The following is a 144,179-nucleotide window of genomic DNA, read 5'->3' as shown; positions in this document are numbered from 1 at the left end:
TTCACATCACAAGAGCATGCTATATCAGGTGCGCTAATGAGCAAGTTTACTAGAAAACCTTAACATGTGGACCTGCTTGTGATACAAACATCAAAATGTATTAGTTTATAAATCATGCACTATGATAAAAATGGTTTTGAGCTCATAACACAACATTGTGCAAGGACACGTGAAAATACATCTTTATAATCTATAATCTTTCCAGTAATCATAATTATGGTAAAGAGTAATAAAGCTTTTTGTTGTTTACTGACATTATAATGTTCATTTCAGCTGGAAATGGAGTGTGTTTTTGAAGCATAAATGTAGGTAAAGCACATTTTTCCAATGATCTGTAATGATCATAATGAGAGAAAATGCATGTGTGAGTGACGTGAGTTGTTCATTTGTGTTTGTCAGTGAGGAAGTCTAGCAGTGAATGTGAACAGGAACCGGACGGGCTGAGAGAGAGTTTCCGAAGGTTCCCAGCGTGTGACTCAGTGGTGATGCCGTGAGGTGTGTGTGTGGGAGTTTGGATCATAGTATGCTGTAGGTGTTGATATGTATGTGTGAGACTCAGTGGGCGTGTGAATTCTTTCTTGTAGGAGCCTAAGTTTGTCCGTCTTCACACAGCGTCCATTTCCGAATGTGAATCTTCTGTCACACAGTGATCATTTGGTTGGATTTGTGTTTGCAAATACTACCGCTTATCATGACTTATTCCTGTTATGAGAGTTTGTTTAGGAATCTGTCTCTGACTGTTGTGACATTACACACGTGTGTTGCTACTGTCAAATTATTGCTTATCCCCTTTTGATCATGTGTAAAGCTGTGTGTATGTGACTGATTTTCAATGGCTGGAAGTGTTTTGTAGCCCAAGATGATTTAAGTTGTAAGTAATCATTTTTAAAGGATAGCTTGTATTTGCTTTTCCTAATTAGAAAATCTAATGACTTCATCCACACTTCCTCCACCCTCTCAGTTTTCAGCACTGGACACAAACACTGCTATCGACACTCTTTGCTCCACACTAACATCTTGCTTAGACAACTTTTGCTCCCTTTCTACCAGACCAGCACACACAAACCCCTCTGCCCCCTGGTTGTCTGATGTTCTCTGTGAACATCACTCTAGGCTCAGGGTTACAGAGAGAAAGTGGCGCAAATCAAACAACTCTACTGGCCTTAATTTTAAAGCACAGCCATGACAAAAACAGACTTTAGCACATCTTTTAACTTTAAGATCATTCTGAAGTTAAAAACAGATTTAAATCATAACAAGACAAACTTGACCCTTGGCAGTTTGCCTATAAGAAACAGTACTCTAGATGCAGTTGCTACCTTAGTACATATTATTTCTAAACATCTAGATAAACCTACTATTGCCATAAGAACTTTGTTTCTAGGTTTTTCCTCAGCGTTTAACACAATACAGGTTGATATCTTGGTGTCAGAACTTGTACAGTTGGGCGTAAATTCCCATTTGATTTGCTGGTAAATTTAATTTTTCACAAATAGAGTTCAGAGAGCTGCAGACAGTCCTGTGATACATCAACAGGGTGTGACAAAATTGGTAGAATGGTGTGAGAATAATTATCTTGTTGTTAATACGAGAAAAAACTGAAGAAATAATATTTGGGTCCAGACTTGATAGTTGTACATCACCTGTTGTTACTCATGATGGAAAAATAAGACAGGTTAAAATAAACAAGTATTTAGGAGTGATGGTGGACAATATGCTTTCTTGGAAGGATCATATTGATACTCTCTGTTAAAAAAGTAAAGCACAGAATTTACTTTCTTGGTCGACTTAGGTCTTTCGGTGTGAGAAGGGAGATACTTTTGCTATTCTTCATTTCTGTGATTATGAGTATACTGCAGTATTGTAACTCTGTATGGTACAAGAGTCTATCGGTTAAGTTAAAAACAAAATTGTTTAATTATATAAAAATCTGTTCAAGGATTGTTGGTCAGCCTCTTGAGAAGCTATATGATTTAGCCTATCATAACAACTTGTTAAGGCTAGCTAATAATATACTAGCTGATACCAATCACGTCTTGCATAATGAGTTTGTCCTATTACCATCAAATCAGAGGTACAGGGTCCAAAGTTTCAACAGAGTGAGGCTAAAGCATTCATTTGTGCATCAGGCTATTCTTGAGTTGAACAAGACACTTAATCAAAAATCAAGAGTATAAGAGGTGAAGGTGCTGTAAAGTGCAGGGTTGTAGTATATATAATGTAGAATGTGTGATATAATGTGGGATGTTTTTGTACTGTGTAGATTAAATCTCCACTCCCCCTTGGACTTATTGTTTGGACTTTGTTTTTGGACTTTTTTGCCTCTCTCCTGCTCCTCCCCCACCTACAGAGCTCCCACCCACCTCCTCAGTTGGACTTTCCTTTTGAGGCGCAAGGACACGCCTTCCCGGGAGAGGGCGAACTGTAGCATGTCAGTCTGTTTGGTGTCTCCATTGGGTTTTGCTTTCTTTCCTGTCACCTAGTTTTGTCTGTGTTTTGATTAGTTCATTCATCGCACCTGTTGTCTCAATTATCCTCATTTGTGTCTGTTGCTTAAGTCCTCAGTTCTCCCTCTGTGTTTGTCAGTTCTCATCTTAGCTAATGTGTGTTTTTGCCTGTTTCCATGTTCCAGTGAGTTTATTATTAAAGTTTCTTTGTTTGAATCACTACTCTGATTCTGCTGCAATCATATATACGCTCCCAGATATTTATTTATTTAGATATTTAAATAAATTTCAATCATTTAGTTTTGTGCTTGACTTTTTTTTTCCAGTTTAGTTTTACAAAGTTAATTATTTTACAGTTATCATTAATTAATAATTGTTTTAATAATTGAAACTAATAAGAAATGTTACTGTAATATAAATGTAAGTATATATGAAGAGTTCAGATGCAAAACCAGCTAAAAGTCATCTCGGTCAAAAATGAGATAATGATACTGAGTAAATGCTCCTGACGCATATTATGCATCCATCAAATACTTTTACTTCAAACTCGCAAAATTTCAGCCTCAGCCCAATCAGAAGTACCAGTACTTACATAGAAACCTATACAAAGTAGCCAGAAAGAAATGCTCATTTTAAAGAAAAACATCAGATGGATTTAGCTGGTTTTGCATCTGAACTCTTCATATGTGTGTGTATATATATATATTCTAAAATCATTTATCTAAATATTTTATTCCATCATTTTTAAAGTACAGAAGAACTGTCATTTGAAGTGGTTTCATTTTGAGTATTCCATAGTTCCTCTAACTGAAAAAAACATGACTAGGTTTTGACCCAGAATAATCCGGTTTTGACACACACTTGCCCGTATGTCAACCCCATACCCGTATGAACAACAAGTCGACTTGTGTGAATCACACAAACGCCCCCGCTGATTCACTGTACAGTTACCGTGACAACACCAGCCCCTGCACGTCATTCACAATCACTGTCAGGTTAACACTTGTTTTCACGGCTGACCTTTTGTGCACGAGGATTTGCTTTTCTTTAGAGCAGCTCATCTGAGGCTCACACGTATGTGTGCTTGTTCAGTCATAAAGAGAACATTCTGGACTGATCTGATCCCACTCAGTGCTGTGATGATCGTGACTGTTTGTGTGAAATGAGTCTTAAAATATATTCACTGTACGAATGTGTGCTGCATCTTATGCTGCCTCAGTTATAGAAACCAAATGCTATGGAAATAGTGCCATTCCAAACGTAACATGTGGAGGTCAGATGCACTTATGGCACGCTGACAGCGCTCACACACGTGTGCTCATGCTTCTGCCTCATCTTCAAATGAGCAGTGTTGGAAGGTTACTTTGGAAATAATAGGTTACAGATTACACCCTATTTAAAATGTAATAAGTAATGTAACTATTTCAGTTACCAATTTATTTTTGGTTATTTTTTTAAATCTCTCATGAAAGTTTTCAACTGTTTTTTTTTTTTTTTAACATTTAAAGCAGGCAGGGTTAACCTTACAGTAGTACTCAAATCCTTCATCATTTGAATTAAAATTATAATAATTTAGTTTTAAAGCACAGCCACCATAAAACAGCACATATTTTTACTTTGAGATCATTCTAATGTTAAAAACATTTTTAAAGCATAAAAAAGATATAATACAATTTTGAAAATAAATTAAGTGTGTGTGCGTGTCTGTGTGTGTGTGAGAGAGAGAGAGAGAGAGAGAGAATATTCAGATGTAACCCACTTTTTTTAACATTTTTATAAGTAACTGTAATTTAATTACACATTTTCTTCTCAGTAACTATAACAGATTACAGTTAGATTTATTTTGTAATTAAATTACTTAATTCCATTACATGTAACTAGTTACTCCCCAATACTGCAAATGAGTTATAGTCCTGAACATGTTTATGTATTTCAGAAATCACAGTTATGCGTTACATTTTTGATAGGTTTATTCTGCTTGTGAAAAAGAAGTGTGCATAATTGTATTTAATGTGCGCTTGCAGTGTATTTACAAATACTGTAAGTATATTTTTATAAAACTACTCACAGATAATATAATATTCATAAAATAAAAGGCCACTTAAGTGACTTTCATCATATTTCCTAAAACACTTGAGCAGACTTCTAAAAAAGTGTTCTTTGTAAAGGCCTAATGTCAGTTGTATTTTAAAATTTATATTTTTAATATATTTTAAATGAACTGAACTGCAGCTTCATCTGTACTGTACTGTACTTTGAAATCCCAAAAGTGTAACTGCAGATATTTTTAAATATGAATTTCAACAAAATTACATTAAAGTATATTTTAATTCATCATAACTACTTGTCAGTACATTCAGCAGTAACTTTAACTATATTTCAAAGAGAACAGAAGTAATTATAAAACTACATATAAAGACGTACTGAAGTACATTGTGTTTTCACACATTTATTTAAACTAATTGCATTTAATATAAATTTAAACTATAAAGCATTTTAACTGCATTACAGTTTTTCTCAATCGATTTTAAACATTTCTCTAAACTCAGGTCACTGTTCTCAAAATAGTTAACACAGTGAGCTAAACACTTTGTAATTGTCCTAAACAGATTGTACTTTTTAATTATTATTAATTTCATTCAAATTACAAATCATCCAAATAATTTCCTCAAAACAATGTGCACAAAACTCTAAAATGTTTTCAAAATAGTTAACGCAACCAACCAATACTTTAAAATATATGAAAAAAGGTTTAAATGGCCCTATACTGATTACTAGTCGGTTAATCAGACACTCACAGGAAATGCAGTTTTCCTAATCATTTGCACATTTATCAAAATTGCTTTAGAGTTATAATAAAAGGAAAAGTATACAAAGAGCAAGACTGAATATATATATATATATATATATATATATATATATGAAGAGTTCAGATGCAAAACCAGCTAAAAGCCTTAGAAAGTGTTGTACTAATTGCTTTTGATAGTACTGATTTTTTGTCTGCCTGGGACGGCTTCTGTCATTTACTGTAAATGTCCATTCACAGCGATGCCATAGAAGAACCATTTTTGGTTCCACAAAGAACCATGTAGTCAAAGGTTCTTTTAAGAACTATCTCTTTCTTACCTTTTTATAATCTGAAGAACCTTTCACCACAAAGAACCTTTCGTGAAACAGAAAGGTTCTTCAGATGTTAAAGGTTATTTATGAAACCATTTAGACAAAAAATGTTGTTCTATGGCATCACAAAACACCTTTATTTTGTGTTCTTACATTTTTTCTCCTCTGATGCAAGCACAGCAAATATGTAGTGTAGATCAAATGCAATGTAATTCTCTTTCAGATGTAAATGAAAGGCAAGATCAATAATTCAGAATAATTCATGTATACAGCAACACATGTGGTGTAGGCTATTAGAACATTAGTATATATATATATATATATATATGTATATATATGAAGAGTTCAGATACAAAACCAGCTAAAAGCCATCTCGGTCAAAAATGAGATAATGATACTGAGTGAATGCTCTTGACACATATTATACGTCCATCAAATACTTTTTCTTTAAACTCGCTAAAATTCCAGCCTCAGCCCAATCAGAAGTACCGGTACTTACATAGAAACCTATACATTTGAGCCTGATAAAAATGTGTTTTTTAAAGAAAGACGTCAGATGGATTTTGCTGGTTTTGCATCTGAACTCTTCATATATATATATATATATATATATATATACACACACACACCACTGTGCTGTAAAAGACTGATCTGTAGTTATCAGAAAAGTTTAAAGGGGCAATTTGTTTTTTGTTTTTTTTCCCACATGGGTGATAGCAGTTGTTGGGTTTTTATTTTTATTTCATTTAGATTTTTATATATATAAAACAAAACTCCCTGTTGAAGAATTTCAATAAACATGTATTTCCATTAGCATATTGTTCATCTACAGCTAAAAGTGTTTTATAATCAATAGAGAACACACCTATAGATTTGATGTTAAAATTTACTTTTAATAAATGCATTACTAGAAAAAAATTCAGTGCTTCATTTTACAGTAAAATTGAACTGTTTAGTTAATAGAATTTTGATGGCTGTGCTAACTGTTTTGAGAACAAGCACTTTTCATTGGCGAAAAGTGTCAAATCAATTGAGAAAAACTGTAAATGCATTTAATTGTGAATAACATGCAGTAAAGTGTTAATGTTATTGAAAGCATTACATTCAATTCACACTTCAGCATATTCTTTTAAAGTATGTTATTTCTTTAACAAGTACTCTTTTTAAAAGTATGCTGAAGTATACTTATTTTTCACAAAGGTGTATTTGGTTGCTAAAAATGAGTTAGTAAACTGATGAACGGTGTAGTGTCAGTGAATCAACGCAGTCACCAGCCACAGTGCACCTGCTGTCTCCGATCAAGCATCCTTGATAAGCACGTTCCTCTCAGTCCCACGCTGTCTGGTCTACCGTTCACATCCCTGAACTGTTCCAGTCTCCTTACCTGCTACCTGTCGAAGTACCTCTGTCCATTGTGTTTGATACTCACCTGCCATTTGCTCCTTATAATCTGCTCCAGCAAACCTGTCATAAACCTGCCTGTTTATTTGCTTACCTGTTGTCTCTGGCTCGATCTGTGACATGTAGTTGGTAAATGGTAATCCGAAATGTAATATTCCTAACCCAAGGTTTCCATGGAATAAACACCTTTTACCACTCTCATCATCAGTTCATCACATCCGGTGTAAGGAAATGCTTCACTGAACTCATGACTTTTACAATGAGATCATAATACAGGAAAAGAAAGTAGATGTGAAATTATAATATTGTGAAAAGGTTGACTTAAAGTAGCCATTAGGATGAAGGACATCAGGTGAGAGAAATGGATGTGGCGAAGAAGAGAGAACGGAGGACAGAGACAGAAATAGACTGTCGCAGTGTGACTAAGATGCTAATTGCAGTGGAACAGCATTCGAACATGCAGTAATAAAGCGAGAGAGAACAGCACAACTGCACAATATCCAGAAAAACACAGTGTGTTCCACAGTCCAACACCCGCCCTGAGCCCATTCACAACCTTAAGACACTCAATATCTTACTGTAGTCTTTCCATACCATCATTCCTCCCATTACAATCCAATATCAGAGATGCTTTTATAATGTGAAAGTGTTCTGGTGTTTTATGTGAAGGTGATTGTGTAAAGGTATTTGTGAGTGTATGCTTTTTTTTTTTTTTTTTTTGAAAATGTAAAAATGCATGTAGTTTTGTATGAGGGGTAAGGGTAGGGGTACAATGTAAAAGTAAAAAAAAAAAAATAATAATAAAAAAATTTAAAAAACGGCAGCTGTGGTTGCCAGAACTTTACCATAATTAATATGGTAGCAACATTTTAGGTTTTACAGATTTACAGTAAACGATCACAGTTTTTTTTTCAACTGCTTACACACAAAATCTTTACTTGTCACACAGTTTCTGAAACGTGACACTCAAATACCAGAACCACACACCAAATCTGCAAAACCATACGCTAATTCTCAGCCTTTGACTCAGTTTTCAATTTCATAAAACACTTTTTGCAAAACTCAACACACATTTTTCTATGTAACACACACAAATCTATCAGGAAGTATCTTGATTTCCTTTTTCAAACACAACCATTTAAAATTCCACACTTATTCACCAGTGCCTCAGATTACAGTTTTTTTTTCAACTGCTTACACACATTTTCAAAACTTTGCCTCTGTTTTTCAAAACTTTACACACAAATCCAAGAATTGCACACACAAAATGCAAAATGCCTTACATCTCTTGCAAAATGAAGCACTGCATTCAAAATATCACAAACACATCTCAAAAGCAAACATTTGTCTTAGGTTGCTAACACCTTTGCCTTAATATTATATTTTTGGATATATCATATACGCACAGTTATTCAAAACCTAAACCTATTCTTTCATGAGCTCCTATGTACATTTCTGTACAAGATTGAAAGTAATTGGCAGTAAACAAGACTGCAAGATTGAAACCAAGATTTTTACTGTAAGCATTTGTGGTTGTGAATAAAGTGTTACACAATACGAAAGAAAAGAAAAAAACACCCCCAGTCAAAAGTTTTTGAACAGTAAGATAATGTTTTTTAAAGAAGTCTCTTCTGCTCACCAAGCCTGCATTTATTTGATCCAACGTAGAGCAAATACAGTATTTTTTTTAAATTATTATATTATTTTTACTATTTAAAATAATTGTTTTATATTTTAATATATTTTAAAATGTAATTTATTCCTCTGATTTCAAAGCTGATTTTAAGCATCATTACTCCAGTCACATGATTCTTCAGAAATCATTTAAATATTTTGATTTGCTGCTCAAAAAACATTTATTATTATTATTATTATTATTATTATTATTATTAAGTTGAAAACAGCTCAGTAGAATTTTTTTCAGGTTTCTTTGATCAATAGGAAGTTCAGAAGAACAGCATTTATCTGAAATAGAAATATTTTGTAACATTATAAATGTCTTTATCCTTACTTTTGATCAATTTAAAGCATCTTTAAATAAAATTATTTTCTATAATTTCTTTGCCCAGAAAAAAAAAAAAATAAAATAAAAAATACTGACTCCAAGCTTTTGAATGGCATAGTGAATAATGTTACAAAAGCTTTTTATTTCAGACCAGTGCAATATTTTGATTCATCAAGGAATCCTGAAAAAAATGTACTGAACTGTTTTAATAAATGTTTCTTGAACAGCATACTAGAATGATTTCTGAAGCATCATGTGACACTAAAGACTGGAGTAATGATGCTGTAAATTTAGCTTTTTGTATATATTACAATATATTACTTTTAAAATATATTCAACTATAAAGCAGTTATTTTAAATAGTAAAAATATTTTCAAATATTACTGCTTTTTCTATATTTTGGATCACATAAATGCAGGCTTGGTGAGCAGAAAAGAATTACAAAAAAAAAAAAAAAAAAATTAAAAAATCCTACTGTTCAAAACTATTGACTGGTAGTGTATATCAACCATGTGTAGTTGGACAGAAACCGAACATAATTTTGAAAAGGGTGATTATTCCAAAGCATATTCCAAGGTCTATTCTAAAGCCATGATTGTTTGGTGTTAAGTAAAGCAATGAGTGTTTGCACAAGTGAGGTGAGAGTGTGAGGCACTGATGAATTAGTGTGGCATTTTGACTGGTTGTGTTTCAAAAAATGGAAATCAAGATAATTCCTTTTAGATTTTACTGTGTTACATAGAGAATGGTTTGTTGTATTTTGCAAAAAGAGTTTTATGACATTGAAAACTGAGTCAAAGGCAGAGAATTAGCATGTGGTTTTGTAGATTTGGTGTGTGGTTCTGGTGTTTGAGTGTCAGGTTTCAGAAACTGTGTGACAAGAAAAGATTTTGTGTGTAAGCAGTTGAAAAAAACTGTAACACCAACCTACCATGGCTTTAGAATATGCCTATAAATAGGCCAAAGGTCAAGTTATACAGTTTATCTCAGTCGCTTTGGTGCATTTCTCAGATCAGAAAAGAAATTCTCAAAACTACTGTACTTGTTCAACCTCCACATCATCACTTGTGCACTTGTGCACTCATTCTTTTGAACAAGTTCATTTCTACACATTTCAATGTTGTACCATTGTAATACACTGACAACCACCAAAAACAGATGGTGATAAGAAAGAATCAAAGCTCATCACAAGCTGAGGAGGGAAATACTTACATAGAAGGTGCACAGTGTCATTCACACAAATACTAAACACCATCATGGTAACACACAGTATTTGTGTGAAATTAATGTTTATTGCATCTAAAATAATGCAACACACATTAATTTAACAACATTATATGTAAGATAAAACCCTAATGTACACAACTGGTTAGAAAAAAATAAATAAGAAAAAACAGAGAGAAAAAAAAACCATCAAATGTGAAGTGTCATGCAGGGTATTTTGGGAATGTCAATTTACAGTTTTTCACTGTAAACTATACAATAACTTTTTTACTTCCAAAAACATTAATTTTAGGAATATTTTACTGTAAAATAGCATTGAATGTAAGGTTAGATCTATTACAGTTATTCACCGTATATACAGAAAATAACCGTTATCTAATTAACAGGTTTTTACTGTAGCATTTTTACAGTTTTTTACTCTTAAAACCACGATCATTTAGGATTAGGGTAAGGGAACAGAAAATTCAGTTTGTACAGAAAAACCATTACGCCTATAGAATGAACCAATAAAACATGGATACTAGTGTGTGTGTGTGTGTGTACTAGTGTACTAATACTAATGTGTTTACTGCTGAAATGCAGTGTCTGGCAGTGTTTGCTTGCGTTTGCGCAGAAGTTAATAACCGGAGTTGAAAAAACTGAATGTGATTTATTAAATAGAATTCTTGCAATATAATGTTGAGAAGCACTAGAGAAAAATGTGAGGGCATGAAAACACAAAGACTAAAAAGAAAACAAGACTAAAGACCTAATTAAATAAAAGCAAGACTAATTTACAAGCATTTAAAACCTGGAAACTATTAACTACAGGAAACCGGGGAAACAATAAAAGACATGATCACAGGACTGAAAATCTTAATAGTCTCTTAATACATGGCTACTTACCAAATATTTAATAGACAAAAAAATGTTGATTTGAGGTTTATGTGAAAAGTCAATGCTATAGTCACTGTTATCTTTGCACAATGAACAATTAGACATGTCTGAATGGGAGTCAAAGGAAAACATAAACAGTTTCCACTCCAAAGCAGTTAAAACAGTCATTACTCCAGTCGTCAGTGTCACATAATCTTTCAGAAATCATTCTAATATGCTTATTTGCTGCTTAAGAAACATTTATCAATGTTGAAAACAGTGCTGCTGAATATTTTTGTGGAAACCGTGATCCATTCTGATCGTGATTCTTTACTGAACAGAAAGCTCAGTGTTTGTTAAGAATATAAATGCGCATGTGCGTATGCAATGTTACTTCGATTTCCAAGTTAATTAATTATTTTAGTTAAAGCTAAGCTTATGTTATGGTTTACATTATATATTTCTAAATGCAGATGGCTGTAGCCTAATGCTGCGACTGACCAATCAGAATCAAAAAATTAAATAAACAGTGGAATGTGCTTTTAGGTCGTCATATATCTGAGTACAAAGGTGAGAGACTGAAATGTGACTGTTTAAAACATCTCTGTCCTCAGACTTTGTGTTGATTTAATTCAGTCCAGTCAGAGAGTTTCAGCTGAAAGTCCTCTAACAGCAGCCATGTGTATCTATGATACTGTGAAGAATTAAGATGACAAAACAGGTTCTTCAGGAATGAATCTCATGATGATTCCTGTCTAATTTACCTTTGAGCTTTTAAAAAAATAGCCTCTGGCCTACAGGGAGAGACCAGCCTCTATGTGTTTAACTGAATGAGTGTTTCTGCTCTGAATATACATTAGAGGAATTCCCAAGAGCCTTGGCTTCTGTAAAAGAGACACCTTAACCTGAGACTCTTACCTGCTCTGTGTGCTTTATGTGTGCTTCATTTTGCTATTTATCTCAATGTCAGCTGCTCGAATAAACCGCCTAAGGGAGTGTGTGTGTATCTGTGTGTGTGCGAGTGTTGGATCAGGCCTGAGGTCTCATTGTGGATAGTCTGCCTCTGATATAGTTTTTCTCAATTGCTAAAACACTATAACCAGTCTTTTGAACTAAAATTTCAAAACCATAATGCCATTTTTCAAAAAACACACCATTTCCCTAAACTATAAGCACTATTTCCCTGCTTTAACACATGAGTCAGATTTGGTGAACTGTTACTGCAAACCTCTACACACAAATCCCTACATTTCTCAGTGCTTATACCATGTGGTAATTTAGAAAGCACTAGCATTCAATATTGTTCACTCAAGTCTGCAAAATTTGAGCTCAATTAGCACACAATTACCCAAGTAGAAACACTAGGAGTCAACATTTATCACACACCAATCAGAACTTTCGATTTAGATAAAAGGGCCAAAGTCAGCTTCCAGTTTGGTGCAATTCTCAGATCACAAATGAAATTCTCAAAACTACTTGTTCAACCTCCACATCATCTAGTCACATCTGCACATCATAATTTTTTTCTAATTTTTTTTTTTTTTTTAACAAGTTGCGTTTACTTTGGTACGTTCATGCAGCTGATTATGCAACTGATTTGTCTGCAGTTTCCTACATTATCAGTTCCTATTGTCATGTTGCTCAAAATGTATTACATGTATATAGTTCTCTGTGCTATAGTCTTACCTCTCAAAACATTAAGACTTTAGCTCATCGTATATGTCTTTACAGTAAATGCAAAATTTTTGATGTAGTTGTCATAAACTGTCAAGCATATTCTACACATTTCTATTAGACTTTTTGTAAATTTGCTATGAATTGTTCAAGTGAATATTGACTTTCACTAATGTAGAGACTACAGATCAACCAATAATAAAGCAGTTCTCTGAAATAGCTCAAAGGTACATCTTAACATCTCATGAACCTTTAATTGGAAAGCATATAGACAGAGGACAACACAAGAGTTACAAATTCTGACAGTAGACTTTCTAATTTATATTTCCACCTGTGCCCATATTTCTTTTTACTTTTCTATTTCACAATTACTTTGTGATGTATTTTCATTTTATTTTGATTTTTTTTTTTTGTCAGACCTCTAGTAAAAGTGTAACTGTGAATCCTATCCGGTCTTTTTCAATCAATATCTCGCATACAATAATGTGTAATTTCGAAGAGGAAGAGTAGGAGGTGAAAGAGGAAGAGGAGGAGAAGAAGGATGAGGACGACAACAATAACATGTAAGAGAAGTAGGAAGGGCAAGGGCTAGGGTTGGATCAGGCATGCAAGAGGATTTTACCCCCGCTGCCTGTCCAAGGCCAATTTAGCCTGTTATGTTGAGGAGGTTCTTTGGCCTGTTCCAGACCAAAGACAGGATGCTGGGGCAGAATAATTATTTTGCTGTTTTGTGCTATACTCATTTGTTGTGTTGTTTTTTTCCAAGCAACTCTTATTACCAGTTTTCGTAGTATTGTTTTGAATTGATCTCATCAGTGTGTAAAACTGTGTCATAGTGTGTGTGTTTTTGAGGGTTTATGTCTGAGAGCAAATTTTGACCAGAATATAGTAAGTTCGGGGAATTGAGTTAGAAGTTACGGATTTGTGTTTAGAGTTTAGCAAAAAAGAGACATAATTTCAAGAAATGTGTTTAAGCTATTGAGAAAAACTGTAATAGAGGTTCTCCTCTGATAAGTCAGTCGACTCACTTACGGTCACTTTCTGTCACTGATAAAGGAACAAACTAAAAACACTCTCTACTGTTTTCCATTTAAAGGTCATTTAATAAAGGTACAGAGTAAAAGGGAAACGGTCTTAGTTTTAAAACAATAACTGTAATGTTACTATGAAACTAGTGATGTGATTGGATGATCTGATATATGACACACTACTGACTGATCATACCATACTGATCAGTATATCATGGTATTTATATGTATCTTAAAGAATTGTGTGGTATTTCCATGGTACCATGTCCACAATAGATTTTTATTTTCTTTTTTATGTTATGAATAATATAGACTTTCTGCGAATGTAACTTGTGACTTGTATAACTTGTTTCCATCATTGTAAATGGCTCAAATTGTGTTGTATGTTATTGTGTGAGAGGCACATCACACTGCTCACTGCCTCACATGCACTGACACACACTTCATCAGCTGCGGAGATGAGTGTTTGTTTGTTTTTTTGTTTTTGTTTTTTAATTGCTAAAATACACTACCATCACTCATTTTCTCAAAACTTTAAACAAATCTAAATGTTCAAACAAAATCACAGAACCCCTGACTCTTTTGGCAAAATCAAACAATTGCTTCAAAACCATTTCACCTGTTGCTATATATATATGTATATATATATGTATGTATATATATATATATATATAGAGAGAGAGAGAGAGAGAGAGAGAGAGATGGATGGATAGATAGATGACAGATGCACCTGTGCCTTTTGTGCACTTTGAGCTGGCTTATATTTTGTATATTTAAATATTTTAAAACAAGTGTGAAACATTTTGAATTATTGTGTGTAAACGATGACAGCCGTGTTGCAGTTGTGCTTAACTTTTGCTTTCTTGTGTTTAGGGTTTTGCATCACAAGTTCATCACAGAGCAAACTGTGTCTTAGTGAGTAAGAATGTGTTTAGAGTTTTGCAAAAACACTGCATGAGATCTGCAAACAGTGTCTAAACTGCCTAAACTTGTTTAAGGTTTTGCACAAAGAGTGATTTATTTGACAGATTGGTTTAGGCTATTAGAGAATTTGTTTTAGAGAATGGGGTTTAGTGTTTTAGCAAATGTGAAAAACTATAATATCAGGCTCTTTGTGCTGCCTCTGTCATTCCATGCACAAGAACACAGTCTATCACAACAGCTCTAATTTCATCTGAAAAGACAGTTCTTGGTTTTGGTCTTCCTCGTCCTCCTTTTTCACCACCTTGTATTTGCACTCTTCTGTACCTCTCAGATTGACAGATGCACCCATGCAATCTGTGCACTTTGAACTGGCTTATATTTTGTATATTTAAATATTTAGAAACAAGTGTGAAGAATTTTGAATTATTGTGTGTAAACGATGACAGCTGTATCGCAGTTGTGTTTAACTTTTGCTTTCTTGTGTTTGGTTCTGCATCACAAAGCAAATTGTTTAAAAAAAAGTAATTTATTTGACAAATTGGTTAAGGCTATTGGGAATTTTGTTCATAGAATGGGGTTTAGTGTTTTAGCAAATGTGAAAAACGATAATAATATTTCTCTATATTACTGTACTTTTGGTCAAATAAATGCAACATATATGTGACCCTGGACCACAAATATTGTCTCCTTCTTCTTCTTTATCTCAGGCTGTTCTGAACCACATGTCAGAGTTCTGCCTCAGGTATGATAAATATGTTCCAGAAGTTTACAGTATCATCTAAATACAGTTTCACTAGGTGCATTGCTAAAGTGTTTGAACTGCGTGTGAAATATAATGTGTTTATTTGTAGATGTGTGTGAGAGAGCTCTGTCTGTGTGTGATCTGTGCAAGTTTGTGTTCATGCATGTATGCTGATTGAGCTAATGAGAGTCATTTCTGCTGTAATGACAGAAAAGAGTCCCTGGTGTGTGTTGAGTCCGGTTACAGCAAAATTAGACATTTTCATCACAGATACGCAACTAAAATAACACGGCTTATCTGCAGATTTGAAGGTCGTCAAGAGTTTGAGAAGGAGAACAGGAATGTAAAGCTGCAATTAAGAGAAGCGGAAGAAATGCAGGGAAATCCTGAGAATGCGAAAGTCCTGCCATAAACTTTACAGCTCAGTGTTTGTAAGCAAACACACGCTGATATAAACCACATCAGTCTCTCTCTGATCATCGTTCTGGACTGATTTCCAACAGTCTCGCTCCACTGATGCCCATCAGGGAGGAAGTGATGTTATCATGACTTCCTGTTTTACTTAATGTCCTTTTTTTTAAAACGGGCATTGTTTATACACTATGTGTCACTACAGAAAACACTTTAACTTGTCTGGGTATATAGGCTTTTTTTCTTTCTTTCTTTCTTTCTTTCTTTCTTTCTTTCTGTCTTTGTTCAAATCATATGCTTTATAGAAAAGGCATTATATTATATTATATTATATTATATAACAGTAATAAACGTGGTGTTTTAAAGAGAACAAGGAAGAAGATAAGCATAGTCAGTCTTTATTAGCAGAAAAAACATATCACCAAACCCAACATAGGCATTAATGAGAACTGACAATGAACTGAAAACCGAGAGGACTTTAGTGATGATGAACTTAAAGGCAAACAGATTTGTTAATCAAATGATGATTAACCATGGAAACTAACCACAAATATGAACAAAGGAAACAGGAAACACAGGAAACAATGATGAGCAAACTAAAAGTCCCTGAAAATGAAACCAGAGCATAAATGTGCCAATTATATTATATTATATTATATTATATTATATTAAATTATATTATATATTATATTATATTATATTATATTATATTATAAGCATTTTAATTAATCTTAAATTACATTAGGTTTTATTATTAGGCAGTTGTGCATATTGTATTATTTATGATTTATATGATTTTAAAGGTATGTTTCATGAGTCATGTTTCATGTTTCATTTTTTTTTATGAAATTATTACTTTTACTCATCAGTGATGTAAACACCTCTAGAATTCACCAAAGGATCCCAAAAAATACAATTCTGAAAATTCAGCTTTGATCACAACAATAAATTACTTTTTAACATATGTGCATAGAAAACAGTTTAATTTAAACTTCTAATAATATTTCACAGTTTTTGCTGTATTTTTGGTTAATAAATGTGCCTCGGTGAGCAGTTAAAAAAAAAAAAAAAAAACTTTTGAACAGTCATGAATGCTTATTTAATATATTTATAGATGCATCAGGTGTGTGTTTCTATGACGGGTGGCTCTGTATGTCTTACAGACTAATAAAGCAAAAGCATCTGTCCTGTCATATTGCACTCATTCTTCTTCAGCCCTTCCCAATTTTTCACCCATGAGATATTCCCTCATGTTGCTTCTGGATTCCTCTGCTCTGTAATGCTCATGTAATGATGTGTTGATCCAGATCTCACACTCATCAGAGGCTGTTCCTCTCCAGCGTCTGATCAAACACTCCCACACATTCGCTTTAACAATGAGCCTCTATAAATAAAATAGTGAAGCGGGCCGGCAGGATCGCAGGAGCTGTGATAATACTGAGCTTTACAGCAGAACCCCTGGCATGAAGCTCAGATGAGAGTGTATCAATCTGTGTGTCTAATACAGCGCTGCAGATTTCTGTGCCTTTACTGTTAATGAAACCTGATGAACTCTGTAATGTTTCTGCAGCTCCTTCCGAGCCACAGCAGACTGAACTGAGAAGTCACAAATTTACTTCATGTATTTTTAATGATGTCTTCACAGAATCAACCCAGAAGTTTCTAATATTGCTAGAAAAAGACATCACAAATGAGACAATTATTGAAAGTTGAAAATAGTATAATTTGATAATAATTCTTTATTGTAGATCTTATTTTTTTTATCTTTTTATATATTACATACATTATTGCACATATACTATACATAGCATTTCTATCATTTTCAGTTATATTTACACATATGTATGTATGTATACCACAATTGAAACAATTATTATTACAATTATTACTCAATTTATTTGTGATTTTTCATTTCTGTCTTGCAGGCACTCTGATCTTTGGTCAAAAATTGACTGATTATTCTGCTTCAGAGCAGCGATTTGACCTTCGTGACCCCCAACTGAGTCTCAGGTTAAGCGTTGGATGGCTGTCTGAGCATTTTAGATGTGTTACTGTGCTCCTGCTGTATCTGTAATGCTACCGATAGCTTTTGTGTTAATTCCTGTTCTGTAACAACGGCTTTCATCTGTTCTTGGCTGTTAAACTTGTGACATCTTTATTACTGAGAACTTTGACCTGCATGTTGAGGTTATTCAGTTAACAGACAGACGTCTCAGAAACGTCTTGCTTGTTGTTATTGAAAACAGTGTGTGTGTGTTTGTGTGTGGGTGGGTGTGTGTGTTGTGTTTGGGTGCAGCTCAGTCCTTCATCAACTGTAAATACTCCCTCTATATTCACAACCAGCATGTTTTTGTCACAAGAGTTACATTAGCACCACTAATGACTTCCTTCCACTCAGTAAAACATGGTTTTATGCTGAACACTGCTCATCCAAAGGGTTAAACATATCTCATGACTGTCAGTAATAAGAAGAGCTTTGTTGTCATGTTTCCTCTTTTATTTTATTTTTTATTTTTTCACCAGTAGACACAAGCAGAGAGTTGCATGCATCTGCCAAGCATTCACGGCTCTATCATCAAACAGAAACATAAGTGATAATTCTGCAGTTTATCTGGCTCAGACGCTGTTGTTTGTGAGGTTCAGGGATGAATGGGGGAGGTCAAGAGTGAGTGGCAGCCGGCAGGTTTTTGGGGGGTAATTAAGAGTGTGTTTAAGAGGATTGAAGAACAGTAATTATTGTGCCTGATGGGGAGCAGGAGGAGAGGGAGGCTGTTCTATCACATGTGACCAAACGATCACCAGACCCTCTGTTTTCATGCATTTTCATTGCAAATGTCTGAAATCAGGAACGTGAACAGAACAAAGCAACCACCGACTGCAGTGAATGAGCACTGAGACATGTTCGGGTTGGGATTGGGCTCATGAGCAAAAAAACTTGACTAATACTAATACTTACGGTACAAATCTATGAACTCTCTCGCCCAAAACTCTTTAGCTCAAACCAAAGTGCTCAATAAGATGTTTAATGGTTTTAAAAATGATTTAAAATGCAACATATTTATCTTACAAAACTTTGATACTTGATTATTTTTATAGATATTTATCAACTTTGTTGTGTACCAGATATATAAACTGTAAATACAGTATTGTGTACATTTTACGTTTACGTCTTTTTTTTTTCTCGCCATTTGAAGGTTTGTGAATTTAAACTAAAATAATATTTGTACCTTAAAAATGAAGTCGAATGATTATTGTAAGTAAAAGTTGTCTGTTTATATCGATGTATAACAGAAATCGCTCATCTTTGTCTAATAAAATAACACCTAATCACATCTAACAAAACCACTTAGAACACCCTAGCAATTGTTGACTGACTTATCACGTATCATACTTATCAATACTGTCCCAAATCATACTATCATTAACTGTGACGTGAAAAAAAGGAGAAGAAAGTCAGTCCATTTTACTCTGTTAAGTGCCCTTCAAAACTAATGTGACATTAGTGCAACATTTACTGTACCATAATGAAATATAGGTGTAAAATGTTGCTTCTGAAATCTTTGATTGAATTCATTGATAGGTTTGAGTGTTTGTGAATGTACAATGTTGTTTTTGTGTTCAGATGGTGTAGTTATGGCCTGTGGGCTGATTGGACTGTCCTGACTATCAAATCCTGAGGCCATGTGCGGTCATGCTCACACTCATGTCCGGTCAGGATGTGATCTCGCCCCCTGCTGCTCGCTTAGCTCCACTGCAGCACCATTTAACATCATTACTGTAATCTTTACATACAGTCATTTTAATTAGAGCTTTAGCTAATTTTTTTTTTACATAAACACCATATAATAAGCTGCAAATAAAGCTGGATCTTCAGAACATCATGCATGCATCATACATGATAATGTGAGTTGCAGTCACATTCAAAACAGTATTATCCCCGGTTTTACCCGCAAGGCTTAAAGGAGAACTCCACTTCCAGAACAACAATTTACAGATAATTCACTCACCACCTTGTCATCCAAGATGTTCATGTCTTTCTGTCTTTCTGTCTTCAGTCGTAAAGAAATTATGGTTTTTGAGGAAAACATTTCAGGATTTTTCTTCATATAATGGACTTCAATTGTGCCCCCGATTTTGAACTTCCAAAATGTAGCTTCAAAAAGCTCTAAACAATCCCAGCTGAGGAAGAAGGGTCTTATCTAGCGAAACGATCTGTCATTTTTTTTTTTTGGAAAAAATTAAAATTTGTATACTTTTTAAGCACAAAAGCTCGTGTAGCACAGGCTCTGAGATGCACGTTCACGACACTACGAACTATTGAATCACGTTGAAAGGTAACGCGGAACTACAGACCCAGTGTTTACAAAGCGAACGCACAAAGACTAAGGAAGTGCAAGTAAGTCAAACGCTGTTTACAAACAAAACAAGCTACAACGATGTCGGATGATTCTGAAGTTGTAGGAGAAAATAGCATGGAGTTTTTCGCCATTCTCTACCTTTTTGAGCCGTAGTACACAGACGATGAACTTAGACATGATTCGTAGTAGTGATGGGAAGTTCGGATCATTTTACCGACTCGGACCTTTGGGTCTCATTCAGCAAAATGAACGAATCTTTTTTCGAGTCATTTAGTTCATTTTAGCAAAATATAATTAAAATGTTACGTGTTACTTTCCTAACACATCTACTGCTTACACAAACGTTGATCACACTACAAACAAGACAAAACTGTAATGCTACAAGAAACAGAAAAGATTAATTCATTGTTTACCTGGGTCTTTAGTCTATGATTAGCTCACCTCACCTCTTATCTGACAAGTTTTCGGGTTTGAGTCGTTCGTTCATCACGTGACAGCGTTTAGCGAAAAACCCGAAGACTTGAAACAGGAGAACTAATTCCAGTACAGAACCTAATAGGATGTTGCGCATGCGCGACTGAACGAAACAGTAAATTAATTATTCGTATTTTATTTGTAAATTTGTAAAATTTTATTTTAAATTATTTTATTTTAAATTATTTCATTTTATTTCATTTTATTTAATTTTATTTATATTTATTTATTTCTAAGGCACGTTTATAAAAGCTACTTAAATGTCCTCATTGAACTATGGCATAAGCCTGGCTTAATCTAAGCTCTGTCTGTGAAACCAGGCCATGAGTTTTACCTAACAGTGTCAGGTTTGAGTGTGAGAAAAGTGACAGCAACATGCTAGTGAATGGGTGCCAGACATCACTCACAGGTCAGTGGACCTGAATGTTAGCTGTTAGCATTGTTTCTGAGGATCTGCTGGAACGTTGTGCTATGTGGTGTTAATGTGCATGTACAAGCTTACTACAACTGCATAGCAACACATAGCACACTTTTTTTTTTTTTTTTTTTTTTTTTTTTTTTTTATTATCTTTTGTAAGATGTTGACATAATTTTACACACAGAACTAAACTCTTCCGCTTTGTCAGGCAAATCTAGTCACTGTAGATTCATAGTTGCATTACAAACTCAGAGCTGGCGGCTGCACTTTATTCCCTAAACATACCACATAACAAACTCTCTGCAAACAGGTGAGGTGAGAATGAGTGATGCGTGGAGGCATGGGCTAAAAAACATCATGTAAGCATGCAGAAGAGAGAGAGAGAGAGAGAGAGAGAGAGAGAGAGAGAGATGGCTCCGTGCTTTATAATGGTCCTTAATGACTGAATCACAGACAGGTAACTCACTAGAGAGAGAAAATGACTCACTCAGCATAACTGCAGAATGATAGAGAACTCACTCTTTACTCTTGTTTTCCGGTAATCAACACAGAGAGATGTGACTAGGAAACTGTAATTTAGACCAGCAAACAAACAGAAAAAGAAATGTTCTAATCTGGAATCAGAAATATTTTAAACGTGTTACAGAATATATATTAATTTATTTCCAGTATATTGCCAATATAGCCAATTAAGATTTAATATATATAATAAAGGCAAGGCAAGCCAAGACAAGTTTATTTATATAGCACATTTCATACACTATGGTAATTCAAAATTCTGTACATAAAATAAATTAAAATAATCACAACAATAAAAACAAGGAATTTAAAGTGCCCCTATTATGCCTTTTCAAATATGATCTTTCATGTAGTGTTTCATGTAGCTGTACGTGAACATAAACTATCTGCAAAGTTGTTAAGTGCACGACAGATAAAGTTATTGTCTATCAAAAAAAAGAGTCGGCTCACATTTGCCTGAACGAGTCGTCAGGAATTCAAATCTTTTTCTGTTAAGGCCACACGTCACGAAGTAACACATTTGCATAATGTCCGCCCACGTTCTACGTCGTGAACAACTTGCCCGCCCACAAACAGTAAAATTTCCATGTGGTTTACGTCACATGGAAATTTACATGTACAGTTTACAGAAGACGCTGTATCCTACGCTGTGAGTAAAACTGTTTTATATTTACTTCAAAAAGATGAATCTACAACGATTGTATTTTCTAGCGATTGTTCAAAATACATAGTTGTGTATGTTATGTTGTGTAATAACCCTGCACATGTCATGCTAACCGGCTAACTCATGCTTCTGTAGTTCAGTTGTTCAGCTGTGGACCCACTGTAGTCTGACAATTTGTGATTGATGCAGCTTGACTGTCTGTCTGTCTCATTAGTTGGAGTAATGATAAAGGATGGCGCACGAAGCAGCTTTCACACCGAATGCGGAAAGCGCTGTGCTATGAAACCCATTCCTTTCAATTTCTTCCGCCCTGCGTGGACGGCTTGTTTCTGCATCGACCAAAGTGCACGCACAGCGGAGCGCGAAAGATGCGCACGCTGCAGACAAAGTTCAAATGAGTTGTTCAAATGAACTTTTGCCGCTGCACTCTGAAGGGCTGCACTGAACCCAGTGGCCAGCGCAGCGCTTTCCGCATTCGGTGTGAAAGCCGCCTTAATGCATCATACAATGTTGAAGTTTACAACATAGAGGTGTGCCCGGTTCGCTTACATAAGCAAATTGCGAGCACTTTCCACGGTAGTCCGTGCTAACTTGTGGATCAGCCACTTCAGCCATTTCATCATCAGACTCTGGCTTGAATTGGTATGGTAAAATTGATGCCATCTTTTCTATGTAATGGCAAGTCTCCAGGGCTGTCAATCAGTTATGGGAATGGGTGGTTCCTTCTCCGACATGCTGTACGCGGTAGACCAATCATAAAGGACTGGGCCATCTGACCAATCACAGCAGTGAGGGCTCACGGAAAGGAGGGGTTTAGAGAGACTGATTCTTCGAACTGCTTCGCACGAGTCCTTTATGAATCATTTAGAAATGGGGAAAAAATAAATCTATTTTTGGAGAAAACTGAAGTGTTTTTTGACCTTGCATACATGTAAACCTGTTTTGGGAGTCTATTAAAACAATATTAGCAACCTTTAAAATGGCATAATAGGGGCACTTTAAAGCAACATTTACAGTTATTTAAAAAAATATATAAAAATAATTAAAACTGTTAAGAATAAAAAAATAAGTGATAAACTAATAAATAGAATGATATATATATATATATATATATACATATATTCTTCAAAACAATTTATACAAACATATCTATTATATTTAACATATTTTGTATTTACCTAAAATGTATTTGAAGACTGTAAATATGCAGTAATCTGTAAATCTGTAGAACAGATTTTTGCACTTTTTACATTTTGTAATATACTAGTATATTACAAAATGTAAATAGCCATTAAATGTATAAATGTAATAGCCATTTGAAAGTTAAATATGAACTAACTAACTAATTATTTGAAGAATATATTTTCTTTAGCAGTACTTTTAAAAACATTTAGTTTGCATACTGTATATTCAAAATATATTTTGCTGTGTAATTTAATAATTTAAATTTTAATACTTTGAGCTCATGTCTGTTAGATCTAATATATGTAAGAACCGTTCTAAATTACCCTATTCCTCATTATGCTTTGGGCATGTAGTTGTTGTTTGATGAGCTGTTGATTTGACCTCTCAGGATTTGGCCTCTGACCTTTGACCTTTTTGAGAAAGCTGAATTTACATGAAATGCCCACTGCATGATGTCTTCTGCATTTTCCTACTACCCCAGATTTGTTACTTCCTGTTTCTGGCCACCAGCTTTCTGCAGTTCATATACTTCCTTGTTGTATTCTGATAAGCAGACGTCAACTTTCAGTGTAAAATAACATCCCTTATGAAAAAGACGTTTATTCAAGTGTGCTATTAGTATACTTCTTTTAAACTAAAACAGGAAAGTATACTTTTAGTCTATTTTTATGTACTTCTCAGAAATGTGCTTTATGTACTTCTCAGAAATACACTTAAAATGACATTTAAGTATACTTGACTTATACTTAGAAAAAGTCTAAATATATTTGAGCAATATTGTTCTCAGAGAATCCATGTTTTCATTGTTATACGGTAGGGGGCGCTATTACACATCTTCTGTACAGAATTTCCGAAACACAAGTCAAGAAGAAACCGAACCAACAGATGCTTCCACACGTTTTTAACACGATCATCAGCCATAAAACAGCATCAAAACTGTAATGTTACAGAATAAAACATGACCTACAAAGAGGTAAGAATGACTTTCAAGCTTTGGGGTGTTGATCGACTCCATCTACATTTTGATTATCACTCTAAATCCTTTTTTCATATTTTTCTTTAAAATGTTGTTTATTTATTTATTTTTATTTTTATTCATTTATTTATTTACATGAAACTTACCCACATTCAAGTGTTTATAAAAAAGAATGCATGAAGCTAGAATAAAATGTGTTTGTTTACAAGCAGATACCCTGGTCTTTCTTTTGATATTTTATATGTTCAGATATTCATCTAACAAAATATATACAAATTAATACCCAATAGGGACATAGTATTATACTTAAAGTATGATGTAAAGTTCACTTAAAGAATACTTACTTGCAGTATAAAACTACTAAACTACTAGCTAAACTAGTACTGAGATTATACTTCAGAGTGTACTAAAAATACATTCAATTAGTAGACAGTATACCTATAAGTTCCCTTTTAGTGTAGTTGCAGTACAAACTAAAACATAGATACAAGCTAGTTGTGTACTCAAAGTTTACTACTGTTATACTTAAAGTATACCTAAAAATATACTTTTATATACTAGAAAGTGGGCCAATTTAGTCCCAAGAAGTATTGAAATAGTACACTTAAAAGTATACTGCTAGTACACTGATATTTGTATACTTACTACTTACTAGGCTGTATTAAATTCACACAAGCATTTAGTGAGCTATTAAAGCATCATTAACCTCCACATAACAAGAGACACGCAAATGTTATGAATGTCTGCTGACCCAAACGTCTCATGAGAAATGAAGTTCCTGCCTTTCTTGCAGCTCATATCCGTGTTTTACAGTGGAAGTGGGTCACACTGCTGTCGAACGCAGGCGCATGTTGGTCACTGTTCGCACCATAAGGTCAATCTATAAAGCTGAAAGACGCTTCCTGGCTGTTCTGAGTACAGTGCATCCTGGGAAAAAGAGAAGAGGACATAGAGTCTGAGGAACTTCCAGTTCCATTCCTTCATAAGGTTTCCTCTGCTTCCTGTTTCCTCTAATGGTAAGGATGCATCACAATTGTGCTTCCTTATTCTCAGAGACACGTTATCTATAAGTATATGCACTAAAAATAGAAAGAATGTTGTGTATAGGTGTACATGTGATTGTGGAAAAAGAATAGAAAATGTCAGATACTCTGCTGAAAAGACCAGCATATGATGTGATTTGGATGCTGGTGCTATGTTTCTGAGATGGTCCTGCACAAGGAGATCATTTAAAGGAACAGTTCACCCAGAAATTAACGTTTGCTAATTAGCTCACCAGCCAGCCATCCATGTTGTAGATGAGTTTGGCATTTTTGACAAAATTGTGCTAAAATCTGTAGTCTATAATTCGTAATAACACTTCCTCTAAGTGAAAAAGTCTATCTCCTGTTGTCATCTCACATCAAAATCCACCAACATATTTGTTTAGGGTTGTTGTGGATTGTTCTGGCTTTTGAATGTTGCTTGATATGTGCATATTTCTCCCCTCATTCAGACCAGACCACTTTTTTCACTGAAGTTAAAATCGAAGATAAAAACATCTTTATGATAGTTTGTTTGTTTGTTTTTCTTCTTACAAACACACAGCTTTTAGCTTTACAAGACATTATATGATGGCTGGAGTCATGTGGATTACTTGTGGGTAACTGATGATTTTATCAGCTGTTTAGACTCTAATTCTGATGGTGCTCATTCAGTACATATTTCCAGATCTCTTTAAACCAGCAATAATTTTTTGTACATTTGACATAATTGACTAGTGTAAAACCTGTCTGAGCCACCATCCTCCCCCAGTGCAGCAGCTCATGATGAATTTGCTGTAGTCATGGGGTTCAGCGGGAGAGGAATGTGGGGGTTGTTGACCTCACGTCTTCTCACTCACTGTGCTGTGGCTGCAGTGTGTTCTGGTATATATAAATGAGGACACACATGTTTAATGGCATTGGCACTACAATGTGAATATAGTTTATAAGGACAGAAAAAAAAAAAAAATGACCAGTTGTTTCCTGTGAGGGGTAGGTTTAGGTATAGGGTTGGGGTAGGGCGGTAGAAAGTACACTTTGTACAGTATAAAAACCATTAAGATTCCTTGTAAACCAAATATGCAAGAATGTGTGTGTGTGCGTGATTTTGTGACATATCAGGACACAAATTTGTATAATGACATGGGTATGACATAGGTATTACAACGAGATGGTGACTCATGAGGAGATTGCCCCATGTCCTCATTATTCAAAAGGCTTATAAATCATACAGAATGAGTTTTATTTATTTTTTTTTTGAGAAGGTAAAAATGTGATGGCTAGGTTTAGGTGTAGAGTTGGTGTAGGGCGATAGAAAATATGGTTTGTACAGTATAAAAACTATTACGTATATGGAATGTCCCCACAATTCACAAAAACAAACCTGTGTGTGTGTGTATGTGTGTAAGACAGAGAGAGAAAGAGAGAGTGTGGGAGTGTGTGTGTGTGTGTGTGTGTGTGTGTGTGTGCGTGTGCGTGTGTGTGTGTGTGTGTGTGTGGATTTTGGGAGTCAATGTATTTGAGGTGCCGCTGTGGTTGCCAAGCAACCAGATTTGTCTCTGTGTGTCTGAATGGGTGAAGGATGGATGCTGTAGTTGTCTGACTTTGTGGCATTAATGCACACTCCAAAAGAAAAAAAAATCCTGTCGACTGATTTTAACTTATACTGAACCTGCAGCATTCCTGTACTTGAATCAGTGCTGAGTTCTTCACTTAGATCCCCGCGGTATGTTTTCCCATTGCTATTTAGCACACGTCCCACAACTAAACCCCTCATTCCCGCTGTCACTCCACAATGGCAGCCATCAGCAGATGTCAGAGGTGAAAGCACAGGGTTCACCAGCAGAGCAGCTTCGGGATGCTTTACTTTCACACAAACTCATGCATCCTACAGTGGTCGCCATAGAAACTGCTTCTGCTTCCAGCAGTTCTTGTGAGCAGAGGTGAAAAGGTCACGATCCTGATGAAGTCGTCTGTGTAAGCGGATCCGTCTGTGAAAACAGCACCAAGGGGAGTGTGAACTTTGCTACCTGGACACACCTGTGTAAAGAGGCATTTGATGTGGTCAGTGTGTGATAATGGACTGTGTGCTTTCATCTTTCAGAACACCTGCTCCATTGCAAAAGACAGTGTTTCTTACAGGGTGTTATGGGAAAGGCCGGCAAATTGTGCTCCGGGGTTGTTTCATCTAAGTGCTGTTTGCCAATTAACAACGATAATTATTCTTGAGGAGGAAGGTGGATAGACTAATTGCAATATGGATGTCAGACAGGAGCTCCCACAGGACGGAGCGATGCATCTCACAGACAGACAAACGTCTTCACATCACTGCCACTTCCTGTCGCTGAATCTCATCTGTCTTTCTGTTGACTGCTATTCTTCATCCTTCTGTTTTATCTTTATATTCTCTGCTGTTGTGTGTCTGATTCCTCTCCATCACAGTAAAGGAGTGACCCCAAAATATACCAATCTCCTTGCTAAAATAAAAAAGAGCTGTACATTTTCAAGTATGACCCATTTACAGGAAAAAGCAAAAATACAGTTTAAAAAAAGACTGATTATTAACTCTTTCCTCTCCAGCGTTGTTGTTGTTGTCGTTCGCCAGCCACCACCAGAATTTTTTATAATTTTCATAAAATTTTTATGGCCTCCAGAATATTTTGTTGAATATCTGAACATGCAATATGTGAAAAGAATGAACAACACCTTTTAACAAACTTTTAAACATTTAAAACTTTAAATTTTGAACAAACAAACCAAAAATAAACATTTTATTCTAGCTTCATGCATTCTTTTTTATTTTGTTATTATCAACACCTGAATGTGGGCAAGTTTCATTAAAAAAGCAACATAATGAACAGAAAGCTAAGAAAGCAGAGATTTTGTCAAGGATTACATCTGGATCGGTTTCAGATCGATGATCAAACATGGAAGGAGTAGATTGCTTCCATCTAAACCACTTCCTGGGTCGACATTTCATATAGTACCGTTTCATTCAGTGTTGGACATTTTGATTTATATGGTGTTTAATGTTTGATGATCAAGTTATGGTTACATATGCATCTGCTTACATACATGATTACTTGTTTCTCTTTCTTCTTCAACATGTTTTGATCCAGGGATTTATTACTCTTTTTGAAGTTGAAAATAGCTCCTTGTACTGTATAACAGTGAAAACACAGAAGGCCAGAAAATTCTATTAAAATTATTTTCTGAAAAATAAATAGTGTGCCTGTTTTATCAGATGTTGATTGGGTGTTGAGATGTGGGAGTGACTTTTAAAAGTGTATGCAGATGAGCATAATCTTGCAGGGGCAAAGCTTAAGGGCATAAATGATTGGAGAAGACCAGCATACAACACAATAGAGAAGATCCTGTTGTGTTAAAAAAAAATTAAAAATGAAACATATACATGGATTAAGCATTCACAATCAGATATATTATTTGATATGCTAACATTCATTTAGAAAACAGAATGGGTTAATCTACATTTTTGCTATCTTCAAATGTATAAATCAAAAATAAAACATTTGTAAAGTTCTTTTAACAAGAAATATGATTTTTAGGCAGTGTTTTAGAAAATGTGTTAAATTTGTTGAATAAATATTTGATGTTAATAACATAAATTTTGGTAACCCTAAAAAAATTTTTTTTTCTTCATATCTTCCCTAGATCCATGTTTGAAAACCCCTGGGTTTCATAAACCTCACATAAGATTATGCTGTCAAATTTCTACAACAGGACTGATGGAGCCGTTGAGGAAAAAATGAGAACAGTACAGAACCTGTGCATACCTTTGATGGGATTGTAAAGATGAGAGTCAGAGAGACACAGATGATGGTGAGGACAGCTAGGTTAGATTCCTCTCTGGAGGGGTACGGAACAGAATTGCAGTGTTTCATGCCTTTGTTTATGACAGCTTTGCATAAATTTGTGTGAGTCACACTGCTGAAGAGACTCTCTCCTGCTCTCTCTCTCTCCTTCTCTCTCTCTCTCTCGCAGATGTTTAGTCAGGCTGTGAATATATGAAAAAGTGAGGTCCAAAAGTCAAGAAATACACCTGAAATACCCAGAAAGTTGAGGATTCAAAGAAAAACAAATTATTCATTTCATAAAAGTGTTCTTTTCTTTCAGATTCTGCTGTATTTAGTTCACTACTCAAAAAAGTAAATGTGTGACTCTTTGTAAAGATGGTGAGATGTGAAACACAAGATGCTGAAATCATCCTGAAGAAACATCATGATCTGCACTAAATCCACCGTCTCCACTGGAAAATGGCATTTGTTTTGTTTTCTCTGCAAGGAAACACAGCATTCATTTCCATTTCATTAAAAAGTCATATCACATTGACTTCATTAATTAACCGATAATAGAAGACTGTGACTGTGTTTGTGAGAATATGAGTGTTGGTTTTTATTATTTTAAATGTGCAAATGACTCATTTTCCAATAGCTTCAGCTTGCAATTGACTTGTATGTCTAATATGTTTTAACTCACGTTGACTCTAAAATCTTTTGCTCTGGGCTCCTGTCTGTATCACAGTTTAGATGATTTCTGCCTCACTGAAGACCTTCTGATTGCTCCTTCCCTTTTTAGTCAGTCATGTTCAATGTTACGTTGACTAACGTTGTGGGGTCTCACTTGGGAGCCCCAATCACCTCTGACCTTTAGAAGAAAAGGCCAATGAGAATTGGCGAGTAGAATTTGCATGACAAGCCACTCCCCGTACATATGGGTGTCAGGGTTCTGCCCTGACACTCAGTTTGTCTTGTGGTTGTTTTCTGTGTCTATGTTGTCTGGTGTCAGCACATGGCCTTGTTGTCAAGCCCCTCCTCCTTGTTTCCTCTACCACACCCTCTTGTTAGCCCTTGTTGAGTCCCTGTTAGTGTAATTGCTCTCACCTGTTCTTGTGTGTCTTCCTGCCTATTTATAGTTCCTCTTGTTTTCGCTGCTTCGTAGTCATTCTCACCCTCACTATCACTGTCTTTGTTTCTGTCTCTGTCTCTGTCTCTGTGGATGTGGCTGAGTATGTCTCTTGTCTGGTTGATTTTGTGCCCTAGTCTTGTCTAGTCCCTGTCAAGTGCTGTGTATTCTGTGTTCTTGTCTTGCTCCCAGTTTTTGGATTTTGTCCTTTTGTCTTTTGTTTTAATTTTAGTATTCTTCTAATCCTGGTCTTGTTTACATTTTTGGTTATTTATGATGTTAATTTAGTAACCATTTCTTACTTGTTTTGTTACCTTTATTTTTTTTTTTTTTTTTGTTTTGTTTTGTTTGTTTGTTCCTCTGCCTGCCTTGGAGTAACTTGTGTTTCTGTGGAGCCTTGTTTTGTCTTGTCTTTTGCTAGAGTTCCTGTCCTGACCTGTTCTTGCCCACTGGTTCCCCTTGCCTTGCACCTTGTCTGCTCCAGAGTCCACGGCTAACAAGTATGTGAGCTTAGCTTGCTCAGCCCTCTCTATCTGCCTCGTCTTGCCATTCCCTCTGTTGCCAGTGTATTCTGCCAGTTGATGCCTGAGGCTGTTCCAGTGGTCTCCCCTAGCTGTCACGTTGTCTACTATGTTCCTGCTGTTATATCACCTGTGCACCTAACTACCCTCTTGCATCAGTCTGTTTTGTCAATAAACCCTTGTAACTCACTCTGCATTTGGGTCCTCCTTCCAGATCCCTGACAATGGGTATATAACAGGGGTCACCAAACTTGTTCCTGGAGGGCCGGTGTCCTGCAGAGTTTACCTCCAACTTTCCTCAACACACCTGCCTGGAAGTTTCAAGTATACCTAGTAAGACCTTAATTAGCTGGTTCAGGTGTGTTTGATTAGGGTTGGAGCTAAACTCTGTAGGGACACCGGCCCTCCAGGACCGGATCTGGTGACCCCCGGTATATAAGATGGCGGCGTGCATCCACTCATTCAGATTTTAGCTTTGGAGGCGATCCCTTCGTGAGCTGCACTTTCAAGAAAGAAGACTTTTGACTCATTGGTTAGGGCAGTGGTTTCCAAACTTTTTCTGCTGAGCCCCCCCTCGTGACCATCGTGTACCCCTGCCCAACCTTCAGGACTTATACATCTCCAGAGTGAAGAAACGGGCAGGAAACATCATCCAAGACCCTTCTGACCCCGGACACAACCTGTTTGCACTTCTCCCCTCAGGCAGACGCTACAGATCCCTGAGCACTAAAACATCTAGACATAAAAACAGCTTTTTCCCAAATGCCATCTCCAGTTTAAACAGATAAACATGAACATTACCTGGGTTCTACAATTCATTTCTGTATTTCTTTCTCCATTTCTAATTATTGTCTCTTTCTGTAGTATTATTATGTAAATACTCATGCACATCTCTTATTTATATTGCTGTATATAGAGAAAATAATGCACAAATCTGTACATAAATCATCTGTTCCAGATTCATACATTATTTATTTTTAAGTTTTTTTTTATTATTATTTAAATTATGTATGTATGTATGTATGTACCAGGAGCACCTTAAAAAAACACAACAAATTCCTTGTGTGTTTGCGCACACTTGGCGAATAAAGCTAATTCTGATTCTGATTCTGATTTTGCAGATTAGAAAAAATCCATGCCCCCCCATTTACACAAACACAATTTCAGAAGGATTTATTTGAAACGTAATAATTAAAATTCAGTGTGACAACTTACTGAAGAGAAAAAAAAAAAAAACTAAACAAGGAACTAGTCACTTTTGGAGCAGAAACATTAAAAGTAAAGCATGCTGCTTTACTATGTACTATTGTCACGCTTTCACAAAACAAACGAACAACGACGAAGTAAAACGTGAAAGTCTTTAATAATCCAAGGAAGCAGGGTAAACACAGGAACACGGGGTAGCAACATTAAGGTTCGACAAGACATCACGGTGAACACACACAATAAATAGACATGGTGATTACAAGCTCAGGTGCAGGCAATTAGGGATAAACCATAGAACACAGAACAACGGGGGGGGGAAATGGATGGGAGAAACCAACTCAAAGTCCAGGGGTGTGACATTACCTCCCCCTCCCGGAAAGGCGCGTCCTCGCGCCGACAAACAAGAGAACAGAAAATACCAAGTTTTAGGGGTTTTGGAGGAGGACGGACTCCCGGGAGGAGGACAAAGGATGAATTCCAGAGATGTGACGGAGTAGTCCATGGGGGTGATGACGGAGGGAGGAGCCAAAGAGGAGATAGGAGGGATCCGAAGGAGGAGGAGCCAGGAGAGACCCAGACCGCAGCCAAGATGGAAACCCACGGTGGAGCCGATGGAGAGAGGAGCCATGGTGGAGAACAGGCTGACGACTCCAGGGGACCGACCGACGGAGGTGGAGCAGGTGGTGGTAGAGCCCGAGGCGGAGACGGAGAGCCGATGATCCAGGGCGACACCAAGGATCCGGAGGGCCAAGGCGGAGCCCAAGGCTCTGGCGACCGAGGCGGAGGCGGAGTTCCGGAGGGCCGCAGCGGAGCCGGAGCGACAGAGGACCGAGGCTGTGCCCGCGGGAGGGAGGAGGTCCACAAAGCCGGAGTGACGGAGCAACGAGGCGCAGCCAGAGGAGTAGAGTCCAGAGGCGAAGGTGAAGAATGGCATTTCTCCTCCTTGGGGGAACGTTGATGGAAGCGAGTTTCATGATGGAGTGAACTGGTGTAAACACGACAGAAACAAAAGACTGAAAAAACACGACAAACAAAACGGGGAACGCACGCAAAAAAAAACTGTATTGGTCGAACCTTCTGTCACGCTTTCACAAAACAAACGAACAACGACGAAGTAAAACGTGAAAGTCTTTAATAATCCAAGGAAGCAGGGTAAACACAGGAACACGGGGTAGCAACATTAAGGTTCGACAAGACATCACGGTGAACACACACAATAAATAGACATGGTGATTACAAGCTCAGGTGCAGGCAATTAGGGATAAACCATAGAACACAGAACAGCGGGGGGGGGAAATGGATGGGAGAAACCAACTCAAAGTCCAGGGGTGTGACAACTATTTTGTTTTTTACTATGTAACAGCATTCATTGTTTTTTTTTAAACAGATTTTCTCAGTTTTCTCATATTTTCTTCACTTTGTTGTAATTGCGATCTTTGAAGTAGATTCATCATCTACTTTACGTTCACCTGGCACTTGTTGTCTTTTCAAAAACTTGTCCATGTTTAGAGCAGAACTACTATGCGTCATTCATTCATAATTTTACTCGGCTAATGGCAGTTCTCATTTCTGATATCTATTGCACCATCTAGTGGTCTGTTATTTTACGACAAAAACCGCCACAACTGATAACAGACAGCTTGCAGCGGGTACTGCGAGTCATCTTGAGGTAATAAAATATGATGAAATTCATATTTTGTGTTAAATTATTTACATATGTGGCAAGTAGCCGTATAATAAGCAAGATAATTTCACAGTGGGGTCTTGTATCACCCTGAAAACGTTTCTTTTTACACAAATATCTAGGCATATACCGAAATGAAAATTCTTGGCTGAAACTGAAACTGCTTTGTAATATTTATTTATTATTTTATTAAATAATATAGTCATTTTGTAAGACTTTTTAATTTAACTCAAAAACGCTGATTACTGCCGGGCGGCGTGGCAGATATTTTCGGCCGTTTATCTCTTTCGAATCTCTATAAAAATCTGCTGACTACACACTAGCCTTGCCGTGCCCCCCTTATCATAACTCCGCGCGCCCCCCAATTTGGGAACCACTGGGTTAGGGACAAGGGAGATCTGAGGATCATGGTCAAAAATGCTCCATCGGGCCAGCCCCCATGGAAGTCCGACCCCTCGCAATGTAGTCCCTTCATACTTCAAATAGATGGCACCCAATGTCTCTTTTGGGGCTCCGGAAGAGTATAAGATGTCTATTGCTGCATTAGAGAAGGGGCAATCATCTTCAGAAGCCGAAGATTCTGCTGCTCAGTCAGAGTCTGAGGCTGAGTTAAGGGCCATGCTCCTCCGGGTGGCCGAGAGCTCCTTCCAGCAGCTTGTCTCTTCTTCGAGGTGCTATGCTTTCCGGGTTGAGCCACCTATCTTTCCACAGCTGCCACACTGTGGGTACATCGGTAACCGCTTTGTTGATTCTGCTTGTACAGAGGCTGTGGGCCTGGTTAGTGCTACCTAGCCCATCTCGCTGGCTTATCCAGATGGTCCGACTCGCCTATGTGATTCAATTTGCCAGGCACCCTCGCAGGTTCAGGGGTGTGCTTTTCACATCTGTCTCCTCAGACAAGGGTTCCTCTATTCTGCTTGCAGAGATTGAGGTCCTCTTGGCGAAGGACGCAATAGAGCCTGTCCATCCAGTCGAAATGAATTTGGGTTTCTACAGTCTCTATTTCATTATATCCAAGAAGAGCGGTGGGTTATGGCCAATCCTGGATCTTCAAGTCTTGAATCGGTCCCTACACAGGCTTCCATTCAACATGCTGATGATCTTAAGTATGCATACTTTCATGTCTCGATTCTACCTCGACACAGACCGTTTCTTCGGTTTGCCTTCGAGGGTAGGGCATATCAGTATAAAGTCCTCCCCTTCGGGCTATCCCTGTATCCCTGCATCTGTACCAAACTAGTGGAGAGTGCCCTGTCTCCACTTTGGAAGAGGGGCATCCGGATCCTCGACTATCTCAATGACTGGCTTATATTAGCTCACTCGCGAGATCTGTTGTGCGAGCACAGGGATCTGGTGCTTCAGCACCTCAGCCATCTGGGGCTTCGGGTCAACTGGGAAAAGAGCTAGCTCTCCCCTGTGCAGAGCATCTAATTTCTTGCCATGGAGTTGGATTCGGTCAACATGACAACATGTCTCACGAACGAGCGTGCACAGTCAGTGCTGAACTGCCTCGATTCATTCAGGGGCAAGACAGCGGTCCCTCCAAAAATGTTTCAGAGACTCCTGGGGCATATATCAGCCATTTGTCATGGCCTCTTCCATCCTTGGTCAGACCCTACATTTCTACAGGCAGAAGTGCCTTTAGAACAGGTGTCGAGGCATGTTGTTGTTAACACAGATGCCTCCAATATGGGCTGGGGTGTCGTATGCAACCTCCACCTCAGGCTCCTGGACAGGATCTCAACTGCAGTGGCACATCAATTGCCTCGAGTTGCTAGCAGTGCTGCTCACTCTTTGCCGGTATCAGCCATTGCTAAAGGGCAAGCATGTACTTGTCCACACGGACAACATAGTGACGGTGGCTTACATCAACCACCAGGGCGGTGTATGCTCCCATCGCATGTTGCATCTCCACCTTTGGAGTCAGATGTGCTCAAATCACTGCATGCCATTCACATCCCGGGAGAGCTCAATCGTGCAGTTGAAGCACTCTCATGACAGCTTACCCTCCCTGGAGAATGGAGACTCCATCCTCAGGCAGTCCAGCTCATTTAAAGTTGATTCGGGGAAGCCCAGGTAGACCTGTTTGCTTCCCAAGAGTCCTTCCACTGCCGGCTGTTCTATTCCCTGACCAAAGCTCCTCTCGGCACGAACACACTGGCACACAGCTGGCCCCGGGGTTTATGCAAGTATGCCTTTCCTCCAGTAAACCTCCTTGCACAGACCCTGTACAAGATCAGGGAGGACGAGGAGCAGGTTCTGTTGGTTGCGCCATTTTGGCCCACCTGAACCTGGTTTGCCAACTTCATGCTTCTCGCGACAGCCCCTCCCTGGAGGATTCCCGTGAGGAAGGACCTTCTTTCTCAGGGCATGGGCACGATTTTTCACCCGGGACCCGATCTATGGAAACTGTACGTCTGCTGTCCTCCTCCATTTTGAAGGCATATGTCGCTGCCATTGCGGCTCACCGTGACGCAGTGGTGGTTCATCCCTGAGAGGTGCGAGGAGACTAAATCCTAGGTCACACCTCATCCCCTCTTGAGATCTCTCCATGGTCCTCCTGGGATTACTGAGGGATCCCTTTGAGCCACTTGATTCAGCCGGGGTGAAATATCTGTCCCTCAAGAGTTTGCTCCAGATCGTGCTCACTTTCAACAAAACAGTTCGGCACCATTGTGGCATTTTCCATAGGGACCCCATGACGTCAGTCGACATAACGTTGAACGTGACTGACTGAAAAGGAATGTCTCAGTTACGTATGTAAACCTCTTTCCCTGAAGGAGGGAATGGAGACGTTACATCCCTCATGCCACAACCTTGAACTGTGCTGATATGCTGGGATGCATCTCAGCTCCTCAACACAAACCTGAATGAGTGGATGCACGCCGCCATCTTATGTATGTACACCGTAAGTATGGGGAGTGGTTTGGCATGCAAATTCCACTCGACAGTTCTCATTGGCCTTTTCTTCTAAAGCTTCTAAAGAGGTGACTGGGGCTCCCAAGTGAGACCCCATGACGTCAGTCAACGTAACATCTCCGTTCGCTCCTTCGGGGAATGAGGGTTACATATGTAACCAAGATGTTCTTTCACTTTCTCCTTCAACTGCTGGACAACTTCACATTATCTTCTCAATGTGACACAGTAGATAGACCTTAACAACAGGTCTTAGTGAATTTACTGTCAGCAGCCTGTTTCAAAATGTCTGAAAGCTTTCAACTTCTGTTTACTTTGCATGCTTTAAATTTAAGAAAAAAACAAACAATAACAGTAGAAGAGACCAATCTTAAGCAAAAGCAAAAATGTCTTTAAAGATGAAGACAGGAGAATGTTTCTTTATTACATTTCCCTGCTTTAGTAAAAGTCCAGCATCCATACACACACACACACACACCTCTTCTGCATTTCGCTGTCCTTCTTCATTTTGACAGTGTTCAGACATTCCCTGAGTCTTCCCTTTGAAATTACAAGAACAACTCCCCAGCAAGGTGCAATGAAATTAGAATAATACATCATATTACATAGAATAAGATTAGCAAAGCTGGCTGTTAATGAATGTCTTTATTTGGCTGTGTCCTCTGAGGGCTCGACTTTGCGAAGTGGAGTTAATACACATGTTTCTAGGCCCGGAGGGCCTTAAGATGATGAGGACGAGAGAGGGAGTCAAACAAGGATAAGAGCATTGAACAGCTCCTGTCCTCTGGGGAGTAAAGAGTTCACTGAGGAATGAAAATCACTATTATTCTTCTCTAGCCTTGACTCAGGTAATATTAATATAGGCCTAGGTATTGATATGCTCATTCAAGCAAAATTCTCTCTAAAAAAAACTCTGTAGTGATACAAATAAAAATTAGGAATATAACCCTATAGTAACAATATTTTTGTTAGTAGCAATGTGTGCTTAAACAAGCATTAAAAAGATGATCAATAATAATAATAATATCAGTGAGAGGTGACATCTAGACAATGGGTGGGAGACATAACTAAAGTCTTATTTTACATAATGAGAATTTTTATTTCACAATAACGATGTATCACAATATAGTTTTTTTTATCTTTGTTATTATAAGTATGCAAACACAAAGATGCAAAAGAACAAACAATATAACAAATGCAATATATAAAAAGATAAACTTCCATAAAACTTCAGTTTTTCAAGTACAGTCGGTATGTTATGTTGAACAGTAGCATTCAATTAACAACTAATTAAACAATTTACTGCAAAACATTTAGCCGTCACTGTATGAATTAAATATACATCAATTTCTATTAAGGGGGTCATCGGATGCCCATTTTCCACAAGTTGATTTGATTCTTTAGGGTCTTAATGAAAAGTCTATAATATACTTTGGTTAAAAATTCTCAATGGTTGTGTAAAACAACACCCTTTTTATCTTGACAAAATCAGCTCTGCAAAAATCATCTCATTCTGGTCGAGTCTGCTTTAAATGCAAATGAGCTCTGCTCGCCCCCCCCCCTTCTTCTCTCTGTGGAGAGACGAGCCTGTTTACTTCAGCCGCGTTTAGCCGCTAAACTTGCTAACTAGCACATTATTAGGAAAGGCGATCGCAAAGATTCATAAAAAACCTTTATACTCACTTCTGCTGTAAGTGAAGCCGGATCATGAATGATTTGCGCGAACATAGACGGATATATGTAGATCGGGAGGTGCTTTCCCTTCAGTGGCTCAGATGTCAAGAGTAAATGACGACCACTATGTTCATTATTACATCCAGCAACACAACACCTCAATTGCTCAATCGGAGATATTCTTGTCTAACTTACATCCCTGCACCGGCATCGAAACAAAGAGGATGCACTGTGACAGCTGATCTGAGGTAAAACGCTCATGTCAGTCAACTATCGTGGGAGCGGCCTCTGTCAACGACAGGCGTCTGAGAATGGCTCGATTTGAAAAAAGGGAATATTATTTTTACAGATTAATTAAAAAATACTGCATAGATTTTTATCATTATAGGGTAGATTTGTACATACCCTGCCAACACACATTAATGTTCAAACAACATATAAAAGTTAACTTAGCATCCGATGACCCCTTTAAAGCTACGAATGTTATTCAGTCAAGAGCAGTGATTGACTTTCTCTTTGTCTTTTAATGTTTTATTAACATTAATAACACCTTTAATAACATTTTTGTTATACTGGTTGAAATTCTCTTCACATTGCAATAGCAATCACTAAGCTAAGTGGTCTAAATGTATTTATATGTGTTTATATCATCTGTGGATGGCATAGGACCATAAAATGTTTGTCTATTCAGATTGTTTGGTCCGAAGAGTATGCTATTGCAGACCTAGCGAAAATGGAAGGCGTTATTATTGTAATTTTATGCACTTTGTACTGTAATGTTTTCTCACCAGTGAATGAGATATGAGGTAATTTGACAGCATTGCATTCTTTGGGAACTTTGCCTTTTCAGTTCTTTGTTCCTGAAAATGATAAGAAGAACATTACAAACAAAAAAAAAAAAGTTGTCTGTATGCATTAAGTTCTTGTTTTGGCCCCTCATAAACATGCATAAGTGAAGAGCAGGGTCAGTGTGGTGGATCTGTGTTTGCATTATTCATCTAATCGCTGAAATTGCCTTGAAAACTGCATCTGTTCAGCAAACACTGCTGTTAACAAGGCAGACCTGAGCAGCGGGAATTATCCATATTTATGTGTGTCCATGCCTGTATATATGCCTTACTAGACATAATATAAACTTCCAGCATGTCAAATATACTGTGTGTTTATGCAGGACTTCCTCTCATGGCCCACATTGGGAAGGAACAGAGATGCATAACACTGAAACAATACTTTAAACAGCATGACAAACTTTATTATCCTATTTCCTTTTTTTATTATTTTCCATACGGAGGAGTCATTTCTGCAATGATCCATAAAGTTTAGAGTCACAAGCAAAACATAAGATATGAGAGCTTGTTCTTTTCAGCAGTATCAGGCTTGAATATCAAGAACATCCTTTGTCTAATTTTATCTATTTTATAAATGTAACATTATATATAAAATATTTAATACCGAAAAATATGTAAATATAAATAAACAAAAAAACATTTCATTTTAATGAAAATATGAAAGAACAATGAATATGAATAATATTATATAATAAATCTGAATAATATTTACACATGCCACAGATATTTTTTGTGAATTCAATAAGATCAGTTTTTTTTTTTTGTCCACTTAAATAGCATTTCATTCTGTGACTCCCTTTCTCTGACCCTGCAGGTGAGGAAAGATTTTTTTGTACTTCTTTCATGCCTCTTTTAAAAAATCAGTGTTTAACGATCTGTGCTCTCTCTCTCTCTCTCTCTCTCTCTCTCTCTCTCTCTCTCAATAGTTGCACTTTATAAGTGTGTTAAGTGAGAGTGAAGGTGAGAATTTTATGACAGGCTGGTGAGTTATAAACTCACAAGCACAGCAGCACTATGTGGAAACAGTGGGTGTCCTGCTTCATCGAGAGCCCTTAAAAACCAGACCCAACAACAACAGACCGGAGAGATGAGACCATATATACAACACTGACCTCTGCTAATGCTCACACTTCAAAATTAAGAGACTTGTGTCATCAAACAGGATGAGCATGCTAAAAACAGTCATATTTCAGTGGTGTAATTTGTTCATAGCCTACCAGAGGTGTGTGATATTGACAAAAATTATATCTTGATATTTTTTGGTAACAGCAATTGTGTGTTTTTATGCTAATGCCTTGGCTGGTTTACACCTGTCATTGATAATAAAATATAACACTAAAGCCACCAGTAGGTGGCAGCAATTCCCTTAATGAGTGATTCGTTGAATCATTCATTTAAACAGTTAATTCAAAATGGCTGAATCATTTAGAAACGAAGCAAGTGACTATATGTATCTATTATGGAATCACTGACTTGTTCATAAACAGATTCATTCAGGAAGAAAACACTGCAGTGTTGCTCTAAATACGCAAATGTTCTTCTCTGGCTTTGTTTGGAACTATTTACATTGACAAAACAGAAAAAGACAGACAGTATTGTGCCTAAATTGTAAGTTAATAAATAAAGGTGACCTATTATGCCCCTTTTTTACAAGATGTAAAATAAGTCTCTGATATACCCAGAGTGTGTATGTGAAGTTTTAGCTAAAAAATATCTGACAGATCACTTTTTATAGCTTGTTAAAATTGCCAGTTTTAGGGTATATGTGCAGTTTTTGTGTTTGTCTCTTTAAATGCAAATGAGTTGGTGCTCCCAACCCCCTTTTCAGAAGAGGGCAGAGCTTGAAGACCCAGCAAAAACAAAATGTCCAACTTTGCTTTCATATACAATTTTTAACTTTCACATTCCTATTTACTATCATTCTGGTAGCAAGTGAAGGGAGCATTCATGAAAACTGGCAGAAACACCCCTAATATACTGTATATATATATATATATATATATATATATATATATATACACATATATTATTTTTTTAAAAACAGGGATTTTTTTTTTGTGCTTTAGGAATTTGAATTATAGGAGCATTTCTAATAGGCTTCATCGCGCAGTCAATGTTTTTGGATTCTCAAGACGTGTTTTTGTTTGCTCTCTGAGTGACATGATAATGTCAGTTTTCACATGCCTAAACCAACAATTATGATATCATTGCAGACACTACATATTGCACATCTGTCGGCACCAATGGCTTCATGGGTAGCGTGCCGACATATAGCACCATTGTGCTGCGAGTGTTTCGAGTCTGAATCCTGGCTCATGGGCTTTCCCAATCCTACCCCATCTCTTTCTTCCTCTTCATTTCCTGTCTAACTACACTGTCCTAGCTAAATAAAAAAAGGCATGAAAAGACCAAAAAATAAAAATAAATATTGCCCACCTATAGCCTACATTTAGATTTTTACTTCTGCCTCAAAATTCATAAATGTTGTGTTCATTCATGGAGATTATCATGTAAAAATCATGAATTACAAACTGGTTGTCACATTTTCTACTGTATAAAGATAGTGAAGTTCTATTTTTGGGTAATTGTTGAGGGATGAATGTAATTTAGACATGTCATGATTTCATGAAGCTCTCAGAGGTTCAACACATCTACTACTGCCAAAGTCAAACATTACATTTCCACAGACTGCCCACCTGTTCTTCAACGCTTTGACCCACATAGAGGAGCACAGTTAAAAATACCTCCTCTGATTCCCCTGCCGCTGTCAGTCATTTACACAAGTGTTTCTATAACAACCATGAGAGCTGAATTTAAGGTGAGGGGGGCTGTGGAGGTCCAGATGCATTTTGGAGACTTGGAAAAGTGTGATTGCACTGCCAATTGTGCCGAGTGGAAGCCATGTTCAACTGCAAATGCAGGTGAAACCAGAGAGTGAAAAACGTTAGAAAAGATTTCTTTGGTTGGCATTAAAGCATAATTATCAGTCAAAACGACTCTCTGAATCCTGATGGGGTTTCACAGCAAAAAGCCTATCAAAAGGGCTGATTCGCGGACTTATTTGCATGCACTTACTCAGGCAGTCGGCCCACGCTCAATTCAAGCGCGAGAAACATGATAAACACTCTCAGGAGAAACGCAGTGTCAGTCCCTTCTGAATGACTCATCAAGATGCTGCTGCCAATCGCATTGTCTTTAATGTACAAAACTACACCTGCCGGAGCCAGAATGGCAGGGTTTCATCTAAAGGACTTAGGAGACATGAAGAGTGGAGAAGCTGAAGATGAGGATGATGAAGAGAGAAAGCAGCCCAGCAGGAGGTGCACGTGTGGGTGTGCGGGGTTTGTCTGTCCTCCAGGCATATGTGCCCTCTCTCCAAACACTACAAACACGTCCAGCCTACGCAGAGTGGGAACACGCTATTTACAAGCCTGCATACTGTGCACTATTTTTACATCAAATACATAGGATGAAGGAAGGAAAAGGAGGACTGGCTATTTGAGTCAGAAGAGGAAAGCAATGGTCATTCAGTGACGTTCAGTGAATCCATATAAATCCAGGTTTTAAAAAACATCTAAAAAAAAAAAACACATGTAAAGTGATGTAAGTATAGGTATATTATAGGTAATTATAGGAATTTATGCTGCATTCCATTAACCTCAGAAATTGGATGACAGAGCTGGGATTTATGTCACACCCAAGTGGACCGTGTTCTAATAGAGAAGTCAGAAAACCAAGATGGACACATCTATTGTTAGCAATTCCAGTCAATTAAAAACACAGATTTTTAGCACAAGAAGCAATCAGATTTTGAATGTATAGCTGTATATTTGAGTGATCACAATGCCAGAGTGGCCTAAACATAAGTTACATAGTAAAGAGTAGGAGAGTGGCTCAACTTTCAAAACGTGAATTACACCTGTGGAGGCAAATGACATGGAGACTGTAATTTCATTGTAACTCATAACACAGTGGAAATCAGAGCACAGTTTAATAACATAATCGAAATCGAAACTGAATATGAGACTATACGATCCTGTCCTGCATCAGGACATCTTTTACTATCCAGACTGGTATATGTTTAAACGTCCTCTAGTTCTGTCTGAAGTTAAAGTGCAAAACGAAAATAAGTGCATTATTGTTGTCATTAATTTTTATTGTCTGATTATCATATAGTATGTATCAGTGAATGACACAGTTTTGACAGTCATGGTGAGTGCATGAACGAGTGTGAAATACCTGCTGATTACATTGCTTATCACTTATACTGGGCACTTTTAGCATTTAAATTGGCTTATTCTGACTGTTGACAATGAAAATGCATGTGTTTATTCGAGGGTATCGGATAATTATTGACTGCCGTTTTGACATAGTGTCTGCCTGCATATTTTAGTCATATTTGGTAATTCTCTTTAATGTATTTACCCTGATTTGATCAATTTTCCTGAGAAATGTGTCTATTTTTATATTATACTTTCATCATTATTTTGTTTTAAGGAGTTAAAAATGGTCCTTATCAACATTATTTTGAAAGTTAAAGTTTTGGGTGTTTTTTTTTTATTATTATTGTTATTTTATGTATCATTTTTAATTTTTTAAATTTTTTATTTTATTATTATTATTATTTTTTTTTTATTATTTTTTTTGCAGTGGGCAGGTTTTGGTGAGCTTTTGGGCTGGAAATTCTCCATACAATCAGGCAACACTGGTTGGATAGTACTGTGTGCGTTTATTGAGACACTGACACATGTATAAATGCTAATAACCAATATATTACTTTTGTTTCTCCTCTATTGTTGCACTGAGAGTGTTCCACTTAAAAGTTCCTACTTGGAACTCAGAATTTCCAACTTCCAAGTACAAATGGAACACAGCAACACTACTTGATTCTACACCAGTTGTCTCCAGATGCTTAATGTATCTTTGTCTTATGAAGTCTTGCTTTGTGTTGTGTAATTTGATTTATTTATATATTCATTTGGCTATTGACTTGTATCGAATTCTGTGTAAAAGATTACTCTGTCCGTGTTAGAGTTTCAGTCTTACTACGTGTTAAGTTCAAAGTTAAGAGTGCATCCCGGTGCTTCAAGCTATATCACCAAAAACCTATCTTGTGATAATTCGAATACCTAGTCAATCATTGTTATAATACTGTTTGTGTTGTTTTTTGATTAGATTAGTTTTTACTTTGTTAGATTAGATTTGTGAGTGTTATGCCACCCTAGTACTTTTGTTTAGTTAGGGCGTCGTACACGCTGAAGATTTTGGTTCCCTTTCGAACATTCACTTCACGTTGTGTATGGGACTGTCTCCTTTTTTTACCCTGTTCTGAAGCCTAATTTGTTCACGTTTGTGTAGCTGCACAAACCAATGGCACTTTAGCCCACCAGAAAGGGCGGAGCCAATCTCTATATAAGCCGGCTCGCGGTGCCATTTCATCAGAATCTTCTCCTTCAGCGACGAGGATCATCTCTTCGCTGACTCAGCAAGAAGCCCAGCTGATTCACTGCTGTCGATGAAGAGCCCCGGCAGAGGAAGACCAGCTTCCCTCTGCGGCCATCCGGCACTCTAAAACAGTGTTTCACTGAGCATTTCCTTCAGCGTGTTGTTTCAAATGTCAAGTCAGAGGATGACGTCATCATAGAGGACATCACCGCTGACGACTCCATGTTCCAGAAGATCCCGCCCATGGCCTACTGGATGAGTGATTCCTGCCAGTGACACCGCCAGCAATCCTCTTGCCAAAGATCCCAAGTAAATCCTTCAGCAGCTCTCTCTACCATTGATGGCTTGAAGAGAAGGGTTACAGCCCTCTGGATGACGCAGTAGCTGCTCACTTGTGCCCACCATCTGCCCTAGGATTGAAGGCCCATGCAGCGCATCCTTCCAAGCCCACAAAAGTGGGCAACAAAAGTTACTGCGCAGGCAGTCAGTAAGACAATGGCAAGCTTGGTGGTGCTGGATCGCCACCTATGGCTCAACCTTGAGGAGATCAGGGACGCTGAAAAGATGGCCTTCCTGGATTCCCCAGTCTTGCCGAAGGGCCTCTTTGGGCCTGCCATAGACTGGTTTGCGGAGCAATTCTCAGAGGCTCAAAAGATGTCACAAGCGCTGCGTCAAGTCCTCCCTAAACGCTCTGGTTCAATGACTGCTAGTCGCCAGAAGGCCCCTGCCACTCAGCCTGCAAAACCAGTACCTCCTCAGCAGCAGAAGTCCGAGCCCGGATTTCAGCAGCAGCACCCTCGGACGGCAAAGTGGTATCCTTACCCCAAGCGCCAAGGTCCACCGCCCTCGAGTAATGTTGGACCCAGAGCCTCCAAAGCCGTCCTGATCCAGCAGCAAGGAAGAAGAGGGGGTCAGTTCTCGCCTCGGCTGGAATATAGCTTGCACTCATCCATCCCTTCCGTGAGGGCCCTATGGGCCGCTTTCAAACCACTCCATGCGGCCAGGCTACTTTTTGAGCAGCTTTTTGCTGGCTTTGGAGGCCGCTTTAGGGGGCTGCCGGTTACAAAGCAAAGGCTTTCTTGTTGGATTGTTGATGCCATAGCCTTGGCTTACACTTCAGCAGGCTTGCAGTGCCCCATAGGTGTGAGGGCCCATTCCACTCGGGCAATGGCCTTCTCCTGGGCCTGGTCCAGTGCGATTTCTATTGATGAGATTTGTGCGGCCACTGGATGGTCGTCGCCGTCTACGATTTCTAGATTTTATAATTTGACAGTACCGGGCCTGCAGGTGCGGGTTCTGTCTGTTTAACATGCCTACTTCCTTCGTCAGGTGGAGATGGTTTTATCAATGGCCTTCAGCTATGCTTGGGGCCTACTTAACCCATATTCTTAGGGGCCCTTTACTAAGTGCTTCGAGATTGGGTTTGCAGAGCAGGTCGTTCTGTATCTGCTCATAGCACAGCATGATTGGACACGTTCCCTATACACTGACGTAACCTCGGTTCCCTGAGACAAGGGAATGAGCGTTGTGTTGCTAGCAGTGCTATAAGCTGCACTCAAATCGATGACTGTCGCTTCAGTTGAATGATTCTGATGAAATGGAGCAGTGAGCCGACTTACATAGAGGTCGGCTCCACGCTTTCTGGTGGGCTAAAGTGCCATTGGTTTGTGCAGCATTCTTTTTCACTTAATTTGTACACTTCCACAATGTACACTTCCACATGTACGTCTGCAAGATGTCTGTAAAAGATCTCTTGATCTGGAAAGCATCTGCTGTGTACAAACGTCTGACAGTCTTACATACATTCTAAATCATTACCATCTTAAAGATATCTAATATACGTTTTTTTGACATCTGATAGGAAACGTCCAATAGACGTATTGCAGATGAGCAAACTACATAAAAAAGTTTTGCAGATGTAAATGCAGACGTCAAATAGACGTCTCCAAGATGTACGTGTGGTATCAGGGTAACAATTGTCTCACTCAAATGTTATGGTTTCATCCCTTTTTAACATCATGGGCATAACACTGCACTATATGAATTTGAATGGACTGATCCTCAAAGGTATATCCATTTACTCAGATGTTGAAATTCTGTTCAAAATTTCAGCGTGCAAAATATCATAGAAAACAAACTGCCCAGCTAACAGAGAACGTTCCCACAACTTCCGTTGATGTTTTTTAAAAGGTATTTAAAGGTTAGAAAAGGACATTCTTCAAATTGTTTATAGGAAATTCATTCTCAGAATGTGCTTTTGATGGTATTTGTACATGATTGAGGTTCTCATAATGGTAAGAGAAAATGGTCTAGAACAACATTCTCTAAACATTCTTTTGATGTTATTTGTACACGATTAAGGTTCTCATACTGGTAGGAAAAACAAAAATCGTTCTTATAACTAAATTCTCAAAACATCCTTTTAATGAAATTTGTATCTCATTGTTCTCAGAATGTCCTTTAGTGTTCTGCATGGTATGTTCCCAGCTAATGGAGAACATTTTTATAACTTTCATTAATGTGTTTTAAGGTTATGTGAACGGTAAATAAAATATTCTTATAACATAAAATATGGGTGTTTTAATGTAGAGAGAACACTCAGATACAAGGTTCTCATAACATTATGACAATGGTAAATTGGGATATTTTTGTAACATTCAAATAACAAAGAAAAAATGTTACTCAAACACTAAGAAAACTGGACATTTCAAACGTTTACAAAACATTAAGAAATAACATTGTCATAACAAGTATAAAAGATAAAAGGGAATGTTTGTCCAACGTTTGTATAATTAGTTAAAAAAAAAAAAACTGTCATGACATAAATTACGGGTGTTTCAAATGTAGAGAGAACATTCAGATATAAGGTTCTTATAACGTTATGACAATGGTAGATTAGAATGTTCCTCAAAAATAAATACATTATACAAAACATTCAGAAATAAAGTTTTCATAACTTAGTGGCAAAACATTTTCTGGAATACATTTTTGTTAGCTGGGTGTAATATGGGATCTGTAATTTAGTAAAATCATAGGGAACCTCTGTACATTTCAGTACCAACTCTAAGCCCGACAGTCCTTCTAATGACTGTAAGTTGCCATTTAAGTTGCTTTGGATAGAAGCATCTGCTAACTGAATAAATGTAAATGCACTGCTGAGTTATTTCACTATTATCCCTTTTCTAACTTCTATTTGTATTCTGGATTATGTTTAAGGTGTATCACTTGTTGTTTTACTGTTTTGTAAGTTGCTTTGCATAAAAGCTTCTGCTAAATGGATAATGTAAATATAATTCAAATGCTTCCTGTATTTGTCTGTTTGATTTATTTAGCAGTGCAGTGCAATGTACCAGGGAGAGATTTGTCATCTTGTTTACTACTTTAACTACAGTTTTTTAATTAGCATAGATAATTAAACCAACACTAAACCTCTTGCCAGTCAGTATTTATGATTTTAAAAGCTTGTGTTCTCACCTCTTTGCCTTGATTTTAACTATAAATTCACGTAAACAATTTTTTTGCACCATTACAACAGGAAGGGAAATTTAATATTTAATGACAATTAGAAAGAGTAGAACAGAGGTAATTAAAGCTGCTCTATGTCGAGTCACATTTGGACAAACAGGAATAATATGTTTGCACTGTCCTAAATATATGCTAATAAAATGAATAATAATAATAATAATCATAAAATCCCATATTATCAAAATATAGAACTAATTGCTGAGTAAATATGCAATTATACTGCTGGATTCCCCTCCCTATTAAGCTGGTCAGTAATTGATTATTGTATTCAGATATTAGAGTATGCAATATTTCAGCTCAGTTTTTAATTATAAACACATGTTGAATTGTTCGTGATTTTTCAGAATATGGAAGGAGTGGGGAGTTATCACCTTTTAAACCTCATGTTGTGCCATACTGATAAATGCAAATTAATAAATGTTTGTTTATGTATGTGCTTGTTGAAAATTTACAGCATAGTTATTTTTAAGTATTTTTATTTATTTATTTGTTTGTTTGTTTGTTTAGAGTTTTGGAGCTTATTTATTCTGAAGTATTTTATTCACCAGTGATGAGTGCAGTAAGCGAAGCTCTGCTGCCCTCTTGTGTTTGGATCTTAACTTTGATCCTGAATATTTATGTGATTAAGCTTGAAAAGCGATAAACCGCCGTCTGTGTAAATGAAAGTCGACGCTGTTTTACCTTGAGTGATGCAAGAGTAGCACCTACGTAAAAAGTAAGAAAATGCTTTGATTGTCTGCTTTTTGTCTGTTTAACTAGAGTTAAACTGATCAGATGACAAGCTCTGTAACTCAAGAGTATTACTCCATAATCTAACGTGGAGAATGAACCTTTTGTCTCATGTTCATGACTCTGTACATCGATATGCCTCCGTTTGAGTGCTAACGGTAAATCTGGTACATGATAGCAATCAAATAAAAGGTAATTGCATAATTTATTAAAGCTTGTAACTTCATTAAAATATTAGTCAAGTTTTATTCATGTTAGTTCATGGCAACTTAAGCATTAAAGTGTATGTTCACCCCAAAATTAAAATTCTGTCATTTACTCGCTCTCAAGTTGTTCCAAACCTTTATGTCTTTCTTTTTTTCTGCTGAACTCAAAAGAAAATATTTTCTGGTCCCCAGTATCTTCAGTATAGTATCTCACAAAAGTGAGTACACCCCTCACATTTCAGCAGTCATTTTAGTATATCTTCTCAAGGGACAATACTATAGAAATCAAACTTATATATATTTAGAGTAGTCAATGTGCAGCTTGTATAGCAGTGTATATTTACTGTCCCCTAAAAATAACTCAACATACAGCCATTACTGTCAAATCAGCTGGCAACAAAGGTAAGTACACTCTAAGTGATAACAGCACTATGTCATTTAACCATGCAAAGCCACATGTCCTATTCATCATGTTCATGCTTGACAGGACCATAAAAAGTTGTGTATTTTGTATTAGAGCAGTTAAAATGTGGTGCTTTGAGTACAATTCTTTCTCTCATACTGACCACTGGATGTTCAACAAGGCACCTCATGGCAAAGAACTCTCTGAAGATTTGAGAATTACAGTTGTTGCTCTCCACAAAGATGGCCTAGGTTATAAGATGTTCAGTAACAACCTGAAACTGAGTTACAGTACTGTGGCCAGGGTCATACAGAGGTTTTCCAAGACAGGTTCCATTCAGAATAGGCCTCGCAAGGTTCGATCAACAAAGTTGAGTGTTCGTTCTGTGCATCAGGTGCAGAACCTGGCTTCAAAAAACAGATGCATGAGTGCTGCCAGCATTCCTTTAGAGGTTGCAGAAACAGAAGGTCTGCTTGCCAGTGCTCAGACCATACGCTGCACACTGCAACAAGTTGGTTTGCATTGGCGTCATCCGAGAAGGAAGCCTCTTCTGAAGCTGGCTTACAAGAAAGCCTGTAAACAGTTTGCTGAAGACAACCTGTCCAAGTGCATGAATTACTGGAACCATGTCCTATGGTCTGATGAGACTAAAATAAACTTGTTTGGCTCAGATGGTGTCCAGCATGTGTGGTAATGCCCTGGTGAGGAGTACCAAGAAAATTGTGTCTCTCCTACAGTCAAGCATGGTGGTGGTAGCATCATGGTCTGGGGCTGCATGAGGTTTGCTGGTACTGGGGAGCTGTGGTTCATTGAGGGGAACATGGATTCCATTATGTATTGTACATTTCTGAAGCAGAACATGATGCCTTCCCTTCAGAAACTTGGCCGAACGGCAGTTCTCCCAAATGATTGCTGAAATGTGAGGGGTGTACTCACTTTTGTGAGGTACTGTATATATAAGAAAAAAAAAAACAGCTTAACCATGTATACTTTGGTGTTTTGGGACCCTTCAGAAATCAACACATTTCTACAATTTTCAGCCATTTCTTTGCTAAGCACATTGATATTATTTCAAATAAGAGACACATGTATTGTTTTGTGTGTGTGTGTGTGTGTGTGTGTGTGTGTGTGTGTGTGTGTGTGTGTGTATGAACAAATAGTACTCCATCATTTTACATTATTTTTTTTTAAATGGAAAAATGAGTTTTATTGGCTTGCGCACAAACCTAATATCAAGGTCAAACCATTAGCCTTGTTGAAAGCCAGGCTGATGAAAAATTAAGCATGTGAACTACAAACACTAAATGTTTTGTGATTCATTTTAATTTACAAATAAATACATCATAAATTGTTTTGAAGAGCATGCAGATTATTTTCATAAATTAACTTTTTTTAATGGGCTTAAATAGTACAGTACCATAAAACGCATGCAAACTACAATCAACACAAGCCAACTTTGAATAAAAAATAAATTGGGCACAATGAAAATTACTGCAATGCTTAGTCCCCAGTAAATTCAAGCTTCATGCATTTCTTTGTAAAGATACCTTAATTTTTTAAAGGAAAACACTGTTTTTTTTCACCATTATTTACTGTGGAACCATTTAAGCCCACCTTATGTGTTTCAGTGAGGAATCCCTTTAATTACAAACTTTGATCAGTTTCCTGAGTGAAAGTGTTTAAGGATGCATTCTTTGTGTGCTTTTACCTTACTAACCTTTTACCTTAAGACAGAGTGTCTTCAAGTAGAAACAAGAAGCTAGATTATGTTATATAGGCTAAGTGTAAAATGAAAGAAGGAAAAATGTAGGGCGAGGTGATCTAATCATGTTTTAGACTTGTGTGTCTTTTTACAGTCCTTACAGGTCCTGTGTGACTGGGCTTAAATGGTATTAGTACAGGTGATGGGCACTAGCAAACATTAGTAAAAGGAATTTTTAAAACACTGAATAAATATACTGATGTTTCTTTATTTGTTATTATATAAATCTTTATTATTATTGTTGTTGTTGTTGTTGTTGTTGTTGTTATTTTTAAATAAATAAATTATGATGTGGGCTTATTTGGAAAACATGCAGGCTGAAATGGTGCCAAAGTACCAATTAAGCCCATGCCAGACTTTTGACTTTATTAAAATATCTTAATTTTATATTCTAAAGTGTACATCAACTAATTAATACATTTTGAAATTAGAGATAAATCTTGCATTTTAACAGTTGTTTTTTCTTATAAACCATGTCAATATCTATGAAAAACAGATACATTTTTGGTGGGCTTAAAGGAGCTCACCCACAAATAATGTACTCACCCACTTGTCATCCAAGATGTTCATGTCTTTTTTTCTTCAGATTTTTTTTTTTTTTCAGGATTTTTCTTCATATAATGGACTGGTATGGTCCCCCGATTTTGAACAAAATGCAGTTTAAATCCCAGCTGAGAAAGAAGGGTCTTATCTAACGTAACGATCGGTTATTTTCATTAAAAAAAAATACAGTTTAAATAATTTTTAATCTCAAACACTCATCTTGTCTTGCTCTCCCTGAACTCTGTGTATTCTGCCTTGAGACAGTTAGGGTATGTCAAAAAACTCCAATAGTATTTTCTCCCTCAACTTCAAATATTATTTCAAAATCATCTTACATCACTGCAGAAGTACCGACCCAGTCTTTGCAAAGTGAACATGCAAAGAAGATCAAACACCCTTAACAAAAATGGTAAAACAGCAATATAAGATGATTTTGAAGTCGAGGGAGAACATGAGATGGGATTTTTTTGACATGCCCTAACTGTCATGAACTGGTTCAGGCAGAATGAGACAAGATAAGCATTTGGCACTAAAAAGTATATAAATTGTATTGTATTTTTATGAAAATAACCGATCGTTTCACTAGATAAGACCCTTCTTCCTCGGCTGGGATCGTTTGAAGCTGCATTTAAACTGCATTTTGGAAGTTCAAAATTGGGGCACCATAGCAGTCCATTATATGGAGAAAAATCCTGAAATGTTTCTCTCAAAAAAACATAATTTCTTTACAGCTGAAGAAAGAAAGACATGAACATCTTGGATGACAAGGGGGTGAGTACATTATCGGTCAATTTTTGTTGGACTTCTCCTTTAATGGGCACACTTACCCTACCCTCACTTTCCAGTGACACACTGTCATTTGCAGAATCACTGACCTGGCAGATGATGGCAGAAGTAACAGAGAGCATTAAAATAAACAGGTGTTTTTCACTGCCAGTTTGCTGATGTTTGATCACAAAAGGATTATTTGTTTTATGAGACCATTTGTACAAGAGCAACACAGGAGCACAAATACATTCTAATACTAACTTACATGTTTATTATTTTCTATTCGAACCAATATTCACATGTTCAGAATCAGAGACAGTTAGAGTGAACGTAACTTTTGGTCAGAATCAAAATCAAATCATTTGATTTTCACAACCCCTTTCAATCAGACCAAAATGTCATTTGGATTGATTGAGATGATGGATGATTCCTGGATTATTATGCATGAAAATCTAGGCGCTGTGACGCTCCATCCTCACTGGTGTCACTTCTGTTCTTCCACCCTTTGCAGTGACCTAAATAATGTCCCAGTTTAAAATTAGCTCTATCTCAGGTTAGGAGGTAGTGACATAAAAATGAGTCTTCATCCTATTAAAAAACACCAGTCTATGTTAATTGTGTGAGTTTTCTAACATTGTTTTCCAGCCTTGTAACCTTATGTTTAAAGAACCTTCTAAATGCTTGATCTCCTCCCCTCTTTGAAGACTTTTGTGTTGCATCAACTGACAATGAAACTGGCTCTGTTCAGAAGGAAACTGATAGAAATGCAACAATTTAAACTGCAAAATTAGTTTACATAATGCATTTACTTTAGCACTTATTTGGTATCAATCCTCTCACGTCATCTTTTAATCTTTATGTAAAATTAATAGCATGTCCTGAGTAGGTCATTATCTCAAATGATGACGGATTTTTAATTTTTGAGTGATCTTTCACTTTAAGTCTTAATTGTGGCTCTTTTCGTTATCCAGCACACATTAACCCTCACCATGGTACGAGAGTTATTTGTAGGAGACTGTTCAGAGAGTCACTAGGGGGCCGAACTGAATCATCTGTATGGGAGTGACTCTGGATTTCATTTCACTTAATAATATCTCACCTACTTCTCACACGTTTTCGGATTTTCAGAGAACTTCACTTGCATAAACCTTTTCTACACAAAGGGGAAAAAATGCTAACAATATTTTCTTGCCATTCGTCAGATCCTCTGTTAAAGTGATTTGAGTGATATAAAGGATTTATTAGAATTCATTTTAATTGTTTTTAGGAATCTGGTGGCTGATACAGAGCATCTTCTCTTCAGTGGCTTAAACCACACAGAGAGAAAGGGACATTGAAGATTTTCAGGTATGAATGACTGTTTTTCAGTGTTGCATTTAATGTAGTTTGTGTTCTGAATGCTCATATTTTGGCCAAATGTGTTAAAATGGGTTCTTTTACATATTATATATACAACTGCATGTCATGTTTTTGAAATTTAAAAGGCAAAGAACACAAACCAACGCATGGGGAGGTAGATACAATAAAAAAAACAAACAAAAAAAAAAAACATTTGCGCAGCTTAGAAAAGGAATACAATGATCAGCATGTATGTATAGTGAAAAATGGTGAATGAGTGAAAAAGAGTTGGTAAGTTTTGTGGTGATTTGTAGGAGAAAAAAAGACTAATATCCAGTGGTTAACTTGTAAATCATAAAGTGTATATGAGATCGTGGGGTGATGAATCACATACAAAACGTGGAGATGTATTCAAATGACCACTTACTTAGCTGTGGGGCTTACAAGCCTCAATTTAAATTTGCATTATATAAACATTATGGCAATATTTACAATTATTTTAGGCCACTCGCATTCAATTATGAATTACATGAGTTATGTAAATTATTTTCCATTCAAAATATTGATATTTGTTGAGTAGTTAAGCAGTCACTGGATATTATCCCTGTTAGTCATTCTAATGTTTCAATTACAAAAAAAAGTGTCAGTTAATAACTCACCTCCCACTCTGGCACTGTTCAGTTCCTGTGAACAGTAAAGTCACGCATTCTTTGATTTGATGGTCATCTCAATAACAATGACATTGACGAGCACCGTAGGACTGAAGCAGATCAACCTAAACATTTATCTTTAAACTTATATTACAAGTACAAAGTTACAAAATAATCTTCTGGGATTTTGCCAGTGATGACAGTCAGATTCTATTTTGCTGAGTTTGTTTTTGTGCTGTTGTCTTAGCTGGTTTTGTCCTGTCATTGACAGCAGACATATTGATCATAGTCTGAGTGGTGGTCAGTTCACAGCAGTGACAGAAATACACTTTTCTATTAGGGAATGTATTTTTCACCTAAATTGATTTCTGGGGCTTTTTTTACCTTTACCTAACTTAAAAAAAAAAAAAATAAAAAAAATAAAAATCCATTTAATAAATAATTTTAGTAATTAATATGGCAAAATAGGGCTGTTACCAATCAAATGAAATCGGAATATACAAAATCTTTACACTGCAGAAGCCAGAGACATTCAGTATTTTTACACATTGTGTAATGGCGGTGGCATGAATGCATTTACACTGTAGTTGCAATTGCATAAATAATCCTGAAAATTTTGGAATATAAATTGATTTAAAAAAATATATATAAATAAATAAAATGAATATTTTAAATATGAAACTAAAATCATATTTAAAGTCGTTGAGTCATGATTCAGAATTAATTCAGTTCAGGACTGAATCAAGTGACTGTCTTTAATATAACTGGATCATTGAATCATTCACTCATCCTATATAGGGGAGTGCGGGGCACAACCTAACACTTTTTGAATTTCTTAATTTGTGTAAATCCACGTGGTGTTCAGAGGATATTTTTTTATCCACGTTAATTTCACACTTGTCTTGTACGAATATGTCGCTTTGTTTCTTAATTACAGTGTATACAGTTTTTTTTTTTTGTTTTTTTTTATTTACCTCAAAAGAAAGGAAGTGAAAAGTGACAAAATGCCCCGTATGTGGGGTACATTGTAACATGTGAGGGGCACGTTTTAACATGACCATATGACAGGTTAAAATGTTATCTGATCGAATGAAAAAAATATACACAACAAACTAAAATATTTTGTCAATAAAATAAAATTATTAACTTTTTCAAATAAAAAAAAAAATTTTGAACACATTGCAACCATGGGTGGGACGGCCCTGATAGCAAAACACAGCTATACAGTATAGTTCAAAACAATGTGCGCAAATAGATGAAACACATTCAGACATTAAAAAAAAAAACACTCCCCTCCCTCCAAACACAGCTCTCACAGAACACGAGATACATAAATGACCCAAAATGCTTTACATTTTTTGAAATAATAATTTCTCAACATTAAACATTGATTGTCAGTCTTTATTCACCTGTTTATTGTTGTTTCTTTTTAAAATACATAAAAGTAAATTGTGAAAATTTCATCGCTAATGTCATAGAATAGCGCAGTTTAATATAGCGGGGCAGATTGTAACGCAGTGTTACAACTGTCCCCATCAGCGCAACTGGAATATAAAAGTGGTTAGTGTCTTCTGCTGACTTGCCAAGCATTAATAAACTACTGATAAGTAACTGATAAGTAACAGACTGGCAATTAAAATAATAAGAGATTTGTCTCATTTTAAATGAATACTAAAAACTGAGAAGAAAAATTTGATTCAGCCAAAAATTTACTTTTACTATGATAAAATAAATATTCAGCGATACTGGTACTTTTTTTACAGCGAGTGGCATGGTGAATGCCCGAATCCAGTATCATTTTGTAAATATTACTGTGTCACAGAATGTAGTTAAGAGTTTTTCAGGCGAGAATGTACTTGTTTATAGTTCAAATATGCAGTTTGTTAATAAAGATAACATCTATTTGAAAATTTGCTTCAAAGTTTTTGGACATGCGCCTCACCTCGGCCAGATCTTCTGGAATTTACCGCTGGCTCTGATGTCTCTGTAGTGGTTAAACATGGAATGTAATTTGTTTTAGGTAAATCTAACAAGCAGTCTTTGGTCTCATTAATCCATTATTTGTTCCAGAAAGGATTGTTTTAGCAAAATCTCATGATTATGGAAATTCAATGCTGTATATCAGAGCGCTGCCTTTGTGCTTTTGACTAAATTGCCTAGCAACTTTTTTAATGGCTGTTTTTGTTGTTTAGTCCATCTCTCTCTCATAATACATAATACAGTGAGCTTTTACTGCAGTAATACAATAAGCTTTTGATTAAGTAACTCAACATTCTTTCTTTATTAGTTCTAAAGTAACGTTTTGGAATTACTAACAGAGGCTTGGGCTCAGCTGTTCAACTGTCAAACTTTGTTTTGAATCTGTGGTGAAAGGAAGTGGTTAGCACAAAAGAGGGCTGTTAAAAACACTCTGTTGTTATTTTGTTTATGTATTTACACTCATATCGTCAAACTGTTATATAAACGCAATATCACACTCGTAGATGTGAGACATGGCTGTGCATCAGCACAGCTGTGATTTGGCCCTAGGCACGAGGATGCAGGCCAAAATGTTGAGTTGTTTAATTGAAAACTTATTGTATTACTGCAGTAAAAGCTCACTGTATTATGCAGAGTATTATCAGAGAGAGAGATGGACTAAGCGAGTGTGATTAACGTACCTACATCTGATACAGCATTCATTCTTCAGATAAGTCTCTCTCTCTCCACAGTAAACATTAGTTTGAATGTTTATTGTGTTCATGTCTAATTTGTTCATGTCTATTTTTTTCCGCCACATCTTGAATGTTGGGGCATGTTCACATACAGTTCCCACTTTAGAATAACATTCACAGAAATTAAAATAATGCTTTGTCACTGTAATGTAATGTTTAAAAAAAAGTTTGCTAAAATAAAATTAAATAAAATAAAATAACACTTTATTCTTTTCTAATTGTATTTGTTATCTGTCACTTTTATCTCTCAACATTATACAAGCAATTCACAACTCACACACATTATATAGTGTAGTGGTTCCCAAACTGGGGGGGAACTACCATACGTTTTATGATAAGGGCAGTAATCAGCGCGCACTGCTCAATGTGTGAGTTATGATAAGGGGGGGCGCGGCAAGGCTAGTGTATAGTCAGCAGATTTTTATAGAGATTCGAAAGAGATAAACGGCCGAAAATATCTGCCGCGCCGCCCGGCAGTAATCAGCGTGCACCGCTCAATGTGTGACGCTCCACTCAATATTCCGCTCTATGAATGTGCGTTCCGCTGAGTTGCTCACAGCCCATATGAATGCTCCACTCGTGTACCGCTTATGCTTAACGGAAAAGCAAAGTCCGCTCAAATAACTCGCTGACAGAAAATGTCTATGTATACTTGTTCCTGTTTGCAATAGCGTCGCATACTGTGCTGTAACATGCTGTAGTACTGCTGTACTGGACAACGCTGGTAAAATGGCGCTACCCTCTCGTGACGGTATGCTCTGCTCACATGCTCTGATAATAGTTCCCCTTCAGAAACTCGAGCTGCATCTACAAACGCTTTGGGGACGCCCTCAGCGTAAGCACGCTCTGAATCACATGTGTAATCAGTCCAATAGAGAACCGGCATTCAGCTTCATTCATTCAGCGAAGCGTTCTGTGTGTGTTTGTATCGTGTCTGTTTTTCGGTGCTAGTTCGTACCACTTTATTTTGAGACACGATGTCCAAAAAAAGCATCAAAACAAAAACATACTGATAAAAGCAAGCCACATTACAAGCCATGTGTTCCTCCCTGCTCGTGTTTTATTTGTTTAGTGTTTTATTGGGACTACAGAGTGCGGTTATAGAGCGATCTCTCGGGTAGAACAGACGCTTGAGAGCTATCTGTCTCCCGAAGCGGCATCGTCTCTAAAGGCTCCGGTCTTACCCTCCAAGCCGCTGCGTACAACATCAGCGCTGGTGGGTAAGGGTTACTTGGCAGCGGGTCAGGCTGGTGCTTGTCTGCACACCATGGCAGTGTTGCAGGCATATCAGGTTGACCTGCTCAAAGAGTTAGATGATAGCGACGAGATAAGTCGGGATGACATCTCCGAACTTAGGAGAGCCGCTGATTTGTCTCTCCACGCCACTAAAGAGGCCGCCCGTGCCATCGGCCGGTCCATGGCAGCTATGGTGGCAGCGGAGAGACATCTCTGGTTGACCCTGTCTGACATGAAAGAGAAAGACAGGGTCTTTCTCCTCGACGCCCCCGCTTGCGCCTTCTGGCCTGTTCGGCGACGCCGTCAATTCCATCGTCGACAGGTACCAGGAGGCCCGTAAACAAGCGGCGGCGTTTCAGCGGTTTTCCCTTGTCGCGTTCTAGCTCTTGGGGCTGCTGGGTGGGAGCAGCCCCAGCCGAGTACCAGCTCCTCATACAGGACAACTCAAAAACAGAGTCGGGGGGCTTCTAAGCCGAGGCCCGACCTGAGGGTCTTACTTCAGGCGAAGAAGTCCTCAACGAAGCGGTCCTGACGGTCGTGCAGGACCGCTGAGGGCAGCCCCTGCTGGGGAGGGGCGGGTTGCACTGCATTCCACGGTGTCCGTCTCTCCTCAGTGCCCTCAGGAGACCATCATGCGCACCCTGCCGGTGTTCCAGGACGCAGTGGTCTCCGGCGAGCCCATACCTCAGTTTCTTCTGCCCGGCAACGTAGCGGAGCTGGGGAGCTCGCCACCCCTGCGGGGGTCTCTAGAACAGTTAGTTCGGTCAGTTCCTGCCGGTGTGCCATTACAGGGCACCGAGCTAGCAGTTCACACGAATCCAGAGGCCGGTCTCGAGAGACTGGTTCCCCTAGTAGATTATTTGGCACCGTGGAAACTACTGCCAAATGTGTCTGCATGGGTCCTGCGCACTGTAGAGCGAGGTTATCGCATCCAATTCGGTGCTCCGCCGCCACCTTTCAACGGGGTCCGAGCAGGGTCTGGTAATAGAACAGGAAGTAGAAACTCTGTTGAGGAAGGAGGCCATCGAGGTGGTCCCTCCTCAAGACAGGGAGTCCGGGTTCTACAGCCAGTACTTCATTGTTCAGAAGAAGGATGGGGGCCTGCGTCCCATTTTAGATCGGAGTCTTCTGAATCATTCAGTTATGAGGTTGAAAAGTTCAAAATGCTGACTGTCAATCAAGTGGTGTCACAAATCAGGTCCGAGGACTGGTTTGTGACGATAGATCTAAAAGGAGACTAAAAGGATGGAGACTACTTCCACGTCTCCATCCTTCCTCAACACAGGAAGTTCCTGAGGTTTGCTTTCAGGGGCGAAGCATACCAATATCGGGTTATTCCGTTCGGCCTAGCACTCTCCCCCCGCACTTTCACAAAGTGTGTGGATGCTGCTCTGGCTCCACTGCGACTCCGGGGCATCCGCATACTCAATTACATCGACGATTGGTTGATTCTGGCTCAATCGGAGCACATGGCGGTTCAACATCGAGATGTTGAACATATGAAAGAGCTGGGGTTGAGACTGAACGCCAGGAAGAGTGTGCTGTCTCCATTACAGAGAACCACTTATCTAGGCATGGTGTGGGATTCGACCACGATGCAGGCACGTTTGTCACCTGCTCGGATCGAGTCGATCCTCACTGCAGTCACGAGAGTGAAAGAAGGCCGAGTCACTCACTGTAAAGCAGTTCCAGTGACTGCTGGGTCTGATGGCAGCTGCGTCCAACGTGATACCTTTTGGCCTGCTGTACATGAGACCCCTACAGTGGTGGCTCAGGACCAAGGGGCTCTCCCTGAGGGGAAACCCGTTCCGCATGATCAAGGTTACGCGGCGATGCCTACGCGCCTTAGACATGTGGAAGAAGCCTTGGTTCCTGTCTCAGGGCCTGGTGTTAGGAGCTCCTTGTCGCCACGTAACACTAGCGACTGCGATGCGTCTCTCACCAGTTGGGGTGCGGTCATGAGTGGCCACCCCGCCCGCGGTCTGTGGAGCGGTCGCCATCTCACTTGGCACATCAACTGCCTGGAGATGCTGGCCGTGTTTCGTGCGTTGAAACACTTTCTCCCGGACCTAATAGGCCGCCATGTGTTGGTTCGCACCGACAACACAGCAGTGGTCTATTACATCAACCACCAGGGAGGTCTGCATTTGCGCCCCTTATACAAGCTGGCGCACCAGATCCTTGTGTGGTCCCAGAACGAACTCCTCTCGCTGAGAGCGGTTCATGTTCCTGGGCATCTCAGTATGGGAGCAGACATCCTGTCAAGGCAGGGGCCGAGGCCCGGGGAATGGATGCTTCACCCCGAGGTGGTGAAGCAGATTTGGAGAGTGTTTGGCCAGGCTCAGATGGACCTCTTCGCGACTCAGGAGAATGTGCAATGTCCCCACTGGTTCTCTCTGACTCATTCAGCTCCACTGGAGCTGGATGCCATGGTACAGACGTGGCTGAGGCTTCGTCTGTACGCTTTTCCCCCGATCGCTCTGCTCCCGGGAGTTCTGGAGAGAGTGCACCGGAACGGGGTCCGTCTTCTTTTAGTAGCCCCGTACTGGCTGGCCCGAGCATGGTTCTTGGACCTAATTTCCCTCCTCGACGGCTCTCCATGGGAGATTCCTGTCAGGAGGGATCTCCTCTCTCAGACGGGAGGCACCATCCTCCACCCTCGCCCGGAGTTGTGGAAGTTATGGGTGTGGCCCCTGAGGGGGCACACCTCGTAGCTTCCAGTCTCTCAACCGAGGTTGTTGAGACCATCCTCCAATCCAGAGCTCCCTCCACGAGGAAACTGTACGCCCTGAAGTACGCCCTACTTGGGACCTCGCCGTGGTGCTAGAGGCTCTTTGTAGGCCACCTTTTGAGCCTATTGAAGAGTCCTCCAATCATCATCTCTCGGTTAAGACAGTCCTTCTTCTGGCATTAACGTCTCTTAAGACAGTAGGAGATCTTCAGGCCCTCTCTGTGGCCCCTTCCCATATAGAGTTTGCCCCTGGCATGGCTAAAGCTTTTCTTTACCCCAGACCGGGGGTATGTCCCGAAGGTCCCCTCTTCAGCACCACGGCCCATCGTACTCCAGGCCTTTTGTCCTCCTCCCTTTCAGGATCCGGACCAGCAGAAGCAGAAGTTCGAGCCCTGGACACATACGTCCACAGAGCTGCCCTGTGGAGGAAATCTGACCAACTGTTCATCTGTTATGGCCCCCCTAAGAGGGGTCTTCCGGCTTCAAAACATACCCTTAGCCGCTGGATTGTGGATGCTATCACTCAGGCTTATGAGTTCTCGGACCTTCCCTCTCCTTTGGGGGTTAAGGCCCATTCTACCCGAGGCATCTCTGCCTCTAAAGCTTTTATGCCTGGTGTCCCTATGCAGGACATCTGTGATGCTGCGGGATGGTCCACGCCCCTTACCTTCGTCAGGTTCTATGACCTAGATCTGCGAGTCGCTCCTGGCTCTTCTGTCCTTTCGGCCTAGCACACACACTAGGCAGGGACTTGGAACTATGGGGGCGTGGGCATATTGTTCCCCAAAGCGTTTGTAGACGCAGCTCGAGTTACTGAAGGGGAACGTCTCAGGTTACGACTGTAACCCCGGTTCCCCGAAGGGAACGAGACGCTGCGTCTCGTGCCATACTTCCTGCATCCCTGCGAGCGTTCGCTTCTTCCTTAAGCTGAATGCCGGTTCCGGCGCACGTGCTTTAAAGCTTCCTGGTCTGTGACGTCACCCGCCTATGACGTCTCACTTCTCTATTGGACTGATTACACATGTGATTCAGAGCGTCCTTACGCTGAGGGCGTCCCCAAAGCGTTTGTAGATGGAGCGTCTCATTCCATTCGGGGAACCAGGGTTACAGTCGTAACCTGAGACGTTTTGTAGGACTATACATTATTTTGATAATTAGTCAAAAAAGGTTATATCTGATTCTGTTTCATAGAACTGAATAAAAATAATATACTGAGATTTAATATTCATATATTTTCTGTCCAATTTTATTGTTACTTTCAATAAACATGGTTTATTTTATTGGCTTGTGATTTTTTTTTTTTTTTTATTCAGTATCATTAAAATTATTGAGTTAAATTAAAAAGTCTTACAAAATGACTATATTATTTAATAAAATAATAAATACATATTACAAAGCAGTTTCAGTTTCGGCCAAGAATTTTCATTTCGGTACATGTCTAGATTTTTATGTAAAAAAGAAACGTTTTCAGGGTGATACAAGACCCTACTGTGAAATTATCTTGCTTATTATACAGATACTTGCCACATATGTAAATAATTTAACACAAAATATGAATTTCATATTTTATTACCTCAAGACGACTCGCAGTACCCACTGCAAGCTGTCTGTTATCAGTTGTGGCAGTTTTTGTCGTAAAACAGACCACTAGATGGTGCAATAGATATCAGAAATGAGAACTGCCGTTAGCCGAGTAAAATTATGAATAAATGACGCATAGTAGTTCTGCTCTAAGCATGGACAAGTTTTTGAAAAGACAACAAGTGCCAGGTGAACGTAAAGTAGATGATGAATGTACTTCAAAGATCGCAACTACAACAAAGTGAAGAAAATGAGAAAATCTGTTTAAAAAAACATGCTGTTACATAGTAAAAAAAAATATATATATAGTACATAGTAAAGCTGCATGCTTTACTTTTAATGTTTCTACTCTAAAAGTGACTAGTTCCTTGTTTAGATTTTTTTTTTTCAGTAAGTTGTCACACACTGAATTTTAATTATTACATTTCAAATAAATCCTTCTGAAATTGTGTTTATGTGTAAATAGGGGTCTGTGATTTTATCTATTCTGCAAAAGGGGGGCTCGGCAGAAAAAGTTTGGAAACAACTGATATAGTGTATGTACAAGTTAGCATTTTCAAACATTATAGTAGGTAATGCACTTATACAGGTATTGTTCATTGTTAATTCATGCTAACTAATGCATTAAATACAACCTCATAGTAAAGTGTTACTGAAAGTGTTACTGAAATAACATTGTTACTTGTTACTCCTGCCTATCCTCTCCTTTGGCCTATTTATCATCCTGTAGTTCTGTGAACTTCTCACCTCACAGGGGAATCTGAGCTCGGTCTCAATCACTCTATTACTATATATTCAGGTAAAGTCCTGAACAGCCATATTATAACTGTATGGCCAGAATACAGAGTGTGAAGTGACAGCAGAGATGAATGGACTGTATGAGAAAAGAGTGCAGAAAATCTGCTGCACAGCTCCAATTAGAAACTCTTTATTTGGAAGTGCTCCACTGTGTCACGTCCTATATTCTGCAACCTTTAAAAGAAACTGCACGGGTTGCCAGATCTGTGTGACAAAACCAGGCATTTGGCCAATTAAAACAAGCCCACTGACCAGTTATCCTAGTCCAAATTCCAAAACTCAAAACATGCCGTCTATTTATCTATCTATTTATCTATCTATCTATCTATCTATCTCTGTATAGCAGAGGTTGCGTTAGACTTTAACATTGTTTAACATCATTTTGACAGACAGGGTCGTAAAAATTTTGTCATAATCTATTATTACCCGTTATTTTAATTTTCATATTTTAATTATAATAAAACATTTATTTGCTTTTACTTTTGTTCACATTTTCATTTGTAATTATGAACATGCATGACGATACAGACTTATGCATTTATTTAGAAGAGAACAGATGGACAGATGAGACTGCGTAACTAATGTTCAACACTACACCCCGCAGTGACAGCGATTTTAATAAATTCTCATTTTTTTAAACCAATATCGATTTGTAAATCCCAATCGATCTTTTGGTCTATGCTGTTTTCAGTTATTGAGTGAAGAGTACATAGTGCGCCTCCCATCTAATAAATCGCAATATGCTAAGCTTGGTGTTGCTTTTGATATGAAACAAAGTTTCAGACTTCAAATTCTGTCCATTTCATTAGGAAATTCAAGCAATAAATACCATTTTGGTGTTCTTTAATGTGGGTGATAGATTGTTGTATCATCTGGGTACTCGCCTGTCCTTAATCAAACGCATAGCAAAACATTCATGATGGTTTCGTTTTTGTTGTGGATCCAGTGCTCTGCTGCTACACAGTTAACGTGCTGGCCCCGCCCCCAGACCTGTACCTCATCTTATATTTCATATAGTTGACTGTTGACAAATATGATGCAGGGCAACAACTCCACAATTGCAAGTATGGCCTAAAATTCAAGATATTAGTGCAAAAAATGCCCTTGTATGTGTTTTTGTCTATATTTATATCATATGATAAGTGATATCACACCAACAGCAAGAGCAACAGGAGTGCAGATTTTGTCCCGATCTATCACGAGTTTAAATGTGATTTTATTTAACAGTTCAGAAAATAAGTTGATATTGTGTTATATTTTAAACACAAATTTATGTGTTTTGCTTAATTTTTCAGAGAACATATTACCTTTGAAGCCATAGTAGAATTGTTGCGTGTCTTGGATGAATCCGTGTTTTGAATGAGTGAAAGACCCATTTATAAAGTGAGCCTTTTACTTCTTTCCTAAATTATCATAAAAGCATTTATCGTGACCTGGTGGCAGATTTAGTTTCTTATTTAGAGTATAATTTTATAAAAAATTAAACTTAAGACTGAAAACAGGTGATTATCCTTTTTTAACTATTTGAAAATAAACTATTTACAGTTTACAGTCTAAAATAAGAAGATATTCCTAAAATAAAAAGATAATCAATAGAAATGCTTCTGTAGATGGCATTTGTTTTTAATTTACTAGCAGCAAGAGTAGTTCTTAAGTCTCACAGGCTTTTTCTATGTTGTGTTTTTCAGCTGAATTGAAGTGTGCTGAATATGCCGCGGAGCCCGACGTCCAGTGAGGATGAGATGGCCCAGAGTTTTTCGGACTATTCTCAGGAATCCAGCTCAGAAAGTTCCAAAGAGGAGGCCATCTATGAAACGATAAAAACAGAAAGGCCCGTAAGCCGCATGACGGACGTCCAGAGCAACTCACTGGTCATTAGAGTGATTATCCCAGACCTGCAGCAAACAGTGAGTGTGTGGTTACTGTATGCATGATTCATGACTAAAGTTTCTTTGAGTGAATGAGGGTTGATTGATTAACCATTGTCGTGGTTACAGAGTCACTCTTCCTTCAATGATGCGTCGGCTATGCTTAGGTCGCAGGTTCAATTCTGGCTCGAAGAAGCTTTCATTTGAATTCGGCATGCAGGTGTTTGAGAGGAATGAGAGGAACGCTTTTCACATCAGACCTCAGACTTAGAAACACAACATGATTCAAACACACAACCTTCAGATCGGGTGTTAGACATGCTACCGTTACGCTGGTCAATTCCTTGACTTTTTTTTCTGTTAAGTTTTCTTAATTAAGAACATGAATTGGAGCTCTTAATTTCAACTTTCACTTTCACTTGCATTAGATAAAAAAATTTAACTCTCATGAAGTCCTGTGGGAAACACTGCACTGCATTTATTTCCAAGCTTTCCTTAGTCTCTGAGTTCTCTCCACAACAGCTATATTAATAGACACAGATGATTTTATTTATTGCTGGTGCTAATTGTAGAATAATTACCTCATTATTTGTATCAAGACCTTAAATTAGATGTCCAGGTAGTTGAAACCATTCATTAATTAAAAATGTAGCAGTCAGAGCAACTGGATGGAGGGAAAATTACAACGTATTTTGTGTGTTATTTGTGTGCACTGCTAACAGATTATGGGCCCAGATAACGTAACATAGTTTGTGTGTTAAGTCGCCAGGTGCAACGGCAACAAGTTGCAACGGATACTGTGTGTACCCGAGTTTAAATGAGACAAGACGCTAAACATGAGTAGAAGAGAAAAGGAAGCAGTAACAACAAGCTGCTGGTCAAGACTAGCCTTCGATGGAGATGAGAAGAATTAGCAGTTATGGGAGATTACATTTTTGGGTCCCCTTTGTTTGCAGGGACTGAAAGAGACTATTGTAAATGAGCATTCTGATGAGAATGAGGAAGATATGGCGAAAACGCTGAAGCCTGTGTGGAGCTGATCCAATTCCTGGACAACAAGAGTCTGTTGTGGTCATGAGGGAAGCAGCAGATGACAGACGAGCAGCGCTGAAGAATTTGAATATTATGAATATTGTGAATATTTTGCTGGCAAGGGGAAGCCCAGGGTGATTAGCTTGTACTCCAAGCTAACTTCACTGCAGAAGTCGTCCAGCGAGAGTGTTACTTTTAGCTCTGTCATCAGAGCTAAGACTGCAATCAATGCTTTGAGAAATGCGGGTGAGAATCTTAGTGACGGCCTTTTAATAGCAATGGTTTTGAAAGGACTTCCAGAGACATTTAAGCAATTTGAAATTCATGTTACTCAGAGCGATGATAAAATGACTTTTGCTGAATTTAAAACAAAGCTCTGAAGTTATGAGGACACTGAAAATATGCGAGCAACTGCATCCGAGGACAGTTCGTTACAGATGTGTACACATCTGTTTGTTACAGATGTGTCACAGTAGGCCACAGAGCAAGGTCATGCCAGCATAAACAGTGGTACGTTTTAAATCAGTGTAAAAGTACCACTCACCACGATGCAAACTGCAGATGGACAAAGCACAAAAAGTGTCCAAGGAGATGGGTGACAAGCAGTATGTTTTTGGGCAAGTGACGTTGAGATGCAGGAGCATGATGCCAAGAGGGAGAGGCCTAATGGTGGATGCGGGTGCAACTTTACACATCATCATGGACATTTGGAAGTTCCAGAGGTTTTACAGCAGTTTCCAGGCTGGCACACACTGTGTGGAATTGGCTGATGGCACCAGGTGCAACGGGGTCGCCAAGAACAGAGGGGGACGCAGTGATATGTCCCCCAATGCTAAGAAATGTGCTATACATCCCAACATATCCACATGACATCTTTTCTGTGAAAGCAGCCACCTCCAACAGAGCAACAATGATCTTCAGAGAGGGGAAGAATGTTCTGCTACATAGAGATGGTATCAAATTCTCCATACACGTGCACAACAAACTGTATTATTTGCACACAGTAGACAAAGAATTGACCAATGTAAGAAATGTTATGACTTGCAGACTTGGCATGAGATATTAGGTCATTGTAATTATGAAGATGTAATTAAACTGCAGGATGTTGTTGACGGTATGGAAATTAAGAGTAGAGGAGATAAACCTATCTTACGTCTACACGCAGGGATAGGTTTATTCAGACTAGGAACAAAGGGCCAGATGCAAGAGCCAAAGCAGCTCTAGAAATGGTACACATAGATTTAGCAGCTAATCTTTCACAGATGATTATTCCAGTGCAGTGTTTGTATATTACTTGAAAAATAAGAGTGACACAGTGACCGCCACAGACAAATTCCTTGCTGACATGACTCCATATAGAAAGCTTAAATACATCAGGTCTAACAATGGTACAGAGTTCACAGGTAGAGTACCAAGCATTACTAAGTAGAAGCAGTATTAGACATGAGACCTCCGCACCATACTCTCCACACCAAAGCGGTACTGCTGAATGAAACTGGAGAACCTTATTTGACATGGCTAGGTGCATGTTAATAGAAAGTGGGTTACCAAAAACATTGTGGATGTTATCCAGACAGCAGCTGTAGTGAGAAACAGATGTTTTAACAAATCGCACTAAACAGACAGCTTACTTCATGTTTACAGGCAGACAACGTAACATTTCTAGGATGCAGAAGTTTGGGTTAGCGTGTTACGCTTACAAACATGACAAAGGAAAGTTGGACTCAAGGTGTGAGAAAGGTATTTTCATAGGATATGAGAATAGTCCAGCATACATGTATACAGTGATACAAATTGGGCAGCTGCTGTAACTGATAGTCGGAGTACTACAGGTTACTGCATTAGCCTAAATAAAAATGGTCCATTGTTTTAATGGAAGACAAATAGACAGCCTACTGTTGCACTGTCCACTTGTGAGGCTGAATATGGCATTGGCTGCGACTGTACAGGAGTGTTTATACCTAGACAGTGATGGACGAAGTACACAGACCATGTACTTGAGTAAAAGTTGAGATACCTAGTGTAAAATATTACTCCAGTAAAAGTGGAAGTGCTCCCTTTAAACGTCGACTTGAGTAAAAGTATAAAAGTACTTGACTTCAAATGTACTTAAGTATCAAAAGTAAAAGTAATTTGGTGTAATGTAGTTCCAATGTCTTGTCATGTCCTTTATACACTCAATCAAGTCATACAAGGTTAAAAAAAAAGCCCACTAACACCACTCTGAAAATACAATGTTTTCTATTTGTGATATCTGGTACTGATATCTTTTGAAATTATCATAAGCACATCCTACTAAATGGAAACCACATGATTAGGAATAAATAGGGTGGGGGGGAAACCACATTAGACACGTATTTCTTTAACAATTTATTGTTTGAAGTAATGTAGAAATCTTATTCCTTTATCACATGGCACCTTGCTCCTTTACTACATCACAGCTGAGTTGTGCAATAACTTGCAAAAACGGATTTACTCAAGTTTACAAAGGTTTACAAAGTTTACAAAGGATGTCTTTTTTCCAATTTACTAAACATGACTCCTTACAACACAGCTGTATGTCCACTCTATAAACAAATGTTAGTGTTTGCATAAATCACACAAAAACAGAAACTAACACACCACCAGATTTCCCTGAAGACTTACGCAGTATGTAGAACTACTAACTAGTAGTGATGTGCTATAACAGAAGAATAACAGAAATAGCACTGTTAACTGTATGACCTACCTAAAGCTAAAATATTTTTTGTTTAGTTTGAGAAGGAGCTGATTTTCAAAATTTCTGGCATCCAATCTTGCCCTTCTTGGGCTGAAAATCAGTCCAGCAGTGCTAAAGAGACGTTCGCATGCAGCAGAAGCTGGTAAGGCAGTGTTGATTTTAAGAGACAATTTGCAAACCGCAGGATAAGACTGCAGTATCTCTTTGTTGTCTACTTTAGAGGCAAGGTACCCTTCTAGCTGTTTAACACTTTCCTGCCCATGAGTTTTTTTCATGCTTGAAAAGAAGTCATCGTCATCTGAAGCACTTGATCCATTGGCTGGTGACTGGTGAACGTTCTTCCTCCAGATGGTCCTTGATGTAGGCAAGTCCTAATATACAACATATATTGGGACAGATGCCAGAAATCATGTTATATAAATGATAGGGCAATTCCGGTGTACAGTACAGAGGAAAAAGAATGAACTAACTAATTTGGAGCAACATGCACAGTTATGGATAGGCAGCTAAAGCTGACATATGAGGGCAAAGATCAGTTTCTATGCCCCATTAGATCAGCTTTACTTCCCTGGCCACAACTCAGTCTAGATTGTGTCAAATTTCCTTGTTCTTTTTCCTGAACAACATGAACAGCATGTAGTACCTTGAACAATAAGGCTATGGGGTCCATCTACATCAAACTTGCCTTTTAGGCATATATATGAATCCAGGTCACAACCCCCAACCCCCCACCCTTTTAAGTAAATAAACTTATATACATGTGCTTGTTTAGTTTTTTTGTTTACTTTTGTTTTGTGAACTAAGCGCATGACATCTGAAATAAAAATGCCACAAAACATATGTACATACATAGATACATACCTAGGTTTAATAGGTTCTCATCAGATGTCCACGCTGTTTTAAATTTTGGGAGCAGGATGGCAGCAGCAATAAACTCTGGTTCTGCCATCATGTCTTTAAAGCGCTTTTGTAGTCCCTCTAGGACTGCATCCACCAAAGGTTTGCAGTACCTGGAATTAGAGGTGGGGGAAAGAAACTGATACAGTACAATATCACAACATTTACAGTGTGCATTTATACTGAGACAATGACAATAACAACAAGCATCCCAATACTTAATTGTTAAATATGATTTGAGGGTCTTACATCTATTGTGTTCTTGGTCAATGTGTTCATAAAGGCCTCTTTTTAATCATTTTACTAATGGCACACATTAACTTCCTACACGTATGCTATATGAAGTTTTAAGGGATTTGAATTGTGTATGATAAGGAATACACCTTAATAACATGAGGGGAAAGAATCTCTACCTGGAATTTATGTGGATTCGTTCAAGCTTATTGATGAGGAGCGTCAGAGTTGGCAGAAGCCATCCCATCTGAACATCTGTCTCATCTTGAAGAATGTTGAGGGCTTTGGCGAGAGGACCCATGGTTCTGGCAAATTCCTCCAGAAAGGAAATTTCAACTGAACTCAACCTAACAAACATAAAGAACACTTAAGTCTTGTGTGTGTGTGTGTGAGAGAGTGTGTGTTTGTGTGTCTGTCTGTGAGAGAATGAGTGATTGTGTGTGTGTGTCTGTCTATGAGAGAGTGTGTGTTTGTGTGTCTGTCTGTGAGAGAGTGATTGTGTGTGTGTGTGTGTGTGTGTGTGTGTCTGTCTGTCTGTGAGAGAATGAGTGATTGTGTGTGTGTGTCTGTCTGTGAGAGAGTGTGTGTTTGTGTGTCTGTCTGTGAGAGAGTGAGTGATTGTGTGTGTGTGTGTGTGTCTGTCTGTCTGTGAGAGAGTGAGTGATTGTGTGTGTGTGTGTCTGTGAGAGAGTGTGTGTTTGTGTGTCTGTCTGTGAGAGAGTGAGTGATTGTGTGTGTTTGTGTGTCTGTCTGTGAGAGAGTGAGTGATTGCGTGTCTGTGAGAGAGTGAGTGATTGTGTGTGTGTGTGTGTCTGTGTCTGTCTGTGAGAGAGTGAGTGATTGTGTGTGTGTGTCTGTCTGTGAGAGAGTGTGTGTTTGTGTGTCTGTCTGTGAGAGTGTGTGTTTGTGTGTCTGTCTGTGAGAGAGTGAGTGATTGTGTGTGTGTGTGTGTGTGTGTGTGTGTGTGTGTCTGTGAGAGAGTGTGTGTGTGTTTGTGTGTCTGTCTGTGAGAGAGTGTGTGTTTGTGTGTCTGTCTGTGAGAGAGTGAGTGATTGTGTGTGTGTGTGTCTGTCTGTGAGAGTGTGTGTGTGTTTGTGTGTGTGTCTGTCTGTCTGTGAGAGAGTGTGTGTGTGTTTGTGTGTCTGTCTGTGAGAGAGTGAGTGATTGTGTGTGTGTGTGTGTGTGTGTGATGAGTGGTGAGTGGTGACGCTGCTCGGACTATAATTGTCCTCCATTTCCCCTTACTTAAAGCAACTGAATAGTTAAGCAATATTTTCCAAAATTACATATTGGAATGAAAGGTATATTTAAAAAAAGTTACACTTACATTGGCAACTTCAGTGCAGTGCATACAGTTCTCAGGGCCCCTTCTCCTTCATCTTTGATTATTCTCACGATTCTTTCAACAGAGAGAAATAATGAGTTCCATCGTGTGTCGTTTGGCCGGATCAGTTGTATTTTGCATGTTTCCTCTATGATGTCTGAAGCAGTGGAGGATCGAGATGTCTTGTTCCATAAGCCACTGCATTTTGCAAAAGCTGATCGTGACAGTCTTTTATAGGAGTCATTGGAATTGGCCTTGGCTGCATCAACTGTGGCAACAAGGTTTAATAGATGACATGCACAGCGATGATGCTTTGGAAGCTGAAATTGTAAGCCATCATCTTCCATTAAGATCGGTGTTACCTCAATGAAGTCAACATCAACACCTTCCTCTTCCTGTTCATCATCATCACTGCAAGCATCCTCTTTAGTCTCAGTGGAGGCACAGTTATTGTTCTCATCTTGTTGTTGTTCTCCATATTCTCTAAATGCCTTTATGAAATTGGACCCATTGTCTGTGGTGGTTCTAACTATTTTTTTCTCTATGCCAAATTCGCAATGGATGTCATTCAATGCACTGCCCAACACATCAAAAGTGTGTGGCCCTTTAATCCGCCGGCAAGCAAGTGCCACAGAGCACCTCTTCAATGAATCTGGATCCACCCAGTGGGCAGTGACTCCGAGAAATCCTCTCCTTCTTGCACTCCAACAGTCAGTTGTTGTGGCAATGAATTCAATGGAGGACATTGCTTGTTTAATATTTCTCTTCATTTCTTGGGCACCCTCTTCTACTTTCCGGCGCAATGTAGTTCTGGACATCACACGTGAATTAGGCTGTAGCTCTTGCACTAAAGCATTAAACGCAGGCTGTTCTAGCACAGTAAATGGTTGAAGACTCTGAATTACAAAATTTATGACTACGTTGTCTACCTTTGTTTGATTCACAATTTTCGTTTCTCCTAATTTCAGTTGTCTGGAAGTGGAGGGAACTGGGTTTTCAGCTTTTCTTTTTCGAGGGGCTGTCAGGGCATTGTATCTTTCCAAGTGACTTGAATGCTTTCTCTGGAAAGAAAGGGGGAAAAACACATCATGAACATAATATCTTCACAGCAATATATCTCAATTTCATAAATGAAGTGCACATTTCATGTTTTTTTTGCATGTACCAAGTAGGCTGCTGAGAAGGCTGAGTAACTAGCTAGCCTACATCAATCGCAGGCTACTGTTCAAGTAGCTACCAATCAATCATACCTTGCATGTAAACCTAGTCAAATAGAAGCCTAAATGTCCGAAAAATGCATTGGCCTAAATGCATTTTCATCATTTTACATTGAATTTCTTTAGACACACTACACATTCTATGAACGAGCTTGACAAGTAAATGGCATTTTTAGGGGGTAACGTTAGGCTATTTCTAGCCAAGTGCCTTCACTGCAAAAAATGCTTTTCTTACTTAGTATTTTTGTCTTTATTCCAGTCCAAATCTCTAAAAATTATTAAATCAAGATGCATCCACTAAGAAAAATAACCTTAATTCAAACAGAAACAAGATATATTGGCAGATAATTTTGCTTTTTTTAAGCAACAACTCACTTAATTTTGATTTATTTCCCCAGAAAACAAGACATAATATCTTATGGCCTTTTACTTACTAATTCTTGAAAGAAGAAATCGTATGCTTCTGAGGCAGACAGAGAAGGCACTTAAAAATGAATGACTCGTTCTTCCTTTTCACTACTTCAAAAAATTCATTAAATATGGCCATCGGTGCTCAATTTCAATGTCTGGCGCTTCTTCCATTATTGCGTTGGCTATAAACGTGACAGCGAAAAGCAGCAGGCAGGCAGCAGCCATATTAGACAGTAAAGCGCACAAACTGCACGAAACACGACGTTTTCTGATTGGCACACTTGCGGAGCACGTGTACTTATTTTGACCTGTCACTGGTTACGCATGTATGTTGTGGAACGTAAAAAGAAACGACAGGTTTTAGGAAAGTAGTGGAGTAAAAAGTAAGGTTTTCCACTTCGAAATGTAGTTTAGTCAAAGTATAAAGTCTCACAAAACAATGATACTCAAGTAAAGTACAGATACGCTAAAAAGTTACTTAAGTAAGGTAACGAATTACTTGTACTTCGTTACTGTCCACCACTGTACCTAGAGCACTTGCTACAAAACTTTGATGGTCTGAAGTATGAGTCTAAGGTCTATGAGGACAATCAGGGCGCTATAGCCTTAGCAAAAAACCCTGTGTATAGACAGAGATTTAAACATGTGGACATTACCATTTTGTGAGATCTGTAATAAATTAAGGCAGGATTAGTCTGTGTAACTGTGTAAGTTACACAATACTGTGCAACTGACAACATGGTTGCAGATGTACTAAAAAAAGCAGCCAAAATATATATAATGTGTGTGTGTGTGTGTGTGTGTGTGTGTGTATTATGCTCTCATTTGTATGTGTTTTTGTTTTCCCAGTCTTGTTTTTGTTGCTCTGCGGGACAGGCAATCACACTGCAAAGTGTATGTCATGTGACCTAATCAGTGACTGAATGAATGCATGTGCCTGTTTTTGTTTAATTAAAAATGTTCCAGTCAGAGCGACTGGATGATGGGAAAAGTACAACATATTGTGTGTGTTATTTGTGTGCTCTGCTAACACTTATGATCCAGAAAATTAAGCTGGCGCAAATTAGAAGAACCAACATTGTCGACACAGGTCATCAGTAAATTAATTGAGCTGCTTTAAGACACTGTATTTTAACTTTAAAGATGGCAGAAGAAGCTTTGGGGAAAACAGTGGGCCAACTTAAGAGGGAGAGGACCACTGCAACAGTGTTTTACAAAGCAAGCTTACCTTCTCTTCCGAGAGTCAAGCCAACTGATTGAATCTGAACTCAGGAAAGAATTCCAGAAATTCTCCTCTAGTCCAAGAGCACTTTTTGATGCTAATGATGATTATGATGCAGGATTAAAGGCAGAGTTGGAATCGAAAGCAAAGAGTGATGAGAAAGTGGAACTTGAAGTGCAACAGGCCATGGATATTAAGAAGACTGTTGGGGATTGTTAGGCAAAGTTTGAAGAAGTGCGAGAGATTGTCCAAATTAACCTGTGGCAAAATAAAGTTGGGAAAGTTTGTGAGCTTTCTGCCTCAATACCTCTTGCTGGTGTCAACTGTAAAGGATATGAAGACCAACTAATTCACATGGAAAGACTTGTGAGTAAAGCAGTTAAAACTCTGTCCAACTGGGAGTGATGGGTTCCTATAACAGAGAAGAAGGACTTTGAGAGCAGAGTAAAGCAGTTAAAAGTGCAAAACAATATTCTTGTTTCAAGAAACAGTGAGTTTATTACAGCACGTAATGTTAAAAAAAACAACATTAAAAAGTTGAAAAAGTCTGCAAGTCCAATAGATCCAAATATAGCTTTCCAAACTATTCCAATTACACCAGTTGTAAGAATAAAACCTACTAGTTTCTATTATTTAGTGGGATCAAAAGAGATTTCTTCCTCTGGAAGATGGATTGGGAAAGTTTGCAGAAACAAGGAGAACCAGCGCGCCTGTGTTGAGGCAAGAAGTTCTCAATCTCCTCACAAAACGCGCGATAGAAGTGGTCCCGCCCAGCGAGAGAGAGAGCGGTTTCTACAGCCGCTACTTCGTAGTTCTGAAGAAAAGTGGAGGTCTCCATCCAATCTTGGACTTGAGACCAATCAGCCATGCATTATACAAATGCGCATTATACAAACACTGAAACAGATTCTCGAGCAGATCCGGCCCAGAGACTGGTTCGTTTCAGTGGACTTGAAGGACGCATGCTTTTATATCCAGATTGCCCCCCCGGACACAGGCGCTTTCTGAGATTTGCATTCGAAGGCACAGTGTATCAATTCACGGTCATGCCCTTCGGTCTAGCCCCGGCGCCACACACGTTTACGAAGTGTGTGGATGCCACGCTTTCCCCGTCAGAGGCAGAGGTGGATTTGTTTGTGACGGAGAAGAATGCGCATTGCCCTCTGTTCTTCTCTCTGTCTCGCTCCCGTCTGGGTGGGGACGTGCTCACAATGCCGTGGCCAGAAGCCCATCTGTATGAATCCCCCAGTTAAAGATTTAGCCGCAAGTGATGCACAAACTCAGGGAGGAGAGAACATCGGTGCTGTTAATCGCCCCGTACTGGCCGAACAGACCGTGGTTTCCCGATCTGCTGGAATTACTAACAGCTCCCCCGTGGGCGATCCCACTGAGACGGGACATCCTGTCTCAGGCGGGCAGCTCGATATGGCACCCGAACCCCAAATGGTGGAAACTTCATGTGTGGTTGGTGTGCGGTAAACGGTAAGCATGCGCTTATTGTCCCATCGCGTTATGGACACAATCATGGAGCTGTGAGCCCCTTCTACGAGACGCTTGTATGCGCTCAAGTGGGCAGTCTTTATGAAATGGTGCAAATTGAATGGCCATGACCCGGAGAATTGCCCTGTGTCAGACATTCTGGAATTTTTGCAGCAGCGGATGGACGGCGGCAGTATGCCTTCCACTCTTAAGGTTTATGTTGCAGCTATCTTAGCTTTTCACGCCACTGTCGATGGACACTCGACACTCAATAGTAACCAGATTCTTAAGAGGTGCGAGACAGCTAAGACCCCCTCGTCCTCCCACCGTGCCACCCTGGGATCTGGCTCTGGTGCTGGAGGCGTTGACACGCCCACGCCTGCCACTTCAGTCTGTTGGTCTGAAAGAGCTGTCATTTAAAGCAACACTGCCGCTCGCTCTGGCTTCAGTCAAGCGCATAGGAGATTTGCATGCACTCTCCGTGAATGCTGACTGCATGCAGTTCGGACCGGGTGATTGCAACGTCACACTCAAGCCAAGATCGGGCTATGTGCCTAAATCGTTATCGACGCTGTTCAGGGCGCAGGTGATAACGCTCCCTGATTTCACTCCGGAGCTGGCAGCATCAAACGCCACTCCTCATCGTGCGCTGTGCCCAGTGTGGGCTTTACGCACTTACATTGACCGCTCGGCTCACTTTCGTCAGTCTGAGCAACTGTTTGTATGCTTTGGAGGGGGCACCAAAGGGTGGCCCGTCTCCAAACAGCGGCTTTCGCATTGGGTGGTCGATGCAATTGCTTTGGCTTACTGTAGCCAGGGAATGGAATGCCCTATTGGTGTCAGAGGCCATTCAACAAGGGCGATTGCCTCTTCCTGGGCCTGGAATTTCTATCAAAGATATCTGCATGGCGGCTGGATGGTCTTCACAGAACATCTTCGCCAGATTTTACAAGTTGGACATAAGCTCCCTGGCCTCTCAGGTCCTGTCGGTGAGTACAGGCAGCGATTCCACCTGTAACTATCAGCCGATTGGCTCTGCAGGTGGTTTCGAATAGGTCGTATAGGTGAAGCTTGGGGACGGAGTCATCGCCATACCCAGTCTGCGATGCTCGCCTTATTACTAATAGAGAGAGCTGTGTTTTACACAGTACTATCATACCTCCGCTGTCTATATGATACGGCATGAGAATCGGCGAGGCACAGAGCCGTTAGTCTGGCTCAGCTCTCGTTATGTGCACTAGCTTGATTTACTCTGGTGTGCTTGGTACTGGCGCCGGCTGTGGCCGCTCGCTGAGTATGTTGTACTGTTATTGTGCCCGGCCTTACCGCTCACATTTTTTGTTGGCTTTATTATGTTTCATGCTTATGACATATTTTTAGTTGTGATGGGCTGAGGGGATTGCGCTATGTCTTCTGCATAGTACAGCTGCTCTTAACTCCGCCGAGGCTGAGTTTTCTCATCGCTGTTCACACGGCGTTGTTCTATACAGTCCCCAAATGTGTCAGCTTCTGACGCAATGTTGATTGAACTGTTCTTGATAGGAAACGTCTCCAGTTACTGCCGTAACCTCAATTCCCTGCAAGACGGGAATGAGACATTCATTTGATACTTTACAACTTTTTACCAGTGATATTAATTAATATGTAATTATAACTAAAGCAATTAAAATTTTCTGAGGGATCAAAATAAATTACATATAATTATCATATAATTCAATAAGTCATGTTTTAACCTTACAATGTTTTTCTGTTGCATCATTAATGCTATAAATAGAGAAATATGCAACCAAAAACTATGTTTGTCCCTAAAACACTGCTTGCAAATACAAACAGCTGGCCTACTGATACTAAACCCTGAAAGACCATGCTGGTGAATCAGCATCACCAGCTCCATTTTGCTTGAGAACAGCTTGAATATGCTGGTACACTGGCTAGACCGACACCATACCAGCATAAACCAGCTTGGACCAGCACTATACCAGCACAAACTAGCCTGGACCAGTTTGAAATCCATGCTGGTTTATGCTGGATTTTTCAGCAGGGAAAATAGATTTCCATCTACAAGACAGATGAGGGTAAAGAAAGAGCTCATGAACTTCTCTGTTATGGTATACATGAATTTGCTAAAGTGCACAAAATATTTAAACCTAAACATCTGCAGAGATTCTTCCCAGAGGTCAAGCTTGAAGAACTAAAAAGACCAAAAGAGACTGAACTTCTTATTCGCCATAGAGAAGGGAGATTAGCCCCACAAAGAGTGAAAGTTGTGGGGGATATTGTTTTATGGGACAGTCCTTTGGAAAAACTTGTAGGTGGAGCTCATCCAGACTTATTTGAAGGTAGCTGCATGAGTCCGAAACAAAGTTTGCCCGCTCAATGAGAACAGCTGCAGCATAATATGAAAAGAAAGTGAGTGAATTTGAGATTATGCAGGTGATGTCTAAGCCAGTCCAACTGCCCCAAGAAGTCAGGGCTAAGACAAATATTGCAGCTGCCAGCAATCGTGAGTTCTTGGAATGGTGGAAATGGGATAGCATTGGGGCAGCTTGTAAATTAATGTGTATAACCTGTCACTGTGGTAACTGTCAACCAGGAGGTAAGGAAATGACGCTGACCAAGGAAAGAGAGCTCAAATTCATAAAGGAGGGTCTTACCTATGTAAAAGAAGATGTTCATAACAAGTCTCCTCATTGGAATGCGAAGTATCCATGGACCAAAGATCCAGCTTCCCTTCCTAATAACAGAAGTGGAGTAGAGGCAACATTTCTGAGAACAGAAAGGCAGCTCAAAAGGGAGCCAGAGTGGAAAATCACTTATGCAGCTCAAATTCATGAAATGGTGGAGCGAGGAGCAGCAATCAAGCTCACTGAGGATATTATTAATCAATGAAATAGACAAGTGTGGTATATCAGTCATCTGACTGCACCCAATCCTTACTCAGTTGCTACTCCAGTGCACTTGTTTTTGCTGTCCTATGAGATATCAGGAAGATGTATAATTCTGTGTTGCTGGAGGAGAGAGAAATGCATCTGCACAGGTTTTGTGGAGAGGTGATCAGACTGAAGAAATGGGAAAATATGCAATCACCAGAGTTAACATCGGTGACTGACCAGCTGGATGCATTGCACAATTAGCCGTGCGAGAAACTGCAAAACTTGGCAAAGTTTACTCACCTGCATGAGGAGAGCAAAGTCATTGAAGAGGACAGCTATGTAGACATTATGTGAAGTCAGCAGTGGAAGACAGACCAGCTAAAGGATAAAGACACAAAGCCCTTGGTATTGGGTACCTGATGGAGGAAGATAAACTCTACATTATGACGGCAATTAATTTTTCCAAGAGGGAAAAGACAAAATCTTTTTAAAGAAGAGGTAAGAACCAAGACTCCTAATCATCTGACTAGAAGAGAATTACTGAGTCACGTGGCTGGGCTGTATGATCTAATTGGGCTAGTTATGGCTGTCAAGCAAAAAAGAGCTATCCTTGTGGGGAATTGTCTTCTGCTGTATGGCATCAAGAGTTATCCATACAGATATTGTCTGTGACCAATCAACTGAAGGATTGCTGGCATATCAGAGATTTACAGCACAGATTTACAATTGTGGTCAGACTCTGCATCAAATTTCATAGGTGCCAAGTCTGTTCTTAGAGATGTTTATACATTTTTGGAATGGCAAGATAAGGTACAATTAGAAGTCGAAGCAGCAAAGAACAACACAGAGTGGTCCTGGAAAATTTATCCTCCAGATTCTCCTCACAGAAATGGAGCAGCAGAAATGCAGCTATCCATCTGGTGAAGCAAGCCCTTAGAACCTGGGAGGTAATGGATTTCTGTCATGGGGGTTCCAAACTTTCCTTTATACAGCAGCTTATTTGATCAATGAAAGACAGATCGATACAAGGACACAAAGTCAGGAGGACTATGTGGAATATGTGAGTCCAAACTCTCTTCTGCTGGGATGTACTGGTAAAATAGGGGATCAAGGAAGTTTTGAGTTTGAAGGGTATTCATACAAAAGACTAAGATTCATCCAGGAAGAAGTAAATAAGTTCTGGAGAAAGTGTTGTCAGTTGACAGGTCCTAAACTGATTGTAAAGAAACAAGTGTCATACTAAAGAGCGGAATGTTACCGTGGGAGATGTGTTATGGTTGGCTGACCAAAGAGCTCTAAGAGGTCAATATAAGTTGGCCAGAATTGTCAGTGTAAATGCAGATAAAAAAGTAATAGTAAGAGATGTGATGGATAAAATGAATTTAGCCTGAGATCAAAAAAATGAAAACTATGGGTCATAAATACATAGCTCAATGTGGGTGAAGTAAAGAAGCTGATTGGCCAGTGAAATCAGATGGGTCTCATAGAGGCAGGTGTGTGTGAGTACCTGCATGTAGAGAGTTCCATTTGCTAAGTGGTCTTGTTTGTTCTACCGAATTTGGTGTTGCTGGTTAATAAACTAAAGGAGAAAGATTGTGAAATCTTCAGTGATGTACCCAACAAGCTTGGAGTAAACTTTGCATGTGTGGAGTTCGTTGGAGGACAACTGGGAAACTGCAAGTTTTTTGCTATGGCTAGTGGTTTTAGCATTCATATGCTAATTAACCATGTGTGCTAAGCATGTTGATTCAATTTTGTTATTGAACTGCTATGCATTGTTTGTAGTTAAATGAGTCAAAAGATCCTCAGATGTATTTATTGATCTCAAAACTGTGTGTTCTAATTCATTTATATTAATATTTGTGTATGGTTTGTTATTCTGCATGGGTTATTAAGCTAAACCTCTGAATTAAGCACTGAATTTATGCATGTGAATCAAGACGATCAACTTGTTGTGAGAAAGATTTTCAATAAATTGCTTCAGTGATCAAATATCAGATGCATTGAGTTATTCCATGTGCCCCTCTGAAGTTGATTGAAGCCTTTGTCACGTTTGCAGACATTGAGGCTAGAAATCCCTGTATAACTTGAGAGCTACTGCCTGTCTGCCTGTCTGTCTGTCTGTCTGGAAGCTGGTGATCCACTGACAGATGGAGGTGGGTACAGGAAGCTGTGTCTGTTTATTCAGAAGGGTATCTGGGATGATGGTGTTGAAAGCGGAGCAGAAGTCGACAAACAGGACCCTTGCATAAGTCCCTAGTTTGTCCAGATGTTGAAAAATGTAGTGTAGTCCCATGTTGACTGCATCATTCACAGACCTGTTTGCTCAGTATGCACACTGCAGGGGGTCCAGCAAGGGTCTAGTAATGTCCTTCAAGTAGGCCAACACCAGTCTCTCAAATGACGTCATGACCACAGACGTTAAAGCAACAGGTCTGTAGTCATGTGATTTTTGGTTTCTTGGGTACAGGGATGATGGTGGAGCAATTGAAGCAGGAGGGGCTACACCCAGCTTCAGTGATCTGTTGAAAATCAGTGTGAAGATGGATGATATCTGGACAGCACAGGCTTTGAGGCAGGCTGGAGAGATGCCATCTGGGCCTTTGCCTTTCCTTATCTTCTCTTTCCCGAAGACTTTGTGGGCATATTCTTCACAGATCTTAAGTGCAGGCTAAGATAAACCAAACAGTGATCAGAGAGTTCCAGAGCTGCTCAGGGGACAGAGTGGTATGCACCCTTTAAAACAGTGTAGCAGTGGTCCAGTATATTGCCGCCCATGTGATGTGCTGTTTGTATTTAGGCAGTTCATGGGAGATTAGCTTTATTAAAATCACAGAGAATGAAAATGAAAGAGTCCGGATAACGCTGCTCTGTGTATGTGATCTGATCAGCCAACAGTTCCAGTGCCAAGCTCACACATGCATCAGGAGGAATGTATACACTCACAAGAATAAACAAGGAAAACTCCTGTGTTTAATAAAGCTTACAGTTAATAAAGAGAGCTTCCATTTTTGGGAAGTACATCTTTAAAACTGTCACATCTGTACACCAGCCTTCACTGATATAAAAACATAACCCACCACCTCTCGTTTTCCCTGACCACTCGGTGACATGATCCACTCTGAACAGCTGGAATCCCGTTATTCTTTAGCCCGTCGGCAAAAAGTTATTTGTTGTGCTATTTCTGATGTCCAGGAGTTCATTTATAGTAAAGGTGATCGGAAAAAAGTTCCAAAAATAGTAAAAGTACCAAGGAGCTACAGACCGCGGCCATCTGCGGCACCAGCTTGATCATCATACATCAAAAAGTAACTGTAGTATTACAATTATTAAGAGTATTTTAAAATGTAATTTAATCTACACTTTTGTACATTTTTTGGAATCTGACTACATAATCCAGATTACATGTAATCAGTTACTACCCAGCTCTCTGTACTAAAATTCCCTCACATGACTCTTTTACCTGATGTCCATTTACGTTTTTTCAACAGAAGTGTATGAGGTTTAACCCCAATACCACGGTGTGGGTGGCTAAACAGCGTCTCCTGTGTACATTGAGTCAGAATTTGAAGGATGTGCTGAACTACGGCCTCTTCCAATCGGCCAGCGATGGCAGCAACGGTGAATTCTTGGATGAAGAGCATCTTATCGGAGAATATCCACAGCTAACCTGCGAAGGCGTTCCGTCACTGGAGGTACAGGGTTTCCAATTGTTAGAGTATAACGGAAATCATAGCAGAGTAATAAAGTGCATTAGCAGAGCTTTGATCAGTGTGTTTCAAGCATTTTCAAGTAGCTTAGCTTAGGACATCATCACTGACAGTGTGTGTTTTTTTATTCTAAGGTTTATAAATGTTAGTTACCCTGCAACTGCTACAATAAAAACATGAAAAACTTCTTTGTTCCTTTATTCTACAGTTCCGCTACAAAACCAGATTATACAATCAGCCCGGTGTGGATGAAAAGCTGATTGCCAGACTTCACACAAAGGTGAGAGCAAATCTGTAATTTCTTGTTTGTTTTGTGTTAAAATATTAGACGTCATTTTGAACAGTTCATCTTTTTTTAAAATCATTGATGAATAATTCAAAATAACTGAAGGTTTTTGGGGAAGAGAGAAAGATTGGAAGTCTAGTACATTCTAGTACTGTCTGTTTGCATGAAATTTATGAAAGTAAATATCAGTGAGGATTATGTCAACATGCTATGTTTGGGTATTTACACACACACACACACACACACACAATGGCTTTAAGTTTAGTGGCTTCTGACAGATGGATTTTGACATCTATCTTTATTTTCTTTCTTTTTTTTTTTTCTCCAGGCCAGCCTGAGGAGGTTCATAGATTATATCCGACATCATCAGATAGAGAAACTCTCCAAAATGCTTGACCGAGGACTGGACCCTAATTACCATGACATGGACACTGGAGGTACCAGTGATTTTTTTTATTTTATTTTTTTTCTATCAATCTGTGCTTACGATAAGTTGTTGCTTATGATGCATATTTGTTTTCAGTGCCTATTTTATCCACTGTCCTATTTATTTTATTTATTTAGTTCATTTTCTTTTATCACTTTATTCATTGTACCAGGTTGCATTGTTTGTTTGTTTGTTTTTTTATCAGTAAATGGTATATGGTAATAGTATGAATAGTAATGCACACACACACACACACACACACACACACACATCTATTTAGCTTTATCTTTTACATTTATATTTACCTAAATGTTATAGACTTGTTTTCATTAACAACCATTTTTTTACTACTACTTTGATTTTAAAATATGGATGACATTTCTTGTTGTGTACATTTCCCTCCCCAGATCTCCACTCCATAATTTGTCTTCCTCTACCATTCTGTTTTCAAAAAGGCACTTTAACATTAACATTACATTAATGTTTATTTATTTATCAGATGCTTTGATCCAGAGCTACGTGCAAATGAGGAACATAAGCATAACATAACAAGCTCATCACAGAACAATATTCATAGTTCATAGTTCACAATGTCAGGTTTAATAGAAAGCTGTATTAGGAAACAGACAGAGCAGAGGCTAAATGCAGAAAAAAGTAGAAATAAGATTTTGTATGTGTAAGTATCTTTTTATGGTTATGTTCTTGTATAAGAGGTGAGTCTTCAGCAGTTTTGTGCCATGGTTTTCAATCTTTAGTCTTCCTCAGTGATATTTTTTCCATGATCTGCAAAATGAAGAATTTATCTACAAGAAAATGTCCAACAATTTATTAATGGACCTAAAAATCTTATTGTCTAATTGACATGCCAGGTAGATGACACTGGTGTCATTTGTTTTAAAAATGCAACCATGCAGGGAAAATGATTTTGAGTGAATAATGGCTTAAATTGCGATCTTTTCTTTACAATAAGCTATAGTATGGAAATAGAAACACAGAGGAAAGCAAATAGCAGATCTTACGTAGCTCTGTGTGTATTTTATAGAGACACCACTCACCTTTGCGGCCCAGTTGGAGAATATGGTGGAATTTATTAAAGCATTGAGCCACGGAGGAGCTCATCTCGACTTCAGGGCTAAAGATGGCATGACTGCCCTACACAAAGCAGCTTGCTCTAAAAACCAGGCTACACTCAAGGTACACAACTGAATTGAGTTCAATTCCATTAAAATCAGAGATATTAGTCATTTTAAATTAGCACACTAATTTTGCATTATTTATTAGATTTTAATATTAACAACCTTTATTGTATCTACTTTGGCTGGCATTTTCTTAAAATAGGGTACTCAGTAATATCCTTAAGTTTTGTAAACAAGTTTTTTGACATGAACTTGGGCATGTCTAATATAGGACTCCAGACTCCATGTTCTGTAGATGGTAGCATCAGATCCTGGTTTTGTGATAGTCTGGGGCCGGTTGCATGAAAAACCTGAACATGGTTTGCCAGAAGGGTCTTCTTAAAGTGCCCCTATTATGGACTATAAAGGGTTCATATTTTGGTTTTAGGAGTCCCCAACAACAAGTTTACATTCATGCAAGGTCAAAAAACACTTTTATTGTCTTATAATATGCATTTCTTTTTACATTATTTGCTCAGCGACTCCCAAACGGTTCGTTAAAACGAATCATTTGTCCAAACCACTCCTTTGCGTGACGCTAATCTGCGGTGATTGGTCCGATGACCTAGTCTTTTTTGATTGCTTTAACGTTCCTGCTTGCAGCGAACACGAAACGCCCATCACCTTTACTCTAGCCCACAACTCGGTGGTAAACAACAACAGCCAAACAGCCATAGTATATGCATCAACCCAACGCATAAACGTATTGGTAAAGCACTGCAGCTTGTACACCAACGTATTGTTCTATTCTTTATCAGAACTTATAAGTAATAACAAGGACAAACATTCACTATTCATCAACACATTTCTAGACAATAGCGAGTGAACAGATAAAGCTGTCGGCCGGTTAGCCAGAGACCTACAAGCTGCGTGGAGCGAACACAACACACACTTGATAAACACTTGAACTAAATACGTATTTTGCATGATACAGAGTAACGTTACATGAGAGCAACAAGTTTTAAAGGATTACTCCACTTTCAGAATAAAATTTCCTGATAATTTACTCACCCCCATGTCATCCAAGATGCTGCACACAACTACGTATTTTGAATGATCGCTAGAAAATACAACCATCAATTATTAATCACACTTTCAGGTAGAGGTTCAGAGGAGCAAGCCGGTCCAAAAAAAAACTGAACACTGATCCGTCTTTTAAGAGCAAGCCTTTGGTGAATTTCGCATTGTACTTAGGATACAGCGTCTTCTCGACATGATGTAAACCACATGGAAATTTTACTGTGTTTGTGGGTGGGCAAGTTGTTTGCGACGTAGAACGTGGGCGGACATTATGCAAATGTGTTACTTCGTGACGTATGGCCGTAACAAAAAAAGATTCAAATTTCTAATGACTCGTTTAGGCAATTGTAAACCGACTCTTTTTTGATAGGCAATAACTTTATGTATCGTGCACTGTCAGCTTCACAACTTTGTAGATAGTTTATGTTCACATACAGCTACATGACACACTGCATGAAAGGTTATATTTGAAAAGGCGTAATAGGAGCACTTTGAGCTAAACAACAACAATCAACAGGAGACCCCAACATAAATAGACGGCAGCGTTGACAAACAATTGTGTGAGAGGGATATGAGATATTCACAACTCTAGTTTAAATGACAATACAGTGTTATCTGTCATAACTTCTGGCAAGAAGTAGCACAGTCACTGGCTGAAGATGATTATCAAATGGAGTACAGTTTGAAAGTCTACATATTCGGCTGTTAGTATACACTGAGCCACTTCAAACAGCGCACCAGTAGCGCTTCATCTGACAAAAACACAATTATATCAAAATGCGCGGTTTTGAAAAGTGACCTCGTAAACACGGTCTTAAGTGAATAATAAAGTCTGTAAAGAGTTGGGAGAAAATCAGATTAAATCAGTGTGTCAAGTCCACATTACATTCATCAGGTTTTAAAGAGATAGCACTGCTGTAGTACAGTCATGGCCAAAAATATTGGCACCCTTGCAATTCTGTCAAAAAAAGCAACCCTTCTCTCAGAAAATTGTTGCATTTACAAATGTTTTGGTACTCTCCACAGGTGTTCTATGGGATTCAGATCTGGACTCATTGCAGGTCATTTCAGAACTCTCCAGCGCTTTGTTTGTAACCATTTCTGAGTGCTTTTTGAAGTGTGTTTCGGGTCATTTTCCTGCTGGAAAACCCATGACCTTTGGTGGAGACGCAGCTTTCTGACACTGGCCACTATGTTGCACCCCAAAATTCTTTGGTTATCATCAGATTTCATGATACCGTTCACACAGTCAAGGCATCCAGTGCCAGAATCAACAAACCAACCCCAAAACATCTTTGAACCTCCACCATGTTTGACTGTAAAGACTGTGTTCTTTTCTTTGAAGGCCTCATTTCGTTTTCTGTAAACAGTGCCATGATGTCCTTTACCAAAAAGTTCTACTTTTTCTGTCCACAGTACGTTCTCCCAGAAGAATTGTGGTTTTGTCACATAAGTTTTGGCAAACTCCAGTCTTGCTTTTTTATGCCTTTCTGTCCTCCTGGGTCTTCTACCATAGCGTCCCTTTTCATTCAGATGGCGACGGATAGTGTGAGCTGACACTGTTGTACCCTGTGTCTGCAGATCAGCTTGAATTTGTTTGTAAGTTAATCAAGGTTCTTTATCCACTGTTCAAACAATTCTTCATTGTAATTTTTCATTAATTTTGCTCTTCCGTTCATGTCCAGGAAGGTTACCTGCAGTGCAGTGGGCTGTAAACCTCTTGATGATATTGCGCACAGAAGACACAGGAACATTAAGATCTCTGGAGATGGACTTGTAGCCTTGAGATTGTCCATGTTTTTCCACAATTTTTTTCTCTCAAATCCACAGACAACTATTTACACTTCTTTCTTTTCTCCACACTCAATGTGACACACAACACGAGTCAACTTTTCTCCATTTTAAATGGTTGCAAGGGTGATTACTATATTTCCCACACCTGTTACTTGCCACAGGTGTGTCTAAATACAAATTACAGGAGCATCACTGCTTAAAAGCAATTATTTCTTACAATTTAACAAGGTGCCAATAATTTTGTCCAGTCTATGTTCTATGTGAAATGTTATCAAGCTTGACTTTTCTTCTGTTTTTTTTTTTTGCAGTGCGAACAAAAACAATAAGCATGAGAAAAACAAAAAATTTGCAACTGGAAAAATATTCTGAGAGAAGTGTTATATTTTCTGACAGAATTGCAAGGGTGCCAATATTTCTGGCCATGACTGTATGTCATTGATATAAATCACAGAACAAACGAAAAAGAAAAATCACTGGGCTGCTCTAGTCGCTGATTAACTTTTGTAACTTGAATAAAGATTAATCTACGTTAGTCAACATTTGAAGTGGATCAAAACCTTTCATCAAAGTAGTCCTAAAACCTAAAATCCTAATGTTAAATGGCTATAATTAATGGATAAAACTGAGGGAAAATGCATTTCATAGGGACATCAGTAGCAGTGTTGGTATTGATGCTTCTGGTCTTCATTAATAATAGGCTACTTAGTAACAATATGCGATTAAACACGTTTAAAATATAGCCTCTTTATGTTATTTCTACATTACTTTGGAGGTTTAATATGAAATTATGACAATATTAATATGCTAATGTGATTAGTCACGCTTAATTACAGAAAATGTGTGATTAATTAATCAATTCTATAATCTGGCCCTCAAATTAAGTTAATTAAATAGCCCTTGTCTAAACCATCACACTTTACCTAAGTGTTTACACTTAGCATTTTGTAATAGTTTGTTTGTAAATATTGGAAACATCTCAGTTTCGTATGTGACACTTGTTCCATGAAGGAGGAAACAGAGATGTTACGTCAGAATGACTGACAAATTGGAATCTTGCCTGAGAGCCTTATCATTTTCAAGTGTAATGAAAACATCATCATACAATCGCACATTCAGTTTTTCGCTAAAGAGCCGAGACAGTGTGTCCCTGCAATTCAAAAACTCAAAATTCATCCTGTGAAAACCATTTTCAAATTGCACATTGAGTTACTGAAACTGTATTTTGAAGGTAGGGTATGCAATTTCGGAAAGGCTAGCAAGCTAGCTTTAAAACCAAGATCCCACCTTCCATGCATAATCATTCTACAAAGCCACGCCTCCTCCAAAACATATGAATGAGCACAGGCAGACTAGAGGCTAATCAGCAACATGATGAGAAACAGCGTTGGTAGAGGATTAAATGCAACGCTGTCAGATCACCTCATGTCTCATTCACTGGTGAGAAATGACCTGTCTGAATGAATGGGGTGTGTAGAGGTATGCAAATACATATGTTGACAGACAGGTAGGACAGCCTATCGTAATGTTCGGACCAAATAATCTGATTGGTTGAACATTTTATGTTCCTAAGCCTTCCATAGACGATACAAATACATGTAAATACATTTAGACCACTTAACTTATTGATAGCTATCGGGATGTGAAGAGACTGTCAACCAGCATAACAAAAAATGTTTTTGAACCAAATCACCTACCCTGTCTTTATTACCTTTTACCTTAATCTCACAGGAACCTAAATTTTGGTGATATAAATTTCAAATTTGGAACATAACATAGTTAGACAAATGGTTTTGATTTTGTAGCAATAGTTTCCACAATATTTTGGAAAACATTTATTTTAAATAAAATATAAACAATGATTACAGTGCATTTTCTTTAGAGTGAACTTAAGCTTTTTTACACTGTCAACAATCTGCTGATTGTCATCTTTATAAAAAGACCAACCTTAGCTATATTTTATACATTATATATAAGCTTTTTTTTGCTGTCTTCTTGTCACCCATCATGGGACACTGATGGGATGATAGTGCAACACCAAAAGGTACCCTATTCAAGGAAAGTGTCAGCTAAGTAAACTGAACTTAATAGGAACTGCGAAGTGGCAATGAATGAGAAAGAAGAATGATAAAGTGACCTTAGCTGTCAGTTCACCTTCATGTTACATTGATGTTTCTTTTGAATTATTTTGCTCTTCAGACACTGCTGGAGCTCGGGGCATCACCCAACTATAAAGACAGTCGTGGTTTGACAGCACTGTATCACACGGCCATGGTGGGCGGGGACACAGACTGCTGTGAACTGCTCCTGAATGAGAATGCCTCTGTCTGCTGCCAGGATGAGAATGGCTGGCATGAGATCCACCAGGTTAACTTTGTATAACACACATACATTGATTGGTAACACTTTATTTTGATAGTCCACTTTAGACATTCTACTAACAGTAAGTAACTTTGCAACTGCATGTCAACTAGTCATTAGAGTATTAGTAGACTGTCTGCTTAATATCTTCTACCACTCTTCTAAACTATGCAAGTAAATGTCAACTTATTCTACTAAACCTAAACCTAACCTAGCAGTCTGCTCTGAGAGTTAGTAGACATGTAGTTGCAAATTAATGAGAATTAGTTGACATGTAGTTGCAAAGTTATTTATAGTTAGTAGAATGTCTAAAGTGGACTAAGTGTAACCCATTGATTAATTAAAGCTGTTTTATTGAAGTTAGAAGGATCAGGACATGCCAAGGTCCCAGTAGTATGACGTATTTGAGTAAATATACATCATTACTATACTTAAAAACTTAATACTTCATCGTTTACTCAATTACATTACAACTAAAACAAATACTCTAGGTTAAATACAGCTGAAGTTCTGTGAATGGCATCAATGTGCTCTGATTGATTACTAGAATATGAAAGTTTTGATGTTTATTAAGTTCACAATGCTTGTTGTAATGCTTGTTGCAATGCAATGTATAATTAGCCCTGACCCAACCCCTTTAAATATAATAGATAAATAACATAAACCATTAAAAAAAAAAAAAAAAACATTAACCAAACCACTGGCAGAACGTTCAGTAAAGCTCCTGCCAAATATATTAGACAAAATGATCTGTTTACATAAGCTGGACATAAAATTTAAAAGTTCATACAAGAAATGTCACCCTCTGGTGAGCAGAACTCTGAGCATGTTCGATCAAGGTGTAACACTCTGTTAATTATCTTTTTTTTTTTTTTTTTTTTTTTTGGTGCAAAATCAACTTTGATGTTTTTGTTTACTGAAACTCTATCTCTATTTTTGCATGTTCTATGTCTTTGAATTATGTGTGTGGGTTTCTTCTTAACTTTGGGGACAAATCTGTTGCCAGTATTGAGCTAAATCTAACAAAAACTCCATCTGGGCACATCCACTGTTTGTTGTGTAAGCCGTTTTCTGTTAGGCTTTTATCCCTATTAGTGAAGTAATAGTGTGTGTGCATGTATGTGTGTGTTTTCTCACAGGCTTGTCGGCATGGTCATGTCCAGCACCTTGAGCACTTGTTGTTTTATGGAGCAGATATGAGTGCTCAGAACGCCTCGGGAAACACGGCGCTGCACATCTGTGCTCTCTACAACCAGGTGTGTGATCAGCATTATAGTTACATATGCCGTTTGTTTATATGGTTAAAAGCTGCAGTCTGTATTATTATTATTTTTTTGTTAAAAATAATTCTAAATCAGTTTCTGAGCAAGTACATAACCACCCAGTGTTCAAAACTATTTCCTTACCTTGATCCGATTCACAGCAATAAGCTTGCAATAATGTTTTCTAATTTGAGTGGTACTGATTTAGTAGATAGTAGATTTTCGCGGGAAATACTAGCATGCTAGTAGGCAATATCGCATGTGAGGGTACTGCAGGTGGTGAATAATAATTTATAGCCTTTTCTAACTGCAGCTGGAATAAATAAATGTATTATTTTGGTGGCGGAATGTAATCCAGAAAGGATTATGTGTTAATGAAACACATGTAAGTGTCTGAAATTAGATTATATTCCAGTTTTAAATGTGCATCTGATTACAGATGTGGGATTACACAAGATATTTCAAAGACAACCAGTTCTAAGGAACATTAATTTGGTTTTTGGATTAAAAGAACAATTTCTTTATATGAAATTCGAATGGTATGACAGTTAGAGATTAGACTATATAGAAACTGAAATCTAAAGGTAACACCAATGCACATTCTATACATGTAGTCACACAAAGCTAATGTTGTTAACATTAACAGCTTGAGAGCAAAATATAACAATAATAATTTGCACGGTGTAACGTTCGGCCCTACTGGTCGAATTTACAGTTGTTAAAATGGGGTAAGATAATTCTGTGTGAGGAAAACATTTCAGCATTTTTCTTCATATAATGGACTGCTATGGTGCCCCAATTTTGAACATCCAAAATTCAGTTTAAATGCAGCTTCAAAGGGCTCTAAAAGAGTCTTATCTAGCGAAACAATCATTTATTTTCATTTAAAAAAAAAAAAAATTGATGTACTTTTTAATGCCAAACGCTGTTTTACCTTTTTTGTTAAGGGTATTTGATCTTTTTTGCATGTTCATGTTCCAAAGACTGGGTCGAAACTTCTGCAGCAATGTAGGATGATTTTGAAATGATTTTTGAAGTTGAGTTTTTAGACATACCCTAACTGTCTTGAGCCAGAGTACACAGAGTTCATGGAGAGAAAAGAAAGACAAGCGTTTGAGATTAAAAAGTATTTAAATTGTATGTTTTAAATAAAAATAACCAATCGTTTTGCTAGATAAGACCCTTCTTCCTAGGCTTTACAAGCGTATTTGGGGTATATATCATTATAATCATTATAATATATTGAGCAGGTTAAAACATGTGTCCTGTGTGACAGTGTCACAACAGTAATCACGGTTACACTTTATTTTGATAGTCCACTTTAGACATTCTACTAACTGTAAGTAACTTTGCAATTACATGTCAACTAATTCTCATTAATTTGCAACTGCATGACTACTAACTCTCAGAGCAGACTGTTAGGTTAGGTTTGGGGTTAGTAGAATAAGCTGACATTTACTTGCAAAGTTTAGAAGAGTGTTAGGAGATATTAAGCAGACAGTCTACTAATACCCTAATGACTAGTTGACATGCAGTTGCAAAGTTACTTACTGTTAGCAGAATGTCTGAAGTGGGCTATCAAAATAAAGTGTTACCGTAATCACCATTGCTAGCGTGATTTATTTATTTTTGCTGAGTTGGCCAGAACAAAAGTGGCAGACATGTTACTTACTTGTTCAGATGATAGTATCTGGTGAAAATTCCTTTTTGAGTCATACGTGTATCTACCCCAGTTCAGTGACTGACAGCCACACATAAACTCAAAAAATTAGACTGACCCGCACTGAGGAGCCATGCTCATGCACAACCCATGTAATAATTCCGCAAGCACCTACAAGTTTCAAATAGAGATGGTGACAAAGGCAAAACTGCAGTTTTAACTACTGAATTTGTTATGTGTTTCAGTAGGGCTTTTGTTGTATAGCTGTATGTCAGGAAGAATAATGCACAAACACAAATGCTCAGTTTATAACCTTGGAAGAGTGTTTATTTCCAAACCACAGAGAGGGAATTTCTGAATGTGACCATTCTAGCTAACAGGGAATGTTCCCATAACTTTCACTAACATTCTTTAAAAGTTATGTAAATGTTAGGACCAAACGTTCTTAAGATAATATTCATCAAGGTTACGCTTTATTTTGATAGTCCACTTTAGACATTCTATGCAACTACATATCAACTAATTCTCATTAATTTGCAACTACATGTCTACTAACTCTTAGAGCAGACTTAGGTTAGGTTTAGAGTTAGTAGAATAAGTCTACTAATACTCTAATGACTAGTTGACATGCAAAGTTACTTACTGTTAGTAGAATGTCTAAAGTGGACTATCAAAATAGTGTTGTATCAAAAGTTCAAGCACTCAACAGCCCGTAGTATAATTGTACTTAATGAATGTTCTTATAATGTCGAGAAAAACGTTTCTTAAAATAACATTTTCGGAATTTTCATGGAACATTCCTACAATTGTGACGAGTCGGCTGCCTCCCCCTAGTTATCAGCATCTCCCTGTCCCTTAATCGCCACCATTCACCAGGAGTGGGTGTGCAAGAGAGGAGGGGCAGTGAAACAGCCAGTTCTGGCGGCGCGTGATGAGGCACACCGCGGACCTGAAAGGGGAGTGCGTGCAGCCGCCGAACTCTGCCCCTTACCTGGACCCTTCCCTTTCGAACACTACCCCTCCTTCATGGAACCCCCAGCACGACGAGGACACCAGATCCCCTCTTTATTTTGGACACTTTTATTCTCCCTTTTTGGACGCTGTTGTTTATTTTATGTTTAATAAAAGCGTCTCCGAGGCCTGACATCATGCCAACTGTGTCTGTCGTTTGCTCTTCCCGCCACACAATGTAATTTGTACTTGATGAATGTTAAAAAGAAACGTTCTTAGATTAACATTCTTAGAATGTCTTTGTGATGTTGTTATTATTATTTCCAAAATTATTTTGGAATGTTCGTATACAATGTTGTGAGAAATACAGAGTTCTGGCATGAAACTCTAGATGGTGCAGTCTGATAGGTCTAGCTAAATCTGACCTGGTGATGTCATTGTCATATGGCATCTGATTGGTTATCTCGTCTATCGGTAGCCAATGAGCTTACTGCTCAATATTCAAATACATTTTGTTTTTTTTGTTTTTTTTGCTGTAGTAGTTCAGAAACGCTCCACCTTCCCCAGCTCCACCTGTATAGATCTGCTAAGGGGTGATTCATGTATGCTATATAGGGTTATTCATATGTGTTATATGTGCAGCAGCAGTATTGGCAGTAGCAATTCTCGGTACTTGCTCTGCTGCAGCAGCAGCGTAGCAGATTTATTCTGCCAAGACCAAATACATTAACATTTTTATATACATTACCATGCCAATCGCTCCAAAGGTTTGTCATGACATAACAATTTTAATGAAATATCCTTAGAGTGTTATTTGTCAAAGTCCAAGTCAAATTTTTTGTATAGCGCTTTCCACAGTATACACGGTTTCAAAGCAGGTTTACAGAAAATCATGATGTTATATTGTTTATATTATCTTAAAATCTTCATGCCTTAATCACATTTATCAGACACCCAGCTAACAGGGAGTGTTCTTAGAACATTAGCTAATATTCTGGTAAGGTTCACTTACCAGAGTTATGAACGAACATTCTTCAGATAATGTTAATCGTGAATGTTTAAAAACATTCGTTTTCATAACTTAATGGGAATGTTAGGGAATGGGAATGAATAATTTTTTTAGCTGGGATATAATGATTATACAATAATTTTACTGTCCTTTTGTATTAATTTTATGCATCCTTGAACAAAAAAAAAAAAAAAACACCTGTTGAAATGTAGCATAAGTATGGCAGAATCAACCCAATCATGGCAATTCATACATATTTTAAAATGTGGCAAATTTTCATTCATATTCATAATTTTCACTCAATTCATACAAATGAGTGTCAAGGCTTGGCATGTATAAATCCACAACACTTTAGAATCCACAATCAATATCTTTTAATAATCCAAAGATTCAGGAGGGTCAGGGCTAAACCAGCTCAAAGAAAACTCAAAGAAATCAGGGCTGGCTAGAACCAAGAAAGAAGATAGGCTGACAGGGCTAGGCAGAGAAGAAAATAAATGGTCAAAAGGAGAATGTAAATATTTAGAATCCAGCTGCAGAGGCACGGATGTGGACTGTGCCTTCCTCCATCAGTGTAGGAGGCAAGGATGTGGATGGTGCCTGCCCTCATCCTCCACAAGAGTCCCCACTGGGATGAGCGTTGTAGCCAGTTTACACACCTGGTCAGACTCCTTATTGGGCTTGGGCTCTGGGGCAATAATCCTCTATTGCCTATTGCTATGTCCTCTAGCGCTTTGGTCACAGCGGGCTCAGGCTTTAGCTCCGTTTTGCCGGGTGAAGTCTGGTTGAGCTCTGGTTTGGGAGTGGGGCTGGTGAATTCTTCCTCCACTTGGTGAATGCCAAGGAGAAGATAAGCTGGATTGACCATGAGCACAAACACACAACCCCCCCCCCCCCAAAAAAAGCCGCTATACTTTGGTTTTTGTAAAAGCTTCTGTCACGGCTTGGCATATATAAATCGACATGCAGGCACAACTTATTGAAGACCAGTTCAATATCTTTTAATAATCCAAATGACAGGATAGCATTACACATACACATAAACTGACGAGATCGGACGACCAACAGAGACAAGAGGGGAGTACAAGTACACAGAAGGTAATGACATAACTGATCAAGGGCAGGTGAAACAAATCAAATCAAGACACATGAGTAGAAAACTAGGTCATAGAAGACACAGGCACAACAAAACCATGACAAATAAGGTCATACGAATTGTGACAAAACATGTATTTTACGAGGTGGCAAATTTACGTTATTACTGTGTGTGTGTGTGAGTAGAGAGAGAGAGAGAGAGATTACTTTTGTGACAATACATGACGCATAATCTCCTGTACGCATAGCAGTGCTGCACTTATAAACTGCTTTATTGGGCAATATGCAGTCTGTTCCTAATTGATGATTCATATAAAAATTATGAAAGTAATAAAAAATATCCATTCAGATTCATACATATACAGAAATTATTGAAATAAATACTTATTATGTTGTTTGCATCATTCTGAAAACAAAGTGGAATATACTTGTCTACCTGAGAAAATCCTGTTCACGTGTCTCAAACTGAAATCTGATTCTTCTGGTCAAACATATCAGCATTCTCAAAAGCTGGAGAGTCACAATGTTAAGCGTTTTATTGCCTTTTTTCTTTAGAGATTGACAGTGTCTTTCTGGCTCCTGTAGGAGAAGTGTGCTCACGTGCTGCTGGTCAGAGGAGCTGACAAGGAACTGAAGAACTGCAATAATCAGAGTCCATTTCAGGTAATGTCCTGCTATCAATGACACTCATCACATTAACCCCAGGTTTCACAGACAAGGCTTAAATTCCAGACTAAAATGCATGTCTGGGCTGTTTCAGCTGAAAGAAACTTGCACTGACTGATCTTAAAATATATTGGTACTGTTGATTTTTCTCAAGATGCACACCAGTAATGTTTTTTTTCTAAGGCACGTTTATAAAAGATACTTAAGTGTCCTAACTGGACTGTGACCTAATCCAGGCTTAACTTTAAACCCTATCTGTGAAACCAGACCTAAGATTGTTAGCCTAGGTTTATAAAATATTGATTAGTATGCTTATATTAATATTGTGCCAACATTATTTAATATTCACTTAATATTTAATATTCACTTACTGTTTGAAATGTACACTTAATAATTATAAACACTATGTTTATTTCAGTAGGTTACACATTTGGCCATAGACTGAGTTTTAGAAATACTAATTAGTGACTGTGTTTTGGTCAAGCGCTTTACACCCTGTAATGGTCTTTAATAACCAGTCTTTTATAACAGAGCAACTTTTTTATTATTATTAAATATATACGTGTAGGTGTGTGTGTGTGCGTGTGTGTGTGTGTGTGCACCTGATATTTATTACGTTATGGGGACCAAATGTCCCCACAAGGATAGTAATACCCGTAAATTTTGACCTTGTGGGGACATTTTTAGGTCCCCATGAAGAAACAGGCTTATAAGTCATGCAGAATGAGTTTTTGTTTTTTTGGGGGGTTTTTTTGAGAACGTAAAAGTGTGCACAGTCTCCTGTGAGGGCTAGGTTTAGTTGTAAGGTAGGTGTAGGGCGATAGAAAATACAGTTTGTACAGTATAAAAAACATTACGTCTATAGAATGTCCCCATAAAACATGGAAACACAACATGTGTGTGTTTATGTGTGTAAATGTGCGTAAGCATGTTCTACACATTGATATGTTGACATAGATCAGAGATTGGAGATCAAGAAGTCAAGTCTGAGAATTTCAGATTGTGTGTGTGTGTGGCAGAGAGAGACAGTGTCTGTCTGTTTGTGTGTGTGTGTACTTGTTTTTGCTACATAGTGGGGACCAAATGTCCCCACAATGATAGTAAAACCTGAAATTTTTGACATTGTGGGGACCGGCCTGCGGTCCCCACAATGTTAAAAAATGATTAAAAATAGTAAATGATGTTTATCTGAAAGTGTAACGATGCAAACATGTTTTCTGTGAGGGCTAGGTTTAGGGTTAGGGTTGGGTTAGGGGATAGACAATATCGTTTGGTCAGTACAAAATCTATAGAAGTCTATGGAAAGTCCCCACAATTCACAAAAACAAACGTGTGTGTGTGTGTGTGTGTGTGTGTGTGTGTTCCAGTAGTTTGTGGATGAACTGTGATTAAAGGCTACAGATGGTGAGGTACAAATCTCCTGTCAGAAGTCCTCATAGGATTACGGCTCAAGCACGCATGTGCCGAGTCACTCAAACAAGCACATTAGGCAATTCAAAAGAAGAAACTGAGCAGAATGAAAATAATCACAGTAAGGAAATGATTCAGTGTGTTAAACCCTCACAGATTTTACGTTTACTCCATTCACCACCTCAGATGCCTTTCTAGTGTAGTGTAGTATATTCTACTCTATACATGCATGCATTACATTTAGGCGAATTCAGCTTATGGGCATTATGCTTCTTAGTATAAAAATATTCTTGTGATGTATTGTTTTTGTTCTAACAGGTGAAGCATGTCATTTCTGTGCCACTAGCAGTACTAAACAGACTTGCAGTTTGATTGATTAAGCATCCTGACTGGACATTACATGGGGGCAGTGATGGCCTAACGGTTAGGCCACTGAAGTGCCCTTGAGCAAGGCACCGAACCCCCAATTGCTCCCCGGGTGCTGGATAATGGCTGCCCACAGTGTTGTTCACAGTGTGTGTGTGTGTGTGCGTGTGTGTTCACTTCTCACTGCTCTGTGTGTGCACTCATGATGGGTTAAATGCAGAGGACTAATTTCGAGTATGGGTCACCATACTTGACAATATGTCGTCACTTTAAAACATTGTCTCAAACAGGCGTGACTTTAGGACAGGATCACCTGTTTGTGTTTCTGATGCTGATAGAGGCTCAGAAATCACACACTTCAGCTCAACACAAAACTCAGTAATGCTTAATACAGTGCATCATTTAATCTTACCTATATCTGACTTGGACAACTTATTACAAGAAGTAAATAAAGCTAGTTGTGTTTTTAGTAACAAGGAATCTGCATCTTACATCTGAAAGAGATGCTGTTGTGATACAGTGATCTTAATATTTAGCATAGATTGTGTTTTTCAGTATTATCTGACCCAGTGTGGCGAAGAGTACAGGGATCTGTAAGGACCTTTTGTATTGTATATGTTAATTTTTGATACTTTTGTGCAGGTTTGATTAGTTCATTCGAGGCAAAGATGCCTAGACATTAGATGTGTGATCAATATATCAACATCAAAATATTATGTACCTATTTTACACAAAAGTTGCTCATGAGATCACTACAGATATATCAGTCCTAAAATGTGAACACAAATTAAACAAATTGTACAATAAAATATAATCTAAAATAATTTTGTATAATCCCATTGTTTGAAAAAAAAAAAACACATTTATACAGAAAAAATATAAATAAATTAATAATAATAATAATAATAATAATAGTAATAATAATAAGTTGTTAAAACAAATGTATTTGACAGCTCAGTGGCCTATTTTGTATAACCTATTAATAATACCTATTAATAATAAAACCTATTCTTAATAATTTATATTTAAAAATATATATTGATTTTTCACAAATTGCATTTTTGCTTTTTGCATTTTTACACACACATAGTATTGTTAATCAATTGATTGATGCATCAGTCCATGATGTACTGTTGACGAGAGTTTACAGTGCTTGGAATGAAACTGGCTCAGATGCTGTAACTTTATAAAATTATCGAGTACAAATGTGAATCAGAGTCTCTTTGTGTGTTGCAGGTGGCCATAATCTCTGGAAATTTCGAGTTGGCAGAGCTGATTAAGAACCACAGAGAAAGTGACATAGGTAAGAGCCACAAATACAGTGATTGCATCTGATTTAACAACCCTGTATCAAAAACCTCCATCAGAGCTCTATAGACAGCAGTGTGTGCCTGCATATAGGGCATGTCTTAATGTGAAAGAAATGACGGGACTAATCCCAGGAACTACAGGATTAAGACAGATGACGAGCCAAAGCTGCACTTAAGATATTCTCCTCTGCAATTGCGCTGTTGTTTTCTAAATGGATGATGTTGAACACAAACATGTTGCAGCACATTCTCACCTAAACATATACAACAAAACATTCAGAGTGGTATTTTGTTTTCGTTCTGTATCCACCCACTACTGTTTTTTTTGTTTGTTTGTTTGTTTTTTCGCCACATTTGTAATATCAGCAGTCTGTCAGGCTGGACTCTGTCAAAAGAGGGCAGACCTTTTCCAAAAGAGAGAAAAAAAAACAACCAGCACTCCCCTATATGCTGACTTGACCTAAAGAGCATTGTGTTTATAAGAGCAAAAAATGTGGAGTGAGCTGGATTATACCAGAACCAGGCAACCGTTCACATAAATAAATCAATCAAAAGGAACAGAAATAAATATCTGAGGAGGCATAATCCGTGATTGTTTCCCGGAGCAGCCCACAGCTGTCCTGCAGACTAAATGAAAAAAGCCGCAAGTCGCAACAGCAGTGAGGGATTATGAACTCATCATCTTCCAGCGAGCGCAGCGGCGTCCACTGCTACCTCCATCAGCTCCAGTAGCCGCTCTCCTCTCCGGACTCTCTTCCTCCTCTCATGATCTGTGATGGGATTTTGTAGTGACTGGAAACATTTTGGTCATGGGTTCTGCCTGCTGCACAGCAGAGAGAGGTGTGTTGATTTATGCTGATTTCATCTCTAGCTGGAGTTTCTTCAGCTCTTTGTGTGCGTTCAGTTGTTGTTTTGAATTGTTGGTTTTGCTGTAAGAGCATGATCTTCAGTTTACTGGGAAGGTTAAAAATCTTGATTTGATTTTTGTTAGTTACATTGAGTGCACTCCTTTTCCCATAGTTTCACAGCAACATGCACTATCCAGAAAGCAAAGGGCAAATAAAAGCAACTAACATTTCGCAGAAAGATGATTTCAGTAAATTTGATTTTAATAAAGGCCTGGCCCTTGGCATCAAAATTTGTTTAATGATCATATGCAAATCCATAAACAGCATCTTTGATGCAAACAAGGCTGTGAACACTGAAATGCATGCAACTTGTAGGCATATTGCAATATGAAATCATTTCACCCATGTCTTGCGCAGGTGGCAGTTTTGTGTCGTTTTGGTTGTTTATTATTATGCCCAAGTATCAGACATTTAATTAATTTTTGAAGACACACTAATGCTGTTTGATATTGTGAACTGAAATGTATAGCTATGTGTAAGAGCAGATGGTGTATGTTTATATAATGTCAGACATGAAAACACACGTGATGCTCTGTAGCGTCAGAAACACGCCAGCTTCCCTTTGACCTTGTGAAATGTGATTTAGACACAACTCACTTCTGCTTTCTCACAACTTGCACTTTTACTATTGCTTTTAAAATTTTGGAATCTTAGTTTCTCAGAGTCTTTAAAATAAAGGTAAAGAATACTGATCTTCCCAAAGATTGCCTGGTAAATAGTGCAGTTGCTGATTCATCATATTTTTCTGGAAAGATTGAGACACTTGTGTCTGTTCGAAGTGTCTGTGCATCTGTGGAACGACTCAACTCTTCTCTTATGTAATATTAAGATGTTTTACTTCATGTCACAAACTCTGTTGACTGTAGTTCAGGCATGCCTTCAGTCATTGTAAGCTTGGCCAGAGGATTTTCACCAGATTTTCATTGATCCCAGTTCTGATCCTGTGTTCTTGAGAAAACACTGATTGCTCCAAGCATTACGTAACTCACAGATTTCCCTCAAAATCCTGCTGTCTGTTCCACCGTGTGAAAGGATTTAAACGCACAAGGTTCTGGTTATATACGGAGATCCTCCTCATATTAACCTGAAATCTGATACAGTTTCTTTTTCTCTCTCTTTGCACTTTTATTTATTTATTTATTTATTTATTTATTTATTTTTTGTCTTTTGCTCTCTTCTCGATTTCTCTGCAAGTTTGCTAGTAGCTGCAGTTGTTTGGTTAATTCTAGTGAGTACTAATGACAGTTGTGCTTTATGGTCAGTTGAAACCATGCTTTATTTATTTGTTTCCTGGTTCGCTATTGGCATTTATCAAACAAGACAAGTCAAATGCTTTTGATACTTTCAGAAAGAAGCAAAGACTGTTAATAGTTTGTTGTGTTTGGTTTCCCAAGGACTTGAATCCAGTAAAGGACATTGGTTCTGTTTATGGTCGATATAAAACAAATGGTAATATTTTACAGTATTTATTTTGTCAGTCAATAAGATCTTTATACAGCAGCAGTTGTTAATTGATAAGATACTAATGAATTTCTTACCATTAATAACTGTTAATGCATTAGTTAATGTGCACTAACAATGGACAACACATATTTAATTACAACATTAATCTTGGTTTAAATTAATTTATACTTTTACTTTTCATAACAATGTGCATGCTATTTGTTAACATTACCCTATGCATTAGTTATCACTAACTAACAATCAAAGGCAATACTTATTCACTATAAACATCATTTTATTACAATTGCTTAAATTCTTTAAAGTGTTTTTGTGAATCTCACTGTAAAGTGAACATCATTTGAACATCAGTTAAAGTGTTCCTAATGTTTGTGAGCTCAGAAAGATTTATCTTAAATGGGGTATTTATTTTGCACTTTTGTGAACCTTAAGGACATATGTATAAGCTGAACATATTTACCTTTATCTCTGAACATTTTAAACAAATAAACTTGAAACATACAAACATATTGCTTGCATTAGTACCAAATATGTGCAAGTTAACTTTAACAAATATTAAGTAATGCTGTATAGAGATGTTGTTCATTGTTATTGTTCATTGTCATTGCAAAAATACAACCTTGTTGTTGTTACCATATTATCTAAGTATCTAAGCAAAAAAAGCTTTAAAATTGTAAGTTGCTCTTGATGTGTGAATACATAAAGACAAAAAAAAAAAAAAAAAGTATACCCAAAAAGTCTACTAGTGTCAGCTAGTTTTTAATGGGTGCTATTATGTTTTTTCACTTTTTGAATTTTAGTCAGTGTGTGGTGTGTATCTTGGGGCATAAAAAAAGATCTACAAAGTTATAAATCTCAAAGTCCACTCCAAAAATCTCTTTCCAAGAACTACAACGAACGGCTCCGTTGGACTACAGCATTTGTTTTCTGCATGCAGTGATGTCACAACACAGTCCATTATCATTAAATTAAATCCTGTCTATGGAAATTCAAATTGTTGGGGGTGGGTAGGGATGAGGTGGGGAATTAGCCTAACTTTAGCGATGCAGCCTGGAGAGTCGCTTCAACGAGCCGCAACGCGGCTGGTATAAACACAAGCATTGACTAGAGTGGCCGCTTCAGATCGGTAACGTGCCCCAGACGTGTGTAGTACAGGTGGTCGAAACACATGCCAAAGCCGCTATCTACTCCGGTTGCCACATCAGAGCCGTAACACGCCGCAGACGTGTGCAGTGTGTGGTAAGAGATTTATTCATCATACAGTGTAGATAGCTTCACTTATAACGTGTTTTTTAAAATGCATAAATTTGCACTAGACTAGGCTAGGCTGATCAGTGATGATGATTTTTGATAATGTTAGGCTGCTTTTAGCCTTATGCTGGAGCTGGTTTCGGGCACTGAAACTAAGTATGTAAATAATTAAATTAGCACAATAATATCATGTATCTGTGATCTGGCAGACTGAGGATGGGATTCAGTACTACTATAGCGTATTATTTACTCACCCTCCATGCATCCAAGGTGTATACAGCCACTTTTCCACTATTGGGCCGTACCATTCTCTTTGCTTAACCGTTCCGTTCTGTGCCGATCCGGGCCAGTCAGCACGGATACGGTTTCATTTTCCACTGTGGTGCTGATAACGGAACTCTTTGGAATGTAAATACAAATGCGTCAGTCGTTGCCTTGGTAACGTAATTGTAATGTAAACAGCGATATGGACGATGATCAGATATTTGTTTTTTAATCTGATATTTACTTTGTTAACAGAAAAAAGGACACAGCTCTTGGCACAAAAAATAAAATAAACAGAAGGCGACAACAGGTATAACGTTAACCACATTTATTGACAGTATTAATGCATGAGCTATGAAGGCAGCGTAGCTGTTTACTTGTCAGTTTGATCAAATAGCACGTCCTCTTAGCACACACACTGTATCAGCACGGTTTAGCATGGTTGTCTAACCTTGCCGAGAATTCCAGGCCGAGAATGGTTTGCGATTGTGCCGTGCCGTACCAGGCTCAGGTGGAAACACAACTGAAACTGTACATGACAGTTCTAAGAACCGTTTAGCCCGATAGTGGAGAAGCGGCTTATGACTTCCTTCTAATAAATAAATTAGTCTAATAAAGTGCATCCATCCATAATAAAAAGTGGCTCACACGGCTCCCGGGGGTCTCCTGTAGGGAATCAATGCGTTTTTGTAAGAAAAATATCCATATTTAAAACGTAAGATTCACTATTAATCTAGCCTGTGTTAACTGCTTTGACAAGAGGCGTGGCAATCCCAACGCACTAATCATAACACATTTCCTTTTTTCGGAAAGCTGGCCTTCATTAAACCCGGAACTAATCGAGCTATTTGTGCCAGGCTGGGAGAAAGGTATTGTAATAATGTAAATTATGTGCAAAATAATGCGTTTTTCGAACCACCAAGCATGAGAGCATGTTCTAGTACATCCCCAAAATAAAATCAAGACTTTGAAAAAGATCATAATAGGACCCCTTTAATAATAGATGTGATGGGTCATATTGACATATATAATGTTGATGTTAGTTTCTTTCAATCAGATTGTGTGGCTCTTTTTTTTTTTCTTTTAGTGTTTTTAGGTTTCTTAAGTGCTATAGCTTTAGAGGATTTTTTTTATTATTTGGTCAGATGCTGGTTAATATACGTTTAGTATATCAGTTCAGATGAAGAGAGGTCTCAGATAAAAGAGTCCTGTGTCTGGTCATTATGCAGTTTGGCAGTAGAGATCTATGTTTATGTTTATTTACAAGTAAATTAACAGGTATTACTGTAAGTGAGAATAGAGACAATACTACCATTAGCCTATTAGAAAACCATAGGATGTTGGAGAGTTAAAGGAAGATCTGAATATTTATGAAGGGGCATCATCAGCTAAACTTAAATGGCACAAAAGAAAAAAAACTCCCAGAAAATATCAAGGGAAGATTTGATATGGGATATCAAATGAAGAATAGGGAGGGATTAGAGAATGTGCTTGTAAAGTTTTTTAAATGGAAACAGTTGATTTTCCAACTGTCATCTTGCATAAATATGGCTATCCTTTTCAAGAGAGTGGGAAAATCACAGAGGAACTAGCATGTAAGGTTGTCTTCAAGTTAAAGCACTTTATCCATGACAATGCATCTTTTTTTTATTATTATTGAATGTCAGCATTTGATTTAGTTGTAGTTTGTGGTTTATAGGTCATTTTAATCAAGCATCTTTTATCTAAAATACATACATTTTTCAAATAAATGAATTTAAAAGTGGTTTTATTAAATTCTGTATATACGGCAGCAAAGATATAATTATGATACATGCCAAAATGAAGTAGAATGAATAAATTTAGTAAGATTTAAAAAGAAGAGATTAATGATATGAATATGCCAGTTAAAGCCTTATTAATGATTAAATGACTTGTGTATTTTGTTATGTTTCTTCATTTGTTATGTGAAGGGAAGTTTTGTTTGTTTGTTTTTTGGTTTAATGTTTTCTTCTTGTTTCCTAAGTAAATGCAAATTTTGAGGAAAATGTATTTGTAAAGATTTGTATGAATTATTAGTTAATCAAAGTCAAAGACTGTGTCTTTCTAGTAGCTGCATGTTAGTGGCTCAAGCCTCTGATACTAGTTTTAAAATGATGTTTTTCAATTAGTAAAATATGTTTGAGATGTTTTTAAAGAAGTTGCATAAGAAAGTACTACGTAACTAAGTGTTTTCAAGACAAAAAAATAACAACCTCTGCTGGGTCAGTCTAAGACTTTGCTTTTCAATTCTGTTAATATTGTGAAACAGAGATATATTTGTTAAGCTGTCTCTCTTTAAACTATAACCTGTTACAGGGTCATTTATACACATTTTTCCTTATATAGTACATTCATATAAATTTACCAATCTTGTTGTTACTAATTAAAGGTCCTTGAACACACTATGCATCAACTACGCATTATCAGATGGACTGCTTTGCATTTAAACATGAATGCTGTGACTGTGTTTACCTTTTTTGCACAAATTGCTGAGAATGACAAGCAGTACTGATCTTGGTCTGACAGTACAGAATAATCATTTGCAAAATTTTACGACGTTTTATTTACTTGGTGTTAACAGGAATTACATTTTTGGCATTGAAAAGATTAACAATATCTCCATTAAATTTAATTTAAACCTACAGGCAAACACACAGTAATAAATCATCACAAACCCTGATTTATCACACATGCACACAGCTTTCTACTGTAAACAAAAACACAAACTATAAATGATGCTTATTATACAGACACTCGCAAACAAATAAATACATGTGCATGAAATATTGATTTTTTTAAATTAATTTTATCTGTATATTATCTTATAACATTTCACAAAGAAAAAAATAGTACATTACAGTTTATTTTATCATTATCATTTTGGTTTGTGTAATTTTCTTGTTTTCCCCAAGCTTATCCACATTTTCCCATATGACGCTTGCACATAATATGTAAGTGACTTTGGTTTAATAGTCAGCAGCTGCAAATAAACTTGTTTAAACTTTCACTCTATGAACACTTACTATGAAGCCTGAATTTATAATGTATGAAAAACGTTATTTTGACAGTCCACTTTAAACATTTTACTGACTGTAAGTAACTTTGCAACTACATGTCAACTAGCTGTAATTAGAGTATAAGTAGACTGTCTGCTTAACATCTGCTAACACTTTATTTGTCATTCCACAAAATCGGTGCCTTTTGCGTCCCCAAAAAAATAATAAAACATAGAATTAATATAACAACAAATAAATTTGTGATTTAAAAACATAACAATACTATGTATTCTTTCACCAATATTGCATTAAATTAAAGTCAATTAAATATTATTTTAAATAATTTAAGTAATAATTGGCCTGTCCCTCACTATGATTTTTCTTTTTCAGCAGGACTTTTAGTTTGCAAAATGAAGGCAAAGTGATACAAAAATCACATTTGTATATTGTTCTAAATACAGTCAGTCACATTGTTAAGCAATGTTTTTGACAAAAGTATACATTTTTTATATAAAATATAAATCATTTTATTGCTGTCCTCTGATTTAATGTAAAATGTTTCTCTTTTTCCTCTATAATGTTCTATTTTTAATGATTTATGAGGCTTGACTGAGGTGGGGGGTGGGGATCATGCAATGTCAATACTGTTACCATTTTAACAAACAATTATTTAATTATTTAATTATTTAATTATTTAAAGTGTACAACATATGCTTTTGCGAACTTGACTATTAGTTAGCAATTATCAAACTGGTTTGAAATCATCAAACCTGTTACTGTCAGCCCTGTTACTTTTCAGAGTGACAGGTTTTGCTGTTACCATTTTTAAAATGTAAAGTTAAACAATTATTTAATATAATCAATATCTACAAGTAACATTCTTTCAAAGTGTACAACACATGCTTTTGCAAACTTGACTATTAGTTAGCAATTATCAAACTGGTTTGAAATCATCAAACCTGTTACTGTCAGCCCGGTTACTTTTCAGAGTGACAGATTTTGCTGTGGGTAACAGGGATGACATGGATTAGGTGTCACCCTTTTTTAAAATATTGTCTGTGTAAAATTCAAACATTTTGAGCCAATGCCTATATCATTCAGAGTGGTTGACATATGAGCATCAGTTAAATTTTTCATTAGTATTGTTGGTATTGTTACTATTACTATTGTTGTTTTTAATGACTGGGATAAGATGATCAGTCTCAATAAAACTCTTTTTTTTTTTTTCCCGTAACTCATTGTCAATAATTCATCCATATAAATTCAATTACAAACAAGAGCAGCAAGGTGAATGCAGATACTTGCCCCAGTCTTGCGATGTTCAAGAAAGTGAAACCAAATTTCAGAATCAAGATCTTGGTCTGGTTTCAGATGAAAGACTAAGATCTGATCATTTTCTTTGCCTGATTAAACCAGATCAGTATATTTTAAGTTTTGTGAGTGGACACACTCATACAGACAAACAGAAGGAAGCATGATCTAATTATAATACCCTTAAAACATAAGATCTCTTAGAAATGTAATGTACTAATTTAACAATGAATGTCTTTAACTGAAACATTGACTGTTAACTAATGTCCTCCTACATTATTGGCACTACTTTCCTGTTTAACATTGTAAAGCTGCTTTGACACAAAGCGCTAAATAAATAAAGCTAACTTGACTTGACTAATGCAACAATGCCAGGTAAGTACAAAACAATATAATGCCATTCAAAATAGTAAAACTTTACAGTATTATGTATGTGCAGTGTGCTGAAGAATGTGTGTCCTGTGGTCAGTACTGTGATTATGACGTCAATCCTGTTACTGTTATTAATTTCACAAAAATTGCAAAAATGATAGTTGATTCAGCTTTCCAGGATTTTCCATTGTAATTCTAACTATATTTTATTTCGGACAAAACCCTTTTTTAAATATCTCTCTTGTAAAAATATATATTTTATTGGCAGGTGGTCACCGTCCAAAATTAGGATGTTCATCTTAATGACAAATATTAAAAAAAAAAAAAAAAGTGAAACAATCCCAGTGAAGAGAGGGACTAAAATGCTGCTCTAATTCTTATTAGAACTATAGTATAGCAGGGGTGCCCAAACTCGGTCCTGGAGGGCTGCTGTCCTGTAGAGTTTAGCTCCAACCCCAATTAGACACTTCTGAACCAGCTATTCAAGATCTTACTAGGCATACTAGAAACTTCCCGGCAGGTGTGGTGAGGCAAGTTAGAGCTAAACTCTGCAGGATACCAGCCCTCCAGGACCAAGTTTGGGCACCCCTGGTATATAGTAATGCTTGTGTTTGTAACAGGGTTGACAAAAAATACCAAAGCATGTGGTAGAAAAATAGTCGTAAAATAATAAATGACATGAGCCTGAGATGGCACAAAACAATTTCTTGTCATTTTATGATGTCTTCATTTCATGGATATTTAAAAAATGTTGATTGAACTTTTAAGATTTTATTTAATTTTTTTTTTTTTCCAAATGGAAAAGGAACCGATTTCGTGGAATGACCCTTATTATGATGGACATTCTACTGACTATAAGTAACTTTGCAAGTACTTGTAAACTTATTCTACTAACCCTATCCTAACAGTCTACTAATACTCTAATATTCTACTAATACCAATACTCTAATGTGTTATTAATCTCTTATCTTGAGATTGTTTAAGATCTGCACAGTACTGAATCTTATGAGTGATGAGGGAAGGTTGTTTATATAGGAGTGTTTCCTGTGAGGTTTATTTTGAATTTCTCTGTGAGCTGTGAGCTTTTTTTTTTTTTTTTTGATCTTGAACATCATGTATCATGTTACTAAACTGCAGTTTCCACTATCTGTATTATTTTTTTGTTTGTTTGTTTGTTTGTTTGTTTGTTTTTAATTACATTTACAAAAATTGTTGTCATTGTATTTTTTGGGCTTCCCTTTCATAGTAAACTTTAGCCACATCTTCCTAATATCCACACTATCGTTTTCATAGATTTAATATGGGCTGATCCTTTAGTTGACCCATCTTTTGTGTGTGTTTGTCAGTGCGGTTCCCCGAGGTCCCGGTGAACTCCAGACAGCGACGGCCTCTCCAGAAGAACAATCTTTCTGTTTCTCGGGCGCTGCTGCGTTCCAACAGTGATAATAATCTGATGACGCGAGCCATGAGTCCAGAGCAGCTGGCCGCCCACAGCCTGTCACCACAGAAGATGCAGAGAGACCCAAGCGGCCGGGGGAAGATGACGGGCCGTGGCACAAGGACCATCCCAACCAGCCATTCCCTGTCTGTCAGCCTGGAGGATGAGCAGAGTGTTCAGCAAAAATGGTAGGACAGAATTAACCAAACAGAAACAAAGCTTTTCATATCAAACACAAATAACTAAATATTATATCCAGCTAATACATTTAATTTAATTTTTGAAAGGAAATAAAATTTATTCAGCCTTTGCTTAATTATTGTAAAGGTAAATTTATGCAACATTTCTTTACTCGCCTTCAGGACAGGACAACACATCAGTCGACCAACTCACTGATTTACCATCCAATGCAATTTTAACAGATGTGAAGCTGTTTGCACTCTTTGTACAGGGCATTGAATTATGAATGAAGCTCCAGTAAACACAACTAATAAGTGAAACCTGCCTTAATTTCATTTGTTTAAATATTATTGACACAACTATTAACATCACTGTTTACATGTAAGATATATCCATACAATGTGGAGAAAGTTATTGTACAATGTCATATTTTAACAGAATTGTATGGTAATAGTGTCTATGAGAAGAATGGAACAGAGGAGTGCAGAATAACAATTATATTGAACACATCACAGCTGTGGACATGTATAGCCCTGAAATAAACACAGAAAACAACAAAGTGAGAAATGAACATTTTTACAGTTCAAACTTGTCAAACAGATAGACATTATTCAGGCTTTGACAATTTGTGCTTTAGCTAATGTTATAGCGGAAAAAATAATCCGAATAATTAATCAGCATAATGGTCACATACATTTGTTTTATGTTTTTGTTGTTAATTAGCCCATTGTTATGTCTTTGTTTAATAATTTCATTATATTAGTTTTATATATATATATATATATATATATAAGGAAGGAGTTGGTATAAAAATCATTTGGTTGAAATCAATGCATGCACAAAATTTATACTAATACCCATGTTTTCTAATAATGTTTCGATCTACCATACCTACTGTGTCAACTTTCCCTGACAGGTTTTCATATTTTTGCCTTTGCTTTGATGTAATAATTAAGACTTCAAGAATTTATGTTGCTCAGCTGAAGTCTGACTAATTGCATTTAAATTAAGATTCTTGAATCATGTCCTATTGCTTATGTTCAACCATTTCCAGCAGAGGGAGCTCTTCCATGACTTAAAAGACAGTAATAACTGTCTTTTAGTGCTTACTTTTAGTGCTTACTTATAGTGCTTGGCTGTCACTGTGTGTCATATATTCTAATGTTTTATTAACCATTTACAGTGCCAATGGCAGGCCATGGGGCCAGAGCTCCAGGAGGAAGCTGTACAGTGCTGTTCCTGGCCGTCATTTTGTTGTTGTTCGCTCATACCAACCTCAAGCTGGCGGAGAAATCACCCTCCACAAGAATGAAAGAGTCAGAGGTCAGTACGGTTAAATCTCACTGGATCATAAATACAGGACGGAAACTCTCCTCACATTTGAGAATTTGAATCTGAACATGGCTGTAAATTTAACTTTTTTTCATTTCAGTTGTCCATTTTCCCTTCCTTCAGTTGTCTTGTTTCTTGTTTCTTGTCCAGTTCTGAGTGTTGGTGAAGGCGGTTACTGGGAGGGCAGCTGTCGAGGGCAGGTGGGCTGGTTCCCTGCCAAGTGTTTGGAAGAGATTCCTGTCAAACCTGACAAAGAGAGACCAAGTAAGAATCTCAAGAATGTCTGTGTTGAGAAGGGCCATCATTAGGATGTGTCCGTCTTGTAACGTTCTCATCAATCTCATCCTTAGGATGAATTTCTTATGATGTTTTAGTCTTCATCTGCAAAGTTAAAAGCATTTACTGAAGGGATAAATGTACATGTTGTGTTTCTGTGTGTGTTCAGTGATCAGTGATTGTCAGTACACTCTGATTGACTCTATTAATGTCAGATTCCTTCAACTCCTTTCAGATGCTCTTTATCATAAGATGATTTTGAACATTTTAGCAATCTAATTTGGTATAATGTTGTCATTTGTTCACCAGAGAGCAGAATGGAGCGTAGCGACAGGAAAAAACTCTTTAGACATTTCACTGTTGGTTCCTATGACAGCATTGACAGGTAAGACCTAAACCAGACCTGATTGAAAGCATACAGAGGTTCTTTTCAGAGAACCGTCAAGTCACCTTTACTTTTATAATGCTATACAGATTGTTTCTAAGCATGTTCACAATAATAAACAAGAAACTAACAATTAATCATGCATATTTCATAAATTATGACAAATTCATATTCTGCTGTCAAGCAGTTCCAAAGAGCTCTGAAGTTTTGTTCTCATCCGTTGGTGTCAGTGCATCAAATCGATGATCATATAACTGAATATATCATATGTTTTTACAAACAATGATCTCTTATGTCAGAAGATCAAGCTCAATTCATACCTCTATCATGAACTCTTTAATTAAAAACACATCCTCAGACAGTAGACACAGAGGACAGTTAGTCCAGTAGTCCATCATGTCACATCCATGAGATTTATTGTTAAAATCGTTGGCTTGATCTTTTGAGCCTAAATTTAACATTAAGCCATAATTGAAATTATGACAGTGTTGATTCAACATTTTTTTTACAAACAAATAAATACATACATACATACATAAATAAATAGCCCTCATATAGAATGAAACAACACAAAAAGGTTACCAGTAAACCGCAGAGTCACAATTAATTTAATCTTCACATTTACAGATTTACAGATTTATTGGCTGAGGGACACACTGGGGTGGTGGACTGTCAATTTGAATTGAAACTCGTCTGTGCAATCAGAGAGTTTCTTTTTTTAGAGGTATCCAAAATGAAAGACAAAACTGGTCATATATGAGTCTTTGGATGGCTTTTATTATGTAATGCTACATCAGATCGTCCTAAAACTGGCTGAGGGTCACACTGGCATGGTGGAGTGTTAATCTACAACTGGTCTGTGCAATCAGGGAGTGTTTTTTTTTAGAGCTCTCTAAGATCAAAGACAAAACTGGATATATATGAGTTTTAGGAGGTCTTTTATTATGTAATGCTACATCAGATAGTCCTAAAACTGGCTGAGGGTCACACTGGGTGGTGGACTGTTAATCTGAATTGAAACTGGTCTGTGCAATCTGGGAGTTTCTTTTTTTAGAGGTATCCAAAATGAAAGACAAAATGGTCATATATGAGTTTTTGGACAGTTTTATTATGTAAGGCTACATTAGATAGTCTTGAAACTGGCTCAGTGACACACAGGGGTGGGGGACTGTTAATCTGAATTGAAGTTGTTCTGTGCAAACAGGAAGTTTCCTTTTTAGGGCTATCCAAATTCAAAGACAAAACTGATTATAAAAATTTTTATTTTGTAATTGGACATCAGACAGATATTGGGGGAATGACATTCTGGAGTGGTGTACTGTTAATTTAAAGGGAAACATTTTGAGGAAACAGAGTTTTATTTATAATAATAATAATGTGAATTTACATATAAAAATGGTTATTTGTTTATGAAAGGCTTTTATTTTGTTATTTCTCATCAGTTATTTTCATATTATTTGGAAATTCTACACTGAATATTAGTCACAATTTGAGCAACATTTGTTATCAGACTGTTTTTTAAAACAGTTATTTGTTTGCTTGTTTTATTTTAATTTATTCATTCGTTATTCAATATTTATAGAGTAACTGGCTCAATTATAGAAAGCCAAAGGGAGTGGAGTAGAGTACCGGCACTTCTTTTTTTTGTTTGTTTGTTTGTTTTTTCTTTTCTTTTTTTTCCACTTCAAGCACTGTACAACAGCAGCTGTATAATAAACACGGACTCTGTTCTGATAAGTTGTCGGACAAGGGCAGGCCTCGGGCTTAAGCATCTCGGGCCAGGGCTGGGCCCCTGCAGGGCTCTATCGTTTCAATTAAAAGTTCCCCCTCGGCTCGGCGGCCCCCCCAAGCAGTAGAGTACTAGTCGATAAGCAAGAATATTTATATTTTGGTTTAAACGACTAGAAGATACGCTATCCGCTGATATACTTGTGACTTTAAACACAAATGCAGTTTTTAATGCACCTGCTGCACACTTGTGCGCGCGCCTTATGTAAACGCAGATCAGCTGAAGAGCCGCGACTGATAAATGACGCGCGTCTGTGACTCATGCGTCAGACGTCTTTAGTCGTTGCATCTTGTCTCACGCTGCGAGCGTTGAGTTTTTGAGACGGTGTGTGGAGCATCTGAACACGCGTCCGGAGACTCGTGAGTTTAGTCGCTGCGTTCGGACTCTGTTAATGATGGAGATCGAGCGCGTTTTCGATCGCAGTCTCGCACTGAGTGCCCGCGCTCTGTCAGATCATCTTCATTCAGCACGGAAGACATCGAGTGATAGATACCGATGACCTGTCATGATGAACCGCGCGGCGGTGAGGATGAGGAGGATGATGATGATGAAGGGCTTGAATAACGCGCGTCATTTCCTCCACAGTGGCTGTGTGACCGAGCAGAAAACGGTGGTTTTACAGAAGCAGGAGAATGAAGGCTTCGGGTTTGTGCTGCGAGGGGCTAAAGGTGAGACCTTATCCTCATCTTCATCTTCATTATGAAACATTCAGCACTGACCATGTGCTGATAAAAGCACGCTAAGGTTGTCCGTCACACAGACATGAGTAATAAAAATGTGTCATGATGACGAATACACAAGCATTCAGACTGGAAATGATGTTAGAGCTCATGTAGCTGCGAAAAAGAACTTAATTGTATTCAGTGTGCACTTGTAGTGTACTTCAAATCTTAAAAGTATATTTTTGTATTAAAAAAAAAGTAATATTAATGAAATAATAGGCCACTAACAGTAAGTGACTGTTTCTTAAAACACTTAAGTAGACTTTGTAATAATGTAAAATTAAAAGTTTTAAATATTTCAAATGTTATGTATTATGTTTTAATAAACTTTTATTGTTGCTTTAAAGTACACTTATTTTGATACGTTGACATACTAAAGCAAAGGTAAAGTACTTGATTATCATTAATTGTAACTGCATAATTGTAGTGTTATTGGATATTATATTTAAAGTTAACATATTTTAAATGTAATAAATTGTTAATGTGCCATTACAAATATATTTAAATACATGACATACAAGTTTCAACAGAAATTAAATTAAAATAGATTTTAGTTTATTAAAAATGCTTACCAGGACATTCAGCAGTAACTTTAACCATTTTTTCAAGTAATTATGATGATACATATAAAGATGTACTAAAAACCTTAGATTCAGTTCACACTTATGTATATTATTCTAAAGTATATTTATTATTTATTATTATTTTAGACTTTTTAAAATGATAGAAGTGTACTTTTTTCAGAAGGATTGTTATACTGACAATGAATATTTAATCTGTCAAATGGTAAAAACAAAATATATATATGCACAACACATTCAGATCAGAACATAGAGCACAGACACATACACACACACACGTTTTTAAGCCATCTAAACATACTGCCTGTAGGATTCTTATTAATTGTACAGATTAATGTAATCATAGGTCACACAGCTGCAGCCATGACCAAACATACAGCACCTATCTCTAATCATAATCATGAAAGATCAAGTGAAGGGTGTTTTTATAGTGTGCGTAATCTGTATGGCACATTCATATTCTGCTCACAGTATGCGTACTGTACACTGTAAAGCAGTAGGATCTTCCAGCATAGCCTCTCTCCCTGCTCACTGCAGGCTGATTTATGGGAACTGTCAGTTGTCATTGTTGGTTTGTGTAGTCGCTTTCAGAGAGCTGGTGTGTCTCTGCCTAAGGGAAGCAACAACTCAATGAAATCTACATACTCGCACATAAAAAATACATGAAGAGGCTTTTATATTTCAGTAAACACACTTCCATAAAGCTTACCTTTCCCTTTGTGTCCTTGGTAATGTAGTTTGCTTTTGTCAAGAGATTTAATTTGGGGTCCAGTTGTACTTTGAGAGTAGTTGAGAGCATGCAACAGAAATAAATCATATCATATCAAATCATATCAAGTTGGCATCATAACATGAAGGCTCTGTTGTTTTTTGGCTCCCACAGCAGACACACCCATCGAGGAGTTCATCCCGACTCCTGCATTCCCTGCGCTGCAGTACCTGGAGTCTGTGGATGAGGGAGGTGTTGCCTGGCAGATGGGGCTCCGCACAGGGGATTTTCTCGTTGAGGTAAGTATCGTACACTGCTACATATAGCAGTTATCTTTCTTATGCTTCTCTGTAAGGATGGGTATCAAAAGAAATGTACAGATTCCGGTTCCTGTTCTATTTCCCAGTCAAACACAGAATTTTTCTGGTTTCCGTGTTTTCACTATTATACACTGGGGGGCGCTATTACACATCTCCTGAATGAGTCTAGAATGTGCTGATCAAAAACAGACTAGGAAGATGCAGAAACAAGTAATCTCATATATAAGCATATTCATATGAAAAATAATGCGATCATCACACAAAGCCGCATATATATATATACACACACACATATATATATATATATATATAAATGAGCAGATTTTAGCAGATTTTGCATTTATTGAAGATTGCAAATTAAACATGGACCAACTGTAAACAAACTGACTCTTCTGTGCTTCTGTGAAGTGTTTTCCGTTGAATCACCTGCTCCAAATTACAGCAGTTCACGGTGAAAGTATTTTAGACACTCCCAAATGCTGTACATGTGAGAAATTATATTTTAATGATTTAGATTAATAGCTTTTAATTTACTATAAATATAAAAAAGTATTAGAACTAATGTATAAAGTGATTAAAATGACTAACTTTTTTATTTCTTATATTTTCGTTTTAGCTTAGTGTGCACATATATATATATATATATATATATATATATATATATATATTAGAACTAATGTATAAAGTGATTAAAATGACTAACATTTTCTTTTTTTATATTTTCGTTCTAGCTCAGTGTGCACATATATATATATATATGTGTGTGTGTGTGTGTGTGTGTGTGTGTGTATATGTATATGCATATATATATATATATATATAATTCAATTCAGTTGACTTGCATTCATATCTTCTTGCAGTTGCCTTCTCCAAGTTTTCTTGCCTTGTTAATGTATTTAAATTCATATTTTTCCTAACAATCTATTAATCTTAAAGGAAAAGTACATTGCACAGACTCTCTTGTGCGAAGTGAATCAGACCAACTATCTTTATGTAACACGTGACTGGCTGTTGGCTGCAGATGTGTCACTTTCAGGATCATGCACTCCAGGGTTATTCATAATATCCGGCTCAAACCCTGAGTTTACAGAAAACTTTTATAGCAAGTGTTTCATTTTATTTGTTTACTTAATTGTACAGGTAGAGTTCACAGTATATATACTGTAACAGTATTTGCTTAAAGCTAAATTTCAGCCATAGTCCCTGGATGGAAAACACATAATACTGCCCTAAAGAGCAGTGAGCATTCATGAATAAGCATTACAAACAATGTAATATAATGTTAATTTAGATTAACAAAATCTGGTAGATTAGTTTTCTTAATCAAAGTTGTAACAATACTGTAATTCCTTGTCAAACTGTTTTTTCCCCCCTCTTTTCATCACCTCTATTCACAACTTTACTGGTGTACACTTTTTTCTTCTGTCATTTATTATCCTGATAAAGAAGACATCCAAATGAGAACATCTTAACATTTAGGTTGTATTAAGGTAAATTTGGCTGCTTTTTGACTGTTATCATGTTTAAATTTAATTATGTATTTCAAATCACTACTTTTTTTTTTAAATATTCTTGTATTTCAATTTATACTTGCTGCCATATTTAATAGCCATAGGGTTGAAACTGCAATACAAATGTAGGTCGATCTAGCACAAATCAGGTCAAATAACCATATGTTCTTATGGCCTACATATAATATATATACGAGTTAAACCTCAGTAGCCTTTGGTTTGAAATGATCCTGATTCATCTAGAACCCTGTTAATTCTCTGTCTTCTTAAGTGCCCTGATGCCATTTGACTGACTGATTCAGAGGTAGTCCGAACAAGAAAACTGAATCACAAATGGTTTCAGACCATTGCCCGTGGAACAATTTGGGGGTCGGTGCCTTGCTTAGGGGCACTTCAGTCATGGTGTTGAAGGTGGAAAGAGTGCTGTTCATTCACAATCCCCACCTTCAATTCCTGTTGGTGCGGGAATCAAACCAGCGACCTTTGGGTTACAAGCCCAACTCTAACCATTAGAGAGAAAAATCTAAATACCCGATTGCTTTTAAAGTTGTGCAAATGAAGTTCTTAGCAATGCATATTACTAATCAAAAATTAAGTTTTGATATATTTATGGTAGGAAATTTACAAAATATCTTCATGGAACATGATCTTTACTTAATATCCTAATGATTTTTGGCATAAAAGAAAAATCGATAATTTTGACCCATACAATGTATTTTTGGCTATTGCTGCAAATATACATGTGCTACTTCAGACTGATATTATGGTTCAGGGTCACAAATATTCTCTAGTCAGTCTGAGTTCATACACACAGCTGCAAGAATAACAATTCCACTGGAATAAAACATTCAGTAAATAATTCACAAGACCAGGAACATGCATTAGGTAAGTAAACACAAACAGTTTTTGCCTCCTTTTGGACTTACAGCTGCGGTAGTAAACATCTTCCATTCACCTCTTCAAATCCTTCCACTTTAAGCAGCGCTGACATAAGTAATCACTGTTGCTATATTGACCAGTAACATCCTGAGCAGTGTGATTTTTGCTACAGGTCAACCATCAGAACGTGGTGAAGATGGGACACCGGCAGGTGGTAAACATGATTAAACATGGCGGAAATCGACTCGTGCTGAAAGCGGTGACGGTGAGCAGGAATCTCGAACAAGACGACAAAACCCATAAAAAAGGTACTAAACACTCATTGCCCATGTGTAGTTGAGACAAATGATAGATGGAAACAGCCTGTTTTGAGATTCTTATTAGGCCTCCAAATAATAACATTTACATTGTAGTTTATTTTAATCTTATTTACTTATTTTGTTTGGGGTCAGCACACTGTATTTTGATGTAGTTGCAAATCCAGAACAAGCTGAACCATGTTCCTGAGCCACTTTTGTTGTTTATTCATCAGTAAATTATGACTATGACTAAATGCTCAACTTCACAGCAGCAACCTAATATAAATTATATACAGAATAAATTACACAGAATGCAAGAAGATAATATCACAACACTTCCCTCACTGCAAATGTGAGTGAGCTAATGTGACAGTGGTATACTGACAGACACATTTTGTGTTTTTGTAGCACCTCCTCCACCAAAGAGAGCCCCGACAACTGCACTCTCAATGCGATCCAAGTCCATGACGTCTGAACTAGAAGAATTAGGTGAGTTATATCTGATGAATCACTGCTATTTCAATAAGTTCTCTCTTTTGAGTAGTGTTTAAGTCAAGCGCCACTTTTACTATTCCTTTTATTACGTTAGTGATTTGATCAATCCCTAAAGGCTGGTCCATACTAATGCATTGGCATGTTTTCACCCCAAGATCTTAGATAAATGATTGACAGATGACAATTCAGTTATTATAAACTCTATATAATAGGTAAAATCATTATAAGGATGTCATGTCATAATGTGAAAATCAACTATATGTAATCAAGGCTAAGGATGTTCTGTCAAAAGTTCTGTTAAATGAAGTAAAAACTTGAGTGACTTCTCATGTCACTACTATTTTGTACAAAGTGTTGTCCATATTTCTTATTTTAAGGTGATTTAACAGAGGTTTGTTTTAGTGAAATGTGAAAAATAAGTGTTTTCTTGTAGTTACCTTTTTTTCCTCTTTGTCCTAATATTTAGCTGGATTTAGTCATGCTGCTGTCCATGGCTGTGAAAATGTTTATTGTTTGTTTGTTTACTGCAGTGCAAGCACTAAGAATGTTCCATACGTGGATAATTGCCAAATTTTTGTAGAGAATGGATGCCTGTGTTAGAGATCGAATGCATTTTTTTTACTCCTGTCCCTCAGACATTACTGCCTTTTGCAGATAAAGTGGAAGAGGCTGTGCAGCCACAGAAGTCTGTACATGAAAAAGCCTCATTGGACAAAGTTGCCACGATTAAGCCCCGCCCCTCAAGTCGCTTTTTGGCCACACCCATGGATTTTAATGTAAGTTGCTTAAATATGAGCACCAGTTTAAGATTATAATCATGATGCATAATTCTACATAAAACTGTCTTCATGAAAATGCACACTGGGCTCAGATCAGCAAATCTGTTTTATAGCCATCCTCATCTGAGAGGCCAGGAGTTGCTGTAGTTCCCCCTAGTGTTCCTGGAAGATCCCATGGAAGTTATGTTCGTGTGCCAAAAAGCTCCATGAGAAGACAAAAATCAATTGGTAAATATGCCTTTGCTACTTTAGATGCTCAACTTAAAATGTGAGGATGTAACTGTAAAACAAAACAAAACAACAAAGCTACGCAACTTAATGAGGTCTAAACATGCTGCATGCTTGCTTCTTTCCCAAGGAATTGCAGGAGAAGAAAAGAAATTCCTGATACCTCCACTGCTCAAGTTCACCAGAAGTCTCTCTATGCCTGACACATCTGAGGATATTCCCCCACCTCCAGGCGTCTCTCCTCCATCCCCACCTTACAACCTCAATACTCCTATGTCACAAGGATATGAGCCCAGTCAGCCCATTTACACACAGAACTCAACCGGCAGATGTCACACTATAGACAGAGACCTGGTAGGGTACCATCGGCAGAACTTTGAACAATATGACTGTCAAACTCCTCCTGCTGCCCAGCAAAACATGTGTTCCCATAACAGGAGCCATGTGCCAGAGAACCCATATTCAGACATAGTTGGCAAACCTTTGTATATCCCACCAAAACCAGCTCGTAGAAAGGGTATATTGGTAAAGCAGCCAAATGTTGAGGATAGCCCTGAGAAAACCTGTTCAATCCCAATACCAACCATTATTGTCAAAGAGCCTTCAACTAGCAGTAGTGGCAAAAGCAGTCGAGGAAGTAGCATGGAAATTGAGACTACCACCTCCGAGCAGCCAGGCCAACTACGGCCAGAGGACAGTCTCATTGTGAACAACCCTTTTGCAGCTGCTATTGCAGGAGCAGTACGTGACCGTGAGAAGCGGCTTGAAGCACGGAAGAACTCCCCAGCCTTCCTTTCGATGGATCTTGGAGATGAGGATACATTTATCCCTACCCCTCGTTTACGCCAGTCTATGTCCATAGATGAAGGCATGTTTGCCAATGATAGGAGTTTACAAAAGTTTATGGCTCCACCGGCTTCTTTATTAGAGGTCAAGCAAATTGGAAGTAGAAGCAACATGACTGAGTTTACCATCCCAGAACCAACAACTGAGCCCCTCACAACACGCACTGGGCGCTGCCCCAATACAGACAGTCCCATCAGTCTCGATGGAAATTTCCAAAACCAGACATCAGGGAAAACTCAAGATGTTTGTTCACCCTTGGCTCTGGGTCTAGCTGCTAGTAATAGAGCTCTGAAGGAGCAAGTGCAACCACCTCTTCCTCCACCTAAAGGAGAACCTCACAAAGCAAACCTCAACCAGCCACTCTTCATAGACACAAAGCTACGATCCAGTATTGAAGCCAGCTTTGTTGCCACAGCTGGGGTGGGTCAAACAAAAGATTGTGGAGATTTGTATAGACATACAAAAGAGTGCAATCACGAAACAGAAAAGGCAAAGGGAAGTAATCCATCTGAGCAGTCGAAGAACACCAATAATGTGTCACAACAGAAGACAGCAGGGCTCCTCATGGTCCACACACAAGATAAGACCAAGTCACAAGTGAATAGTCAGTCTAATAGATTAGAACAAGAAGATTCCCCAGGAATGGAGAGTGCACCTATTGATTCCAATGTCAAACTTGCAGCCCCCAACTCTCAGCCACCTCATACAAGGAACATTGTCAGCTCTGTGGGGGAGCCTGTCAAGTTTCCCTGTAGCATTCCCCCTCCCCCAATGACCTCAGTGGATATTGATGAGGAATTTGACTTAGCTGAACCCTTGCCTCCGCCTATGGAATTTGCCAACAGCATTGATGTACCTGAGGACCAAGTAGCAGAGATTCTCAAGCAGAAAAAGAATAATGTACCAATAGGACCCATGCCTGTTTATCATTCACATGCTTCTACAACTGACAGTGTGGAATCCAAGTGTCTTTCAGGGCTTGTAAACTGCATGACTTCTCACACCTACCCTCCACCACCTCCAGAAATTTTTGAGCCCGTCACAGACTCAGGCATTGAGGAAGCTGACAGTCGTAACAGTGGCGACCCTCACTTTGAGGCCAACAGTACAATTTCCACAGTGTCCAGTATCTCTACTCTTTCATCAGAGGGAATTGATGATTCCTGTATAGCCTATGTAGATGGACAGACTCTGTCGGTGGACCGACCACCTGTTCCACCAAAGCCGAAAATGAAGCCCATAATCAACAAAAGTAGTGCACTTTACAGGGACTCTTTGATACATGAGAGCATAGAGTCCTTCGGACAGCTACCACCAGCCCCTCCTCCACCCCTGGGTTGTGGAGCACAGTCTGAGCTTCGCAAAAAGCTTGCTCAGCAAGGCACTAAACTGTGGGACCCCCATGAGCTTCCGAACCCCCTCTTACCCAATGCAGAATTTAAAGCTAATGTGATAAATGAGCTTAGCTCCAAACTTCAGCAGATGAGCAAGGACAAATTTCCAAAACAGGGAGGGTCACCACCTGCAAAATCCAAAAACACTGGATCAAGGTGAGCAGCACAATAACAGCCTGGTCTGTCCCATGTCCCATTTATTGAAAAAGTACCATTCCTCACAAAATAATCAAATGAAAATAAAAATGTTGTAATAATTAGGACAGTTCACTTGTGGATTAGAACTGGAAAGCTGTGTATATTGATTTGTAGATTAGACACTCCTGGGTTAGATTAAGGACAACATATTAAAAATAAAAGAATAAAATGTACCCAAATGTTCCAGCTATGAAGTAATCTTTTATTGTGGGCTGACCAACTTTCCCTCAGACTTCAGTTCCCATCATGCTCCAGGGCACACCTGCCTGCAATTTTGATTAGCTAGTTCAAGTGTTTGATTAGGGCTAGAGCTAAAGGGAAGTTGTCTCTCCAAGAGCAGGACTGGACAATCTTCCTTTAATGAAATTAAGATGTAACGAGATAAATTGTTGAGAATGTTTGCTAGAGTCATGACCTCTGTAATAATATATGAACTGGGGAATTTACAACACTGAGGAAATTCCATCATGCAGTCCTTCTGTCATTTTTTGCAAGCAGCCATATCACCCTGAAGGGTTGAGCCTGGTCAGTACCTGGATGGGAGACCTCCTGGGAAAACTAGGTTGCTGCTGGAAGAGGTGTTAGTGAGGCCAGCAGGGGGTGCTCACACTGTGGTCTGTGTGGGTCCTAATGCCCCAGTGTAGTGACAGAGACACTATACTGTCAAAGAGCACCGTCCTTTGGATGAGATGTTAAACCAAGGTCCTGACTCTCTGTGGTCATTAAAAATCCCAGGATGTCCTTGGAAAAAGAGTAGGGGTATAACCCCAGCATCCTGGCCAAATTTGCCCATTGGCCTCTGACCATCATGGCCTCCTAATCATCGCCATATTCTGATTGGCTTCATCACTTACATCTCCTCTCCACCAATAAGCTGGTGTGTGGTGGGCGTTCTGGTGCAGTATGGCTGCCGTTGCATCATCCAGGTGGATGCTGCACACTGGTGGTGGTTCAGGAGATTCCCCGCTTCTATGTATAGCTCTTTGAGTGCCCAGGAAAGCGCTATATAAATGTAAGGAATTATTATTATTATTTATCTCATAATCTCTCTATGTTTGCCCAGAAATTGAAAAGTATGTTTTGGTTGCAAACTCTCCATATCTTTATCTCTTGAAGTTTGAGATAGACTAACAAGATAAAAGATTATGATGTCGTTGGATGATGTTGTTGTCTTTTCCTTAATGAGACTCAGTGAGCCCCACAACCTGTTCTGCATCTGACTACTCTTTCTGTATGTGTGTTCTCAGAGAGTGGACGACCCCATCCTCAGGTACCAAATGCAGCAACACTGTTCCCTCAGCAACACAGAGCCACTTGCCCCCTCAGGCTTCCAGTCCAGCCTCACCTCCACCTGAATCTGGTCATAGCTCTACTCTGCCAGGCTCTGCCACCTCCCCTACATTAACAGATGTGTTTAGCCTGCCATCTCCACCCATTGTGAATGCAGAGCAATGCTACAGCCTCAGCTCAGTCAGTAGTCGATCAACATCCCCCCTCACACTGTTTCAGGCTGCTGCTGACAAGCCTTTTGCTGACAAACCTGTTCTGCTCTGGACCAAGCACGATGTAGCCGATTGGCTTGAAAGCCTCAACTTGCAGGAACACAAGAAGGCCTTCTTGGACAATGAAATCGAGGGCACCCACCTTCCCAACCTTCAAAAGGAGGACCTTGTAGACTTGGGTGTCACACGTGTTGGTCACAGGATGAACATTGAAAGGGGTCTTAAACTTCTAATGGACAGATAAAGCACTCGGTACTCGGTATTGGCTTGATCAATCTCTTGTTTTCTTTTTTTCAGTCTAGCTGTGTTGCATCTGTTGGAAATTGTGGGGTTATGTTCTCTGTCTTGTGGCCAGAGGCACAATAAGCACCATGGATGCAGAACTGCACTCAGGAACACTTCTAAGAGGATTCGTTCTTACCATCAAAAGCTTTGTTAAATGTCAGGAGTTTGTCTCATGTAGACAACCCTAACCAGCAGAGCTTGGAGGTCCTTTTTTTTACCTTTTAATACAAATGTCTCCGGGAAATTTCAGATGTTTTCTGTAAGTGTTCTGTATGATGCAGAAAACATGCATACCTAGAAGAGCACTGTTTTGTCTGAGGTTAACTGAAAACTTTAATTTCATTCAGATTTTACCATGAATACATTTTCATACCCTTAATAAATGTTGCGTACATCCACACATTCCAGACATGTGCAAGGGACAGTGGCACTAGTGAAACTGCTCTTTGTCCCTGATGCTTGATTTCCATTAGATTAAATGAGGAGAAGGTAACACAGCTGCATCTTCTGTGTTGTCTGATCCTGATGCCAAAAATAAATGCTACAAAATGCACACAGCTTCCATAACATTTCACCAAATAAAAACAATCTTTTTTGCAATTAATTAATTAAAAAAAAAAAAAAAAGTTCATATAAAACTGATTTGAACAATTTGAAGGTTTATATGAAATTGATATGTTCATGGGAAGTGACGACATTGCAGATTGCACAAATTATAGAGAATAAAAAAAACAAACTCAGGCTTGAGAGGTAGAACATTCTGAATGAGAACTAGTGGTATAGCTCATAAATCAGGTGTAATTAATGTTCTTATCAGATGCCATGGATCACAGAACATCTATAATAGTGCTGCTTCACATTAAAGTAGCGACAGCTTTTTTTTTTTTATGTATTTCCACTTACTGACTGAATGGAGGTGAATCTGAAAGCAAGTTTGCTGAGAATTGCAAAAAAGGGGTGGAGTCATGCGGACTAAATGGTCGAAGTCTGTAATTTCAGTTAAAGAACCAATTGTGACATTTGATCACAGTCAAACTACTTTGAAAAAATGAAAAATATGCATGGATGAATAGTTCACAATAAGATCAATAGCACGCATTTAAATAAATAATTCACCCTATTTCATTATGAATTTGCTTTCTTTGTTAGTAAACAGAGGCTGTATTGAGCAGTTGTTTTATTATAAACATGAAACCATAACCATTTCTTAATCTATAATGTTAGCCAACATATACTATATAAATTGTTTAACTGACTTTTTTTTTTATTTTTGTATGTCACTCATTGCAGTATTGAAAGTGGTAAAGTCCCTGAAATGAGAAATTATGAAATATTTGCCATGACCTGCTGCTGAGATTTTGAGTGGTGACTCTGGAGTTTGAGTGAATATAGAAGAATATTTTTAAAATGTTGACCAGAATTTAAAAATCGCAAGCCTTTTCTGAACAAAGGTTTGCTAATGTACTGCTGCTACTGTGACAATAGACATTTTATAAAATAGATTGCGTACAATAGAGTAAGAGAGTATTTTGGATTTATATAATTATATTGCCTTTTATAAATGTAATTTTAATGTTATTGTTCCCACTTAAGTGTGGTTTGCCAAAAAAAGTAATGTGTTTGAATAAAATGGGTATATTAGTTAGATTCTTAATATAGACAATCCAAAAAGCAATATATTTATACTATGGACATTACATTCTGTATATATTTAGATAATGTAATCATCACACCATTAAACAAGCACAATATTCACCTTATAAAACAGCTGGTTTATCTATAGAATTGCCCCTTATTGTTTGGCTATGATTTTGTCCTATGATTTTAACCTGTTTTGCTTTACTTAGTACATGTAAAGACTTGTGTTTACATTGTTAATGTTGCTGTAAGATCTAAAAATGGAACTAGTAACTCATTACAATGATCAAGAAAATCTATCATAGGAACTGCAAGATTGAGTGCAGTTACACCTTGTATGGCAAACAAATCTGAAAGAAATAAATATCGCTCGAGTTGAGCTCTCTTCCTGTGCGTCAATTTGTCTTACAAACATATGCACTTAATGAAAACTACTATAAGAGAACAGACAGAAAAATAAAGTTTCAAATATGAAGGGTGTTTCTACAAAATTGATTTGTGGGACCAAAAAAAAAAAAAAGTTTACAATACTAGTTTTATTTTTATTTTTTTATTCTTAAATGATATTTCTTATAAAACAGACTTGTAAAGAGAGCCAGTATAGATAAGCACAGATAATTTGTTGAAAAGGTTACTTAACTAAAATTGCAAAACAGATTATGTCATTAGTTGTTGCTAAGCCATTATACAGTATTATCTCCAATGCACCTATGTGGATTGTCATTTGACACCAGATCATTCGATATAATTCAGCAGTCACAAACATAAATGTCATGCACTCACAGAAAGACAGACGTCAATCTGCCACCATGTCCAGCACATTGAGAGCGATTCCAGATGGCCAAATACCCCCACAGAAAATACAAATGAATCAGAACACAGAGAAGCACAAGACAATGCAAATCAGACATACATATTGTTCACGCCACGTAAGACATTAACACCTCATTTTAATACATAACCCTTCAAATACCATCAAAGTGATTTTTATAAATGGTTTCAAACACTGCGATGGAATGTCTGTTCATCCTGTACATAGACTTGATGCAGAATTCTAGCAGTGACGTATTATGGCATTCATTATGATCATTAATGTTTTCAAGCATCTCAATTCAGTTGCTTCCTATTCCAACACTGCAAAAATGACACTGAAATGAACTAAAAGTGTTCATACAGAGGCAGCTTTAAAAGTCAAAAAGAACCCCCCCCCATGTACATGACAACTGATATTATTTCTCTAAAACATGCCAGAAGATCTCAGATCTTTGGTCTATTATCTCTTATTTCACACACTAATGTACATGTGTGAGTGAAGGAACTCTCTCAGAAGTGTCATAAAAATCTCTAATGGCAGCTGGATCCAGTAAAGCGCACGCACCTACTGAAGACTACTGACATGAAATAGGAAGTGAGAGTTGAGCTGAGGGAAGCAGAATGACCGGTGAACGCTCAACATGCTACAGTGAAAGAAGAGAAAGCAGGGCTGATAATGGAGAGGAAGCATGAAATCAAGGGCAGACGTCTCCTTCAGTGATATCTGCCCTGGAAAGAGTGCATGGAGTGAGTCTACTGTCGAACTTCAACATAATTGGCTGGGAAGAGTCCGTATGCTCCTCGACACACACCCCTCCACCAGCCCTCATCAATCATCTCAATGTTGGTTATGATGTCATCTGGATCGAAGGAAATCTCATCGTCACCCGCTGGTAAAAAAAAAAAAAACAGGCACTTTAAATTACTTCCTTTTTGTAGGAAACGTTCATACTAGTGGTCGACCGAGATATGGCATTGGTTTTTCTGTTTGGCTGAAGACTTTTATTTTGATGGCAGAACAGCAACGCCTGCGTACAGTTCTGCCTAATATGGATGGAAGTCCGAAAATCAGATGGAACTATTAAACAAGAATTAAAAGGTATAAAAAAGTATAACAATTGCTTTTAAATTAGCAAACATAATAATACTTTCCCGTTTACTAAACCAAGGGTGTAAATGATATTGATAATTAAAATTATATATATACTTCCCTCCAAAAGTTTGCTAACACCCTAGAAAAGTGGTGAAAACTTCGGTGTGGGTTTTTTTTTGCAACAACTTAACAAAATACTCCCATAAACCTCTGTACACTAGAAAAAGTGTGGTTTAGTATATGTCTGCTTAATTTTTCTTTTGAGGCTCCCTCGTGCAAAGAAAAAAAAAACATATGCGTTAAAGAAGCAGCACTGATTACGTTCTGTTCCAGCTTCTCTAATATGGATAAAAGCATCGCTATTGCTGTAACTGATTAAAAACATCATATAATGTTAAACATTTTGAATGACGAAATGTAAGGACAATATACACTGCAATAATATATGGTTTATCTGTGTTCTTCAAGCCATCTCGGGTGTTTTCATAAGCCACTGCTAATCGACATACATAGAATATGAGTATAGAATTTATTGTCTGCCTCATTCTGTGATAAGAATCTACATCAGATCACACAAGGAAGTTATTTCAAACACTCGACTGATGTTGTGAATTAAAAAACAAGTTATAATGTTTTTTATAACTATTGTTTTTATAACTTTTGTTGGACAACAGGTTTAGAAAGGCTTATCATTGCATGTCATTAGAAGGGAAGATGCTCTGTGTGTGTTGCTTTTTCAAATATAAGCAGGGAAGCGTTTCCTCATTTCAGCATGTGAAATCGCAGGCACATAAAGCAAATTCTGAGAGAAATAAAACAAGGAAGTTATTAAATGCAAAACTGAAAAAACGCAATTCACAAACGCGTATTGAACCCTGGATGTTGTACCGAACGGTTCGAAATTATATATTGAGTATTGTGGCATCCCTAGTATGTATGTATGTATGTATATATAGGGATAATCAACAAGGATTTTCAATGCACGATGTGAATGTCATTTGCCAAGTTCTAGACAAGTTAAAACTAGTATTGCTCTTTGCAACGCAATATTTGACAAAGATGAAATAGTGCAGTAAGATCACATTTATTTTAATGAATTATAGCATTTATTTCAATTAATTATCGAGAGAGGGAGAGAGAAAGAGAGATAAATGGAGAGATGACTGTTGAGTGTGCATTACCTGCCTGCTGCGCATGTCCACGTCTCTCTCTACAAACAACTAATTAATTCAAAAACCACCTTGTTGCTGAGGAATATAATGTAGTGATCTAGTATCTAGGTTATTTTATTAATAAAAATTATGGGGAAGCACTGACAAGTTTATGTATGTGTGCAGTGCAACATGATCTCCGACCCCTCTGTGTGTGTGTGTGTGTGTGTGTGTGTGTGCGTGACTAATGTGTTTGTTTGTGTGCATCAATTAAAGCAGCGCATTAATATAGAACGGTGATTAAACTGACTTGGAACCACCTGTGCATTAAACGGTTTTACTGCATACCTGCCAGCCAATCAGAATCCAATATTCAGACCATGGAATAAAAATAAATATATATATATATATATATATATATATATGCTTTACTCTAAACATATAGGCCATCGGCCACCCTGCTCTCTAAGAAAAAAAAAAAACAATATCGGTCGACCACCGTTTCATACAATGAAACACCAAACTGTGCATGTGAAAATGTGAAATTTAGCAGTGAAAGACTAAAACAGTAGTATTATGTACTTTACTCCAAAAATATATATTTAGTTTTTACAGTGTACACTACGGAAGCTTGTTTCAGCCATGGAATAATAAAGTAAATTATTTTTTATTCCACATTTTTTTTCCTTTCACACAATTGTAAGGTTATATCTCACAATAAAGACTTTTTTTTTTTAAATTGCAATTTATAAACATAGTTGCAAGCACACATACCTCATAATACTGACCTTTTTAAAAAAATGTAACTGAGCGTGTTTCTCTCACAATTCTGACTTTTTTTCTTAGTTTAGTTTACTAATTTTATCCCATAGCAAACATGAGCTTCAATAGTAAAAAAAAAAAAAAAAAAAAAAAAAAAAGAAAAAAAAAAAAGAAAAATCTTATCACATTTCAAACTCTTCACAACACATTTTTTAAACAGGTTCAGACATATATTCTATATTTCTTGGACAAAGTACAAATAGTTTGTACCCATTTACTTGTTTTTTTTTTTGGTAGTTTTTTTGTTCTAACAGGAGTGATCTATTTTTGGTGACATGCCGTTCATGTAACAGCATGAACACTGTAAAAGGTTTAAGTGCAACACTTCGCTATTACTTTTGAGACAGTTTGTAAACTCAAACTCATCCAATTATTCACTCACCAGCCTGATAATCGTACAGAGCCACGGCAGTCACACCAAGATCCTCTCCATACTCATATGACTGAGCACCTGAAACACACACAAACATCACTGGAGCACTGTGAGAACGCACATCTGCCCAAACCAGGCCAGAACAGGACCTAATGCTTAAATCAACGTCAGGGAATGTTTTTTTCTTTAAAAGCTGACAATAACATCAAATTACAAGTGAACACTGTTTTGGAAGGAATGTGATTTTGGTGATTAAGTTTGTGCTTTTACTCTACTATTTTGCACTAATCTGATAATTTGAGACGTACAAATGATTAAAGGTGATCATGTTATTAGTGTAAATGTCAATATTGACATCCAACAGCCATAAATAAGTAACTGTTTTGAATTATTAATGTTATAAAAATAAAGGCAACACTATTCATTTTTAATACGGTAAAATGATGGAAACCACTATAGCTACCTTAAGAGATTTAAGTACTATATAAGTATTTACGCACTTGCTCATTATTTGTTCATTTCAAAGTTATGTCAAGTAGTTTTAGAGTAACGGTGTCAGGATGTCTCAGCGCACCTGAGTTCTGGTACTGGTCATCCTGCTCAGGGTTCTGGTACAGGTCTTCCTGGACTGGTTCTTCATATGTGGTTTCTGCTGAGACCGGCTCCACCTCATAAATGTTTGCACCGTTTTCCACCGCTTCACTTACTGGCTCCACCTGACAAATTTAACACATACCATCATCTATGCACATTCACAGAACATGGATTTCTTCAATAATGTGCTGCTAATCACTAACACATTCTTTGGCTCCCATTTACACAAAAGCACCAAAAAGACCTAAACCTTGTGAAAGGACACATTATTGAAGGGGTGTTCAAAATGTATTAATAAAACTACATAATGAGGCAAGATGTACTATATGAACACATTTCTTGAGCTTTACAAATTGTGTGTTTATGTGACAAGCAGACAATTCTTGTTAACTGAAACAAAATTAACTATAAACCTATTTAAAAAAAAAAAAAAAAAATCACTTTTTTCAGTGGAAACAATTTTAAATATTCCATCGTTTTTGCTGATAAAAGTAAGAATAATGCATCATTCGGAACTGTAAAGGGTCTACTTTTATTTGTGTGCACTCACAATATCAACAAAATGTTCCAAACGGTGCTTCTATAAAAGAAAGAAAACAAACCATAACACGCTTTCTGTCGTCTCAACAGGAGCGCTTCACAAAAATGAACCGAAACTCACTGACTACATACCTTACAGACATGATACATATATCTATAGAAAGCTTTAAATTATAACTTAACAAAATAAAGCAAATTGAAAATAAAACCTTTTTCATTATGTAATCTGTAAAGATCCATTTCTCTCTAAAGGCGCATCCAAAAAGATGGCGAATCAGGATCTGCAACTTCATCCTTGCGACACTGACTCAGAAAACACTAGTTTATTAAGAATTCATTCAAAAATCTCCTTACTATTTCCCCCCCGACACATTCATTGTAATAACATTTGCCGGTGCTTTGCGGCAAGCTTTAGCCTATTGTGTGCGCTTGAACACGGAAGTGTTCCAGCTGCGCTGAAGGTGCGCTCGCTGCTGAGACACTAAAAGCCTTCCGAGTCGGTATCGAAAGTGAAAGCAAAAGTGAAGTCTCGTGCTGTTTCCACCAACGCAGATTTTTTTTATCACCATAATTGGTGGATGTCTAAAATATACAAAAATAAGGAAAAGCCTAAAACAGGCCCGAAGCCCGGGCCGCGTCTTAACTATGATGTGAAAATTGGCCCGAAGCCAGGCCGTAAGGACGTAAAAAAGTCGAGGCCCGTCGGGATCGGGCTGAAATGCAGGGCTCTACCAGGACATAGCAGCCAGTAGCCTAATTTCATTGTCGTCAAATGTTTCACCTTTAGTAACAACGAATCAAAACGGATATATTTCAAGTGACATGGGAAAAAGACACGGAAAATCTGGAAAGCAGCGTGCACATTTCTGGTTAAAAATGAAAGGCCATCAACTGACACTTACAACAGGAAGCATCTCCAGATTTGTCCACAGTTTAGTAAACGTTGGTAACCTCTTTTAGTTTTTCTTGACTGTGCTGTATTGACTGCTTTGGTGCGTGGCAATAGGGCATTGATTCGATGCCGAAAACTTTCTCTTTTGCTTTTTTCTCCCCTTTTTTTTTTTTCTTGCCCCCCGACTCAAGAGTCAAATGTCGCCCATGGTAATGAGTATGTATCATTGTTAAAGGAATCGAAATAGCTTATCTAAGATGAATGTCTTTGAGGTGAATTTCTGAATTGCTTTGTAAAATTTGACTGGTCCAGCAGATTTGCTTCGTACAAGAAGCAGCTGAGTTTTAGCAATCTTCAAGAAACGGCTAAAAACACTTTACCCACTTTAACACTATCACTCTCTATTCTTTTTCTATTCCATCTATTTGTTTTCTTATTTACTTATTATAAAAAATTACCCTCTAACACTAGCATTCTTTGTTTTTCTATTCTTTCAACTTTTCTTCTTATTTATTTAAAAGAAATTTACCCTCTAACACTAGCAATCTCTATTCTTTTTCGTCTATTTGTTAGATTAACCGAGACTTGTCACAACACTTACATATTATTGCTCTTTTCTTGGTTTTGGTTGCTTCTATTGTACTCACTTTTAAGGTGCTTTGAATAAAAGAGTCTACTAATTGACAAAATGTAAATGTAATGTAAATTAACTCCAAATAAACTTTCTATTACAAGAGATCAGTAATCACCAGATTTTTAAATCAACAGTCCACAAGAGGGCGTCAAGAATAAATATAAAGGGCCTCTCAAACTAGTCAAGTCTTTCTGAGATTTTTAGTTTAGACTCTCAGCAATAAACACCAGAATGAGAATGTCTAGTAGGTGTTCCTGACTACATCACTAATGTTCCTGCCTCCACAGTAAATACAATTAACAATTAATAATAAAAAATAAATATATTTTCTGCTGCCACCTTGTCATCTCTTTATTTTGGTGCTATGAGAAAGAGTTACATTTATTTCGGGCCAAATTCAGCTCAAATATAAGAGTCTAATATTAGAGTAACATCAAATAGATACATAGATGTCTGTTGACTCACGAGTAGCACAGAAACACACCTTCTGCTTTCTGTTCGCCTCCTCCTGCTCCTGTTTCTCCTTGGCCTGTCGCCTAGCACGTTCCTCTTCTGCTCTCTTCCTGTCCTCCTCCTCCTTCTGCTTCGCAATGTTCTCAAAACGAGCCTTAATACTGCCAGCACTACTGCCAGCTAAACAGAGCACAGTGCGTTATAAACTGTCAGAAACTGTAACTACAGCCTGTGCACCAGCACATCTTTATTCTGACCTGCTTCAACAGGACGGGTCTTCTGATACGCCGTGCTTGGCTTCTCCACCTCCTCAAACGTGCCGGCGCTCTGAAGACAACAGCAATGACAACAGCAATCATCACACTACACAAATACCCGCCGACACCAACTGTCATTCTCAAACAGGAAGTGAATGCACACACATTTTTCACAACCCTCTTTCTTGTTCTGATTGCATGTAGGAAAAAAAAAAAAACACTAAAATGTGAACACAAGTTTCTTATCTTTATGTGTTAATTGTAATGATTTGATCACTGTACCTTGTCCATTCGGTCTTTCTGCACTCCATACTTTCCTCCAAACCCTTTGGCATAATCTACAATAATGGAGGAAAACAAACTATTAAAATGAAGTTTTCTTGCATATGCATGTCAAGTGCATGTTAAATTCATATTTCAACCAGAAACTATCATTTAGTCATTATTCACGCAAATTCATGTCATTCAAATCTGTATGACTTTCTTCTGTGGATCATAATATATTTTAACTGCTTTTTGTTTAAGAAGTCTTTTTTGTTTGTCAGGGCCAGGGTTTCTGCTTGATTTTTAAGCTTAAATTTAAGCTTAAGCTTAACTTTTTAAGACCTTTTTAAGACCTGCACAAATAAAATGAATACCATATGAGCAGGGTAAGGCAATGTCTTTAGTAACATGTAAAGTGACTGTAAAAACCATGATTTACATTTCAGATTCAAGCTTTGCAAAAACAAAGTTTTTTTTAAATTACAGACTTCACATTTCAGCCATTTAAAAAAAAAAAAAACAAAAAAAAAAAAAAACTGATGAGTCAAAGTTATCAATTTATATTATATTATTAATGTAAACAATTGTTATTAATCAACTGTCATATTAATTAAATTATTTACATATAAATACATTTTACTGTTTAGATTTTAATAACGCATTATCATCTTATCGATCCACCAGTTCACATTTTCAGCTCTGCGTATTTGCAGGGTAAAAACATGGGTCGGTGTTCGCACTGGTCTGAACAAAAATAAGCTTACTGAAAATGCATATTTATTTTCTGCTAGCAGGTGGCACTTTCTGAACGGCAAAAATATAAATGTTTCTTCGTAAGTGCAGTACATAAAGCAGCGGGAGTAAAACAGGACTTTGAAACGTACAGCGCCTTTTGAAGTTTAATCGTCACATTAAGCCACATAACAATTCTGGTCTTTCCATCCCTAAATTTAAGACCTCTTGAAATCTTAAGACTTTCTTGTATATTTTAAGATGTTTTTTATGGCCTTAAATTTAATACAACTAAATTTAAGACTTTTTAAGGATCAGTGGGAGCCCTGTGGGGGTGTCCAAACAATGTGAGTCAATAGTTACCAAAACCTTTTAATTACCAACATTGTTCAAAATATCCTCTTTTGTGTTCTTTAGATTGTAAAGAAAACCTTTCGCTCATTTAAGTTTGTAATTAATTAAACAAATAAATAAAGTTATTGGTACTTTTGTTAATCTCTCCATTCTGAATATGTCAAATGCTCATTTCACAGTTATCGGTGTTCTGATTCATGCTAATCTACACTTCAGGTACATGAAGGCAAACAAACACCACCCTGCTCCTTAGTGAAAGTTCACTGATTCAGTCCAGATGGAATCCAGATCAAGCCTGGCAGCTGGAAATCATTGGGCTATGAAGGTCGACCTTGGCCAGTAGCTGAAATTTTCATCTGAGAACAGCACAACCACTTTAAGGCCAGACATGGTGTTATGGTGTAAAACAGCTAGAAAAGTCCTCATAATTGAGCTTACAATCCCATGAAAGGAGCACACAGAAGCAGCCCATGAGAGGAAGAAGTTAAAATACACCACATTTACTGATGAAGAAGTCTCTGACTAAAATGGCAGAGGAAGCAGGAATGTTCTGGCTACAGTTGAGGAGATGCGAAACAGTGTTCATGTGTAACAGAACGCAATGGCAATCAATTTTTTGTCTTGTTTGTTTTTAAATCTAAAGCTCAAAATGAATTCTTTGCAGACATTATACATATGTAAATCAGTGGGGGTTCGGTGGCATTTTAAAGTTAAATGCATCAAACTGGTGCACTTTGAGAGTTCAAAATTAAGAGCTTCACTGTGCAAACTAAAAGAAAAAAAGCTGGTGAACTGACTTGAAGTTTAAAAGGGGACTCAATCCACTTTTTAGTTGTGTTATAGTGTTTTAGTCTAAATTACATTCACACTGGTGAATTTGGAAGCCAAACAAATTAGAATATAACAATCATAATAATAATAATAATAATAATAATAATAATTTTTATATTATTATTCCTATATTATTATAGTAATAGCCATATATTATAAAACAATTGCACCGTAACATAATTGAAAAGGATTATTTCACAGGTATATTATTTCACCTTATTTTACAGTAGGAACATTACAATACTTTTGTCCCAATTTCTACACTTGCAAGCAGGGCCCTAAAAGCAACTTTCTGCCATATCTGCTAATGGCTGGAGACTTGATAAAATTTACCAGCCATAAATATTTTTTTTTCCTGGCCATGAAACCGTTTTTGCAGTAGCTGCTACCAAATAAAAAAACAATGCAATTTGAAATTAGAACCAACCACTGCATTTTAACCACAATACAAACAAAGATGCTACACACATGTAGCATGAGCAGTTTTTTTATATCATTTTAACATCTGAAGCAAAAACAGAATGATCTGACTTTAGCTTTGTGAAATCATGCTAAAACCTGCATAAAACAAGCAGACAGGCTGAATTTCACACTCTGACAGCAGGTGGCGCTTATGGAACAGAGGTAAAAAAAAAAAAAAAAAAAAAATGCCATCAAAACTTCTCAGTCAGTCCGCTTCAGAAATACATTTATATAAACCCCCACCCCAATATTTATATTTTTCTTCCAAAAAACAAGTGAGCTTGCTCTGTCTGTACAGTATTTTCTTTGTGTGCATCGATTAATTTTAGTCATTGCCTGCAAGAGATGAACCTATGAGCTTTTATTTTGACAGGAACTGCAATTAAGCTTTTATTTTGGTGGAAAACTACAGCTTCAGTGAAAACGGGTTTACGAATGCGTATTATTACAAATCTAGTGAAATACTGTATATATTTGCCCATTAAAAAATTGACAATTATAAATGTGAAAAAGCATAACTGGTGCCTTTTCCGTTCCCAAACATGTGCTAAACTTACACCACATTCAAAAACAGAGCTAACTGCATTCACTGTCAATTAAAGGAGCCGCTCTGAGACCGACGCGGCAAACACCAAATCACGAGCTGATTGCCTGAATGAAGTGTGCGCTTCACTTTGAAACAAGCAGTGCAAACAGACTTGATAAGGGGATAAAGCCATATAGAGAATGGGAACGTGACGTCAGCAATGCACGGCATTCTGGGACATTCGGACACGGAGGCTACAGCCTAGACTGAGAAATAGTGGAGGTAGATGTTAAAATTTATATTGTACATTTAAAAACACATTAGAATGGAGAACGCTTGCTGTGACATGAATTGCCATATCTGCTGTCATGACCGGAGTGGAGAACGGATATAAAATGAAGCGCAATTTTATGCTTTTCAGCTTAAAACAACACAATGGCGAAAGCAGCTCAATAAAAACTTAAAAATCTGGCTTTTTCGTTTGTATTTATTATTTATTAGTTTTACAATTTCCGATCCACTTGAATTTGTAAGTGGTCACGCTATGAATAACACGTTTGGAAATGTAATTTAATTTGTGATATGGCTCGTTGCGATCACTGACATTGCTCATAAAGCAACTCATCTGTTTTAACGGTACTGTTCAGCAGCTCTTTGTAAGGAATCGTGTATTTGTTCATTTCAAGTCCAGTAAAACTTATTGAACTTTATTCCTCAATGAAATTAGGGCGATATGACATAAAATTAAATACATCAGCATTTCTCAATTCCATTCCTCACGTACCGTCGCTCTGCATATATTGCATGGCTCTCTTATTTAACCTGATTCAGACAACCAGCTAGTCCAAAGAGAGCTCCATGACTGAACTGTGTTGCAATTAACATGGTCCCTAAACAATGTTCATTGCTCCCCACTCCCTGAGCAGTGGAAATCAGTTTAAGTTTACTTAGGAATATTCATTCTTGGATTTGCGCTATGCCACCGCCTGCATAGTCTTCACACACAGACAAAACTTAGAGAAGTGTGACACAATATACCCCTGTAAATAAATGCAATTTAAATTCATGTCTTGCACACTTTAATGTTCATTGAACGGAACATATACGCTGTCTTCGAACTGTAATCAGGGCGGAATATTTCGAGTTCGCAGGGCGCTTACTTTTGAATAGAACAGGCATCTGAGATACACACAAAATGTGCAGAGCGGTGGTTCACTTACAAGATCAACTGGCTGAGATCAAGCTATAGTGTGTTTATTTTATCAGGCAGATATATCGGTGCCACCTAGTTATTAAAAACTGCAAAAGAGAAATTAATTCAGTCCTGTGTGTGGTACAACAGAAGGTGGCGATATGATTTCTGTGAGTGTGTGTGTGTCGTGTTCTGGCCACACGACTGGGTGCTCGAATGAATGCAATGGATTCAAATATTAGTACATTTATTCTACGCAAGTGCAAGCAGGTCTTAAAAATATTAAAGCAAATACAGTTGTTTTTTCCTGTAGTGATTTGTATTTATTGTCACTGTACGCTATTTAGCGTGTCCTAAAACATGGCGGCGACTACCCCGAATGCAATGCGCAGTAACGTAAACTCCTGAGCTCTATTGTGCTAAGTTTGTTTGACGGACACTTTGCACAATGTTAAAACCTTTTATGTTAAAATGAGAAGTATAAAAATATTTCCAGTTTATTATGAAATTGCAGGCCGCCACAGTCTAGTTAATGAATAGGAAACACTGTGTCAATCATCCCAGTGATATTTGAGGGAATGAGTCTTATTCATGAAAGTCTCTTACTTTTCGCCAGGCTAGATGCAGGCGTTTCTTGTTTTTGTATAGAATCACAAGTCATAAAAGATTACTTTGAGGTCTAAAAGCATCTCTACTACTCAAAATGCATACAGGCTGGCAGGTCTGGTATTTTTCAAAAAAAGACAACAGTAATAACTATTCCCAGATATCATGTAGTACTTGATCTGATCTAGGTTGTGGAGAAGCCTTACAACATAGGTTACTTTGCTATTATAGCCAGAGTTTTGGAGGCATAACTTCAGGAGGTTAGAGAGTTTAACCAGAATGCATTGCACTGATGCATGAAAAATGAAGAAATTTACAAACTACATTATTTTTGTGTATGACTTCTATTCCCTAAAATACTGATACTGTGAAAACATTAATTACCCTCTGGTGTTGTTCGTGTGGCAGTCGAAAATGACAGAGTTTTGTTTTTATTTAAATAAAACGAAAGTACTACATATTTTAATATGATAATGTTTTTATTTCATATTTTGTATTTTTAAGGGATTTTATGGTACTAAATTATATTTATGAAAGTGTTATGATCCATTTATAACCTGTTAACCACTTTTTGAGCACAGACCTGAAATTGAAATTTCAGAATTTACAACTTAAACTGTCAAAAATCGTGAATGCTTTGAAGTACATATTTAAATTTGGTCTCTTTTTAAAGTAGACTCCTGGCAGAAATGAGGTTAATATTTTAAAAAAATTAGCTTTAAGTCAGATTTTGTTCAGACACAGCACCAAATGTTTCCACTAGATGACATTCGCTTCCAATTTTGTTTCCAGTGCTTTGATAGCAAACAATACAAGTGTGACAACTTTTTTTTTTTTTCAGGATCATGTCTATGATTTTTTTTTTTTTTTCTGTGTGATCATGTAACAAGTGCAAAAACATTTAGAAAGTTTCGTACCATTCCAATTAAATAAAATTAAAAAACAAAAACTACATTTTTTTGGTCAAAAATGACAGAACACCACCAGAGAATTAATAAACCATCAGAAAAGCTATCGCATCCAGACCTTGCTATAACAATGCAAGAAAACAACTTAGGCACTCCAGATACTTTAGCCCATTTCATATCACAAAACATAGTTAAGATATCAAAACAACACCATGGTAGTGTGTGGTGCCTTTTACCTTTCTGTGACTCATGAAGCTGGAGTTTCTCCTGATGGTCCCATCCCACTGCAGACTTATCCTGACGGTCCGACTGAACGCCAAACTTACCTCCGAAACCCTTTACATAGTCTTTCACAAACCAAAAACAAGACAGTTACCTTCTTATTGTGACAATAACTATGAATCCACACACATCTGACATATTCATGAAGAAAATTATAAGTAGTACTATCCTGACCTTCTGTTATTAAAGGAAAAAGCACTAAAACCTTCTGTAAATCTGTATGGTTAAACTGAAGTCAAAGAGTGAGACATGAAAAAAAACCTTTCTGAGACTCGTGTTTCTCAGTCTTTCCCTGGTACTCAAAGCCCACAGCGCTCTTGTCCACTTTATCTGTCTCCACTCCAAATTTGCCACCAAAGCCTTTCGCATAATCTGTTGATTTAAGAGGTATAAAACTTTAATAAAACAACCATATGCCCAAACACAGAAATGTTTGCAAGGCCAAAGAAGCAGGGATGCACCTTTCTGTGACTCGTGCTTTTCTGTTTTCCCCTGATAATCGAAACCAACAGCACTCTGGTCCACACGATCCGCTTGCACGCCATAGCGGCCCCCAAACCCGGTAGCGTAGTCTGGAACAATGAAGGATCAACAACATTAGCGGCTCTTACTGCTAAAGCCATAGTATTCTACATAAAACAATGAACAGTAAAATAGGAAATCTTTAAAAAAATATTTATTGATTTATCAAAGATATAAAGATCCACCTTTCTGAGAGGCATGTTTTTCGGTTTTTCCAGCATATTCAAAGCCCACAGCAGACTGCACGAAAACACCATATTACTAAATGTGAATCTGACAGCAGAAGCATTCAACTGTCCACTGAAGATCTGATGATTTACCTGGTCGACACGGTCAGCTTCCACTCCAAATTTACCTCCAAAACCCTTTGAAGTATCAGTCTGGGAGCAATGTTTGGACAGCTTGCTCTGATACTCATGTCCAACAGCAGACTGCAAATAAAACACATGCTTTAATTTAGGAATAAAATGAAAAAAGATGATCTCCACTGTAATATCTACATCACATAATGTCTGTGCAACAAGATTCTGAGAAAAATAAAGATCTGATTTATATATTGTGGTATAATTACAATATGATCTGTAATAGAATATAGAATAAGCTAAACAACCAACTCTAAGGCATGGGTTAAATATTGTTTCTTAAGAAACAACTAAAGAAAGCTAAACTTTAGAGCTAAAATTAAAAAAACTTAGAATTTTTCAATCGTTTGATATGAAAACATGTTTAATTTTTCTGAACTATTCTCATTCTGAGTTTGAACTAATTGTTTCAAATACTCTCAATGCAATTGAAACATATAGTAAAATGTATCTAACCATTTTGAACAACTTTTCCTTAACCAGTTTTCACCATATTTCACAATAGCTTTCTAATCATTTGGAAATCATTTTAGTCAAAAAAAAAAAAAAAAAAAAAAAAATTGTGAAGTCCTGTGACACTCTTCACTCAAACTAAATTTTAGTACAGACTTGGAAACTGATATACCAGTATTTTTAACATAACTAGCAGGTAGAATCTACAACCGATCCTCTCATTATGAGTTCAGCGCATAAAATAACATGTCAGATCCTCCACTGTAAAAGGAATTCTTGGACCAAAAAAATAAATACAAATAATAATAATAAAAAAAAAATAAAAAAAAAAAAAAAAAAAAAAAAAAAAAAAATCACACAACACTATAAAACAGGCCTTTTGAATAAACATCACTGCAAGAGTGAGAGATGGACTACTTTCCCTTTTTCAAAGAAGTGAATTATAAAAGGGAAGCATCTTGCCCTATCCATGCGATCCTGCTGCACTCCAAACTTTCCACCATAACCATGAGATGCTTTGGGCATGTTCTCCAACTCCTTCTGCTTCAGTTCACTGTGTTCAGATGACACCCTTTCACGCAGCTTATGAATACTGAAAAATGAGAAGATGCAAGAGGGCAATTATATTCTGTAAATTATAACCATCATGTTCATGTAAAAATCTAGCCTCTACGTTACAATGCTGTCTTAGGAACTAGACTGACCAACTAGGGTTTATAAGTCTTATTTTTTCAGATTAGACAAATCAACATTTTTTGCAACTGACTTAATAAATAAATAAATAAATAAATAAATAAAAACTTACTTGATGTGTTCCTGATGGCCAGAGCCAGCCACAGTCTTGGCACCCCAACGCTGCTCCTTCTCTGATACATCATTCTGGTATTTGGTGGAAAAAGTGAGACAGAAGCACATTAAAAACACATATTTGACTGCAACTATACTCTATATTCAAGTGTTACACTGGTAAAAACACAATGCATGAATGAACATGTTTTGAGTAGTAATACACAGGAAAGCAGAGAGTGTTTGTAACCTCAAAGTCCGGGTCAGTTTCCCAATCATCTCCTCCATCATCTACTGCAACAGAGACGGACTGACCTGCAGCTGCCTTCCACATCTGACAAAACACAAAAACACCAATATACGCCACACAACCTAATATTCATGTCATTAAATACTCTCAAAGTAGCAAATGTCCAATAATTTGGTAAGTATAAACTGCTATTTCACACATATGAGACAGACAGGAGAATACATCCCAGATTCACACTTGCTCGCTTACTATTTAGGGTGGCAATTCCATTGCCAACTCACACCGTAAGGAAGGCGCCTATCTAGGCCACTAGGTGGTAACAACAAATACGTCGGTTGACGGCGGACCTAGTTAGTCATCTCTACAGATACCTTTACTACAGAATTAATGTTTCTAAGCAATATGTGTTTAAACATGTCTGGTGTGTGTACACGTATACTGACACGCGATACATGAACGCGAGCGAACATGATTAATTGGTTTTAATATACAAACTATAGCTCACGTTAAATCCGATCTGTAGAAACTTATGCATCAAACGAGTAAAAATAAAACGGAATAAATGAGGATAGCTGAGAAATAAACGCTCGTTTTTTGCTAGGTTCAGGGTTTGGTCGTTTTGCCTCTGATCCGCTCGTTTAAAACATATAAAATCACGGCTTTATACTTACGATGTACTTCGATGCCCTCCTAGATGCAAGTGTTCTTTAAGTGAATAGTGCTTATAAAGAATGTGATAATAGTTAAGAAGAGAAAAGCCTTCAGATTTCCCAGCCACAGTCTTCCACTTCCCACTTCCTGCTCCAAACCCGACGGCACCACCTGAGCTGGGAACGGGGGGAAGTCCGGATGTTTCACAACAACAGGGACTTTGTGGGATTTACTGTCATTAACATTATTGTTATTATTTATTATTATTTTATTTGAGATCAGAAAATGATTATCTGATTGAAGACTGGGCAAAGATAGGCCTAGCATACCTGAGAAATCTGGTCTCCGGCCAGCAGCGTTACGCAATTTCCCCTCATCACATAATAGTACGACCGGACTGAGCCATATTGATGAGTAGTGGGAACCTGCAATACGACAGGCTGCAGTTCTAGAACCACAGTCCTAGGACTGCTTCCCCCTTCTTTTTCTTCTTCTTTTAGGAAAGATTTACTGTTTGAATTACTTAAATTTTATTTATATATTCTTCTAACCAAACCTTAACCCTAAATATAACCGTTGCCAGCCCTCTTAACATTTAAAACCTAGAGTTTCGTTTTCAACCCTGATGAGAAAAAAAACTTGGTTGGTTTTAGCTGCTCATCCAGCCTCATCTTAGCTGGTCAGCAGGCTGGTTTTAGAGGGGTTTTGGCCACTTCCTTAGCTGGTCAGGCTGGGAGACCAGCTGCAACAACCAGCTTGACCAGCCTAGCCAGGCTGATGTTGTTGTTGTTTTAGCAGGGAACGTGATGTGTTGGGGAAAGTTACTTTTAAAAGTAATGCATTACAATATTGAGTTACTGCCTAAAAAAAGTAACTAATTACGTTACTTAGTTCCTTTTGTGGAAAGTAATGTGTTACAATACTTTTGCGTTACTTTTTAAATCTGGGCAGGGCTTGCTCATTTGTGTTTAATATAAAAAGTTCTATTTTTGGCAAATGTAAAAGCCTTTTCACACCAAAAGCCTCAGACTTTGAGAAAAGAAAATGTCAACTCTTTAACAATAATAAAAAAAAAAGAAATCAAATGTTAGATTATCTGGAGTAATTTTTGCTTGTTAGTATGGTTGAATTGGATCATCGAAGGTCGGCGGTAAAGACATCGGTTAATAAAATGGGATTAAATGCATAAAGGGTTAACTAATGTTAACAAATGACACCTTATTGTAAAGAGTTACCGATAGTTTTATTATTTAACATAAATTCTGAGTTTAAACTGTTTTTATTCATTTTGAGAGATACTGAATCTGTTTTTTTGTGAGTGAGATGAATTAATGTATATTCACATTTATTCTAGAACTAATATTACTCTCAACATAGGGACAGGAGAGCTTTTAATCAGTAAATGGGGGGAAAAGTAACTGGCGTTACTTATTTGAAAAAAGTAGTAGTAATATTTTCTTATCAATTAAAAAGTAATGTGTTACTTTGCTAGTTACATGGAAAAAGTAATAATATTACGTAACTTGCGTTACTTGTAATGCATTACCCCCAACACTGAATGTGAATATATATATATATATATA

General features: G+C 37.7%; 2 protein-coding genes across 2 annotated transcripts; one reads left to right on the top strand and one right to left on the bottom strand.

The window, feature by feature from the left end:
* Positions 1-53,912: 53,912 nt before the first annotated feature.
* shank2a (SH3 and multiple ankyrin repeat domains 2a) lies at positions 53,913-126,462 on the top strand. The gene is made up of 22 exons (XM_051134828.1): positions 53,913-53,947; positions 65,337-65,555; positions 82,416-82,619; positions 82,843-82,914; positions 83,249-83,357; positions 84,390-84,541; positions 89,533-89,700; positions 90,834-90,950; positions 96,257-96,334; positions 99,350-99,416; positions 109,354-109,633; positions 110,809-110,948; positions 111,108-111,221; positions 111,543-111,618; positions 113,993-114,075; positions 115,594-115,718; positions 118,302-118,437; positions 118,837-118,917; positions 119,578-119,699; positions 119,816-119,930; positions 120,061-122,326; positions 123,616-126,462. The coding sequence occupies exons 2-22, from the start codon at positions 65,358-65,360 to the stop codon at positions 124,112-124,114; spliced, it is 5,202 nt and encodes a 1,733-aa protein (XP_050990785.1). The 5' UTR covers positions 53,913-53,947; positions 65,337-65,357; the 3' UTR covers positions 124,115-126,462.
* Positions 126,463-126,873: 411 nt separating this feature from the next.
* Positions 126,874-142,781, bottom strand: LOC127180652 (src substrate cortactin). Its single transcript, XM_051134829.1, has 15 exons — positions 142,617-142,781; positions 141,946-142,029; positions 141,715-141,788; positions 141,372-141,501; positions 140,415-140,525; positions 140,280-140,334; positions 140,034-140,144; positions 139,834-139,944; positions 139,527-139,637; positions 133,698-133,753; positions 133,416-133,485; positions 133,190-133,338; positions 130,620-130,761; positions 130,055-130,123; positions 126,874-127,496 (listed from the first exon to the last, which is right to left on the bottom strand). The coding sequence occupies exons 2-15, from the start codon at positions 142,027-142,029 to the stop codon at positions 127,360-127,362; spliced, it is 1,410 nt and encodes a 469-aa protein (XP_050990786.1). The 5' UTR covers positions 142,617-142,781; the 3' UTR covers positions 126,874-127,359.
* Between the last annotated feature and the right edge of the window lie 1,398 nt (positions 142,782-144,179).

Source organism: Labeo rohita, chromosome 18 (genome assembly GCF_022985175.1).
Source record: "Labeo rohita strain BAU-BD-2019 chromosome 18, IGBB_LRoh.1.0, whole genome shotgun sequence".
NCBI lineage: Eukaryota > Metazoa > Chordata > Actinopteri > Cypriniformes > Cyprinidae > Labeo > Labeo rohita.
The sequence above is the reverse complement of the archived record's forward strand: the minus strand, read 5'-3'. Positions and strand labels throughout refer to the sequence as shown.

Bases quoted from the DNA above. Each gene is read 5' to 3' on its own strand.
- shank2a (XM_051134828.1), top strand. From the start codon at position 65,358: ATGCCGCGGAGCCCGACGTCCAGTGAGGATGAGATGGCCCAGAGTTTT. The intron at 82,915-83,248 runs GTGAGAGCAAAT...TTTTTTCTCCAG, and splicing joins TTGCCAGACTTCACACAAAG to GCCAGCCTGAGGAGGTTCAT. The intron at 118,918-119,577 runs GTGAGTTATATC...TGCCTTTTGCAG, and splicing joins GTCTGAACTAGAAGAATTAG to ATAAAGTGGAAGAGGCTGTG.
- LOC127180652 (XM_051134829.1), bottom strand. From the start codon at position 142,029: ATGTGGAAGGCAGCTGCAGGTCAGTCCGTCTCTGTTGCAGTAGATGAT. The intron at 140,526-141,371 runs GCAAGATGCTTC...TTTTATTTGCAG, and splicing joins AGCAGGATCGCATGGATAGG to TCTGCTGTTGGACATGAGTA. The intron at 139,638-139,833 runs GTTTTTTTTCAT...GGTTTGTGAAAG, and splicing joins GAAACACGAGTCTCAGAAAG to ACTATGTAAAGGGTTTCGGA.